Source organism: Antechinus flavipes, chromosome 2 (assembly GCF_016432865.1).
Source record: "Antechinus flavipes isolate AdamAnt ecotype Samford, QLD, Australia chromosome 2, AdamAnt_v2, whole genome shotgun sequence".
NCBI lineage: Eukaryota > Metazoa > Chordata > Mammalia > Dasyuromorphia > Dasyuridae > Antechinus > Antechinus flavipes.
In genome coordinates this window covers 277,749,161-277,873,955 of record NC_067399.1, presented here as the reverse complement: position 1 = coordinate 277,873,955, position 124,795 = coordinate 277,749,161, and the positions used below count along the sequence as shown (strand labels likewise).

At 33.6% G+C, this 124,795-nt stretch overlaps 1 protein-coding gene and 1 pseudogene across 5 annotated transcripts; one reads left to right on the top strand and one right to left on the bottom strand.

Moving 5' to 3' along the window:
- Positions 1–23,610: 23,610 nt before the first annotated feature.
- On the bottom strand, positions 23,611–122,889 carry CTDSPL2 (CTD small phosphatase like 2). Of its 5 annotated transcripts, XM_051977240.1 has the most exons (15): positions 121,492–122,887; positions 88,770–88,848; positions 79,687–79,806; positions 75,495–75,704; positions 62,160–62,298; positions 58,476–58,625; positions 52,183–52,398; positions 45,838–45,916; positions 45,554–45,665; positions 43,253–43,339; positions 32,867–32,929; positions 32,684–32,763; positions 27,968–28,094; positions 26,496–26,591; positions 23,611–25,727 (listed from the first exon to the last, which is right to left on the bottom strand). In XM_051977240.1, the coding sequence occupies exons 4-15, from the start codon at positions 75,678–75,680 to the stop codon at positions 25,662–25,664; spliced, it is 1,401 nt and encodes a 466-aa protein (XP_051833200.1). In that variant the 5' UTR covers positions 75,681–75,704; positions 79,687–79,806; positions 88,770–88,848; positions 121,492–122,887; the 3' UTR covers positions 23,611–25,661. The 5 variants fall into 5 exon arrangements, with proteins under 5 accessions (XP_051833200.1, XP_051833202.1, XP_051833198.1 ...); XM_051977242.1 differs by lacking the exon at positions 88,770–88,848 and having other exon boundaries at positions 58,476–58,622; positions 121,492–122,889; XM_051977238.1 differs by lacking the exon at positions 88,770–88,848.
- On the top strand, positions 86,463–87,052 carry LOC127546639 (heat shock cognate 71 kDa protein-like; annotated as a pseudogene).
- Positions 122,890–124,795: the final 1,906 nt, after the last annotated feature.

Sequence of the window (124,795 nt, the reverse complement as noted above, 5' to 3'; positions counted from 1 at the left end):
TAATTTTGAGTCAGCTCTCTGAACTGTTAGGGTTCTTTGTTACATGTGTTACAGATAAAGAGCTTAAAGATGGACTGGCCAGTTTAAGTTCCTAAAGAAAAAAAGTGCCTGAGTTGTTTGCCTTGTTACATGGATGGATGAAGGAAGAGCCATTTATGAAAACCCCCAGATCAGTATTCTACCATGAGTAAAACAACATCCCTACTTCTGTATTTTGGATGACAGTTGGTATAATAAATTGGAGACTTCTAGTCAGTCATTCTTTCTGGCCTAAAATTTCACTAACCTAGCATCTTTAACAAATGGAATGCCATCTCACATAATTTATGCTAGCCACCAGCCAATAATGAGATCCAGGTTCCACTCATTCCCCTTTGTGCACAATAAATCAGGTGCTGTTGATGACAAAGGTGGAATGAGTAAAAGTTATGAGTGTGATGAAGCAACACAGAATAAGTTGACAGAGTCGTAAACTTGGAATTGAAAAGACATGAACTCAAATCTTGCCTTGGATACTTAATTAGCTGTTCTATCTTGGGCAAGTCATTTAACCTCTCTTGTTTTAATTTCCTCATCTATAAAATGAAGAATTTGGGTTCAATGAATTCTTTTTTTTTAATTATAGGTTTTTATTTAGAAGTTAAATACATGGGTAATTTTATAGCATTAACAATTGCCAAACCTTTTGTTCCAATTTTTCCCCTCCTTCCTCTTCCCCCACCCCAGATGGCAGGTTGACCAATACAAGTTAAATGTGTTAAGTATAAATTAAATACAAAATAAGTATACATGTCCAAACAGTTATTTTGCTGTACAAAAAGAATCAGACTCTGAAATAGTGTACAATTAGCCTGTGAAGGAAATAAAAAATGCAAGTGGACAAAAATAGAGGGATTGGGAATTCTATGTAATAGTTCTTAGTCATCTCCCAGAGTTCTTTTACTGAGGGTAATTGGTTCGATTCATTCCTGCTCCATTGGAACTGATTTGGTTCATCTCATTGCTGAAGATGGCCACGTCCATCAAAATTGATTATCATATAGCACTGTTGTTGAAGTATAGAATGATCTCCTGGTCCTGCTCATTTCACTCAGCATCAGTTCACGTAAGTCTCTCCAGGCCTTTCTGAAATCATCCTGTTGGTCATCTCTTACCGAACAATAATATTCCATAATATTCATATACCACAATTTACTCAGCCATTCTCCAATTGATGGGCATCCACTCAGTTTCCAATTTCTGGCCACTACAAAGAGGGCTTCCACAGGTCCCTTTCCCTTCTTTAAAATCTCTTTGGAATATAAGCCCAGTAGTAACACTGCTGGATCAAAGGGTATGCACAGTTTGATAATTTTGGGGGCTCAATGAATTCTAAGGCTCCTTCCAGCCTTGAATCTATGATCCTATGATGGTATTTGGAAAAAGTGATAAATTCTGGTTTAATATAATACAAGAAACTAAACTTTACCAATACTTAACATATTAAAATAATATATTATGACAGCACAAAAATGTACAAATACCCAGTTTTTCTTGAAAAGAAGGCATTCAGTTCTTGATTTTCAAAAATATAGGAGTGGAAATATCTTTGTTTAATTCAATTTAGATTTTTTTTTCATCTTTAATCAGAGATGTTACAGCAATGCTTGATTTTAGTTAGATTTTTTCAAGATATTAACCTTAATTTTTCCAATAATTTGTAAAGATAGTTTTCAACTTTAATTTTTGTAAGATTTCGAGTTACAAATGTTTTCTTTCTTCCTTACCTCCCCCCTCCCTCTTTTGTTCTTCTAGATGAATTATTTTTTGTTGTACAAAATAATTTTTTGGCAGTTTGATTGGTATGGCACTGAATAAAGTAGATTAATTTAGGTAGAATTGTCATTTTTATTATATTAGCTTAGCATACCATGATCAGTTGATATTTTTCAATTGTTCAGATTTGATTTTGTGTGAAAAGTGTTTTATAATTGTGTTCATATAGTTCTTGGGTGTGTCTTGGCAGATAAGACACCCAGTTATATTGTCTACAGTTTATGGGATTTCTCTATCTCTTGCTGCTGGGCTTTGTTGGTAATATATAGAAATGCTGGTGATTTATGTGGGTTTATTTTCCTGCAATTTTGCTAAAGTTGTTTGTAGTTTTTAGCTGATTCTCTAAATACCAAATTAGTTGATTCTCTAAATATACCATCATATCATTTGCAAAATATAGTTTTGTTTCCTCATTGCCTGTTTTAATTTTAATTTCTTTTTCTTTTCTTATTGCTAAAACATTTCTAGTACAATGTTGACTATTAGTGGTGATAATAGGTATGGTATCCCTGTTTCACCTCTGATATTATTGGGAATACTTTTTCCCATTACATTCCCATTACATATAATGCTTGCTGTTTTTAGATAAAGTCTACTTATCATTTTAAGGAAAACTCCATTTATTCTTATGCTTTTTAGTGTTTTTATTGGGTCTGGAGGTTTTATTTTGTTAAATACTTTTTCTTCATCTATAATTTAGAATTAATTTCTAGTTAATTTTTTATCTATTTTTCCATAGGCCTTTTATTACATGTAATTTTTATTGCATTATGATTTGAAAAGAATGCAATTATTTGTCTTTCTACATTTGATTGTGAGGTTTCTATGCTTTAATAGTCATTTTTTGTGTATATATCACATACCACTGAGAAAAATGTATACTCCTTTCTATTCCCATTCAATTTTTTTCCAGAGGTCTATCATACCTAACTTTTCTAAAATTTTATTTACCTTCATAACCTCTTTATTTTGTGGCTAGATTTATGTAGTTCTGAGAGAGGGAGGTTGAGATCCCCTAGTTTTGCTATTCATTCCTCCAACTCATTTAACTTCTCTAATGATCTGGATATTATACCACTTGGTGCATATAGGTTCAATATTGATTTTATTATCTATGGTACCCTTTAATACGATGTTTCCTTCCTTATCAATTTTAGTTAGATTTTTGCTTTTGCTTTGTCTGAGATCAGGATTGCTACTCTTGCTTTTACTTCCACTGAAGCATAATGTGTTCTGCTCCAGCCTTTTACCTTTATTCCATGTGTCTGCTTCAATTGTGTTTCTTATAAACAATGTATTGTATGATTCTGTGGATTAAAAGCTACTATCAATTTCCACTTTATTGGAGAGTTCATATCACTTACATTCACAGTTATAACTTTTTATTTCCATCCATCATATTTCCACCCAATTTATACTTCTCCTTTCACCCTGTCCCCCTCTTCACTAATGTTTTGCTTTTGACCTCTTACCTCCCTCAAACTAATATTTCTTTTGAGTCTTCCCTCCCATTTTCTTACCTCTTTCCCCTTCTACTTGTCCTCCCTTCTATCAATCTTCCCTTTCCCTTTTCCTTTTCCCTCCTACTTCTCTATAGTGAAATAAATTTCTATATCCAACAAGGTGTATATATTATTCCTTCTTTGAGCCAAATCCAATGAGATTAAGATTTAAACAATGCTCACCCCTTCCCTTCTTTCTCCCAACTGTATGTCTTTTATAATTCTTTGTGATATAATTTGCTCCATTTTATCTCTCCTTTCCTTTTCTCCCAGTATTCCCCTTACTCTTCCATCCTTTTTATATCAGTCAACTTATACATTTTATATATACTCTTCTCACTGCCCTAACAAAAATATAGTTTTCAAGTGTTACAAGTATCATCTTCCTTTGTAGAAGTGTAAACAGTTTAAATTTTTAAATAACTTTTTTTCTTTTTCTGTTTATTTTTTCATGCTTCTCAAGTCTTGTATTTGAAAAACAGATTGTTCAGATCTGGTCTTTTCATCAGAAATAATTGAAAATTCCTTTTCCAAATCATTATTAATCAGAGAAATGCAAATTAAGACAACTCTGAGATACCACTATACACCTGTCAGATTGGCTAGAATGACAGGGAAAGATAATGGGGAATGTTGGAGGGGATGTGGGAAAACAGGGACACTGATACATTGTTGGTGGAATTGTGAACACATCCAGCCATTGTGGAGAGCAATTTGGAACTATGCTCAAAAAGCTATCAAACTGTGCATACCCTTTGATCCAGCAGTGTTTCTACTGGGCTTATACCCAAAAGAGATACTAAAGAAGGGAAAGAGACCTGTATGTGCCAAAATGTTTGTGGCAGCCCTGTTTGTAGTGGCTAGAAGCTGGAAAATGAAAGGATGTCCAATTGGAGAATGGTTGAATAAATTGCGGTATATGAATGTTATGGAATATTATTGTTCTGTAAGGAATGACCAGCAGGATGAATACAGAGAGGACTGGCGAGACTTACATGAACTGATGCTGAGTGAAATGAGCAGAACCAGGAGATCATTATATATCTCAACAACGATACTGTTTGAGGATGTATTCTGATGGAAGTGGACCTCTTCGATAAAGAGAGCCTTAATTGATCAAAGATGGACAGAAGCAGCTACACCCAGAGAAAGAACACTGGGAAATGAATATAAACTGCATTTTTGTTTTTCTTCCCGGGTTATTTATACCTTCTGAATTCAATTCTCCCTGTGCAACAAGAAAACTGTTTGGTTCTGTACACATATATTGTATCTAGGATATACTGCAACCCATTCAACATGTAAAGGACTGCTTGCCATCTGGGGGAAGGGGTGGAGAGAAGGGGAAGGGATAATGCTGTAGAAAATTACCCTGGCATGCGTTCTATCAATAAAAAGTTATTAAAAAAAAGAAAATTCCTTTTCACTGAATCTCCATCTTTCTCTTGAAAATTAATGCTCAACAAGGAGTAATTTTTTTTTGGGAGGGAGAGCTTTTCATTCTTTGGGTTACTTAAGCCTTAGGGTTCATGTACTCTGGGAACTGTAGCAAAATAATAGTAAAAATGTATTTAGTTAGTTCACACACACAAAAAAATTAATGCTGAATTTTCCTGGGTAGTAGATTCTTTGTTGTAGTTCAAGTTCATTTGCCTTCCTGTTATATCATATTCCTTTGACCTTTGATGTGGAACTTACTAGGTCCTAAGTAATCCTGATCATGGCTCTGTGGTGTTTGAATTGTTTCTTTTTGGTTGCTTACAATATTTTTTTCCTTGACCTGATAATTCTGCAATTTAGCTACAATCTTTCTTGGAGTTTTCATTTTGGGGTTCTTTCAGAAGGTGATAAATGGATTCTTTCAATGACTTTTTAACTTTTTGGTTCTAGAATATCAGGGCAATTATTCTTGATTTCTTGATATTGTCCAGGTTCTTTTTTTTTTTTTTATCATCATTGGTGATATATATTTAAAAACTTCCTGTTCAATGCTATGTAAAATTTTGATTTTGTTTTAGCATTACTATAAAAGTATAATGAAAATTAATTAGGCAAGAATTCCACTTAGGAGAAATTTTGTTAGATGGGCACCTTTACTTGTTTACTTGCAGAACATGCACATTTTTTTTTTAACCTTGATTAAATGGATTTATGGCTATTAAGTAGTTAACTAGACTAATCCTAACAAAATAGATACTTTTTAAAAATTAAAGCTTTTTTATTTTAAAAATTCTTCAACATTAGTCTTCGCAAAACCTTGTATTCCAATCCCTTCCTCCACCCATGGCCTCCACTAGATGGCAAGGAATCCAATTTATATTAAACATGGCAGAAATAGGTTAAATCCAATATATGCATACATATTTATACAATTATCGTGTTGCACAAGAAAAAATCAAACCAGTTTAAAAAAACAAAAGAAGCAAAATAAAATGCAAGCAAACAACAGAGTGAAAATGCTATGTTGTTCCACGCTCAGTTTCCACAGTCCTCTCTCTAGGTGTAGGTGGCTCTCTTCATTACTGAATAACTGGAAATGGTTTGAATCATCCCATTGTTGAAGAGAGCCATGTCCATTAAAATTGATCATCAAATAATCTTGTTGCTGTGCTCCTGGTTCTGCTCATTTAACATTAGTTTCTCCAGGCCTTTCTGAAATCATCCTGCTGGTCATTTCTTACAGAACAATAATATTCCATCACATTCATATACCACAACTTATTTAGCCATTCTCCAAGTATGAGCATCCATTCAGTTTCCAGTTTCTTGCCACTAAAAAAGGGCTGTCACAAACATTTTTGCACATGTGGGTGCCTTTAAGATTTCTTTGGGATATAAGCCTAGTAGAAACACTGCTGGAACAAAGGGTGTGTACAGTTTGATAACTTTTTGAGCAAGAGATGACTCTTCTCAAAAAGACTTCCTGCCAAAAACAAAAACAAAAAAAACCCCTCAGATTGAAGAGAATACTAATAATGGGAGCACAAATAAGAAAATGACAGAGCTGACAAAATAAAAAGTTTAATTAGATATGACAACTGTCCAAAAATAACACAAAATTATGACAATTGGTCATAAAATATACTTTACACCCACTATTGTTATTCCTGAATCTCGCCCTAAGTATAATACTATTTAAAAAATGCTTGTTGACTAAGTGTATGTTGTGCCAAGAGGTATTATTTAATCTAGAGTGCTAGTGGTATGATTATGTTTTAAATAATAGCATTTACATAGCAATTTTAGATAATGCAAAGAGCTTTTCATGTTATCTAATTTTGATTCTGGCAGTGTGTGGGGACTAAATGACTCCCTTTAGCTGCCTCCCCCAACACTTTCATGTGAGGGGGTATTCTTCCTTAGAGCCATAATTCTTTAGTTAATACCTTTAACCAGCTCACCACTCCTTTAACTTTTCTCAATGTTTATTTCCTATTAACCCTGCAGTTGGAGATGATAGAAAAATACAAAAGGTTAAATTATGCTCAGTCTTGTTTTTTCTTAGGATCTTTAAGTCCTTAGGTCTAGAGGTAATTAGATGGCAGAGTGGATAGATCAGTGGATCTGTAACTAGGAACACTCGAGTTCAAATCTAGTCTTGAAAATTTACTAGTTTTTATCTGGACAAGTCACCTCTATTTTCCCTCAACTTCAACTGCAAATGAGGAATAACAACACTGACCTCCAGAATTATTTTGAGGAAGGAGGAGAAGTGAGATCTCATTGAATGATATATTAATATACTGCCCAGGCACTTTATGAATGGGGACCTATATCTCACTGACAGCTCAGTTTGGAAACGTAAGATTTCAGTCTACAGACTGAATCCAGTCTGATCCAGAATGGAATCTGAAATCTGCAATTTCAAGTTTCAGATTTGAATGTGAGCAATACAACTGTAAGCTTCACCCTACTTGGAGATTCAGTAGACTGCTGTTAAAAACCTAGCCACACAAAGAACTGGAAACTGAGTGGCTGCCCATCAGTTGGAGAATGGCTGAATAAGTTATGGTACATGAATGCTCTGAAGTACTATTGTTTTGTAAGAAACAACTAGCAGGATGATTTCAGAGAGGTCTGGAGAGACTTACATGAACTGATGCTGAGTGAAATGAGCAGAACCTGATCATCATTGTACATGGCAACAAGAAGACTATATGATGATCAAGTCTGACAGACGTGGCTCTTTTCAGCAATCAATCATCTGATTGAAGCCAGTTCCAATGATCTTTTGATAAAGACAGCCATCTACATCCAGAGAGAGGACTATGGGAACTAAATGTGGGTCACAGAATTTTCATTCTTATTGTTTGCTTGTGTTTTGTTATATTTTTCCTTTTTGATCTGATTTTTTTGTGTGCAACATGATAATTATATAAATATGTATACATATATTGGATAACTTGCCATATAGGGGAAGGAGTAGGGGGAAAATTTGGGATGCAAAGATCAATGTTGAAAAATTATCCATGCATGTTTTGGAAAAAAAAAGATTTTCATTATTTAGCACAAAGAAGTTATTTTTGATTATATTAAGTTAAAAAGGTTTTATACAAACAAAAGTAATACAAACAAGATTAGAAAGGAAGCAATAGGGAAAACATTTTTACATTCAAGGGTTCTAATAAAAGGGTCTCATTTCTAAAACACAAAGAAAACTGACTCGAATTTATAAGAATTCAAGCCATTCTCCAATTGATAAATGGTCAAAGGAAATAAACAATTTTCAGATGAAAAAAATTGAAATTTCTAGTCCTATGAAAAGGTTCTTTAAATCACTATTGATCAGAGAAATGCAAATTAACACAACTCTAAGGTACCACTACACACCTCTCAGATTGGCCAAAATGACATATAAAAGGCTAAAATGATGAATGTTGGAGGGGATGTGGGAAAACTGGGACACTGATGCATTGTTGGTGGAATTGTGAACTGATCCAACCATTCTGGAGAGCAATTTGGAACTATGCTCAAAAAGTTATCAAACTCTGCATATCCTTTGATCCAGCAGTGCTACTACTGGGCTTATATCCCAAAGAGATCTTAAAGAAGGGAAAAAGACCCCATGTGCAAAAATGTTTGGGGCAGCCCTTTGTGGAATGGTATGAAACTGGAAACTGAGTGGATGCCCATCAGTTAGGGAATGGCTGAATAAGTTATGGTATATGAATATTATGGAATATTAGTCTTCTATAAGAAATGATCAGCAGGATGAATATAGAGAGGCCTGGAGAAACTTACATGAACTGATGCTGAGTGAAAAGAGCAGAACCAGATCATCATTGTACATGGCAACAAAAAGACTATCTGATGATCAATTCTGATGGACACGGCTTTTCTCAACAATGGGATGAGTGAGGCCAATTCCAATGATATTGTGATGGAGAGAGCTATCTACACCCAGAGAGAAGACTGTGGGAACTGAGTGGGAATCCACAACATAGCATTTTTCACTTCTTTTGTTTGCTTGTATTTAAAATTTTTTTTTCTTTTTGATTAGATTTTTTCTTATGCAGCAAGATAATTGTATAAACATGTATGCACATATTGGATTAACATATTTATATATTTACCATGTTTAACATATATTGGATTACTTTTCATCTAGGGGAGGAGATGGGGGGAAGGGGCAAAGGTCAATGTTGAAAAATTATCCTTGCATATTTTTTGAAAATAAAAAGTTTCAATTAAAAAAAAAGAAAATAAACTAGTTGGAAATCTCTGATGATCTAGAATAAGAGACATGGAGGCTCCCCTTTGGTCTGGGTTTCTTGCCCTGGTCATTCCAGGGCTAGACCCTGCCCTGCACCCAGGTTCAGTAATGTATTCCTCTGCTTCTGGACTTGTTCCTTGTTCAGAGCAAGCCTTAAAGCATGCAGCTGTTCCTTGACCACCATCATCCCTAGGTGTAGATCCTCTTAGTCCACACTGAACCTGAAATCCAGCATGAGGGAGTAATATGGCAGCTAGGACCAGTTTCTGCTCCCTGAACAAGGTCGGGTCTCTCTAGGACCTTTTCTTTTCAGGTGCACAGCCATTCAGTCCCCATATGGGAAGTCTCCTGAGATGTACGTTTCCAGTTTGACCATGTGCCAAATATCTTGTCTCTCTGTGCCAGTCTGGTCTGGAAAAATGATTCATTTTTGGTTGTTTTTTTCCTTGGGTTTTCTTGTAAGGACTTAGTAGGGTACATTTTTTCAGATTGTTTGTGGAGTAGTTTTGGCTTGATAACTATTTCCTTAATTTTTTTTTTAACTACCTTTTTGTTTTTAAAAATACATGCAAAAAGTTTCCAATATTCATCCTTGTTAAACCTTGTGTTCCAAACTTCTTACCCTCTCTCCTCACCTCCCTTCTTTAGACAACAAACAATTCAATATAGGTCAAACATGCAGTTCTTCTAAATATATTTCCACATTTATCATGCTGTACAAGAAAAATCAGATCAAAAAGGAAAAAAAAAGCAAATAAAAAAGGTGAAAATACCATATTGTGATCCACATTCAGTCCCCATAATCATCTGGACACAGATGGCTTCAACACAAGTCTATTGGAATTGCCTTGAATCACCCAATTGTTGAAAAGAGCCAAATTCATCACAGTTGATCGTCACATAATCTTGTTGCTGTGTACAATATTCTCTTGGTTCTACTCCACTTATCAGTTCATGAAGGTCTCTTCGGGCATTTTTGAAATTACCTGCTGATCATTTCTGTAGAACAATCATATTCCATTACATTCATATACCATAATTTATTCACCCATTCTCCAACTGATGGGCATCCCTCAGTTTCCAGTTCCTTGCTGCTACAAAAAGGGCTGCCACAAACATTTTTACAATATGGGCCCCTTTCCCTTTTTCATGATCTCTTTGGGATAAAGACTCAGTAGAGACACTGTTGAATCAAAGGTTATGCACACAGTTGATAACTTTTTTTGGGCAAAGGGTACTATTTTTATTCAACCACCTTGGCTGGGCTTACTTTGTTCATTTTTGAAGGATAAAATAACTATTAAAGCAACGAAGAAACTATCAGCTGTAAAGCTATTAAAAGTTTTTTAGCAGATTTCCTAATAGCTTATTTATTCATGACAGATGTAAAGTTTCTGCAACTTATTTCCTCATTCAAACTGGGCAATCTGTGGGATACTACTGGTAGCTACATATGTACACATACACACATATAAGCATAGACACACACACACACACATACAATGTTAAAACCTCCATTGATCTGTAGTAAAATGCTCTTTTATCCTCTCATCTTCACAGGAATCTCTTCTTGATGTGCAATTGCTATTCCATTTCTTTAATCTGTTCTTGAAAATTAATTCGTTTTGCATCTATCCAACCAAGTTATCAGTGAGAGCTGTATGATCTACTTTATTTCTTAGATTTAATATGTCTGGCTCACATTAACTATATTGTTTCCTACATACTACTGGGTTTTTCCAACAATATCATGCTTCCTGCTCAAGTTATAGTAAAATCTGGCATTGCACTAATAGTTTCCCATTCCTCATCAGTTTAATGTCATCTTGATCAGTGGTATAGTGGAAAGAATAATAAGACAAGAGGCCCTCAATTCAAATCACTCTTACCATGTGACTCTAGGCAAATTTTTTAGCTTCCTTGGGCTTGTTTTTTTTTTTTTTTTTTAAATAACTTTTTATTGACAGAAGCCATGCCAGGGTAATTTTTTACATCATTATCCCTTGTACTCACTTCTGTTGCAATTTTTCCCCTCTCTCCCTCCACCCCCTTCCCCCAGATAGCAAGCAGTCCTTTACATGTTAAATAGGTTACAGTATATCCTAGATACAATATACGTGTGCAGAACAGAACAGTTCTCTTGTTGCACAGGGAGAATTGGATTCAGAAGGTATAAATAACTTGGGCTTGTTTTCTAATCTGAACACTGAGAAGGCTGAATTAGATGGTCACAAAGGTTCCTTCCAGGTAAAACATATATATATATATATATATATCTTTGATCAAAAATTTGCCTGGTAAGAATCTGGATAAATGTATTCTTTCTATCCTTGTTTAAATGTATTCCAAAATTCCTTACCCACATCCTCCTCACAACATCCCTCTATATTATGCTGTGGTACAGACATTTGAGTCTTACTTTCAAACACTTTCCTTATTAAGCAGTTCACTTTTCACATACACCTCTCTATTCTGAAGGCCCTACTTTTAGTCACAAGCATTGGTGGAAACATTATCTGTGACTTTAAAATCTTGGCCCTTCTGTATCAGGTCTAAAGACTTCATGACTCTATACTTATGGTTTTCACCACACTTAAAATATTTCATTTAACTATTCTCATTCAAAAAAACAAAGGAAACGATATTATATTAAAATTGAAAAAGAATTCTCAGCAATTAAAGATGAAACCATCAGAAGTTATTTTCCCCAATTATATGCTGACAAAACTGCTAGATTAAGAAATGAATATTTACAAAAATATATTCCAGTTAACAGAACAAAAAGACAACTTATTAAAAAAAACCCCAAAACCCATTCAAACTGAATGTGAGTCATAAACTTCCAAAGAAAGATTTGTAAATGGATTTACAGGTGCATTCTGTCAAATATTCAATGAGCAATTTTTATATTACACATAAAATGTTTGCAAAAATAAGAAAAAGATCCTTCCAAATTCTGTGATATAAGAGAAACTTAAACCATCAGTTCTCAAAGTATGGTTCATGACACAGTAAATTTTATGAAAATTTTTATGAAAATTTATGAAAATTATGAAAATTTTATGAAAACTAAAATTAGTTTTAACACACTTTATCCATTAGAATCTTCCTCCCTTTTCTAACTATGTATCTCTGAGGCCCAATTTTCTTAGTATACTTCAACCAACATATTACATCAGATTGAATGGAGAAACAGATATGATAATCTAGTTGTCTTCATGAAGCCATAGTTCCCTAGAGTTATCAATACTTCTTAAGACTGTAAAAACCAAAATGTTTGATAAAATTCTACCATAGATGAATATCCCTAATGAATATTCATGTAAAAATATTAAATATTAGCAGAGTCTACAACAAAATATTTAAAAGGTTATACACGGGGGCAGCTAGGTGGATAGAGGACCTGAGTTCAAATTTGGCCTCAGATACTTAATACTTCCTAGATGTGTGACCCTGGGCAATTCATTTAACCCCAACTGTTTCAGCAAAAAAAAAAAAAAAAAAAAAAAAAAGGTTATACACTATGATCCAGTTGAATTTATACCAGGAATCCAAAGTTTGTTCAATATAAGTAAAATTGTAAACATAATAGATCATATAATAATAAAAACTACATAATAGATACTGAAAATGCTTGTGATAAAACCTAATACCCATTTTGCCTAAAATCAAAACAACATACTAGAAAACATAATAAATGATCTTTTCCAAATATAGTATGAGACTTAAATCCTTTCTAATCAGATTAGTGTTTAGTAAAGCCAAGATATCCAATATCACCAGTATTCTTTGAGATATGCAAATAATGCATATATGCAAATGCAAACTAGAGCAAGTTGGCAAGAAAAAAGAGGGAATAAAGACAGAATAAGAGAGTAAACAAAACTTTTGCTTTCCACAGATAATGTAATGGCGTAAAGAACAAACTAAAAATTTAATTGATATAATTTCAGCAAAGTTGCAAGATATAAAATTAATCCACATAAATCATGAGTATTTTTGTATGTTACCAACAATGTCAAGCAGGATGAATTAAGAGACATTCCATTCAAAATAACTACATAATATATAAAATATTTGTATCTACCAAGAGAATACAATTACAAAACATTCTTATGGAAATACAGACCTAAATGTAGAGGGTTGAAACTCTGAATCAGACAAGAGAGCACTTAAGGCTACCTATTTGATGTGAGACAATGGTTCTATTAGCATTTATTTGGATAATGGCTCTCCTCACCATTGATGTTTGCTGAATGTTTGGCAGTGAAATAATCATAGGCAAGGATTGGAGGGCGGAGGGAGAGTCAGAAGGACTTGGCAGCAGTATGAGGAGGAGAGAGGCTGGTGACTCCTGATTTGAGAATCCAGGAGAGATCTTGGGCAAGCCTTGTGGCAGCTTGCCTGTCTCCTTCACTTCTCTACCCCTAAAGACCAAGGACTTGATTTATCCTGACTCTGGCTGACCCTGAAGCCCTCCAGGGAGCTAGCCCATATTTTACACTTAAATAACTGGAAAAATATTACTTATAGGTAGACCATGCCATTATAATGAAAATAATATTGCCTGAATGTTCTGCCTGCTTCAAATTTCTTCCCACTCTTAATTCATCCTCCATTCAGACTCTAATTTTTCTAAAGTGCAGATGTGATATACTCCAGTGACTTTCCACTATGACCAGGAAGAAATGCAAAATGCTCTGACATTTAAAACCTTTCATAACCTAGCCCCCTGCTACCTTCCAGTCTTCTTATGCCTTATTTATGTACTCTTTGGTTTAGTGATACTGACCCTCCTCCTTCTGGATATTCCGTAAACCAGATATTCCACCTTTCAGTATTTTCCTGATTGTTTCCCACAATTAGAATGCTCTTCCCCTGTTGCCAAGTAATGGCCTGCTTTGTTGGAATCCTTACAAAGTGTTAAGCAAAATTTGTTTTTCTTCTTTAAAATAATATAATGGTTCTTTGTGGGAGCAGGTTTCGTGGAGAGGTTTTCTGGAGGCAGCCTTAGTTTCAGTTAAAAGTAATAATCACCCAAATGCAGCCAGGTATTAAAAGTTCAGATCTTTTATTGCTTCCTCCAAAATAGCTCGATTAGTTTTTTTAAGAGGCCTATCTTTCTGCATGGTTCCAAGCACTCTTGTAGTTGTCCTTTGCCTCTGCTTTCTTTCTTCAGCCTCTAGCCAGCACAAAGGTGGAAGATGGAATGAATCTCTCTTGCCTTCGAGAGAGGGCTTCTGGCTGAACTGATTTGATGTTCCCCTCTCAATCTTTTCAGCTGAACTGACTTGACGCTTCCCTCTCAAACTTTTCAGCTTAACTACTGACTGAACCTCTGTCTGCTTTTTATATATGATCTCTTCTGAGAGAGTGGGATTATGGGATCTGAGAGTGGGATTATGGGTTTCCTCCCAGAGTGCTCTCTGGCCCTAAGAGCTTCTTGCTTATATGAGCTCTCTAAAGGCGTGAACACAAGCATTGTTTTTTATCAGTTCTACTTAGTACCTTTTTTCTTCTGGCCCATAACATCTCCTTCAGATCAATCATACTGACCCATGCTAAATTAGATAATTATTATCTCTATCAACTCTAATGACTTAACACTTTGTAAGGATTCCAACACTGCCTAGTTTCCCTTAAGTCCCAACCTTCTATAAAAAGCCTTCCCTCTGTTAAGTATTTCTTCTTTGTTTATGTAGCTTGCTTTTTTTTATATTTGTTTGCCCACAATGCCTGATATATAGTAGGTGCTTTAACAAAGTTTTATTATTTAACTTATTCAGTACCATACCAATCTACAAAAGACCAGAGAACCAGAAAAAAAATAATAAAACGCATTTGTAAGGAACAAAGGCAAGAATTTCAAAAGGATAAAAATGTGGGTCTAACAGGACCAGATCTTGAACTATTCCACAAAACAGTAATTCATCAAAATTATTTGGTGCAGGTTAAAGAAAATACAAAGATACCGAAGCCAACAGACATAGCATAGTGTTTGATAAATCAAAAGATTGCAATTCTTGGAGGAAAAGACTATTTTACAGGAATTGCTAAGAAAACTGGAAAGTGGCCTAGTAGAAATTAGGTACTGATCACCATCTCATACCATATACCAATGTTAATACTGGAGGTGAAACCATATTTACCCCATACCATGATAGGTCTGACCATGTCACTTGTTGAATAGGTTCAATAAACACTCCAGTGACTCCTTATCACTTCCAGGATCAAATATAAAAATAAACACAAGAAAATCTCACTTGTTTGATGCTCCTATCCCACAACTCCCCTTCTCATCTCCATCCCTTCATCTTTCCAGTCTTCTGTAATTTTGTGCCTTGGCCATCTTGCTATTTGTCACAAGATAATCCACCTTCCAACTCTGCATTTTCACTGGTTATCCCTCAAGCTCTAAATTTTTTTCTTTCTCATTCCTACCACTTCTATTCCTTCAAATCCTATCTACTATCTCACCTTCTTTTAGATTTTTCCTTTTCTCTTTTAATGCTAGTACCTACCTTCTGTTGATTCTCTCCAACTTATGCTGTGTATATCTTGGTTTTGTAGTTTTCACCTTCAATTAAAATGAATGTGAGATCAACTTGTTTAGGGATGGTGGTGATTATGCATTTCATATGCTTAGCACTGTGCCTGGCACTTAGTAGTAAGTTCTTAATAAATGCTTGTTGACTTTCTGAAAAGCAAATTAAGAAACTCATACCATCAGACTGGCAGAAATTTAAAAAAAAAGGAAATGTTGAGCTATGAGAAGAGAGGCATATTAATACACTGTTGCTACAGCTATGAATTTATCCAGCCATTCTGAAAAGCAATTTGAAATCATGACTAAAAAATCATACATACTCATTCTGACACAGAGATGACCCATCTAGGTTTACATCTCAAAGAAATCAAAGAAAAGGACCTCTATGTACAAAAAATACTTATATAAATTCTTTGTTATGGCAAAATACTAGAAACTAAGGTGGTATTCTTCATTTGAGGAATGGCTAAAACAATTATGGTACATATAATGAATTACTGTGCTAAAGACAAAAAGGATGGTTTTGGAGAAATCCTGGAAGTGTTGTAAATTGATCTGGGTTGAGCAGGGCCCAAAAGAATTTATATAAATCCTATAAAGGCAAAACAACCTTAATATAATGATCAGTTTCAGTTAACCAGTGATGACTGGTTGACTGACTTAAAATGAATGACATTTTTTGGATATGGTCAATGTGGGAACTTGTTATTGCTTGCTCAGTTGTGAATTTCTGACAAAAAGGCTTTTATTTTTCTCTTAATTTTGAGGAGGGGCAGAATGGTAAGGGAGAGAAGTAGGAGATAGAATTGCCATTAAAAAAAAAAAAAAACTACAACATTTAAATCACTTTACTGAGTTCCTGGCATGTTCTCTATAACATAGGACTCAATCCTTTTTTTTTTTTGCTACCTCTAGTTCTAAGATATTTCCAAATTCCAGAGCTCCCTTTTTGTGGTCTCTTCAGCTTCTTTCCAACTCGTTTTTCATACAGATCTTCCTGTTCATCAGGACCCCACTGAACTACTTTTTTCCTGCTGTACACTTTTCCCTTATTCCCTGAAATTTTGTGATTATCTTATTATGGCAGCAGAACACAAGCTCTTGAAAGATAGGCCAAAGTAGGAAGGCTTTATGTACTGACCAGTGACTTGACTCTTGCTCAAAAAAATCCCAGGTAACATGGGGAAGTTCACCAGCTTGGATACAGAACAATGAATTTTTCACCTATAACTCTTAAAAGCTTCTTACTTACCCTAGAGAATCAACTAAAAAACTATTCAAGTAATCCACAACTCTAACAAAGTTGCAGGACACAAAATAAATCCACATAAATCATCAGCACTGTTATACATTACTAATAAAATTCAGCAGCAAGAGATAACAAAGAAAAATTCCACTTAAAATAAGTCAATAGTATAAAATATTTGGGAATCTATCTGCCAAGAGAAGGTCAGGAACTATATGAGCAAAACTACAAAACACTTTCTACACAAATAAAGTCAGATCTAAACAACTGGAAAAATATCAAGTGCTCTTGGATAGATCTGGCAAATATAATAAAGGGGACAATACTACCTAAACTAATCTATTATTTAGTGCTATACCAATCACATTCCCAAAAAACTATTTTACTGCCTAGAAAAAATAACAAAATTCATCAGGAAGAACAAAAAGTCAAGAATTTCAAGGGAATTAATGAAAAGAAAAGCAAATGAAGGTGGCCTAGCTGTATCTGATCTAAAACTATATTATAAAGCAGCAGTCATTAAAACCTTTGGTACTGGCTAAGAAATAGAGTAGTTGATCAGTGGAATAGGTTAGATTCACAGAACAAAATAGCCAATGATTATAACAATCTAGACTCCAGCTTTTGGGATAAGAATCCACTATTTGATAAAAACTGCTGGGAAAATTGGAAACTAATATAGCAGAAACTAGTCATAGACCCACACTTAACACCACATACCAAGATAAAAGTTGAATTGGGTTCATGATCTAAACATAAAAAAATGATACTATAAACAAATTAGAAGAACATAGGATAGTTTACCTCTCAGATTTGAGGAAGAGGAAGGAATTTGTGACCAAAGAAGAACTAGAGATCATTATTGATCACAAAATAAATTATTTTGATTATATCAAGTTTTGTACAAACAAAACTAATGCAGACAAGATTAGAAGGGAAGCAACAAACTGGGAAAACATTTTTACATCCAAAGGATCTGATAAAAGCCTTTTTTTCTAAAATACATAGAGAACTGACTCAAATTTATAATAGTTCAAGCCGTTCTCCAATTGATGGTCAAAAGAAATGAACAATTTTCAGATGAAGAAATTGAAATTTGTAGTGTCATGTGAAAAGGTGCTCCAAATCACTATTGATCAGAGAAATGCAAATTTAGACAACTCTGAGATATCACTACATACCTCTCAGATTGGCTAAGATGACAGGAAAAGATAATGATGATTAGCCAATGTTGGAGGGGATGTGGGAAAACTGGGACACTGATACATTGTTGGTGGAACTGTGAATGGATCCATCCATTCTGGAGAGCAATTTTGAACTATGCTCAAAGTTATCAAACTGTGCATACCCTTTGACTCAGCAGTGTTACTACTGGGCTTTTACCCCAAAGAGATCTTAAAGGAGGGAAAGGGACCTATATGTGCAAAAATGTTTGTGGCGGCCCTTTTTGTAGTGTCAAGGAACTGGAAATTGAATGGATGCCCATCAATTGGAGAATGGCTGAGTAAGTTATGGTATATAAATGTTATGGAATATTATTGTTCTACAAGGAATGATCAGTAGGATGATTTCAGAGAGGTCTGGAGAGGCTTATATGAACTGCTAAATGAAATGAGAACAGGAGATCATTATACATGGCAACAAGAAGGCTATCTGATGATCAATTCTAATGGACATGGCTCTCTTCAACAGAGAGCATTCAAACTAGTTCCAATTGTTTAGTGATGAAGAGAGCCTTCTACACCCAGAGAGAGGACTGTGGGAACTGATTGTGGACCACAACACAGCAATCTCACTCTGTTATTTGCTTGCATTGTTTTCTTTCTCGTTTTTTTTTTTCCTTTTTGAACTGATTTTTTCATGTAGCAAGACATGTATAAATATGTATACATACGTTGGATTTAACATATTTAACATGTATTGGACTACCTGCCCAGCTAGGGGAAAATTTGGAACAAAAGGTTTTGCAAGGGTCAATGCTGAAAAATTACCCATGCATACATTTTGTAAACAAAAAGTTTTAATAAAAAAAAGATTACTTACTATCACAAAAGATTATGGTATATGTCAGTGGAAGAAGTAACCTCTTTTGATGAAATCATAGATCCTTTTAAGTACTGTCCTAGGCAATTCCAATAGACTTGTGATGAAAAGAACCATCTCATCCAGAGAGAAGACCTATGATGACTGAGAGTGGATCAATCACAGCATGGTATTTGCACTTTGTTGTTTTTCTCATTTCCCCCTTTTGATCCGATTTTTCTTGTGCAGCATAGCAAATGTGAAAATATATTTAGAAGAAATGCACTTGTTTAACCTATAGTGGATTGCTTGCTGCCTAGGGGAGAGGGTCAGGGAATAGGGAGAAAAATTTGGAAGGCAAAGTTTTGCAAGGGTGAATGCTGAAAACTATGTTTGTATGTCTGTTGGAAAATAAAAAGCTTTTAAGAACTGTTCTAAATAATTGGCATCTTTTTTATGTATATACGTACACATTTATAATGTATTTATAATATACATCTTATATTTTGTGGTACATGACAGCATAGATATTTCATTTATGGTTGATTAAATGTTGGATAATTTATAGAAAACACTGGGAGTCAAACTCTATGGGTCATAATATCATTTCTACTAATTGCTGTCCAGTTTAGAACAGTTTGTGTCTTGATCAGGAATCCAACTGCCATAATTTCACATTCATGATCTCAATGCTGTAGATACATATTCCTTTCAACAATGCAGGACACAACCTATTTGTGACTTGTGTCAACATTCTGTGTAACTTATTTAAATTGTCCCATAAAACAACTTTCCTCTATCTTCACACTGTACAGCTATTGATGGAGCATTCAGGTCATCCATCCATCTGAGTAACCCATAAAATAATTTTTATGGATTAAGATCAACTTTTTGTAAAACCTATCATGGCTAAATGATAAGTCTTTTCTTGCTTCATGGGGAAAATGGCTAAATCTTCTTACTAACAATGTTAAATATAACCTGATAGCAAGAAGTCATTTTGCAACTATCTCCACAGAGAAAAGCAAATTATTTGAGTCCCATGAAATAGCTCAAATTTATTCTCATTTTATGACAGCATGAGCTAGTTCCTCAGATTTAGTCTATAAAGCTGTATCCCAATTTATTTTTGTACTAAATGTATGTCAGTTTCATATAAACCATTAAAAAAATTCCAAGCCATTTCTGAATTTCCTTTTGCAAATGGGCCAGAATTCAGGGTTTCATGGTTATAGATTCCATCTAAAAAGTAAAATCTTTGATGAGAAAGTAATTTTAATGTCCCTTTTCTCAAAGTACTAACTAACCTATCTTTTATTACTTCTACTCAAAGAAGCCATTTCAATTATTTAATATTTATATACCTTCATAGGTGTGTAAAGGCTTGGGATAACAATGTAAATATTCCCCAAAATATCCCTTCCAAGTAGAATGAAATAGTTTTACTTTACAGCTAAATATGGGCATTGAAATAAGTTGCTAACAGATAACATCTTTAGCAAAAAATACAGTCCATCTAGTATAGTACCTTCAATCTCAAGATTCACAAATGCTTCTGCAATTCCATAATGTAATGCTTTCTTTTACCTATCAGTCATCAAAGAATTCAAAATGTTTACATAAAAATCTTATTTATCTGAACATCATTAGTGTGAGGCAGAGTGACTTGAGGCCTTTGTTAATGGAAAAACCAACAAACAGCATGCTGTTTGCACAATGCAAAGTGTGTTGGTTCTGGACTCAGAGGACTTAGTGTTCAAATCCTACTGTTAACACAACTGCTCATGTGACTTTGGGAAGATCACTTAATCTCCTTGGGCCTGAATTTCTTCATCTGCAAAACAAGAGGGACAGAGAAGTAGAAGATTGTACTAAATGGCCTCTAAGGTAGCTTTTTTATTCTAGACCTAGGATAACAAATGAATCACCATTATCTCTTACACAGTAAACAGAAATCTTAAAGTATTAATACTTCTATGATTTTGCAAGGAGTGATTTGAAAATCTACAGTTGATGTACTGGTTAGTTTTACTGAACACTGTTCCCCCAACCCCCTTTTATTATTTTGTCAGAAGGAATGGTCCAATAGGTATGAGGAACAAGGATATATCCAGGTGTTATAAAAATGAAAAACTCTTACCATTTTTTAAAAAGAATCTGACTTTTCAAATAATACTGTCTTGCAAGTCAATAAAGATTTGTGTGTGCCCATGCGCATGGCATGTTTCTTCAATCAAGGTTAAACATTTAAATTTTCAGAGTAAATAATAAATGAAGACATAATCTAGAGCAGAAGTTCATAAATTATGGCACATAGGCCAAATCCAGTCTTTCATCTGCTTTTTATATGGCCCAAATTTGGCTATTGAGCTGTTGCTGACACTCCCAATTAGAACCTGGTGTCTCAAATATAACTGAAGCAGAAAGCTGAAGTTACTATGATTCAAGTTCACTTTTTAAAAACAAAAAGGCAGCAAAACAAAATGATATAGATCACTTTAGACAACTGAAAAGATAATTTCATTGGTGTATGTTACTACCACCACCAATGTAGGCAATCTCTCCACATTTGATGTGGAAACTTGAAACTTTATTCCCAAAGATACGTCTACCTTTAGACTACTTAGACAATTTCTATAACTAGGCCTAAAATCAGAGCGCCTTCCCAATAAGCTTTCAACTGGCTTAGATTTTTTAAGAACCTAGAATTGCCTCCCCCGACCCCAGAAAACGAGGCACTGGGTTAGATTTCAAGAGAATAGTCACAGTTTATAAAAATACACTCATGAGTTTCAATCTATTGCATGAAATGAAGTAGCAAATAAATTTATGCACTTGACTTTTGTAGTTATTGAGATCAGCTCATATTTTGAACATATTTCTATTAGTTTTCAAATAACAGAATAATTATGAAAATTAATGACATTTAAGGACACATTTAAAAAAATATTTCACTAGAATGTCTTCCCACATACTTTTTTTGTCATTCGCTCCTATTTGAATCAAAGTCACTGAGTACAAAGTAAACATTGATTACATTTGGATGGTACTGAGTTCTTCATGGAATTTCCACTTCCATAACTTCTATAGATGTTGGTTCTTAAGCAGCAGGTGGTCAATGGAGCTAGATCAAGAACTGAACAGTAAAGAAGAGTGAGCTGAAATGACACTGGGGAATTGTAAAGTTAGATTTAATGACTTGAAGTTTCTTCCAGCAACGGTCCATCTGGGGAAGGAAACTTTGTGACATCAATATTCTTCTGGTGATGCAAGTCATGAAATATCACAGACCAATTCCAAGAACTGAGAGTTGGGGTCATCCAAAGAATAATGGAGATGTAGAGAAGTGCATTGTGTAGTAGTAGGTTGCAATTTATTATCACTGGAGAACTGTGCAGGAAGAGTAGTGTGAAGGATGTCTTCAAACAGATTTATTATCAAAATGGAAGGTGAAGTAATTGAGTACCAAGAGCAAAGGGTAAGTGATGGAAAGACCATGAAGTTCCACATGTAGTCCTCCACAAAACACCAGAGATCCAGAAGGTTCCTCCTATTGTTCTTTATATTCTCTTTGAATCTACTTAGATGAGATCTGGTTCTTATTAAGAATTCTCTGCTTACTGGAAAGTGTTTCATTATTCCAACAAATCTTAGGTCACAGATTGGTATTTGCTGAATAGCTTGAATATAAAAATCATTGAACTTGATAGTCAGATACATATGTACAAAAAAGTCTTATCTGAAAAAAAATCTGTAGATTTTAAACACATAATAGTTTTCAACATTCTATAGGAACTGGTGTAAGGTTTGAAGAATAAAACAATATTAAATCAGAAATAGAAAGAACATAAAAGGAATACATATGTAATCTGTCAATAACAAATTAATCTTCCTGTGAAAGTTGGCACTAAATGATAAATTCTCAAATTTAGGAAAAGATTTACTATTTCACCAAATAAAACACATTGCAGATAATAAAATAATATCTGGTGGTTGAGATTTGTCATCACTTAAAATGTCTTCTAGGTTTATGCAAATTACAAGGACAGAAATTAAAAATGCAACTTTGGAGAAAAAACATTTTCTAACAAAATTACAAAATTTAAAAAGAATGTACCGAAAGTCTTTAAGTACATGAAAAAATGTGTTAATACATATTTTAGAACATTACATTGGCTAGGCATTAATGAAATATCTTCTCCTGAATTTACAGTAGTTCAGGATATAAAATCTCAGATATTCTGCTAGTGTAAGACAAATTTAAATCTATAAAACATCTCCTTTGGCTTTGTTAAAAATCAGTTAGTTATTGCTTTTTGAAAATGCTACAAAGCAAAAACTGAAGGGGAAATTATATTAAACAGGCCATAGAATTTTTCAAAGGCCCTTCCAAATTTCCCTTGAGTCATTTATTCATGGTAACTCACTGTGCTTGATTTATTGGTTAATAATTTTTAAAGTATTTCCTACTGTATTACTACACAACATATAGTTTTACCATGAATAGAAGGTGGTTAAAAATTCCTATTTTAAGTGCTCAATGTTCACAAGGTTTAAGCTATTTTTTCCCTTTTGTTATTGGAAAGCCCTTACAGAAATCCTTCATTTAAAAATTACAAACGTTTCAGCAACGATATCAATGCATGCTAGTCAGTTTGAAGCTTTTTTTTTTTCCCAACAGGGCTTTCTTTGATTGTGCTGCTTAAGAATAAAAAGAACAACAGGGAATAATATCACCAGGTTCACAATCTTGCAAGAGCATATATAAAGGTAATGTTATGTACATTTTATTTCAATAAAGACAGAAGACAAACAGCGTAAAGATGCCCAGATGCCCTAAGATAAATACATTTCAAAGATTCTCATTAAAATGAATCTGTAGTATCTTTTCCTGCAAGCAAAATACCTTTCTTTAAATACAAAAAAAAAATCAGTATTCTGAATTGCAAATGCTTTCGCTTTTTTTGCAGAAAATCTGCCATGATTTTTTTTAATGAATAAAGATTTTCCACAAAACAGGCTTTTTCTACATGCTAAATTTTTAAACAGTTCAGTGACACAATGTGCTAACTACATACACAACAGATAATATAGTAAGAAAACACTCAACCTGATGAAAAGTTAAAATCTTCATTAATACACTGAAAATTGACATAACTCATGCCTTTAAAATCAAAAAATACAAAAATTAAATGTTTTCCTAAAAAGATTTCCTTATTTTAAGGACTCATTTGAAAATGAAGCTGCATGTAATTTGTACAGTAAAGTTGTACAAGTAAACAGGTAATATACATAAAAAATTAATTGACATACTTCTCAATTATCAGTTGTCCACCTTTAATTTCCAATACTGTACTTTCTTAACAAGCATACAAAATATCAAACTTCTCTTTAGAAAAAGTGCCGTTCTTTGACATCCTTTACACAAAAACAGTCTGAGCCCATGGCATGTTAATGCAGTCGAGAGGCCAAGCATACTAACTTTTACAAATTCTACCTTCCATAAAAAGCCTCCTGAAAAGGAGATTACACACCATTATAAAAATATCAACCTCTTATGGTAGCTGCATTAGAGAACCAAGGCCTGAAGACTCTTTCCATATAACATAGAAAACCACTATGATAGCATATGCACAGCACTGGCAGCATGGGGGTGCTCTGCACCACAGGAGTGTGCAGAGCTCCTGTGAGGTACCGAGACTGTTACACAGGGTTTGAACTGATTGTTACCAATAGTATAACAGAGGTACTACCAGTCCATGCAAAACAACTGAAAATACTGAGCAACTGTGCAGAATACTTCATTCCTGGAGAAAACCAAAGGCAGCAGTAACCAAATTGCATCAAGCCCAATAGTTGACCAAACATATTCTCCTCAAAGATTTGTGTGCACAGCATAGTTTGAGGTATGACTTATCCAGTCACATTATGTGCCACTGCAAGGTATTTTCATCTGGAATACATGCCATCACAATGGTTTAAATCTTTTGAATATTAGTCATTCATATATTCTTATCTACCAGTCTCTTGATTTTTGAAAAGATTTCAACTACAGTAGAATATTACAGAAACAAAATATAAATGCAGGTATTTCTAAATGAAACTTACATGGACTAAAACTAGAGAATATTTTTAAACAAATATACAGTATGCAGGCAGACAAAGCAGGAAAACGGCCATTCAATTGTATAATAAAAAACTAAAATTTGGCTATTTCCAGAAAACTATGAAGCGCCTCAACTAAAAGGAATGCATAATGAAATTCTATTCTAATACAGGTCAAAAATGTAAAAAGGTTATAAACCTTAACAGGAAAAATAAAACAACTTTTACTGGCCATTCCTGTTGAAATGAGAATCTTAAAGTAACAGAAAAGTGGCTACAAACCCACTTAGAGCACCAAACAGAGAGAAAATAAAAGTCCATTTTCATCTCTGTTATTATCATAAAATCCTGTGTTTCTACAGGTCAAACTGCTGGTGGCAGAAACAGAATTCTTTATAAACTGCAGATGTCCTGGACATAAAAAAAATTTCACTGGAGTTGCACTAGTTCTAAAGACTTTTCTGTTCTAGCCTACCTACTGTATGTATTCAATCTGAGATAGATATATATATAGATATATATAGATATATATGTATATATATATAAAGTCTCTTTCTGTAACCCTTGATTATTGTTGGGCACCAAAGATAAGAAAAGCAAGACGGGGTACAAAAATGCAAAATTTCAACAGTAATGGCAATGTTTTTGTTTTAGTCCATAAGGGTCCTGCATTTTCTCCCCCCTTCAGTGATTTGAAAAAAATCTTCTTGTTTAATCTGGGGGTAGCAAGTCATGCAAGCGAAATCTGTCTCTGATGTGAGGTCGAACATCCTCATTCTGCAAAAGAAAAAGGAGTGTGTTTAGAAGTCAGTGAGCTATAAAAGGAACAAAACTTTGAAGGTAAAGTTTTTATAACTTTTATTTTATTAGAAGTTATCTAATTTTTATTATTATTTTATTATGTAAAATGAAAATGGCAAATGGCCTTCCCTCATCTAATCATTTGTGCTTTAATATTTAGAAGCAGCACTGTTAATTTTCCAATTATACATGCCAAAGGTGCCTGAGAAATGTGGAAGTTAGGAGAATTCTATTTTTCATAGTTAAGTTTTCAAATGAATAACTGTAAAATGTCAGAAGAAACCTCAGTTTCAGAAATGTATTTCTGAATTATGTAAAGCATCAATATTTTTGGTTTCTATGCAAATAACTAAATTACACACATTCCCCCCCCCCATGTTTTTGAGCATGTTTTGTAATTAAAAAATATTCCATACTCTTTTAAAACAAAATTTTCTATTAAATGCAGAAACTATACAATAATATTTAATATGACAAATCAATCTAGAATTTAATTTATCTTGAAGATAAATAAACACAATTTTCTTATTTACAAGCTTTGAAAAGAGCAATAAGGAAGAAGAGTTTCCCCTAGCCACCATACAGTAAAATGCTGTTTTTCCTAATATAGAAATGGCCAGTTTAGTAAAAAAAAAAGTTGAGCAGTAACTTTAAAAAGTATTTATTTGTTAACAAAGTCTTGTTCTAATAATATTCAAATATTAGATAAAGAAGAAAAAATGATGTATGATAGGATATACTCACCAGTTCTACAAGTTTTTCCAGAAAAGGAATCAATTTTAAGAGTTCATTGTCATTTTTATCCATGAACCAGCTCTCTATAGGGATTCCATTAGAAAGCTAAAATGATAAATACAGTTCTATTATGTTATATTAATATGTGACTTCACTTGGAAAAAAGCTCAAAGCAAACTAAATTTTTAAAGAACTATTCATAGATTCACAGGAACCCTTTAAAAGGGAAGAAAACATTAATTTTATGTTATTTGACATTGCTAAATGCCCCACATGATTAAATATTTATGCCTAATTTACTTTTAGTACAGCTTCTACTCAAACAAATGTGGTTTATCAAATCTGTTAAATTATTTATAATATAATAATGATAAATAATTAGATCATAGCTACAGAGATTGAAGAATCGATGGAGGTTTTCTAATCCAATTCACTTATGTAACAGGGAACAAAAAGCCCTAGGAATCCTAGGGTGTGATTTATCAATCACAAAGGCATGATCTGAATCCAGGTCCTACTCCAAACCCAGTGCTGCTTCTACTATATCATGCTACCTTCTGAATTTCCCCCCAAATAAAAATGTACTCATTAAACAAATATTTATATGCATTATAGGAAATTTATTATTCTAGATCTTAGAATATGAAGAAAAATTAACCATTTGATAAGTATTAAATCTTTGAGCTACTGAGAATCCAAAAATTATCCAAAAAGCACTTCACATAAGATACATAAAAAATAATGAAGAATCAGTGATTTTCATATTAAATTGAGTGCTAGTTGAAAGAGGGTAAGAAAATATAAAGTGTGTCATAATTTAAAAAGCATGTAAATTGTTAGGCCATTTAGGCTCTTCAAGATACGTAATTGTGAACTATGTGAAAAATGAATGTTAAAAATTTTGGGTTAGGAGCTGGGGAAATTTTATATATACATATACATATATATATAATATTTAAGAATCAAAATAAATTTATGAATAAAGGCATACATATGAATGGCATAGATATTTATGAATCACAAAGAAGGAAGTTTCAAAATATTTATTTTAAGGGATTTATCGCTATTAAAGCTATGCGTCCAGGTAATATTAACAAAATTAAAACAGTTGCTTAGGCAAATGTTTCCAAATATCAAAATAAATAGTCCAGATAATGTTAATGTTTTCATCTTTTTTAAAGTTGATCAAGTCAGCCAAAATAATTGGCTATTACATAAACTTTACATCCCTTAATTCCTTCATCTTCAAATCCTTAGGGTCTTTATGAAAGCTAATTTTCTCAATATCAACTTAGCTCTTTTAAATTTACATTACAACCCTTTTAAATTGAACTAAAATGACAATTTCCAACCCAAGAAACTCATAAAATTTATGTTTTCTTGCACAACTGTCTTCTACTCTAGATAAATATTCCCCAATTTGTCAAGTACCCTTCCAAATAGATTTTCCCCAATCTCAGTCTAGCAAATTTTAGACCTACCTGGTAGGCAAAGGCTTGTGGTGAATTGTCAATTATGATGGTTTTTGAAAGATCTCTTCCAAGGATGTTTAAGTCTTTTATGTAGTTTCCTTGTACACACACGCAATGTTCACGGAAAAGTCGGTGCCTAGGTAGGAAAAAATATAGATATGTCAGAGAATCTAAAAAAGAATACAGACTAAAACACATACATTTTAAAACCTTAATTCTTCTATCCCATCTTAGGAAATAATGAAATATAAATAAGGGCTTTTTCCTGTGGGCCATCTTTTTTACCATCAAAATGCCAAGCAATTAGTTAAACCTTTTATGTAAATATTACCATGCCTTTGTCCCAAACTGCTTTAAAGTTTAAATTAAAAAAAGGGATTAAAAAAACTTGGTAAATTGTTTTTGTAATTTATTTACCCAGGAAAGCTCAGCTCAGATGCAGCATCTGGTTGTCAGCGAGGTCCTGCTTTTTAATCAATTTTCCAGTTGGGATGACTGAGGCACAAGGAGGTCAAGTGACTTGCCCAAGGTCCCACAGTAAGTCAGTGGTTAGCCCCGCATTGGAACCCAGGATCCTCCTGGCTCCCAGTCCTTTGATCTAACCAGTAGGACACACTCCCTATCCCTGTACATGCCAGAATAGAAAATATAAGAAGGAATGTTTCTGTGTTGGCATTTAAAAAAAGGTTTTGTTCTGTTTTTTAAAAGTTTCTCTTACAATTTAAGAAAAAGCGTTGAGGCCAAAACATTCCATCATTTCAACTTTTCTGCCCAATTCCCCTACTTCCTTTATTTGAGTATGAGTGTGGGATTATTTGAAAAACAGGGATAGAGCAAAAGATGACTTTTGATCAAAGTATTAAAATTCAACTCTTTTTTAACCAATATGCTGGATACTAATTAACAACGAAAATACCCTGTAAGCATAATAAAGGATTGCAAGTATACCAGGATTTTGGTATTACTATGTGTTTTTTTCTTATATTGTCATTTCTCTCTAATTCTCAAAGTTTTTCTTTGTTTTTCTGACATAAGATATTTTTATGACATTTCTGTCAAATTTTAAAACCTTTTTAGTCTTCCATTCTATGCCTCAAGAGATGCTATTTGGCTTCCTTGTGTCTTAATCCCATCACAGAATCTTTCAAGGACCTATTTCTAGTTTTAAACTCACAAACTTAAGGAAAGGGACATTTTCTATATCCCACATCTCTTCTGTTTTATAGAGAAAATGCTAATCCCAATAAGCTGATGGTCAAAACCAATCCCTTTGCTTATAGGTGTCTCTCCTGAGCATGCTCCAAAAGTTCTCCTAACACTTAGTATTTTTTTTTTTTTGCTTATTAATTCAAAAGCCTACCGAATATATTTTCCTCAACTTGATCAGATAATATTCACTGTTATTAAACAGTCAATTTTTAACAGCATGACAAGCAAAAGGCAAAAACAAAATTCAAATCTTAACCTTTTAGAAAAAAAACAGAGATAGAACTGATACCATTAAGAATATTTTTTCTTTCCTTAGTTGAGGTACAGACAGAGACAGGGAAATAGGAAAAGATTAAAAGGTAATAGAGAAACTAGAAATACAAACATCCAAGATTATCTTTAACAAATCTGTTAAATACTATGCTTTGTGTGACTTCTGGTGTTCCTGAAAAAATATGGGTGAAATCCTCCTTTTGCAGAATCAAAAAAGTAAGCCAATTTCTAGGGTTTTCAACAAGTATTTTTCTTTATATGACATAACTAGTATTTTCTTTATATTTGTAATACAATAGCTATATACGGGTAAAGTCAATTTTAAAGCTGGTCAAATTGTAACAATTTGTGAAATAAATGCTAAATTTAATAACAATTATATACATATACATATCAATAAGGCATTGAATAAGTATTTTAGAAGATTTCTGCAGCAGATAGTAAGAATACTGTAACATTAAATCATTGTGATGATTATAGTCTTCAGAAGATTTAAATACAATTCTGTTTCAAAAGAAGCTAGACAAGATGATCATAGGATCTTTTCTAGTACACAAAGTCTCTGATTTAATTTCTACAAATATATAATTTACAGATATTAGGAGGCACATTATATAATTTACAGATATTAGGAGGCACATAGTATATTAATGTAAATGTTATTATACTTCCCTTTTCTAATAGCAGCAAATTCCCTCAAATAAGACAGAAGACAGTACATGCAAGTGAATATTTATATGCAAAATACTGTAAAATATTCTTTTTTTCCCCCAGTGAATTTGAGTAACAAGCATTATTCTGAATCATTTTATTGGAAATTGAATTTAATTAAAAAAAAAAAAATTTTGTATTTCTAAACAAGTATATCTTTTTGAATTAAGTTTCATAGATATTGCATTAAAAAAATAAACTGAAAGTTTGTGGCAAGCATTGAACAAGTTTATCAGCACCATTTTTCTAACAGCACATGCTCATAGATACTGTTTATGTCACATTTTGGTAATTCTTGCTAAATATTTCAATTTTTTTCATTATTAAATAATCATCTGTGACTAATGAGCTTTAATGTTATTATTACACTTGTTTTAGAGGGCCACAAACAGTGCCTTTATAAAACAGGCAATGTTGGTGTGTGTTCTGACTACTCCAGGAACCTGGTCCTTACCCCATCTCTCCCTATTTCCTGAGACATCATCACTGAAATTAGGCCAATTAATTAGCTTATAATGGCTTGTGAGTATTCACATGAAAGGAAGAGTCAATCTATGAGGCAAACTTCATTGCTGTCTTATTTTAAGAAATTGCCAAAGCCATCCCAACCTTCTGCAACCACCACTCTGATCAGTCAGCAGCCATCAACACAGAAGACATTTTACTAGCAAAAATATAACTTGCTAAAAGCTCAGATGATAGTTAACATTTTTATTAAACAAAGTATTCTTTAATTAAGGTATGTGCACACACACACGCACACACTTACTCTCTCTCTCTCCCCTCCCCCTCCTCCCAAGATCTAATACTAAAGCACACATAAAAGGCTATAGTATAGGATAACATAACTTTCACGTGTACTGGGAAACCAAAAAAATTCATGTGACTTGCTTTATTGTAACATTCCCTTTATGGAGGTCTGACACTGAAGCTCCAATATCTCTGGGGTATGCCTGCATACATTTTCAATTAGAGGTTATAAAAGATTCTAGGAGTTTGTCTAGTCACTGACAAAAGACTGACTATCCTCAATAACAATTACTAATTGTAACCAGTCTGTCACTGAAATAATTTTTCCTACAAAATCTTCCAGAACAAAACTGAATATCTTTAAGCAGATCAATGTAAACAGCAAAATGAATGTGTTAAGAAGAATTTTAATGAAGGTTACAATTTAGATTACTAATTTAATGCTGGTTATTATAAGCTACCTACACAAATCAGATCTAAGTTAATGAAAGAATAATGGCTCATGCTTTAAGTCAATTCAGTGTCAATTACTTCAGCTTGATTCATGATATAATATACTTGCACACTATTATTACTTTCAAAGAAAAACAAAGTATTATTAAACTCTAATCTATTTTTGTGAAGAATAAATGCCAAAGGGGCAGGTTACAAACTATCTTTGCTCCTGTAACTTCAAGTTAAGGAGGTAAAATGAAGTTTACTTGTTTCTAAAACAAGTCAAACTACATATATAGGTTCTAAAATTGCAGTCATAGGTTTGGAACCATTTAGTACTACCCCCTTTTATCACAGAGGAGGAAACTGAGATCTACGGAGGTTAAATGACTTGTCCAAGGTTACAAAAGGCGTTTCAGAGACAGGATTTGAATCTCGGAGCCAATGTTTTTCCCTCTGTCATACGCCTCCATATAAAAAGATGAGCAATTAGTTAATTTCCAAAGCAAAAAACAATACAACATAGTCTCCTCAGAAAACTAAATCCACACATTTTTAAGTGGGAAAAATCTGAAAACTTGGGCAATATCAGAAAGCAGCTGCTTGCACAAAAGCTAAAGCTAAATACCCAAGTCTATAAATAACTTATTTTAATGCCTTTTGAATCATACCTATTTAAAAGTATAGAATATACCATAACTAACTTTGAAACTCTTTCTAATTGTGCCAACACTCGCACCTAACCAGGAACATTTCATACTTGGTGGTTCGGGACAGAAGACAAAGACCTAAGGAGAGTGATTTGTTTGTGACAGAAACTTTGTGACTGATAAAAACATTTTATGCTGTATTCAGTAATAAAAAATTATTACTGAATCAAACCAAATTCACTTACTATTTCTTATTAAAGGATAAACTTATTTCTGAAGAAGCAAAAAGATTAATTTGATCTTTTCTGCCAAAGAAAACTTAATTTTGCTCAGTGTAAAAGATGACAGCATGCATTCAATAGCTCAGGGACATGTAGTGAAAACATCATGCACACAAATGAAAATTCTCTCTCCTCCCCAGCTCCCTTCTCCCAAAGAAATGGAATATACAGATGTCCCAGTAAATATATACATTTTGTAGCCTGAAAAGAAAGTCTGTCTGGGGTTATTACATTATCAGAGTTGCTTAAAGACTTCGAGGAATTAAGTAAATTATTTTCATTCATTCCACAAATACAAATCCATAAACATAGCCGTCTTACAAAGTGGCCATTAAAAATGAAATAGAATCAGACTTTTAATAGTAATTTCATAGATCAGTGTGACAGACATTTCCACTATTTTTAATCAAATTTACCTGACCAGCTGCTTTTTAGGGTCTAGTATGTTCAGTAACTTGTCTGCATACACCTTCTTAGAAGCAGTAAAAAGAATGATCTACAAATTCAGGGGAAAAGAAGTAATCATTATACATGATCTAAATATGGGTATTATACTGAATAAAATCAAACAAAAAGGTAATCAATTTAAGCATTTTTACCTCATAAATTTGAGACATACGTTCCAGGAATTCCCTGAAGAACGGTCTTAATCGCACATAAACCTAGAGTAACACAAAGAAGGGCTTAAGTAGATGATTACATAAGGCATGAAAACAGCTCAGTAATAAGATTCAAACAGTTAATGATGTCATAACCAAAATAAACACCCATAAAATAAAAGTTGGAAAGTAACTATATATCAAATAAGCGAAGTTACTTTTGAAAGAGTAACAATAGCTATAACCATTTTACTCAATAGTTGAATAGTTAAAACAGTAGCACACACTATAAAGAATTAGAAAATAATTTAATGAAACATTTTAACTAAAAATGGAAGTTTTCCCTCAGATTCTGATCCACCAATTAGCTCCATCTTCCAGCCAGGTAGTTTCCATCCAACTATAAGAGAGTCTTTGTGTAGATCTCTAGCTGACCTGTCTCAATGACCATCCTCAATAAATATTTGGCATTTCTTCTTGACAATTACTTGCTAATAATATTTTATGTTATTGGCTAAGTTGAATTAAAGGGGATTATCTATACTGATGTATTTAACCAAAAATATTTCAGAAACTTTAATGTTATCTTTCTAATATATAATTCAGAAGTGGTATCTACATTAACATAGTTAGATTACTTGCAGGCCCAGAAAAGCAAGTTAGTTATATATATCACAGTACTTATAACCCCATTACTATTAATATTAAAAAAGGCTATGGGGTACCTTGCACAACTTTTTTTTCCCTCTTTGCCCACACTAAAAATAGCTTAATATGAATACACAACACCCAAGAGCCATGGAAATTCAACAAGCTTCTCCCTTCCCTGAAATATTTTTTTCTAATGTGGCTTTATGAGGGGCTATCATACAATTTCCCCAAAATTTGTCAATTCATTGATTAATTCTTACAGGTACTCTAATTTTGTGAGTCTCCTTCAACAATAGAGAATGTAATCCCTTTATATGATGATTTGGGGGAGTTCTTGGGATCAAAATAATTCATCACTTTATATCCAATTTGGCAATGTGTTCTGAATTTATTGGAATTCATTCTATCACCTATACTTAATACTTTACTGGCATAGTCTTTGAACATCTAGGATCATCTCATGACACAGGCAGGATGAAGAGGTTTCTTTGCCAGTGTTGTAAAAAAGAGAAAGCCTTTGGAACTTATCCGAAAAGATGAGATCCTAAAAATCAGTTATTGGTAACAATAACCCCCCCACCAAAAAACCCCACAAAACTTTACTTAGCATTTACTGTGTTAAATAAGAAAAAGTGATAACTGCAAAGTCAATAAAAAGTAGAAATGCTGAATACAGCATAAATTTCTCACTGTGTCAGATTTTGTATATGTAATAAATTATTTCATAGGTTTCCTCAAAAACTGGAAAGGATTATTTTAAATGGAAAGAATCTTTCAATGTTTACAAACTTTGTGTCTTATTACTTTGGCACTTGCAAGGTGACTACAACTATCTTATAGGGTATAGGTCGTCAATAAATAGTTGTTGAATCAACAAATGAAATAGTACCCTAAAAGTTGAGATGAGTTCTTAGGACAACTGACTATTTGTACTTTGTAGTTATGCAAAAATGTTTTATCTAGGAACTTTTAAAATTTCATTTAAATTCATAAAACATAAAACACCTAGATGTGTTGCACCAAATGCTGAACTAAGGTGATGACAAAGGTTTTGAGGTAAATTGCCATTTTCTCACTATGAAAAGACGAATCATATATTCGAAAACTACAGTGATATATTACTGAAATCCATGAAATTAAATGAGTGGACGACTTCATTAGTATAACTACTTCTCTGATCTAATAATTACTACAGATTATTTATATTCATGCTCTAAATATGAAGAAATAGATTTACTTGTTTCTCAACAGTCAAATATGATATCTCATCTGGATTTTATCCTCCTTTCCCTACTACTTTTCATTTTCCCCTCTGCCCTTCACAGTCATCTGTCTTAACCACAAAAGTCCTAATATTTAATTACTAGTTTTATATTTGTGGCCTCATTTTTTCTCTCTCATTACTGTCTAAAATAACAGGAAAAGTTGGCTAAAGCTTTCAAGGCAAACACATTTAATCCTATTCTACATCTACTTCCCTCACTATGAATTCTTATCTGTACAAATAGCTAACATTACTGCCCCGCCCCCAGAAAAAAACAAACAAACCTGGAGAGCAGGGTTAAAGTATTTTATATCAACCTTTACACTTCTCTCTCTACTCCCATACCTTAGGCTTAGATATCTACCGTGTAGTCCAAAAACATATTCATCTTAGTTATGTCACATCCCATTCTTTATTGCCTCTCAACAAATCAGACTTTTGCTGATAATGCCTTATCACCATTAACTAAAACATCCTGTTCCATTCCCTCAGACCTTATTTGTAGAAGGATGGACATCAGTGAGGAAATATATTATCTATTTTCAGTCTAAATAATCACCTAGGAAAAAAAAGTGCCACTCAAAATGTAGAAAATTGAAATGGTCTCTTACTAGAATTTTAGCAAATTCAAATCACTGTTCAATCTGTTCTAAGAAATACAGCCCTCTCCCTCCCCCCCCCCCCCCTTCCCGGTCAATTCAGTCAACTAGTATTTATTTAATGTTTACTATGTACCAATCATTATGCCAACTCTCCAGTATAGTATGTTCTCTATTCAAGCTCAATATTACTAGAGTATATTTTAGTAACAAGAAGATGGTTAAAATCACTTGTTTTCTGATATTACAGATTGTACTAACAAAATTATCTCATGATGAACCAAGAATCTTCTTACTATTAATAGATCTCTGGTAACATTGACCACGTAGCCAATAACTTCAACCAGCATTCTTAATTACATTCTCTCTGACAGTAACATAACAATGTCCTACAAAACCTCTCTGCTGTTACCTGCATTCGGTTAAAAACAAACAAACCAAAAAACCTTTTCAGCTTTACATTTGAATCAGTATTTTTTTTTCAAATTTTTATATATGTGTTATGCTGGCAATGGATGAACTGCCTGAAAGGTGATAGACAGAAATGCTCTTATTTATACTTTTTACATAGTACAGCATTAAACTTAGAAATTATTGAACAAAATTTTGTGCAAAAAATTCTCAAATATAAATATTTCAGATGGATCATTCAATTCTACAATATCAACTGAGCTTTCTTTTTTTTTTTTTTTGACCTTAGATATAATTACTTATCATAGCTTCACTATAGTTAGTATACATCCTTAAAAGAGGAATCTATGGATAATGTTCAGATGTTCAGATAATTAATCAACAAAACTTTATTTCAAGGGCCTACTATGTCAGGCACTGTTCTAGATACAAAAATTAAAACAAACTCAGTCCCTGTTCTTGAGTTGACATTTTTGACAATGATCCATGTAATAGTGACTTCAAATTTTTAAAAAATAAAGTCAATTTTTGCAATCTCTGTTGGGAAAGCCGTACAAATGTATATTCCCTTTGACTATTAGAATATAGCAGGATCAACTTTAAATTCGACAAATTTTTCAAAATTATAGATTGTATTTTTTAATTTAGGGATTTTGCATATTACTGAAGGTAGGAAAGAGGTGGAGAAGAGGAAAGGGGGTTAAAGTGTTTCTTATGAAAAGAGGTGGAGTGTTGGTTGGGTTGTGAGTTGAGATGCTTCAAAACGTTAGATCAGGTTAGATGGCAACACATGATTTTGTAGAGGATATAGGTTTGAAATAAGTGAATAGGAAGTGAGGGGATATAAAAGAAGAGTTAAGGGGGAAAAAGTTGGATTGTTGAATGAGATCATAGAAGATCTTTAAACACAGAAGGATAGAACAGAAATCAGGAAGAGCATGGGAAGAGATAGAGGCTTCAAATAGCAGGCTTTGTTTAAAGCATGAACAGATATACCTGGTGACAACAACAGAAAGATACAGAAATAAGGTAAGTATTATTGGTCATCAATGAATAAGAACTAGTTAAGGAAGGAATTTGGAAGGAGAGGCACACCTGGATTTGTGAGACAATGTTTGAGACTGTAACCATTTATTAAACTCTAATTCGCATAGGTTAATCACAAAAAGAAAAACAATTCTGTGTACATATATTAGGTCCATGGCCTCTAAATGCTTCATACCCCTAGAGTACTAACATCTATTTGTTTTCTCTCACTTATTTTAACCCTGAGCTTCAGTTGATTGGCTTCTTGCTATTTTCTGACACTCTTTTTCACTCATCAGTTCATATTCTATCCAACTACTTCTAATTTACATCTCTTTGAAACGATGTTATCCTTTCCCAAAAGAAGCTGAGGTCATGTCTCAGGACGGGAATTTAATTACAGTCACAGCCCACCAATTCCCATAGAAACTGCTTCCTTCAAAATATTTTTATTCCATCCCCAATAAAAGTCAACACATGTGGGAAAATGTCACATTTTATTAACAGCTAATACTATTAAGAAACAGTTATTGTACATTTTTTCCCCAAAAAGACATTTTCATTAAATAGATTTGATTGTTAAGAGGACAGGAGTTTCTGAAGGCTCCTGTTAGACAGGACTTCTGGTTCAATGTCATTTGTTGTGTTTATATCAGTAAAAGAATATTAGTAATAAGATGTCAACTGAGATATGGACTTAAGAGTTATGTAGAACTGATTGCTATAATAATGGTGGTCATTAAAACTAGTTTTAGTAGATTTTTAAAAGAATACGTTGATGTCTGTCCTGTTTAAACTCAAATTCATTAGTCTACCTGACAATGGTTGGATTTCAAGCAATATGGCTACCAATATCTGCTAAAGAATTAGCCAGCCAAAAATAATTTCTGTCACAGAGAAACTGTCACAGAAAATATTTCAAACAGAACTAGCAAGTCTAGCCGACATGCCTAAAAAACTTTAAATGAAATTTAATTTCTACATAATTTTTCTACAAAGTTTAACTACAAGTTCTATGAGATTCAACAAGGTTCAAGGTTTATTAGAAATAAAAACTAGCAAATATTGGCAAGATGAGAGAGAAGGGAGCGGGAAGAAGTGACTTTAACAAGAGCATAAACAATCTCTAGGTGAATACATACATGGGTAACTGATATTAAAGTAAAATAAGCAGGATATTGAAATACTGGAGATATTAATAATTAATATGACTGATCAATGTTGTCAATTACATAAACCCTGGTATGAAATAGTCACCTCAGGCAATTAAAAATTAACTCAGATGGACAGATGGGATGCAAAAGAGATCCCATAGAGCTAAAGTAAACAGCCCCAATCACAAAAAAAAAAAAAAAGTAAAACTACTACACTAATGAGCAGGTTTTTTCTAAAAAGCTTAAAGTGATTTTTTTTTTTTAAGTAGGCATAATTTTTTGGGAGCTTAGTAATGTAGGCTAAACCCAAAACACTGGCATAGAAGACTATTCAGAGGTCTTAATACAGTAGTTAGTCTGGAGTGGAGGAACTGTCGATATGAGAAAATGACAATAGAAGATTAATCTAGGGTGTATAAATATGCCAGAAAAATAAATGTCAAAACCCAGATAACTCTGTAATTGAAAATCTTTTCTGCTTATGAAGGTTAAAATGAAATTTATATTATGAACCTAAATAATTTAGAATTTTAAAAAATAGATTTTAATGAAACCAAGAAAACATTTTTTATAGCATATAGTTAATCACAAAGGTTCCAAATAAGCAAAACATTAAACAAATTTAATAGTAAAAAAGTCTCACACAAGGTGCTACTGCCATAGGTGTCATTACGTTTAAAAGACAGATTCTTTCAAAAATAATAATCTTCTACAAAAACATTTTTTAAAGGGAAAAAGCCTAACATTTATAAATACTTTTATCTTTGAGTAGATTGGGTATCATATTGATTTTAAAAAGATGTGCCATGGCTTGATTTGTTTTACTCATGCAATCAAATAATTATGAAAGTTAAAAAACACAGATGAAACAAAAAATTTCAACATCAATAATTATTAAGTAAATATAGGAAAATCTTGTTTTCCCTAAAATTAGCTATAATTAACTTCAGAAAGTTTGTTCCACTGAAATATTCATTTCTTCCTTACTGTCATTTTTCATGGTTTGAAATGTCATTTCCGTGACCTGAACATTTGTTTACAAAATTAATTTAAATTAATAATCCATTATTAGACATTTATATTTCAATTAAAATCTGCAAGCCTTCAACAAAATGCTATTTGGTCAAATTTCACTTAATCATTAATCACAGAATGAAACAGAGGCAAAAAAATCCTTGTAGACATCTTATAAATCCTCAATCTATGGTATATCTTTGGACTATAGTGCATTCTCTTTAAGCAAAAATAAAATAAAACAACCAATCCTAATAGGAGTGACTACAGAGAAGAAACAAAGGCCAATCACTCTTATCTACTATACTGTTATCAAAATTATTCCAAATTGTAAGATGTTTATGCTCAAGAGGCAATCACTACATAGAGCAAAGAATAAGAAGTTAACTCTGTTGAGTGTGGCTCCCAGTCCCTCCCTTTACCCCAACTTTAACCCCAAAGTCACTTCTTCTAACAAAATAGATGAATTCAAGAATAAAAGCTTCCTCTTAGCAAGTAGCTCCCTATTGGATCCTATCTCTCCTTGAATGTGCTTACCACAATCTGATTTCTGGACAGCTGACCCAAAGTTTGTTGGTTTTACTGTTCTTCAGAAAGCCACTGGCTAAAGTCTCATTGGAGAACAGAGCCCAAAATTTCTGATGCCCCTGCCACACTTTACAGAATGAGAAGTTGGACAACACAGTTAGCTTTGGTTGCACTGTGGTAGAACATATGAGGCATCTTCTTTTTTTCTTCAATCAGCCACATGATTGGGCTAAATAGCTGTAATACATCTTCAAAAAACAGAGCTCCAGTTCTTGATGGAGAGAGAGGAAGGTCATTGAGGAGGTGGTTCAGCTCAAAAGCTGATTGAAAAATCTGTCTTTATCAATCAATCCTGCTTGTGGACAGAAGTCATCTTCTGGATGGAAGAGGGAGTGAGATGACCTAGAGTCTTGAATTGGTGGATCTGCAGGAACAGAAACTAAATACAGTGGAGACCTCTTAACTGAGTAACACCACGAGATGGATTTCCTGATAATGTGCCAATCTAAGTTAAATATAAATATGTGCTTTGGAATTGAACATGCATTTCCATTTTCCAGATACTGAATGCATTTATATAATTATGAATAAGCACATTTTCCAATTACTAACTAGGTAGGTAATCTGGTTTTTGAAAAAAAAACAATAAATCCTGAATTTAAGAAAAAAACATGAAGACCCACCCAAACAAAACCCTGTATTACTTTTTGCCTTGGTGTGCTCCACACTCTGACTTTAAAAAGAGAAATACAGGTTTAATTCTGAGTGGTTTTTATTCCATACATGTTAATAATAATTCTTCAATTTGATTGACTTAAAGCTGAGCTGGCCCACAGTACTGTCAGTAGCACATGTGTGGTATTTATATTTGAAACGGACCATAAAGGTCTCTTGCTCTCTGGAAGGAGAATTAAGGACTCTTTAAAGTTAAAGATCTTAGTTAGGCTGTTATTTGCTACTAAACATCACCCTGCTAGTCAATTCTAGTTTAAAAAAGAAAAAAAAGAAACAACCTGAAATATACTCCTACTAATCTACCACAAAAGAAAAGAACATAGGGCAGAGTAATTTTTAAATGTTAATAGCCATTTTAGATTTTCCTAAGGATAATGGGCTGCAAGACTACTTCTGAAAAGACTAATGAAGTCTGCTAGCATGATGGCTATGGAACTATTCCTGTCTCTACTTCTGAATAAAAGCTTTGATGAAAATGTGTATTTTACTTCCTTTTGTTTTAACATCTTTTTAAATAACATTTTTTAATAACCCCTTTTGGAGAAGAAAAGAAGGAAAGAAAGTGTATGGATAAAGTTAAATACAAGGCAATATATAGAGTTTGGATATAATAAACTTAGAACAAGAATAAAAGAAAACTAATTTCAAATAGCAATCTACGATATTAATACAGCTTTAAGAATCTAAATCAGATGAAGAATTTAGTTGTATTTCAGTACTATTTAATTTCAAACAAACTTCTGATTTATATGCAAAGGCATATCCCTCCAATATAAAATTTTTAACAAATTTCCATGTTGCTTATTTCTAATGGGCTACGTATTATAGTTGTTAAATATTTAAGTTATATCTTACCTAATAATGTGGTTTCTCCAAATTCTCTTAGATCATCTCACACCCTTGTGTATATTTTCTTCTTTGCCAGCAGATGGAGACAACACCACTGAAAGTTTAAAAGACATCATTCCCTGTTTAAAGGGAGCTTGCTGGTCTGAAAATTGTGGGGAACCCTAGCCCAAAGATTTCTCCAAACTGGTAACTAAAAAACTAGGTATTTCAAAAGCAGACAGCCTGACTACATCAAAACTATAAAAAATCAAGAGAAAGTACAGAATGGTCACTATGAATATCCTGAAAATATTTTCAAAGGGAACTCTACACATGAAGTGGTAACTAAAATAGTTACCATTCAAAGGCTGGCAACCTCTCCAACTTTTTAAAGAATCAAGTCTCCAACTCACTGCTCCTACTTCAGGACAGAATATTTATTTTTTCAAATTTGAAAGCTCCTTACTTAGTACACACTCAATTCGAAGGAAAATCTCTTTAAGAATGTCTAAAAAACCAAATATCCTTAGGGTTACATTGAGACAGGAAAGCAATCTTCAGATTTTTTTTTTTTTTTGCAGTCATTACTTATATGCCAAAATATGACACAACATCCATATTCACATGGTATAATCTGAACTTTATAAACAAGATGGAGGAGGGGGGGGAAGGCAGTTAAAGCAGAAATGGTAAGAGAGAAAAGAGACTTCAATTCAGATGTATGAAACATAGAAAAGAAATTGGGGGAGGGGGAGAGAGTCAAACTCCTCTACTTTCCACATTCACTATTTCACCACTAAAAAAAACACACACATCAAAAATTACAATATTCTAGAAGGTCAACATACAATGCAAAGCAACATTAACTCAAGTTTTTCAAATCAGAACCTTATTTTACTACAAATCTAATAAAAACCATAGTCAATCACAAAGAGAGAAAAATCAAGCCACTCTCCTATGACATTCATCTCAACATTTCTTTTCTGGAAACATACTAACCAAAACCAATACCAACTGTTTCAAAATTAGTTTATCTATTTGTAACTTTAAACAAAGTTTCATTTTGCCAGACCTAAGGAACATCAGTTTAAAAACCAAACAAACCCTCACAGGATCTCAGATAGTTCTCTTTACATTCAGCTTTTACCTCTTTCCCTTTTTTACCTTTTTCAAATTAAAAAAGGTTGCCATAACACCTAAGAGTTATTCTAATATCAAGTTCAATAAAGTAGCACTTGAAGCAGTTGATAAAATAGATCTTGTGATCACTCCATGCTGTAAAGGTTTAGCAATTTCTGGACCAATGTCTATTTAATTCAACCAATGAAGGATCCAATTATGACTGAGTAAACAACTAATCAATTTCTGATCATGTATTATGTGTAAATAGCAATAGCTTCCCCCTCCTCAGATTAGGCAGCCTTTTTCCTGCTATTAAGCATTACACCTGAGGTATATTTTTTCCCTTCCCACGACCATTAACTAGTGCATACTCAGGGAAGGTTAATCCACTTTTAATATTATCACCTTATAGTGCTTCATAGTTTTCAAGATGTATATAAATTTAATTTGAACTCCCAAACCAAATGCAGACAATTTTTCCCCATACCATCAATGATCTCTATCAGAAATACAGATGAGGAATATGTATCTATTTACAAAGCCTTAAACAAATCACTGACTACAAAACATACAATACCATAATTAAAATAACTATTTTAGATAACCACAGATTCTAAAACTATATCACAGCAATTTAAAAATACTGACCAACAAAAAATTAGTTTTTTTATATTTAGGGGGATTAACAAAACAAAACAAAACAAAAATCAGGTATGTTAACCTGGTAATTTTCTCTCAGGGGATCTATAATTTCAGTTGCTCCTGCCTCCACCTGCTGGCAAACAAGATTATAAAACTAAGCATAGGAACACTGGTAAAAAAAGAATGTTAGCATTTTTCTCAACAAATTAATGGTTTTATATTACTATTTAGCAGTATTATTTTATTAGTAAAGTCTTGTAAAATTCTTATGAAATCCAAGTCATATACGCAGTTGTATACAGACCAATATGTATTTCTCTTAGGAAAAATTATAATAAAACATCTCTTAGTTCAATATATTGTCTAAAAGGTCAAAAATAAAATAATAATTTAGAAATATTTTTCTAATTACCTGATAAATAACATCTTGGAAAAGGACTGGAAAAGTGAGTGCAGCATCTTCTAGTTCATTTAGACTACAGTGCACTAGTGTTTCATCCTAAAAAACAAAACACACATTAAACAAATCAAGAAAGATCTCAAAATTTTTTAAATGTATAGAATTATTTAATTTATAATTCTTGGTTGCAGAGTTTAAAAACTATTACTATTTACTAATGTAGTAATTTATGCCTAACATCTCTAAATCTTGCTGTTACAAGATCACTACTGCAAAAGTTTTGCAGAAGTGGAAATCTTTTCCAATAAGCAAGAACGTGTGTGTATTTATATATATGTTTTTACAAAGTATATATGTACTTTATATATGTGTACTTTATCTGAGTAAACTACAAAACACAAATATATTCTAGACGTAGGATAAAGAGGAGCAATGGACCAAAAGTCAGACAACTTAATTTTTAGTGGTGACTCTGCCACTAAGTAATTTAGCTGTGGAATCAAGTAAATCACTTTTTGGGTTGCAGTTTTCTCAGAAGGGAAGGAGAAAAATAAAAGGCACTAAACTAAATGTTTCAAAAATATCTTCTAATTCTAAAAAAAAAAAAATTCTATGGCTATGTAAATTTAAAAGTCAAAGTAGACTCAGAATCTTGACTCTTAATTTCTTTCTGTTCAATGAAAGGAAAAAGGGAAGGTTAAGATTCATTAATTTGAAGAGAAGGAAATTTTCTTTTTTTTCCTTAAAGTTCAATTCTGAAAGATGAAAATAAGGATCCCCTCCCCCCACTCTTAAGTTGCCATATGGCTTTTCCACCCCCTTTTAAGTAGAGACCATAATCATAGAAAAAATCCTTAAATAACCTAAACGAATTCCAACACTAATGTTCATCTTTTGACTACATGCAATATTAGCTGATATATGCTTGTTAATTTAAGATCAACTCTATAAAGACAAATGTTGGGGGAATTTGCTCAGGCTATTAACCTTTCCTATCCCTATGACCAAATCATGACCCAATTTTGTTGCTTCTTCATCCACAACATATTTGAATTACATCTATTCTGTTCCATCATCTTCTGAAAAATTAGTAAATTACCAAGCATAAATATCTTAACAAAATATTTCTAAACACTATAACAGTCAACTCTGCTTTTATGACCAAGTAAGTTCTTACCATAAAATAACCTTATAGCTTCTATCTCCCAAGAAGTCTTGTATTATTCATGTCATTTAAAAATTCTCCACACATTCTCAGTCCTATCATTCCTACCTTCTCATCATTATAGTGAATTACTTATATTTCTTGGTGTATGTAAAATTTTTCCAGCTATTGGACTTCTTCACTCCATCCTTTTAACACAATTGCCTACAACAAATTCATTTTCACATTCAATAGCTAGCTTAAACCTTAATCCACTTGTATGCCTTTAATAAGCCACTTTTGCCTGAGATATGGCAGAAGGAAATAAGAATAAAACTATCTGCCAAATTCTGAAATCTAGACTATTCGCACTTAAAAAAAAAATGTGTATCCCCTATATATGAAGTTTGTAGAAGGGCTAAGTCATGTCTTTTGCATAATTCTGGGCATCAAACATGCTGTGACTTTTTAAGAGACAAATAAATGAAAACCTTCCTAATATACTATATTTTGTTTGTTTGTTTTCCATATAGAAAAGACAGAAAGTGACTGCAATGACTTTATGAAAATAAGATTTGATCAATAATAATAGTGTTGGGGCTATATTGGTTGTGAACTTTTAAAAACTATCTTCTTATAAAAAAAATTAAAATTTTTATTTATACCAAGAAAACATATGAAATATCAGAACATATGAACTGTCAGGGCAATGGGGTCATGTTCTAGGCCTCTATTATTAAACTCTTGGTAATACAAATTTCTTGGCATTCAACACTACTTAAAAATAAGTATAGTGAGATGGGTGTAACCTTACATATTGAGTTTTACTAAGATAGGTTCTATATGGTTCTTGCAAGGAAAAATGATCTCTAAAAAGAAGAAAATCCATCATCTAAAAATTATGGTTAAATGAAAAGAACAAAGTTAAAATTTGGATGGAAGGAAAAAAAATGAGTTCTAGGGATAGGATTAAACACTGACAAGAGAAGAAATAAATTTCTGAATGTTAAAAAGCTAAGACTCCTGTATTATGGCATAGTTAGATAAAAAAATTCAGTACACTAGTAACATATTTTATATAGACAGCTCTCTTATTTTGGGAAGTATTTCCCATTTTAAGGAATATCAAATGAATGACCCTTTCCCTCTTCTAGAGATTATATACTCACCAAGTCTAAGACTAGAGAAAATTCTGGTGTACTTCTTGTTTTCAAAGGAAGAGCTGGCTTCCTATTTAGTTGTTCTTCTGTTAATGGGGGAACATGCTTGATAAAATAATAACTATAAGAAAAAAAATTTATAAGAATTATATCAACATTCTATTTGTACCCATTTAAAAATTTTTAAATAGGTAACTAAAATGTATACTTAAGAAAGAATGTAATCTGAAAGACAACTGATTTAGCAGATACAGTAGGAGCTTTCCTGCTTCAGTAAAATCACTTATACTTACGGGTCAAATACTTCCCAATCTTCTTCATAGGTTGCTTCTGCATGGGCTGAGGAATAACCACTATCTGGAGACACAGGTGCTAAAATTCAGTAAAGTAAAAAGAAAACCTTTTATACAATGTTTAAAAACTTTAATAAAAGTAAACTGTATTTATTTATTTATTACTACTTTGGGACTTCTACATATGAAGTCCTGAAGCATTTTTCATTTTTAGGAGCTTAATTTTTAAGTACAAAAAACAATTTGTAAACATTTTAAAACAAATCAAATAGTATATTCTTATTTCAGATACTATGGTATGATGAGAATAGTATTTAAAAACTAATCTGGCAGTAGTTCTTAGGATAGACTCTCGTCTATCAAGTAGATAGATAGATCAAGTAGAGACTGGGATCAAAGAGGTCTCCTGAGAGACTGTTCAAATCTGAAGTGATGATAGCCTGGATGTAGATAGTAAAAACAGGAAAGGACAATTATAGGCCTTTCAAAGGACTAACAAGATTTAGTAGTTTTTTTTTTTTTTTTTTTTAACCCCGCTCCCCTTTTTTCTTCATAAGGGGCAAGATAGGCATAAAAATGAATATAATTTTAGATAAATTGATAGTTCATAATATTAAATTTAAACTCAGGAGTATAAATAGAAACTATTCTATACTAGTTACATATTGCCTTAATTAACCATGTAAATAAGTCTTTTAATTCAGTTGTGATGAAAAAAATCATTAAACATCAAGTTAGTTTTGCACTTGCATTGCAAGTCCAAAATCAAATAATCTCAAGCCCAGAAAACTACATTAGTAAGAAAATGTCACTTGGCAATTTTGTAAACAAGACCGAATGCTTTTGAGGGTTTTACATAAGTCATTGGAATCACAGGGCCGTCTTACTACATATTTGGTCCTAAGTCTGACTACTTCAATAATAACTACTCACACTTTAAGGTATGAAGTTATCTTCAACCCAAGGGACACCATTTTTGAAAGCAAATTTCTAGCTGGGACCCAGCTTATTTTCCCCTTTCCTCCCTAATCTTGAACCAACTTCGATAAAAATGCTACAGGCCATCACCTAAAACTTTGGGTTTGGGTTACGCTTGTTTTGTGTACCGTTTTCCTCCTTCCTACAGTTAGGTAGCCAAAGCCCTTCAGCTTAATTCTGGATTTCCTGAACTCTTTTATCTAAAATCTTACTGTTTTAGATACAAATTTCTTTTCTTGATATGTATTCCTAAATTTACTTCAATCCCATATTTCTCCTATGTCACAATTGTCTATCTTTTGTCCCATCCCTTGCTCTGGAAACTTGCATTCTATTCCACGATAAGCACTTCATCTTATATTATTACCTCCTATTTTATTGTTTATTTCTTTTCTTTTAAACCTATTCCTATTTTGAAATACAGCTTTTCTTACACTACATTCCTCATAACTTTCCACACTGGTCATTGCTTCTCTCAATTCATTTCAAGTCTAAGAAATGAATGCATAATTTCCTTACTTTTCACTGCCACACTTTAAAAGCCTTGTTCTACCACTATCATTTGACCACTTCTCTTTTACTTGATAATATTTTCTCCTGATCCTTATCACCAAATCTACTGACTTCTAGGGCTTCATCTTCATTAATGACTTGAGAACCTGGATAACCACCTTCTATCATCACTCTTGACAATTAATGTTCATGCTGGTGACCACTGTGACTCCTTGGACTCTTTTTAATCTAAAGATGATGTCCATCTTTATTCAATAGCTGTCACCCCCAGAGGACTGGTCACATGAGAGACCTTATCACCACTTGAAATTACTCAATGTCTAGCTTATTCAATTCAAATTCTTCAAGATCACAACTTCCTGTCCTTCTACAGCTCTCAAAATTTGAATCTCCACTCTTAAAATGACCTCCAGTCTTTCAATCCTCAGTCTCCCAGGCTATTCCTTCTAACTTCTTGCTCTTTCTTTATTATTCGATTGTAGTAGAACTAGTGAGTTTTCATTTATACACCCCTTTCCTCTGATCTTCTGATGTTCTTGTCTTGTAATTCCTTCAACCATCTGGTTATCCCGTAACAATTTGTATTAAGTGAGTTATTTCCTTTCTTGTGGTTGCAGAGAACACCATTCTCCTTGTTAGAGCTAATCATTGTAACATGCTTTTGACTTCTAGTTCCAATCGCCTCTGGCACCCTATTCCATCAGCTATGCTCTTTGTGGCATCTTCAAATCTCTCTTCCTCTTTTTTTTTTTTTTTTGCCAGTTCTTTTCATTAGCTTAGATATATACTAAAGCCAAGCAAGCACTTCCCTGATCTTGCTATCCACTTCAAGTTAATGTCCTCTTTTTGTCCATCTCCACTTTTATGGTTAAATTTCTAGATGGTGTAGTCAGCATCTGGTATCTGTTATATTCTTAATACCTATTTAATCCTCATCCCTCTGGTCCATTCTATTTAAAGTGCTTCCACTCAGTCACTAAATGCAACCTCTAATGGCCTTTTCTCATTAAATGCAACTACTGAGTTTCTTCTCATTCTTCATCTTGAACTGTATCTAGCACTTAAAAAATGCTGATTTGTTTCCTTCTGAATAGTGTCTTCGTTTGGTATTTTTTTTGGACATGTTTTTTTCCTAATTCTCTTGCTAAATCTCTCACTTCCTATCTCATTTGCTTTCTTTTTTTATAATAAATTTTATTTTATTTAATAATAACTTCGCATTGACAGAATCCATGCCAGGATAATTTCTACACGACATTATCCCTTGCAATCACTTATGTTTCGTTTTTTCCCCTCCCTCCCTCCTCCCCCCCCCCCCCCAGGATGGCAAGCAGTCCTATATATGCTAAACATGTTGCAGTATATCCTAGATACAATACATATTTGCAGAACCAAACAGTTCTCTTGTTGCACAGGGAGAATTGGATTCAGAAGGTAAAAATAACTCGGGAAGAAAATCAAAATTGCAAATAGTTCACATTCATTTCCCAGTATTCCTTCTTTGGGTGTAGCTGTTTCTGTCCATCATTTCTCCAATGAAACTCAGTTAAGTCTCTTTGTCAGAGAAATCCACTTCCATCAGAATACATCCTCATACAATATCGTTGTCGAAGTGTATAATGATCTCCTGGTTCTGCTCATCTCACTTAGCATCAGTCCATGTAGGTCTCTCCAAGCCTCTCTGTATTCATCCTGCTGGTCATTCCTTACAGAGCAATAATATTCCATAACGTTCATATACCACAATTTACCCAGCCATTCTCCAATTGATGGGCATCCATTCATTTTCCAGTTTCTAGCCACTACAAACAGGGCTGCTACAAACATTTTGGCACATACAGGTCCCCTTCCCTTTTTTAGTATCTCTTTGGGGTATAAGCCCAATAGAAACACTGTTGGATCAAAGGGTATGCACAGTTTGATAACTTTTTGGGCATAATTCCCCTATCTCATTTGCTTTCACTGATTCTCTGAAACTAGTTCACAAATATGAACATTCCTTAAGCCTCTGTGCTGTTTTCTTCTCTTCAAATACTCTTCTTTGGCTTCAGTTACCGTATTTATAAGGTTGACTTGTAAATCTTTATCTCCAACTCAACTTGAATCCTATGATTCAACTAGAAGAAATTCCTTCTAACCCTAGTGCTATGATATCTTCTTCTTAAAGTCTTTATTTCTTCCTAGATTATATACATTTATGCTGATTGCATCACCACTCTCCTAGGCTTACAAATTCAAGTCATCCTTGGCATGTTTCCAACATTAAATTGATGACCATACCTTGTCAGTTTTACTAATGCAACATTCTTTTATGCTTGGATCCCTCTCTTTACCACTCCTGCAATTACCACTGCTTTTCTTAATGCAAATTAACTTCTACGGAATATCTGCCTCTCCATATCACTCTTCACACCATTATCAAACCAATTTTCCTCTAATGCCCAAATCTGATCACATCATTTGCTCTGTTTAAAAAACAACAATAGCTTCCCGAGTTATTTATACCTTCTGAATTCAATTCTCCCTGTGCAACAAGAAAACTGTTCGGTTCTGCACACATATATTGTATCTACGATATACTATAACCTATTCAACATGTAAAGGACTGCTTGCCATCTAGGGAAGGGGGTGGAGGGAGGGAGGGGAAAAACCGGAACAAAAGTGAATGCAAGGGATAATGCTGTAAAAAATTACCCTGGCATGGGTTCTATCAATAAAAAGCTATCCTAAATAAATAAATAAATAAATAAATAACAACAATAGCAACAACTTTCAGTGGTTCTTCAATGTCTATAAATTAATTTATAGACTAATTAATTTATATGAGGTTCAATATCCTCCATGTTCTGGACCTAGTGGATTTTTCTAGCCTTATTGGTACTATTCCCATTTGTGAACTCTTAAGTTCCACTCAAACCAGGCTATACTATGGTTCCCCAGTTTATTCCAATCTTTTTCTATGCTTTCGTAATCTCTTTCTTGGAGAAAATTTAGTTTAATTTCTTCATTTTTGAAGCTGAGGATTACAGAGGTTAAATGACTACGGTCACAGGTTAATATAATGCACACTCAAGACCTGAACTCTTCTGATGATCTAAAATCCCATACTTTTTCTACTTTATTTCACTGCCTACTCTTAGATATTTTCCAAAAATGAAGTTTGTATACAGTCTCATTTCCCTATTAAAGGACTATTGCTTTTCACTTGTATTCCCAATGTCTACCTTAGTAATGCTTTGAACTAATAATTAAGGAAATGAGGGAAGGACAAATAATTAAATGTTTACACTAACAATGAAGAGGAGTTTGTAGTTATTTCTACAGTGATCCTAACTAAGAGTAGGAATACTTTTTATAGGCCTAGTTAAGAGTTGGGCATGTCCTGATTCCAGTTATGCCTCTCCTGAATTGCATTCTTTCCCTACCAGGACCCTTGGCAATCTCCCAAATTCTGTGGTAAACACTTTTTTTCCTTCTATTTTTGAAGCATGCCTGTTCAAACTCCTGTAGCCATACAATCTATACTCCTTAATGTCTCCATGCTTCTAAAGCTGTATGAACCTAACAGAACAGTCAAGGTCCTAGCAAGATTTAGTCTGAGGAAGGCAGTCCTTCCACTCTCTATTAGGAAAGCTTTATTTAGCAATTTAAAGTACATCTGAAAATGTGTGTACTCTAATAGGCTCAGCTTGGTGCTGGATTCATATATGCCGTGTAACTTTTAAGAAGTATTCATACAAGTATACAAATATTATCTAGAGGCTCCGAAGTATCAAAACAATACTCATCAAGATATAACACTGATTATGAAAATATTTAATTATTAAGGTTGATTTTTATCACCAATTTTTAGCCAAATATTATTTTTCAGCTGATAAAAAGAAAAAGTTTTCTAGATTAGTTACAATATGACTTCTAAAGTGACAACTTAAAATCTTCCTTTTGAAAAAGTATATGTAATATCCAGCCATTCTGGAGAGCGAATTAGAACTATGCTCAAAAAGTTATCAAACTGTGCATACCCTTTGACCCAGCAGTGCTACTACTGGGCTTATATCCCAAAGAAATTTTAAAGAAGGGAAAGGGACCTGTATGTACAAAAATGTTTGTGGCAGCCTTCTTTGTAGTGGCCAGAAACTAGAAACTGAGTGGATGCTCATCAATTGGAGAATGGCTGAATAAACTGTGGAATATGAATGTTATGGAATATTATTGTTCAGTAAGAAATGACCAACAGGATGATTTCAGAAAGGCCTGGAGAGACTTACATGAATTTACATGAGCTGAGTGAAATGAGCAGGACCAGGAGATCATTATACACTTCAACAACAATACTATATGATGATCAATTCTGATGGACGTAGCCCTCTTCAACAATGTGATGAACCAAATCAGTCCCAATAGAGCAGTTATGAATTGAATCAGCTATATCCAGTGAAAGAACTCTGGGAAATGAGTATGAACCCTACATAGAATTCCTAATCCCTCTATTTTTGTCTGCCTGCATTTTTGATTTCCTTCACAGGCTAATTGTATGCTACTTCAAAGTCCGATTCTTTTTGTACAGCAAAATAACTATATGGACCATGTATACATATATTTTATTTAAAATATACTTTAACATATTTAACATGTATTGGTTAACCTGCCATCTGGGAGAGGGGATGGGGGGAAGGAGGGGAAAAATTGGAACAAAAGGTTTTGCAATTGTCAATGCTGAAAAATTACCCATGCATATATCTTGTAAATAAAAAGCTATAATAAAAAAAAGTATATACATTTTCTTGTTTACTTTAAAGTCTAAGTATCATTTGTTCTCTTAGAATTTGTAGTTATTTAAGGGATGGTTTTTACCTGTAAGAGGTGGTATATCACGATTAGTTGCTTCTTCCACTTCTTCTAAACCATTATTTATTGTAGGTCTGACTTGGACTGCTTGATTTGAATAAGCTGTTCCATTTGTTGATGTCGTTGTACTGGTAGTGATTTCATCCACCTGTTCCATATCAAGTTGTTTTACTATTTCTTCAGCTTCCACAGCTTGTCCGGGGGAATCTGATCCTGATGTTCCTGAAATTATGATTCATTAAACTAAAAATCATTATTTTAAAAATTAAATTATCCAAAAAGATTATAATCTACTTTTTGGGGAGAGAAAAGAGATGAGGGAAAACACACTGAAATATTGTAAAATCTTATTTCTGGTAATAAGTTTGATAAATAAATCCTTTCTTCAAAGAAAGTCCAATATTTTAACTCAATGATAGAGCAATTTTAAAATACCTGTCAACAAAAAATCTCTAAGCACTTAAAAATATTTTATTAGAGATATATACATGTAGTTATTTCCTAATAAATACTGCTCCCTCTCTGAATACGAATGCCCCTGTAACAAAGAAAAATATTAAAGAAAACTGGTCAATTGTTCTGAGACCAATAATGGTCACTGTAATTAGTCAACGTTTACCTACATTTTACTATTTCATATATATTATAATAGTCACTATATATACTTAGTATACACATATACTATGTAGCTGAGTACATAGAAGAAACTTAAATACAACAGAAATAAAAACAAAACAATTTATATTGACTTAGTAAAGCAAATATAATATTTTAGTCAGCTCATTAAGTTAATTAGCTTGGCAAAATGATTTCCTCTTTTGAAAGTTAGCCACATTCTTTAATCATTTATCTACTGAGAACTGGGATTAATATTTGTGAATTCTTATCATTCTTTATATAGTTTAGATTCTGTTATTTATCCCATTAAACTTATTTTGCCAAACTGTTTTTCTCCTAATTTTATTATACAGAAATTTTAAAATAAATAAAATAAAAAATATAATAAAATATAAAATAAAAAAATTAATATAATAAAATAATACTTCTACCTTGTCTCTAAAAGGTTATTCTATTTAATAAGTTATCTCCCCTACATAACTGAGATATGATTTTACTTTCTTCCATTATTTTAAAGTATATTTGTATTGATAAAAAGAAGCATGAAACAACTTCTGTGAACTTATGCAAAATGATATAAAACAGAACCAGAAAAAGTCTACACAATTTGATAATGTGGGTGGAATGAACAGCTGTAAATATAATTGACATTGAATGCTCTTCTCAATCTCTTCATAGGAAACCATTCCATAAAATAAAAGACTATTAAAACAGAAGGGGGGGGGGGGGCGCGGAGGAGAAAGGCCAGCAAAACCAATTAAAATGATCAAAAAAGGCTGGTATGTATGCAATATTCTATACACATAGTCTTCTACGTTTGCAAAGCAGTGGATAGTGGGGTAGGACACTGATATAGGTCTTATGACTTTAGATCAGACTTGATCATGGCATTCAATGTCAATTATATTTACACCTGTTCATTCCACCCACATTATCAAATTGTGTAGACTGTTTTTCTGGTTCTGTTTTATATCATTTTGCATAAGTTCACAGAAGTTGTTTCATGCTTCTTTTTATCATATTCATAATATCTTGCAGCAAAATAACATTTTATTATATTAAAATAACACAATTTAGTTAGACATTCCTTGTCAATGGGGATCTAGACTGTTTCTCAATAGTGAAATGACTTTCTGTTCCACACTCACAATACTTTCTTCTTATTTCTGTGACTGCTGTACTGGCTTATCTCCCATGCCTGGAATTCACTACCTCCTTTATCCATGCCCCAGAGAGTCCCTTTCTATTACAGTATAGCTAAGGCACCATCTTTTGCACAAAGTCTAATCTCTGATCCCTCGCACTACTGATGCCCTCTTCTCAAACTGCTTTGTATTTACAACAACTTGGTCTACACCTCTATTACTCATTTTTATAACATATTTTTATATGTACTTTTATGTTAGTTGACACTAAGGATTGTCTCAAGTTTTTATACTTTATCCACAGAACATAGGACTAAATGTAATATCTAACTAAATACAGCAGGCAATTAATAAAAACTTCTTTGATCAAAATGATTTACCATTTTTAAAATGTTGTGATAAATTATTTTATAAATATAAAAACTTTCTTTAAATGATCTCTCTAAAGTATATACATATCAGTGTAATCTCTGGGTCAAAAGAATGGATGAACAAGTCAATTATTTGTGTAACTCTAAACTTTTCTAGAATAGTTTCCTTTATCATCTGACAGAATTCCCTTTGTAAGAAATGTTTCTAAATTCATTTCCTATACAATTGTTAATCATATTCTCTACACATTTGCTAAATAATGAATCCCTTTTCAGATTTTTATCTTTCAAAGACTTGAAAAAAAACCTCTAATCTTTTTAATGTATTTGATTAGTATCTGATATTCCTCTTCTATTTCACTGACATAACTCTTTTAAAACTAAGAATTAAGATAATTTTGTTGTGTAATATATTTTAAAATCAGGATTTTGATTTATATATATATTTTTTAAAACTGGATATCTGTAAAAAAATTATAGTAGGGCTAAGTTAGAGGTCTTTCTGATAAGATCAGCATGAAACAAGGGTGCCCATTATCATCCACATTACACTCAATATTGTATTAGAAATGATAACAATAATAAGAAAATGAAACTGAAGAATCACAATGGGCACTGAAGAAACAAAACTATCTTTTTCCAGATGACATGATGATCTACTTGGAAAATCCTAGAGATTCAACTAGTCATTTGAAACTGTATTTAAACTAAATAATAAGATATCAAACAAACATATAAAAATCATCAATATTTCTATATGTCACCAACAATATCCCATTGAAAATTACTGTAAATTGTATAGAATATCTGAGAGTTTATCTGGCAAGACAAACCCAGGAACTAAAGGGACATAATCAAACAAAGTCAATATTTAAATAAATGGAGAAAAATTAATTGTTTAGAGATGGACAAATATAATAAAAATGATAATTCTACCCGAATTAACTTATTTATTCGATACCAATACAATTAAATCACCAAAATAGTATTTCACTGAGCTAGAAAAAAAAATAACAAAAGAACAAAAGCTCTAGAATACCAAATTAATTAATGAAAAATGTAAAAAGGAAGGAGGTTTAAGCAGCACTTGATTTTTAAACTATGTTAAAAGGCAGGGATTATCAAAACTATCTAGTATGGGCTGAGAAAGGTGAATTACTGGACTAGAACAACAGATATAATGGACAGTAGCAAATGATTACAATAACCTTAGGTTTGATAAATGTAAAGATTTAAGCTTTGGGGACAAGAATTCACTATTTGATAAAAACTGTTGGGTTAACTGGAAGGCAAACTGGCAGAAATTGGTGATTTACATCATTTACCAAGAAAAAGTCAAAATGGATACATGACTCAAATATATTGTTATTAGAAATAAGAAAAATATAAGAACATGGAACACATTACCTATCAGACATATGGACTGGAGAATTTGTGAATAAAGAAGAGATAAAGCACTTGTGAGAAGAAAGTATATATAACACTCCCAACTCCACACTTTTGCATGGCTTTTCTTCATGCATAAAACTTTCTTTCCTTTGACACTAGTTTAGTTCCCCCTGATATACCTTTAAGCCTCAGTTCAAATCTCACATGTGTAGAAGGCCTTCCCCTCCTCAGATTATTATTCATCTACTAGATATAGGTTCTTTTGATATAGTTATTTATATGCTATATTCCACTTTACAATGTAAGGTCTGTGAGGGGCTACGATAATGTTTTAGTCTTTATCTCCTTAATGTTTATCATAGTGACATTACAAATAAAGATTATGAAATCCTAGATAAGTAACAAATTTCAATGAATCAGATACTATTTTCAAAAATTGTTCAAACTGAAAGATATTCAGGATTAAAAGGAAAATTTTGAAGTTAATAGCTGGTTAAGGAGATGATGGTACACAGATTAAATGAGAAAAAAAAAATAAAGCAACAAAATTTAATGTTGAGAGGTTTGTGGAGAAACAGGAATAGTCATTTATTGCTGGTAGAAATCCAATCTTTTTAACAAATAAAAATTATAATTAATTATATATCTTAATCCAATAAATTCATTGAGGTTTAGGATGTAAGGAATACTTTGTGGGATACAAAGGACTGAATTATTTCCACTACAGAGAAATCCACTGGTTTTCCACTTGTGTAGTCAATGAGAATAATTTTCATGCAACAAAATGGTAATTAGGAATGTTGGCTGTATTGAAATATAGGAAACAAAATATGTGTCTTGGCAAAACTGTGTATTATATAACTTTATTCTCCTTAGAGGCTATGAAAATGTTCTCCTAATAATTTGTCATTTGAATATTTTTTGCAATTTTTTACTACCATGTCCTACCTTCTAGTTGTCTTACAGTTACTGAGCTTCCTGCTATGTCTTTTATGATGCCCAACACAATGGCCTATACATAGTAGGTATTCAATTAAAATGTATCCCATGGAAAATTTTTTTACAGCTACCGTTTCTGATAAAGGCCTCATTTCTAAATATATAGAAAACTGGCTCAAATTTATAAGAATACAAGTCATTGCTTAATTAATAGTCAAAGGATATGAACAGATGACTGTCAGATGAAGAAATTAAAGCCATTTCTAATGATATGAAAAAATGCTCTAAATCACTACTGATTAGAGAAATGCAAATTAAGACAACTCTGAGGTACCACCACACAACTCTCAAATTAGCTAAAATGACAGGAAATGAAGATGACAAATGTTGGAATGAATAGGGAAAACTGGGACAATAATGCATTGTTGGTAGTTAGGCAATGATCCAACCATTCTGGAGAGCAATTTAGAACTATGCCCAAAGAGCTATAAAACTGTACATAACCTTTGATCCAGCAGTGTGTCTACAAAATCTGTATCCCAAAGAGATCACAAAAGAGGGAAAAGGATTGATCTGTGGAAAAATGTTGGTAGCAGTCCTTTTTGTAGTGGCAAGGGAACTGGAAACTGAATGGATGCCCATCAGTTGGGGAAATGGCTGAATAAATCATGGTATATGAATGCTATAAAATATTATTGTTTTATAAGAAAAATATTCTATAAGAAAGATGACCATAGATGATTTCAGAAAAGCCTGGAAAAACCTATGTGAATTGATACTGACTGAAATGAGGAGAACATTGTACATAGTAAAAACAAGATTATGTGATAATCAACTGTGGTGGATTTGGCTCTTCTCAACAACAAGGTAATTCAAGGCAATTCCAAAAGACTTGGGATGGAAAATGCCAAAGAAAGAACAATGGAGACTGAATGTGGTTGTTTAAGTCACAACATTATGTGACTTGCCCAAGGTCACACAGACAGTAAATATTAAAGGTAGATTATGGACCCAAGTCCTTTGACTACAGGACTCTAGAGCCAATGCTCATTTGATTATACCACACTATGTGAATGCCTTTTTGTTTATGTATTTCTTTCTTTTTTGTGCTTTTTTTGGGCTATCTGATCTGATTTTTCTTGTATTACATAACAAATATAAAAATATGTTGAAAAGGATAGCCCATTTTTAATCTATACCAGATTGCTTACTGTTTTGGGGAGCAGAGAGCTAAGGGAGGGAGGGAGAAAAAATTGGAAATTCTACAAAAGCTGTTTTACAAAAGTTTATCAAAATATATGTTGAAAACTATCTTTACATGTATTTGGAAAAATAAAATACTATTAAAGAAGAAAAAAAGATTTATCCCATGAATGCACTGGAAACAAATAGTTATTTGTGTAGATAACAAAGTCAATGAAACTAATGTACTCTTAACAGATCTGTTATCTTAGCAACATGGAAATTACCACCAACATAGACTGTGACTAAATATGACTGTCTATCCTGTGCAACTTTAATCCATGTCCTCTAATAAATTCACTTCAAGAAGTCAAACTAACATGCTAAAGGACTTGCTCTTTTTCTCCTGATTTCGTGAAGCTACCAGGCAGAGTAGTATGATTGTCAGTCATGCTTTTCCCTCAACATAAGACCAGCCCACCTTTTATTTCTATCATAAAATACTTTGATAACATCTTTTATTGCTGTTCCTATTTAAGCTATAAGATATGCAATTAAAAAAAATCAAACACATATTTAAAAGCATAAAACTAGAAAAAACACCTGAAAATATATACTTACTTAATCCAAATTATCTTAAATATTTGATACTTACCATTTTTATTTGCTGGTGAGAAAAAGTTGAAGACAGGAGAAAAAATGGTCCCCAACAATGTAGTCCTTGGAGGACTCCCAGTGGCAGGATTATCTTCTAATTTTCCATTTTGTTTTACATGTTGATTTGTCATTTCATAACTACCAGCTTCTGAAGAAAAAGAAAAAAAACAAAATATGCTGAAATGAAAATACTGCTTTTTACAAAAGTAACTTAAAATTACTCTTCTCTAAAATAATACAGGTAACATTTTAAATAAGGGGTTCTGTGTAAAATAGATCATTTAAAGTACTTCAGAGCAACTGCATAAAAAATATTGGGACAATCTTAGATAAAGTGAATAACAAGGAGAAATTTTTTTTTTTCAATTTATTTTTCTTGAAGTGAGGGTACATCTATATTTAAAATTCTTAAAGCAACCAAGATTTACCAAGCATACAACATATAAAAATGTTCAGCTTCTTAAGTTTCTCTGGATTCCTTCAGAACCAAATTCAATCTAAGCAAAAAGCCTTTCCTGGTTTTCTCAGCTACTAATGTCTTTCCCTTTCAAATCACCTTACACCTTGCATGTACTTATTATTTACAAGTTGTTTCCCTTATTAGGGAAGGCAAGAATTGTGTCTCCTCCCTACCCCCCTTTCTTTCTATCCCCAGTATTTAGTCAGTTCTTGGAACATATTAAGAGCTTAATAAATGCTTGCTGATTATTAATAATTTTAGCAAGCAAACCAAACCAAAGACAACCCAAATAATGAAACAGATTTTTCCATAACATAGAAAGAATAAACCTGATGACCCAAGACAGAGGTCCTCAAATTTTTAAAATAGGGGGCCAGTTCACTGTCCCTTAGACTGTTGGAGGGCCGGACTATAGTAAAAACAAAAACTTTGTTTTGTGGGCCTTTAAATAAAGAAACTTCATAGCCCTGGGTGAGGGGGATAATCGTCCTCAGCTGCTGCATCTGGCCCACGGGCACAGTTTGAGGACTCTTGACCCAAGACTTAGTACTAACAAGCCATTCATATACACTTAAGGATTCTATTTCCTAAACATTCCCTGCAGTAATTACTATAAAGAAGAAATAAAGATTTAGCAGGACCCATGGGATTAAATGGACTGGACCATTAAGTTAAAAATGAGGTAAATTAGCAAGAGGTTTATGACATTTTAGGCCACAAACAAATCTGTGATAGAAAGTTATGAATAAAATGTTTTATTCTAACCATAGATAATGCCAACTTAAATAAATGCTTAAGCCAATCACATAAATTAAATTAGCATAAGTGTAGCATAAGTGTATAGATTTGAGTTGGAAAACTTAAGAATAAAGTAAAATCAAATTAAAGTAGATTTTTAAAAAGTCATCATTAGTGTCTGCTCTTGTGAAAGATCTATATTCTTACTTCCTACTAGTTTCCTCACCATCTTAGCTCTTTAAAGACTTTTTCCCCTTTTTCCTTTGCCTATGTTTTTTTCTTCTTTCCTTTCCTATCTGTTTTTCCTTTTCTCCTCTCCTTTGGTTCCCACCAGCATGAGAGATACAATCTTTATTTATGAACTTTTAAGATACTATAAAAATGTTGCTATGATTGCTGTATTTTTGCTTTAAAAATAATTTAAATTTGGGGACAAATAATTTATATCTCTAATATAGGAGACAATAGGAGGGGATCACTGTGGTCATGTGTTTTGTACTGAATATCATCTTCTGTTATACAAATAATTTCATTCTTGATCAAGTACCACAGATATAAATATACATATGCCAGTGAACAAAATTTAACCTCTACAAAGATTTATGGATAATTTTTGGAATCCCCATTCAACAAGTCATCATAATTTTGAATAAATGATCTATTTGTCTAAGCAATCAAAAAGGAAGCTGCAGTAAATATGATTGACCAACAGCTTTTAAATAGCATCCTATAGGTATCTAGGACCCTTTCTGGAAATCAAAATTATTTTTATAATAATGATGCAAAGATATTTTAATTTCCAATATCACATAATGAAAAATGCACATAAAAATTCTTACGAGCAGATGATAGGAGAGTTCTCTATAATTTTTAAGAGTATAGAGTCCTAAGACAAAAAAGTTTGGGAACTGCTATGACAGCCTATAGAGGAGTTAGAAAACAAAACCTAATGGGCTGTGATTTCCTGCCTACCCCAATAAAGTTATACTACAAATCACCTATCAGTGAGTGAATGAAAGAAAAACAAACAAACAACAACAAAAAAAGCCTAAATAAACATACTTCTCAAATTCAAAGTAGCAAATCTATGGAGATAAATAGTAACAACTGACACTCACAGCGCTTTTAAAAGTCTGCATAGTATTTATAAGTAATCTCAACAGGTGAGAGAGTAGGGGAAGCAAAATGAATTGCCCATGGCCACAGCTTAAGTTTCTTTCTAATACAAATCCAGTGTTCTCTCCTCTATCTCACATATAATGAAAGATACCTGAAACCTGAAACTAATGAAAACAAATTGGAAGTAGAAAGCACTCAATACTTTTTATAAAACTATGTTTCTTTCTTTTCTATTATCTTCATTAGTGTTATACTGAATGATGCCTTAAAGGATATATCAAAATTGACGTGGGGGGGGGAATCTTTAATACAACAGGAGAAAGAAAAGTAGTTGCATTGTTTCCTTACATTTCTTTCAAAACTAAACTTTTGTGATCCTGGCAATAAATTTAAAATAAATTTTAATATTTGATTTAAGCAGTACTCTGTTTCAGGAAATTACAACTTTGTTAAATAGTTTAAAATGTTGGTCTGAATGCATTTTTTAAGCCAACTAAAAGAGGTCATAATTAGTTTTTCTAACACTATTTATTTAATTAATTTCAACAAGCATTTAACTAAGTACTTCTTATGTGACAAACATTAAGGAAATAGTCAAAAATGTAAATATCCTTAATCTCTCAAAGAGGTAACAGTGTGTTGGGGAAAATTAAAGAATTCTAAGAATGCTAGCATGTTAGAGCTGGAAAATATTAAAAAAAAAAAAAACAACTAAATTAGATGTCAATATTTCTCTCTCATTTTAGAAATCAATCAACTTCTACAGCCACAAATCCAATGCAGTCGATATTTTTTTTTAAAAGGAAAAAGTAATTTATTTAGGGAACACTATAAAATTTGTCTTCATGATCACAATGTCAATATCATTCTATGAAACAAAACAATAAATTCTTAAATGATTTCTCATGTCCCCTTAAAAAAAAGTCAATGATTTCTTCATCCTGACAAACGCAGGGTAGCCTGGAAGCTATTACTCTTATTTGACACTCACAGAAATGTGGAGATTCATAGACTAGTAGAGGTTAAAGGGATCTTAGAAATAATCTAATTCAATCTTCTCATTTAAGAATGGTACTACATTCTTTCATGTAAGATAAACATGTTAGATAAACACTGATACACTGAAGCAATGCATGAATTTTAAAAGGAGTAATTTAGCATCTATATGCAAGGAATTAAAATTGGTATACAATGTAGAAATACGTTCATAATTCATTATAAGATCTGAATCTCAAACTAGAAAATCATTCATGCTCTCTTTTTTGTAAAAAAAAAAAAAATCAAATATTTTAGATAAAGGAATAGAATTTCTTCAATTTGGTAGGTCTTCCCACCCATAAATTAAATATACAAATATAAACAAACCTCCATTTACTTGACTTTTCCGTCTTACTCGAGATATCTGTTTATTGGGTTTTTCTCCTGTCCGAGGTGTTGATGTGATCAAGTTGTTATCTATATCACGTTCTATTCTACTCCTTTTTGAAGGATTTTCTCTCTCTTCCTTAAAAGATAAAAGGAAAAAAAAAACTTACATTAATTAGTAAGCTACATTATAGTATGATGAAACCATAATTCCTTTTCTGGTTTTCATTTACAAAAAAATTAACAATAACAGGCAAAGGTAGAATTTTCTTAATTCCATGTATAAGACAAATGCCAAAAGTAATGAATTGGTGAGATTTTATTAAAATTATTATTAAATTAAAGCTATAATTACTATTATTAATAAAGTTCACATCACCATTACCTCTTATTTAATAACATTCACATAGTTACCTCAATAACAATCTGGCTCTAATGAATGCCTCAATCTGGCATGGAAGAAACACTAGGTTTTCCAAGACATAGTAGAGGGTTCGACAATATTAAATGTGTTTTCTGTTCTTTTTAACAATGTTATTTTCACTGATTCTTTTTGGTTTCAAAAGAACTAAACTGGATGGTTATATAAAGGGCTGGGAAAGGCACCTGAGGGGTCCTGAGTGAGTTACAAGAATTATAGTACTAATGAAGAAATAAGAAATAGAAACAATGGAAAGGATGTCATCAGAAACATATAGTGGGTTGGAAAATAAAAGAAGTCTACCACAAAAGAAGGTAGACAGCCCTTGGCACCACAGTGTTAGTTTACATGCTGTACTGGGTATCCGTGCAGTGCTATGAAATCTAATTGAAAGCTCCAATCATGTCGTACAGAACCACTGTGGAGAATTTATTGGAGAATATGGACGAGGGATATAATAAAAGAGAAGAAGTCGAATGATTGAGATCAGCACCATTGGAAACAATGCCTACATTGATATGATCATGGATCTGTTAGAGTACAAAAAAAGTACTATGTCTGCTGCAAAAAAAAAAAAAAAAAGTTAGTCTAGCTAAGTAGAAAGGCACTTGTCATCAGATTATGCCTTTGGATGAGATTTTGTTCATAACAATTCATGAAACAAAAGTTTAAAAGTGATGCTTAAGACTGTATGGCTAACCTTTTGCTTTTGTAGTGACAATGAAAGAGTAGCACAAAAAGGAAAAGAGGGCCTTCAAGATCTCACAATTCAATACCATCTTTTAACTTACTAAACAATCTGTTGGTACTTGAAATGAGACCTTTGTTCAAAGAGCAATGTGTTAACACATATTACCAAAGAATTTGGATCATACTAATATTGACATCTTCATTATAAAAAATCCCCAAGATATTTAAGAAGTTGCCATTAAAAGGTAGGTTGACTCACAGGTTCTTCTAGAAAAGATAAATATGCAGGTTGGTAAAATGATCAGTGTACACAAAAGCAACAACAAATATACCATGGAACATTTGACTGTCTTACTAAAAACAAATAAACAAGTAAATAAATCACCATAAAGGCAACTCTGGTTTATGTGCCAATCTACAAAGGAGAAAAGAGAGAAATCTACAAAGAATTCCATTAAGATTCTTACAAATTAAATCAATAATATATTAATACTTAATGACTTTAATGTAAAGGTAGAAAATGTAGAAAAATAAGGATCAGGATCAAGAAACAAAAGATGACAAAGATTATATACTAAACACAAACATCATACCTATAAATTTTAAATAATATCTTAAGACAATTGGAAAGTATCAGAGAGGATGAAATCCAAAAAATACTAAGATAATAGAAATCTATTATCTTTTAATAGACATTAAATAAACTGACTATTGATGTAGAAGCAATTTTGGAATGAAATGTTAAAAAATAATATTTAGCATTCATATAGTGCCCTAACATTTATAAAGTACTTAAAATACCATCTCATTTGAGCTTCACAAAAACCGAGATAGGACTATCATCTCAATTTTAAAGAACTTGGTGAAGAATCAGGGCCAATCAAATCATAGGAAACAAATGATTTTTAGCAAAGAACACAGTATATATAAATTTTTTTTTAATTCTAAGATTCACTGCATATAGCAATAGTCATTTTATCACAAACTTTACAAAAACTGCAATGATCCACGTGGCAATGGAAAGACCTGTGAAAGGCATAAATAGGCTTAGCACATTACCAATGATATCTTACACACAAGAATTATCATTAAAGATATCCAGAAATAGATGGTTGAATATGTATACTTGGATCAAGTTGTTATCAGGCTAAGAGATGAGAATGAGTACAGAACTGATACCTATGTAATATTAAAAGACCTAGAGAAAACTCTTTTAGAACACTAATTTTTTTTTGAAAGACATGGAAAGGAATTGCACTCAATGAGAAAGTATGGATGAGTTTCCATTTGCAGTTGAGGATAACTCCCCTATGAACCCAGAAGAGGAGTGTAGAGGTGTAGGGGTGTGTGTGTGTGTGTTTTCACGTGTGCCTGCACACATAGATACCTAGAGTCACACAGCTAGTATTAAGTGTCTGAGGCTGAATTTGAACTCAGGTCTTCCTGATGAGATTAAAAAAATATGAATGTATAGTGGACCTGACTCTCAATTGTACTCAGTAGCATTGAGTAAAAGCCACAGAGTAAGACATATATGTGAATGGCCTAAAGTTGAGTTGAGACAAGCCAGTAATAGAAAGGGGGAAAGGATAGTATATATAGTTAAAGTTGTCAATTACAAATTCACGAGGAAATAAAGTCACAGCAAAGATGACAGAATATTATATTATAAAAGAAAAGGCTAGAAATGAAATGACATAAAGGAGGAGCAAATAACAAAGAAGACAAAGTAATAACAGCCAATGAAGAGTCTAGGAATACTGGTGATAAAAAAAAAAAAATACTGTATTCTGAATTCAAATGGTCTACTGACTATTTGAAGAGACAAAGGAACATGAAAAAAAAGCTATTTCTGAGAAGGTAAAAAGGGATATAGTATGAAGAGAGGTTTCTACAAGAACAAAAGAACAATCAGTCAATAAGCATTATTATTAAGCTTATACCATGTGTCAGATACTGTAGTAGATGCTGGGGATATAAAAATAATGCAAACAGTCTCTATCTCTATTTGCAGTAACTTGACCTTCTAATCAGGGAAAGAGAAAATAAACATCAGAACATATATGGAATAACTGCAATGAGAATTAATATAAATATATTCAAAGTAGTTAAACCCAACATAGTTTGGGAGGGAAATCAGAAAGGGTTTCATGCACAAGTTGAAGAGATGTAGAATGAAAGGGAGTTTGATAACGATAGGACTAAGGTTCTAGAGCAAGGGTCCTCAAACTATGGCCCGCGGGCCAGATGCAACAGCTGAGGACATTTATCCCCCTCACCCAAGGCTTTTATTTAAAGGCCCACAAAATAAAGTTTTTGTTTTTACTATAGTCCAGTCCTCCAACAGTCTGAGGGACAGTGAACTGGCCATCTATCTATCTATCTATCTATCTATCTATCTATCTATCTATCTATCTATCTATCTATCTAATCAATCTACCTTATCTATCTAATAATAACTTTTTATTGACAGAACCCATGCCAGGGTAATTTTTTACATTATCCCTTGCATTCACTTCTGTTCCGATTTTTCCCCTCTCTCCCTCCACCCCCTCTCCCAGATGGCAAGCAGTCCTATATATGTTAAATATGTCACAGTATATCCTAGATAAGATATATGTGTGCAGAACCGAACAGATCTCTTTGTTGCACAGAGAGAATTGGATTCAGAAGGTAGAAATAACACTGACCTCCTATTTAAAAAGTTTGAGGACCCCTGTTCTAGAGGATTCACAAAATGTAAAGGCAGAGGAAGACAAGATATAGTAGTATAGAATAGGCAAGACAGTCCAAGAAAGGTAATAGAAAAAAAATGTTTTACCTTCATATATGGGGGCTCAGTCATAGAGCTTTAACAAGTTTGAAATCTCATCCAAAGAAGGAATCTTAAGAGAGGAGTGCATAGGAAAGAGAAGAGAGCGATGTACAGGATAGGTAGAAGAGAAAGATGAATTGCCCAATATCCCATGAGTAATGGAAAAACAGAGTAATAGATTCAAATCCAAATCTTCTCCTATCTCAATTCTGTTGTGGTGGTGGTGTTTTCCCCCCCTAGTCATGTCTGACTCTTTGTGATCCTATTTGAGGTATTTCTTAGCAAAGGAGTGGTTTGCATTTTTTCCCTCTATTCTAGCTCTTTTTTTACAGATGAGGAAACCGAGGCAAAATTAAGTAAAAGCACCCATGGTCATAGCTAATAAGGGACTGAAATTAGATCTGAACCAAGGAAAATGAATCTTCCTGATTCCAAGCTCACCACTCTATGCATTATGGTGCCATCAAGCAGCTCTAATTCTAATTAATTGTATAACTATGCGTAACTGCATTAATCCTTCTAAACCTCAATATTCTTAGCTGTCAAAGAGGGATAATAATACCTGTACTATTTACCTCTCAAAACTGTTGGAATAAAGGTACTTTATGGATTTCAAAGTGCAATTAAAATGTGAGCAATTATTTAGCAGCAAAGGAAAATAAACAGTTATTTTGTTCCTTTAATTCCCACTAGGCTTATCACCAAAATCCACATAACTCCCAAACATCCCCAGCATGAAAGATTAGGAAGGACACTATAGTAAGCTTAATAATAATGACTTCTCTATGATTTTCCAAATTTAGAAAAATCGGTTCAAAACAATTTTTTCCCAACCTCATTGTGCTGCCTTGGATAAATTATTTAACTTTGGATGAACTTCAATTTCTCTTATCTCTAAAGAAGAATAGATGCTCTTTATGTAGCTCTTTACTTCTGCTGGGTCATGACTTTTCCTAAAAATGGCTGCTGTCTTTTATTTCTCTTAGGAAAAAAAAAAAAGCTACTCCTATAATATGAACAGTGTGACATTTAATGACCTAATCAGATATGATGCAGCTACATGAAAATGAACCCCACTATTGATACTTTACTTGACAGAGAATCTCTGCAAATTATGCAATTAACATTAACTGAAATTTATTGTTTACTAAAAATCTCAATGACTAAGCAAAACACTAAAGAAATTAAAGATGAAAAGACAAACTTTAAAACATTTTCGGTGATGGTAATATCCATGAAATTAGATAATGATAAAATAGATATTTACATTTTTTGGTAAAGATTAGAAGAATGCAAACAACTTAACATTTTCTGCTAATGATCAAAGAATAAGTATTTTCAATTTCAACCTTACAAAACAAGTACCAATTGTTAAGAAAAAAGCACCTATACAACATATTCTTACAAGAACTAGTTGTGTGTAGAGATATGGGCACCTTGTGGTTTTTAATTAAGTTTTAAGTACTTTTTATATAATCTAATAGAAGTATAATAGTTGAAACACTTAGAAGTTCATGAGAATCAAAATCTAAGATAACAGTTAGCAATAAAACCCATGGTCCCAGAAAGTCAAACACACATACACAAATCATGACTTGATTTGATGAGTAAAACATGGATTTGGTGAAGTGAGGCTTATAATTCACAAACAGAATATGAAATGAAAAGTTGATCTATTAAAAGAAGGATTGAATAGCACTGAATATTAAAAAATATTTTAAGTGAAGAAATTCTTGGATAAGCAGTTATTCACCTACTATTTGCTATGCAATGTCATAAGCACTAAGGATAAAAGAAAATAGGAAAAGGAAAAAAGATAGTTCCTGCTCTCAAGGAACTTATAACACAGAGAACCATGGTAGGAGATTTGGAGTAAAAATCAAAGGACACAGAAACAGAAATAATTAATGTTAAAAGAATATACTTTAGACAATTAGTAGAAACTAGAATAGGCATATTCTAGAATAGGCAAATAATTAGGCATGATATAGAAGTGTATTAAGAGTTCAATTATCCAGACATCAGTCAGATCTGCTTCTCTCCCTTTCTCTGTAATTTCCTGGCTTGTCAAAATGATAATTTTCCTTCTTTGAAAAATAGACAATATACTTTCTCTACTACAAATCTGATTCTAGCAAACAGGTAAGAATTAGGTGCTGAGTTGGAAACAATGGGAAGCTCTGAAAGAAGCAACCACTTTTATCTTAGAAACTGTGATAGAGTAAAGCAGATATAATCTGACATGACCCTAGATTGAGGAGAAGAGATTTCCAACGGTACAGGGAAAGGAAAAGTAAGAGTATATATACTAAAAATCTTCAAGGGAATTCAGAAAAGATGGCAAAACTCAAGAATGAAACTGGGAGCACATAAAGAACAGCAGTTCCAAGAAAGAAGAAAAGGACAGTTGACTAAAAATAGACCTCCACTCCCTACCCATATCTAGCCATGCATGTCTAAGAAAAAAGGCAAGAGGAGGGTGGGATGGGTAAAGGGAACTCATCAACCAACCTAGATTTTAAGTACGCATGAAATAGAAATTGGAGTCAAGGGCAGACAACAGTATAAAATATAAAAGTATGGCACAGTCCTTTAAAAACAGTATCAGGAAACGGGCTAATCTAGTAGGGACAAGTTAATACACTGGATCAAAGTTGGGATTTGTAGCACACTGCATTCAATCAGTATAGGAATATTAAAGTTCTACATTTGTATTCAAAAATCAACTTTATAAATATAAAATGGAAAATGGCTAGGTTCTGAAAAGGAGCTAAATATTTTAGTGGATTGTAAGCCCAATAATTAAGTAACAAAATATTTAATTAATTAATCCAATATTAATGGATATGTGATATGGAAGAAAAGGAATCTTATCTTAGGGTTAGATAAATGAATATAAATATTCAAAATGCTTAGTTCTTGGCACAACGTTATTTATATGAAGGACAATGATAGCTAGGAGGAAAATCTCTAAACTCATGGTATATGAAAACTAGTAAAAAACAAAACAAACAAACAACAACAACAACCAAAACAGGTCTATTTAGCCTGGAGAAGAAAAGACTTGGGAAGGCACATGATAGCCTTCTTCAATTATTTGAAGAGCTGCCACATGGAATTTAAGTTTTTTCAACTGGTACCAGGGTACAGAACTTGGCACAATGGGAAGCTGCAAAATTAAATTTAGGTGTGAAATATTCAAAGTAGTGGAACAGATTTTATCAGTAGAGGGTTTTCCCACATAGTCTTCCAAGATGAATGATAATTTGTTGGTTATATTGTGAAGAATATCCCTTTTCTGGTATAGATTGAACAAGATTGTCTCTGAAATTTCATTCAACTCTGAAACTTTGTGATTTTGTATAATACCAAAAGAATGATTCTGTCATTACAAATGTTGGGGAAAAAAGCTAATAAAGCTGTCTTTTCAATTTTCAATGATGCTTTATTCAGAAAATATGTCTTAGGACTGTAATATCAGAAAATTTGACAATCCAAAACTGTAGAAGCATAATTTTAAAGTTGAATTTTTATTCAGGGAAAAAGGCAGAGTCTAATACCTAGTGTGTAATAGACATATATTAAATGCACTTTAATGTGAATGTAATAAAATAGATTACAACTAATTAGGAAGCAATTTAAAAGGGAATTTCAGACAGACTTTCTGGTAACATCACACTAAAAGAATTCAAATTGATAAAATTAGAATTCAACACTGAATGAAAAACACATTTTCTTTATATTCTTCCAAATCTCAACAACTCATCCTTCATAAATAGGTCAATCTATATGAATCTATTAGCTTAAAAAAACAAACAAACCCCCAAACAAGGGGTTTTCTACCTAGGAAATACCAAGGAAATGATACCCCCCCACTGAGAAAATGGGGGAAGGAGAAGTGAAGTATAGGGGAAAATCAAGGAAAGGTTTACTAGGCAATATCTAGGCTGTGAAAGGATATTAGGGATTTTGAGGTAAAGGTGATAAGCAATTTCAGACAATGGCATATCATTTGTACAAAGGTTTGGAATATAGAATATATTGTGTATGGGGGAACAGTTGGCAGAGCAATTCATCTTTGAAGAATTAAGACTGATTCTTTGGTAGAAACCTCCATTAATTTTAACTGGTCTGTTAACCCTTTTCTGGATATTATGTACTCTAAGTTAGTGTCCACCTTACAATGTGATATATTCTGAAAGGAACACATTACCTTATATGTGGCCTGAATAATGAGCCCTAAAATTGTGTATGTAAGCTTTAAAATTGCTATATCACACTCTGGGTCATATATTAATCTGCTGTTTAGTCAACCTAAGTTCCAAAATCCTGCCCCCCCCCCCCCCCCACCTCATTAAACTACTATTAAAATTAAAATGGAGTTTTCCTTTATCTTATATTCTGATTAATTTTTTTTCACCAGAAATCTCCATTAAATTTCATTTATCTACTTAGAAACCTCCTGATACTGAATCAACTATATAGATAACACTTAAATCTATTATAGTTGGAAGAGATTGCCAGTCAAAGGAGAAAATTCCCAGAGAGAATAAAGGGCCTAGTATATAATCCCGGGAGATAATTATATTTAATATATGTGAGAAATTAAAGGAGATCAGATAAAAGATGTCCACTGATCCAGTAAAGGAGACTGAGGAGAAGTCAGGGAACTAGGAGAAGAATCAAGAAAGCCAAAAGAGTCATTTCTATACTTTCAAAACACTGTCATCATTTTTACTTTTACAAATATTATTAAATTATTAACCAACACTTCTGTACACCACTTTATGAGATTCAATTCTTGCTAAGTCAGTTCATTTGTATATAAAAGCTACTAAATATTATTTTCAAGGCCTAAAATTCAATATCTTTCTTCTTTCAAGACAAAGTTCAAGTATACTACCCAACTTCTTTCAACCACTTATGTTCTTTCTCCAAAACTATTTTTTATTTACTTTGTATTTTTCTCTTTATCATATACATATATAAAATATACCCCCCCCCCCCCAGCCTTCCCTATTATAGTAGTTCCTTGTTCTGTATTCGTATCCCAATATCTAGGCACAGTGCCTGAGTATCTGGTATATTGCTCAACAAATCTTTGTTGATTGTCTGATATGTAAAATGATTGCAAAAACTATTTTTCAAGACTGCTATATAATTGAGTTCTACCAAAATCTGAATAAGAATGACTTTTAATAATAATGATAAAAAACTAAATGAAAAAGGTTCTAGAATAGCAATCTAAAAATATGAGAAATGGCAAGCATAAACTGAAAATAAAACTCTTCCTCTATCACCCATCAAGAAGCAAGAGAAAAGATACAATTGGAACAGGAAAAGAAAATGTCAAAGAAACACACAGAAATTTTGATAATGTAGCCATAGAGTCTTAGAGCTGAGTCATCAAGACATGACCCATTTGACATGGTTGCTCTGCCAGAGTAGACACACCTGAGAAGACTATGCATAGCCTATGCTTCAACTACTTCCAAACCAGTCAAGATCTAAGGAATTCCTAGCATGTTTAGTTTTACCTCAAAACAAAAATGGTATAGACTCTCATATTCCAAAGTAATTCAAAGTTTCTCCATTTCCCCAATGCTTGGTCTTATCTTCCTTAATCAAAGGGTAGAACAGAGATTACAGAAATTCCTTGCAGCTCAGTAGCACACTTGTGGCACCAAAAGTTGAGGTTCAATCTGGCTGTATCCTAAACTCCTGCCTAACAATAAATAATCAAGAAGCCTGAAAATGGTGCTACTGGGAGATGGCTACTTTGGTCCTTCCCTGCTCCCATTCTCCAGGAAACTTCTCTGTGTTTACCTCCAACATCCAAGAGAACTTTCTACCCTTTTTCCATCAATCATAAAATAGTCCTTCACCTCTGAGATAAAACAAAAGCAACCTGACACACCAATGCCAGCACACACCTAAGAGACTATGATTATTCCAACTCCTGAACAAAAACAAAAACAAAAACAAAAAAGAAATTAAAATTCGGTGACTCTAAGAACTCTAAGAAAAATTTAAGAAACTTAAAGGATAACCTATTTTCCTCAAATACAAGCTGAAACATCAATGGGGGAGGGGGAGGAAGAATTCAAATTTAAAATTAATAAAAAGAAATATCCACGGGGAGAGGAAGTACACATACATAAAAATCCTGTGAATAGATTTTAAAAGGGAACACAATATGGGCTCATTGAGATATTAACAACATGTTTTCCTTTTTTGATCAGAATTACTAGAAATCAAGTCAGGAGGATATCACAGATGCATGGTATCTTTTTAAATCTATTTTACCACTACACCACGTTACTCAAGCACAGGCCCTTTTCAGTTCTCCTTCTACCAGGAACCAGGAGACTTATCCATCATTTCTGCCCTAAATGAGTTTGCCTAGTTTTACCTTTTTTAACCAGCCACCTGGGGAGCAAGGACAAGCACAAAGACTGAGAGGAGAACATGCTGGCTAGATGAGGAGGTTGTGCTTGAAAGAGAACCACTTCATCTCCTCACCCTAGCTAAGGCACTGAAAGGGAAGCAGCATGCTCTTGGGGAAAGGAGAAGTGGTCCCTTGGAGCTGCTGGCTCAAAGCAGGTAAAGGGAAAAAGGAAGATCTAGAGGCATGGGGGTACCCCAGTGGCCCCCAGGATTGTGCAAAGAAAAGCAGTCAGGATCATGCCAGCTGTCCACGGCCCATGATATCTCCCTTCTCCCATACCTCCCTACCCAATTAGAAAAAGGATGGATCTCATGAGGAATATGTCCCTGATCCTTAGGATAAAGAGGTTGAAAAAATACAAGTTCTATAGTTTAAATCTCTTAATTCTTTCTGCCCCCCCCTGCCATCTACCCATTCCCACCCAACTCTATGTTCACATGGAGGGGAGGAGAAGGCAGGGAAAGTCCATTCTATAACCCTGTTCTGTCCCATGCTTAGGTTCCCTTACCACCACCCAGGCCCTTCAATGTTATCTTTTCTGGACAACATTAAGAAATACCACTGGATGACAGTACAGTTAGATGAGAGATTTTTAGATTAATAATAGTGTCCAAAGATCATTTAAGATCAATGTCAACCTGAAGAGAGATTTCTGTTTTACAACTCTTTCCTTGGTCCTATTAAATGATTCTTGTTCATAAACAAAACAAAAATACAAAATCAAATCTAAATGTACAGATGATACAATTTAATGGGCTCAACAATGGACTAACAGCCAATAAGATGAAATTTAACAGGGATAAATTTTTTTGATCAAAATGTGTGATTGAAAAAATTACAATGGAGGAAAATTCCATCTTATTAGTGATTTAATAACAAGAAATGAGAAAATGATGTTGAAATTTTGTTGAACTAATTTGGTTCATCACAGTGTTGAAGAGGGCCATGTCCATTAGAGATCATCATATAGTATTGTTGTTGAAGTATATAATGATCTCCTGGTCCTGCTCATTTCACTCAGCATCAGTTCATGTAAGTCTCTCCAGGCCTTTCTGAAATCATCCTTTTGATCATTTCTTATCGAACAACAATATTCCATAACATTCATATACCACAATTTATTCAGCCATTCTCCAGTTGATGGGCATGCACTCAGTTTCCAGAATCAACAAAATTTCAAAGTCATTTTCCATCTAATTATTAAAGAATTGAATGATAAGAATTCCACCAAGTCTCAAATCACTGAAGACAGAAGCTACAACCAGATCTCAGTTGGTTAGAATGGGGTTGGCAAGAAGATTGATAGACTTCAAGTCAAGGGCTTCTGGGACAAAGGAGGAAGAAAAAAGTTGATAATGGTTGTTTAAGAGAATGCCTAAAAATCTCACCACTATTACTAGTAAAAAAGTGGGGATACCTGGAACCTTCCTCATTTCCATACTAAGAGAGCTGAACTCTCAGTAGTGGACTTTTTATTTCAGATGGGCAATTAATTCTAGAGCTCTCTTCACCAAAGGTATTTGACTAAGGGCCAAATAAATGTCTAACTTAATAATAAGTGGGTAAGTTTTCAACAGGCAAATACAAATAATTAAGAGGATTAGTTGCAAAAGAATATAGCTTACAAAGGTAAATAAAAGTATATCTTACAACTTGAGATTATTCCATCACCATGTTATATATTTCAAAGAGCTTGAAATGTTTAACTTAAAAAAAAGAAAACCAAGGGAGAATGTAACAGCTACACTTAAAAAAATGAATTGAGGGGCAGCTAGGTGGTGCAGTGGATAGAGTACCAGCCCCGAAGCCAGACGGACCTGAGTTCAAATCTGATCTCAGACAGTTAATGCTTTCTAGCTTTTTGACTTTGGGCAAGTCATTTAACCCCAATTGTCTCAGGGAAAAAAAAAATTGCTGTTCTGTAAAATTTTAAATCTTAATTTCACTAAGTCCAGAAGGCAGAACACCAGAAGACAGTTTTAAGAAATCAGGTTTTGAATCTGGGTAAAGAAAAGCTTCTTAAAGATCACAGATGTTCAACAGGGACAGGCTGTTTAATAGAGTACTATTTTTGATATCACTGACATTGGCATAGACTGGAAATGTAATGTATATTAGAGGAGGGAATTCCTTTATTAAGTGGGAAATTGAGCGTAACATCCTTTCCAATTCTAAGACTGTACAAGAATACTATAATAATGGACAAGAAATTATAATAATGGCTATTAATTCCTGTTCCACTTAAAATTATTTTAATAGTTTTTTCTTATCCCATATTGCTTGAAGAGGTCTACTGGTGCCAAACAAATTATACAGAGGGCTCAATATTACAAAAAGTTCTTAAAAAGCACATTTCCAAGTACAAAAATCATGAAACAGTGGCCTGAGAGTAAAAGATCTCCTAATGTCCAATTCAACCACTAAATAACTGAGTAATCCTGAGCAAGTCACTAAACCTCTGTTGGCCTAAATTTCCTGTTGTAAAATGAAAACATTAGATTTCAGACTCTCTTTGGCTCCCTCAGATTTTTCAGTTTATGTATTTGTACATATGCATGCATAAACACATACATGTATACATGTATGCATCTTGTTAAACAAAATCTGCTTCCACAAATAATTCAGTTCTCTTCTTCATGTTTTATTTCCCCATAAAATAGCTTCTCAGTATAACAGAAAAAATGCAATGCACCTGAAATATTTACTTAAAAAACCACTTCACTCAAATGCCTATTAAGTGTTTAAAACTTTGACAATCATTAAAATAAAATTCCATGACTGTGAAGCAAAAATCAAAATTCTTTAATTTGTATTATAAGAGAACTGATCAGTAATACCATTAATTGTATTCAATTATGTATTCAATACTTTTGCCTAAAGCTATACAAATAGTGTTACTCTGCTCTTATTTTCTACATTTTTAAACCAAATACCATTTTAAGTTAAGACTTGAAACCATACCTTGGGTGTGCTTCCCTTAATGAATTTTTTAATTGATGATAATAAGCCAGTTTCATTCTTCTGTGTTTTTTCTACTCCCGCAGGTAAACTATCTTCAATCTCTGAATGTTTCCTCTTTGCCTTGACTGCACGTTGTGTATGAATTTGATTTGATTGCTGAGAAGCTTTCCGAGTTCTCAGCCTCATCTTTTATGGGTGCCACATGTAAAACTACAGAGGGAAAAAAAGGAAAAAGTACAAGTTATTAAAATTAAGAACAACCTACTTAAAATTCACAGTACTTAAATGGCATTATGTCTGAGTTAGGTCAAATTTTGATGCCAAAGAATAACACTGCAATGAAAATCTCTAGATAACATATATTTCCTGATCTCTATCACTTATTTCAAACAATAGAGAAGTAGCGAAGCAAAAAAAAAAAAAAAAAAAAAAAAAAAAAAAATTATGACCACTCCTTGTGGTTCAGTGTAAAGGTCATTTGGCTTTTTGAATGGTATTGACTATGCTTAAGTCAGGTAACACTACCTCTTAAATGGCATACTGCTAATATTGGAAACATACCAAAACAAAAATAGAACACTATTAAGTAAAGGAATTTTTGAAAACATATTACTATTAAGGAAGGATGTAGTTAAATAAGACTATCAGCTTTCCAAAGAATCACAAATTTGCTCTTCTGGCTATATTCTAGAGCCAAATCAACTATGCCTTAAGCACTAAAAATAATTTACAGAAAAGAGGTTGTCGGTCTTTTTTGTATTATGGATCTTTGGCAATCTGGTGAAAACCATGGACCCCCTTCTCAGAATAATGCTTTTAAATGCATAGGATTTACAAAGGTAATGAATTATACTGAAACAATTAGCAAAGTAGTTTTCTAAAAGTTCACAGATCATAGGTTAAGAATCTCTGAGCTAGAAACCACTAGGAAAAAAAAAATGAGCTTTTGTTTTGCATATCTTTTATGAGGGTAGTTTTTAGAAAGGAGAAGCACATAATAGTTAAGCAGACCAGATAAAATGCCTCACAGGACAAATGTACATTAATAGCCCATTAGCACAACATCAGGCCAAGGACTATGTAGTCACAGAATTAGAAATCTAGAACTGGAAGACACTTCAGAAATGCCTCATTTCATAGATGAGGAAACTGACTCCCTCCCCATGGAGGTTATGTGACTTGCCCAAGGTCACACAGACAGTAAATATTAAAGGTAGATTATGGACCCAAGTCTTTTGACTACAGGACTCTAGAGCCAATGCTCATTTGATTATACCACACTATGTGAATGCCTTTCTCCAACTCCCTGGCTTGTAGTCTCTAAGGTTGCTTATTATTATGACAATGACTTTTCAAAATAAAACACAAAATACAAAGCTCTGATCTCCACTTCTCCAATCTGCCTTCAGAAACACTCATACAGGTCTTTAGGACTACTGAAGTAAATAGGGATGGGAAGTTTGACTATTCTTAACCAAGTTCCAAAGGGGGATTTAAGCTGCTCTGTTAACCTCTAAACTAGAAAGAATTTAAAAAGTGTTTTGAAACCCAATTATCAAACAAATTGTGAGGTAAGGTTTTAGTTCCCCTTCAATTATTTATCTACAAAGAGAGTCAAAAATATGTGTCACTCTTATCAGAGTGACAAAGGTACTGATCATAACAAGTATTCAGAAGGAGCAGAATTGACAACAGGAGAAAATAATTATCATTAAGGGGGCAATTCCTTTGTCTGGCACATTTTTATTAGAGCTTATAGCCAGACTAAAACAACCGTTAGTATTTCCTTATGAGGATAATATAAGGTACTCAGGGAAAGATCTGGGTACCCTTCAAGAATATCACCCAAACAAGACTTTAGCTGAGGACAGGAACAAGGTCCCAAGTACAACAGCAGGAGCTATCCCATCATTTTTTTTTTTTTTTTTTTTTTAAAAAGAATTCTTATGTGGAAGCAAGGCAAGGCGACTACAATTTTAAGAAAAGCTCTTGAGAGCTTCCCTTGAGAAAAGTCTTCATGCTATAATTGATACAATGGGAAAAACTCTTGTCAGGGTTACTAAAGTTTGCCTGATAGAGAATACATAATGTTACCTTTTCCCTTAACAAAAAACTTTTCATCTGATACAATGTGGCCAATGACTTCACACAAGTGAGGAATTGATACCAGTCCACAAGAGTCTGAAGGGCTAAAAGAGTTTCCACAGGTTTCAGGGTGGAGATTAGAGACAAAAAAAAAAAAAAATAAAAAATAAAAAAAAAAAATTACCACCTCTATTTCTCCAAAAAAAAAGAAGGGGGAAAAAAAAAAAAAAAAAAAAAAAAAAAGAACATAAGCCCTTAATGCCAGGAGCATCTGTGCCAACATGGGGTTACACATATTTACAGATTTTGCAGTGTAGGGTAAGGAACAATGGACTAGGAATCAAGAACCTTGGCTTAAATATTCAAATTCTAGTTCTTTTATTAATTATCAGCACTGTCACTTGCCTCAGTTTCCTCACCTGTAAAGTGGTGAAAACTATTACTTCTGAGGTAAGCAGAACAAGAAACAAGAAAGGATGGACTAATATGCTAAAAAGAGCTTTGAAAAGTGCAAAGCCTATGCAAGTAATCAGCACTTCATATTCAGGAAGATTTCAGAGAAAGGGGTAGATCATTGAGAGAGTTCCAAAATAATACATATATATACAATGCCAACTCTTCTTAATATGCCTGAGCTCCTGGAGTGAAAAAATCTTAACAAGACTTGGGATTTCAATAAAACAACCAGGAGGCCAGAAAAGTTATAGTTCTGTTAAACAAAATATACTACAGAAAATTAGAGGTTTCCATGCATATATTTTCACTTCAACTATAACTCTTATGCACCCCCCACCTCCTCCCAGGATATCCAAAGATCCTTTCTAGATTACTATTCTTCTCTATTCTGGATCCCAGCTCAGTCCCAAATAATCTGATTATATAACCATGTTATAGCCTTTCCACACACAAGTCATTTTTTCTTTTCATTTTTTACTATCAGCTCCAAAAGGATTTGTTATTTAAAATCTCTTAATTTTTTTATTTTTAAACACTGCATTCTGGTCTATAAATTCTGGTGAGCTGGCTTATGCGGACAAAACCTTTAAGATAGGGTAGGGTATACTTTTTTGTGTGACCATGGTAAGTTTTTTCTGATTCCCATTCCTCCTACATTTCTAGTTTTTATGACATCATTATTTAGTATTTTTATTGTTAGATAAATATAGTTTTTATTCTCTACTAAAAAACCCAGACTCTAATGCACTATGGCATGGAGGTGACATGGTTTTATTTAAAAGATTTTCTTACAATAATGCTTATAAAAGAGAATTTGTGTAACAAGGAATTTCATAGCCTTTTGGGAAAACTTATATTGGGTTACATATCAGCCATGCACTATAAGGATCAAATTTTTTGAGTTCCTACTAAACAGCAAGAAATCAGTGTTCACTTAACTGTCAAAGAGATGCCTAATTTTAGTTATCAAATATTCTATTTGTATCCACAGAAATAACTAGAAATGATGACCAAACTCTCTTTTGGGTAATATTTTTATAATTCTATAAGTGGTTGGAATAGATTTAAATTTTCATTTAATGTATTTTTCCAACTACAGGACACACTCCTAAAATGGCCCATTTTTAAAAAAAATTAAATGTTTAGTTATATAGTATAAAACAAAACCAATCTTAGGCCATGGTTAGAATTTAATAAAAGCTAGATTTGAGGAAAAAGGATAACTTATGTTCATACTAACAAAGTAACTACAGTAGTTTAAGTTTTTTTATTAATTGTGGTTAAAAATAATTTAGAATTATGATTGTTTTATTGTTGTTGAGGGGAGGGGCACAGACCTGTGATTTCCTTCCAACAAAGGTCTGTGAATGCTCTACATTTATAATCTTAAAGAGATCTGCCTGGAGCACTGATTGTTAAATGACTTGGCCTGTCAGAGATACCTTATGTGTCAGAAGCAAAGACTTTAATGCAGATTTCCCAACTTCAAGACTAGCTTTCTATCTGCTACACCAGGTTGCCTTTCATAAGGGCTGATTATCGAAGAAAAATATCCTAACAATCAACGTTGTTTTAGGTAAATGTGTTTTGGGTGGCTATTATCCACCTAATACATGTGACAAAAATATTCCCCCAAATATCCATGATTAACCTGTTGAATTGGAGATGGTTCACCTCCCAATGACTTCACATGTATCTGCTTCAATCAGCTTTGGTAAATAAAATAACCAAGTCATCCCGCTCAGATTTCTGATGCAGCTGCAAGAGTAATCTGAAAAAATAGCAAAATAAGTCACTGCTTTAAAATATACAGTGTTTACCTCCTAAAATAAAATCCTATATCTATCAATTGTTTACAGAATACATATTAAAATTACATGAAAAAAGATTCTATTTTCCAATAAAAAAGTTGATAAATTGAATCTGCCCTTATGATTTTATGTCAACATAATTTAAATAAAATCCATGCTGGGTAGCCCATACTTGAACTTTTAGAATAAACAAAATAGCCAAAATACAAACTATAAAGAACATGTACAAGTGTACACAATCTATACGTGTGAAAATACTATAAGTAATCCCCACTCTTTCATCTACATAAGTTCTAAAACTTAAAAGGCTTATTTTTACTTCATGTCTTCAACCAATTATTCCATGACTTCTATAGCAGTGACAGGATATCTTATTTTAAAATTTAATATAATATGTTTCCAAATAATCAACGTTAAACACTCCTGAATGAAATAGTTTGACTATCTCTTCCTATCCTACAAACCTCAAGGGTGTGACTTACTATATTAGATTGCCCTTAAACATTTGGGGATAGCAAAAAAATGATTACAAGGAAGGTTTAGATTCAAGAAACTCTATGGCTCTCCAAGTCCTTACATTTTGAAGCCTCCAAATTTTTAGATATTTTTAGTTTATTTTTAAATAACAGGAACTTACATTCAAATAACAATTTTTGATTTATCCAATACTATTATAATTTATAAAAGAATGAATGGAATTGGGAATGAAGCTATAAGAACAAGAGGATTATTTTGAAAAATCTACAAAGAAAGTTTAACTGGAGGCAAGAGGACTGTAGAGGTCATTATATTTGTCTTCAAATGTTAAAAGGCTTTCATATAAAAAAAGAGATAAGATTTGTGTTTGCCTTGGGAAACTAAAAATTTCCTAAACATGATAAAAAGTTATTAAAAGAAGAATGGACTGCCTAATAGGGCAATATTTTCTTTATCAACATTATAGATCTTCAAATGGAAGTCTACTTGTCAGGGAACCTATGACAGTTGGACCAGATGACCTGAAATCTTTTCTACCTCTGTTGTAAACAATTCTCCAGATTCTCTTTGCTTTTTCTTTAAAGAAACTACTGAAGATTTGAAAAAACAAATCCTGTTCTAAAATGGACTAAAGTTAAATTTCTGTATTTCTTTGCTCTCAAGAGGAAGCACATATTGTCAATAACTAAAGTGTTGAAACTCACAAAAAATCAGAGATAGAAATTAAATTGTGAAGCACTAAATCTTATCAAAATCTTATCAAATTGGCCAAAATTAAGAAAAGCAGTAAGTTTCAGGGTTGAGAAAAAATAGGTACATTCAGCCATTGTTAATGGAATCTCAAACTAAAAGAATTTTTTTAGTAAGCAATCTAATAGTAACAAAAATAAAAAAAAAATCCTTTGACCTACTAATCATATAATTATGCTATATACAAGTATCAGTAAAAACGAGAAAAGAGTTCTCTTTAAAGATTTTCAGTGACATAATGTTTAATAACAAAAAAGTAGACTTAATCTAAATGTCTAAAAGCTAAAAAATGATTTTTAAAAAATGCATTAATAAAATGGAATACAATAATGCAACTAAATATGAAGGGAAAATTGTATTTTATGAATAATGCAAAGTGAGAAAAAGAACCAAATGAACAATACACATGAACATGAAAAAGAAGTCAAGGAAAAGTAAACTGATAAAGATGCTGGAGACTGAGGGAGGTGCTATGACATTTTGGGCACTGAAATTAATTTAAATGCAAATAATTACAAAATAGGTTTCATTTATTGATGCTTAATATTTGTTCTAAAATATAACAGCTAAGCTAGTATTATGTATATATGTATGTATGTATAAAATGGCTTCAGTTGCATCCAGAAAGACAACAATGGAAACTGAATGTGGATCAAAACATAGTATTTTCATCTCTTTGTTTTTTTCACCCCTTTTGGTATGATTTGTCTTGCACAACATGACAAACCCTCTCAGAAGCCTCCATTCCCCCCAGCCTACTATTTATCATTTGTTGGTATCCTCTTACCCTTCAATTTCCCTTGTACTATACACTTGCAGACATATATCACTTCAGGAGAAAGCAAGATCCTTGAGAGCAAGAAATCATCCCATTGGGTCTATATATCAATGCCAAGCACATTGTTTTATACACAATGGATATATCCCTGTTCACTAAACTGAATCCTTTGGAATTTAAACAATAATTACCATAAGATAATATGTAAAAATATTACTAAATTTTATTAGCCCTAGTAAATAGTTGTAGGTCAAATTTATGACAAAGTGAGAACTGTGATTCTCATGTTTTTTATAACATTATGTTTGGTAAACAAGGAACCTTTGTTTACCATGCATTTATGCTCATATTATAAAATTTGAAGTAGTTTTACTATTTTTATTAATTTTAGATACATATATTTTTATTTTCCACTGAAATCCTAAACATGTAATGACATAAAAGTAATCTTGGGATCTCAAAGATCATGCTAACAGAATACAAACTTTAGTAGTATTATTACTCCACCCAAAAGAGGAAGTATGGGCTCAATAATGGACCAACCTTGCAAACTACAGATTAGCTTATTATATTATTAGGTCTAAGATGAAGTGATGAATTATTTCAGGCAGGGCAACTCATAAAGATTATCATTTATAATACAAAAAATTAATTTTCTATACTATTTGAAGAATAACCTTCATTTTGTGATTAAATTACTGTTTTCATATCATTGCTTTTTGTGACATCACTAACGTTCATATCCATTCTTTATATGATATCAATTTCTTGGTCAGGAACCGCACAATCATAACAGTTACTGTAGGAAAATATCTGCTATAAAACATGGTTTTTTGCAACATAATGCCACAAACAGTATGAACTGCCTACATATGGATGACTTATTTTTAGGGTACCAGATTTATACAAGTACGATCTAGACTGGTATTAGTTTGCATTCACTTAGCACATATCAACTGTTAGTCCAAAGTGGTATTGGATATCAGGAAGGAACTAGGCTAAGAATATCACTTGACATATGTATTTGACAAAGCAGAAAATGCATGGATAAATGAGTTAGTTATAGCCTTCAAAATTCACATAGTTATTCAATAAAAGTACATTTGGGGGCAAAGATTTAAAAACCTTAAAAGGAAGAACAGAGACAAGGTCCAAGTAATTAGATTCAGTTGGGTGCAATGGGCAAAAAATTCATTATGTCTATACAACATAGAACAAAGTACAGTTTAAAGCCATTTGAAGAATATAAGGAGGAATAAAACGATATGGCATGGAGAACAAACTGAAGAGAAAAGGGATAAGGAAGTGTGAAGTCTTTAAGAGAGAAAATTATTTCCCCCTCACTCAAAGTTTTGAAGTCAATACCTGGCTTACTATTTGTTAAAGTTGGACTAGGGCATCTTAAACTTCATTCTATTAAGTCAAGCATTTATTAAACACTGTATTAAGTGTACGAAAATACGCAAAAGACAGTTCCTGTTCTCCAGAAGCACACAATCCAATGGGAAAGACAAAAAGAAAACAAAAATGTACTAATATGCTATAAAGGAGACAAATAAGGAAGGCTCTGAAATTAAAAGTGATTAGAAAGGGATCTGAAAAATAAAAGACCAAAAAGAGGGGAGAAGAGGGAGCTTACAATCAACGACCTCATTTTTTTTCTGTAAAAAAAGTTCTCTATTATGTATGACAGTGGGAGTATGAGAATGGAGGAGGAGAGGAATAAGGCGCTGTGGAGAATGGCACAGAGTGCTAAGGAAGATGTAGAAAGACTGCAAAACATCAGTGAGGGCCCAATTGACGTTGTGTGACAAGAATTGTACTGAACCAAGAATGGTTTTGTGATTTTTCTCCACCTTCATTCAGAAGCATGTGTTTTGGAAAAGCAAAGTTGGTGGGAAGTGGGAGGGACCCAAGGCTGAAGCTTGGCTAGGCATAATTGGCGATATAATAGTGAGGGATTTGAGAAATGACAGTGTAGAAGTGAATTGGCTTGCCATAAAGTCAGGAAGAGAAAAGGGTAAGTATGGCTAATGCATGGGTGATGGAACCAGAACGAACTGAGGGATCATGGGACTGGAGGTCATGGTATAGACAAAGAATAAGATTTGGTGAAGGAAAGGAGAAATGGTTTTTCCCTACCAACATGACTCATAAAGAAATGTGTATTTAAAAAAAAATTAATGTACATGGATAACCAGAAAAAAAGAAAGGAATAAAACGAGGGGAAAGATGTTAAATATATATGCAAAACTTACTTTCATATCAACCATAATGCAAAACAAATAAATAAAAAATAACAAGAAATATGGAGAAAATGAAAAAAGCATAATTCAATCTATACTCAAAAATTTATCAGTTCTCTCTTTGGAAGAACTTTTCATCAAGGGATCTTTAGAATTGTCTTGGATCATCATATTAATTAGAGTAAAATTTTTTCACAACTGGTCATCTCAAGTGGGGTTGTTTTTTTGGCAAGTGACTAATATGAAAATTTTTCCATGACTTCAGATGTATAATAAGCATGTTGCCTGCTTTCTCAATGGGTGGGAAGGAGCAAGAGGGAAAGAATTTGAAACCGAAAATTAAAAAAATGAATTTTAAGAAAAAAAAATGAGAAAATCAAGAAAAAACAGAAAAGAAAACTGAGAAGAGTGGTCAATATGACAAGATGTGAAGTGGAAGACTGGATATTTTAAGAAGTATTGAGAAACAAATTGGACATTGTAATCTTACTTGATTATCAATTACTTAATCTTACATTTTCCAGCTCAAAGTAGTTTTTTTCAAGGTTTTATGGCTTGAGCTAATGGACAAGATAAAATCAATATTATTTCTTTTGCTTCAAACAAATAAGTGAATGGCTGCTTACAGGATCTTAAATATTTAAATTGTATGGAATCAGACCCAGGTTCTGCTTTACCCTAGAAGTTTTTAAAAGTCAATCATAAAATGTTTAACAAGAGCTTTCTTTATAACCAATAGAGCACCATGCTGGGTAAAGATGATTCCCCAAACAAAGACTGAAGATACAAAGTATAAATTCCAGGGATTCATCCTTTCCCCCCAAAAAAGCTTAATTCTTCATTAACCTAGATTTCGGGTAAATTCAATTCAACCTACATTATTTGTCATATATGACAAACATTGTATTAAGCACTGGGGAAACAAATACAAAAAAGAAAAATCTTCAAAGAGCTTGTAATAAAATGGGGACAACATACAAAAAAGAAAGATTAAAAAGGATGGGGAGGAGGAAAGAGATAAGAAGAAAGAGCAGAGTAGAAGGATCAAAGATATTCAAAATTAGTGCAATATGTTTGAGTCAAAGAAGACAATATGAGTTCTCTTAGATGGAAAATGAGATATATGAGGAGCTATCACACCTGCCTTCTCTTCTTAAATGAAGTTTCAGAGTTCATGGTTCCAATCTTGTCTGTATATTGTTAGTTTTCAGGTTGCCTCTCCCATTACTTTATGAGCTCCTTGAAAGCAGAGATTGTCTTTTTGCTTTTCTTTGTGTCCCAAGCAGCCAGCGGAAAGAAAGTTCAAATTCTAAGGAGTCACAGTTGGGATTACACAAGATTTGGCAACTATCATTTAAAGAAGAGAGTTTGGAATATGACATTCTAAAAGGCAAAAGATAGCGTCACACAACCAAGAACAATTTGTGAAAAACTGTGACCTTCAATGAAACAGAATGCTTAGATTTCCTAATAGACCAGGTTAAGTATTAAGAAATGTTAAAACAGTAATCAAGAAAAATAAAAAAATCAAAATCAAAATATATTTGTGCAATTGGAAAGGACTACATGGGGCTACTCAGCACAGTGATAGCCTGTCTTGCTTCACAGTGGTCAGCTATGAACCTCAAGGTCAGCAACCATGTCAAAGAGACCTGCAGTTAGCACTGATCTTGGCAGCAGTTATTCCTATGTGGGCATTTTTCAACATGGAAAAGCGAAGTTCATTGCTAGTGAAATAGGACCACCACAAGCTACATTGCCTTCACCAACACAATACCTCTAATAAATGTTACAGAAAAAAAAAATCAACATAAATCTTTTATGCCAACTGTATGACTGACTACGGACCTTATGATGCAGTTATACTCCCAGACCATATTAGAATTTGACAGTGGTTAAGAATGTATGAAGGCCCAAGGTTCAAGTGGAGTACAAAGGAAGAGACTCAAAATTTCTATTCAGAAAAAGAAGCTTCTGTGGATTTGACCAAGATGAAAGAAATTACTGAAGTCTACCTTAGGAAGGCCCTACACCAATGATTTCTAACATCAAATAACCAAAAATTCTAGCTCATAGCTGGTCTCAATGTGCTCCAAATAATAAATGAATCAGCTATTGCTAATGCAGCTAATACTGCTGCTACTGCTTATGATTTAGACAAAAAAAAAAAATGGTGCTAAGAGAAATGTGTAGCTCTTTGATCTTAGAGGGGGGTAATTTCAATATCTTCATTCTCACCACTGAAAATACCATCTCTGAAATTAAGCCCATAACTGAGGACACCCACTTGAATTGAAAAGGATTTTGATAACCATTTCAAGTAAAAGCACAAGTCAAGACAAAAGGGTTGTCCATTACTTACTCAATGCTTGCAAAGTTCACACTCTCTTCCAGAACCTATGCCAGTATTGAGATTGAATCCCTTTATGAAGGTATCAATTTCTGTGCCCATTTTGAAGAGCTGAATGCTGACCTCTTCCATGGCACACTGGATCCTATGGAAAAAGGTCCTAAGAGATGCTAAGCTAGATAAATCAAGATTCATCATCTTGGTGAATGATTCTACTTGGATCATCCAAATTCAGAAGCTTCTGAGCACTTCTTCAACAGAAAAGAACTCTGCAAGAATATCAATCTTGATGAGGTTGTTGCCAATGATGCAGATATCTAGGCTGCCATCTTTTCTGAAAATAAATCTGAGAATATGCAGTATATGCTCCTGTAAGACATCACTCTTGGAACTGAAACTGCTGGTGAAGTTGACATTTGACATTTCTACACAAATGCTCAGTATCACCCTCACCAAGCAGACAAGAGACTTTTACCCCCTACTCTTGAAACTAGTCTGGTGTGCATATTCAGGTTTATGAAACACTGACAAAGGATAACAACCTGCTTGGAAAGTATGAGATCGGAGGAATTTCCCTGCCCTCAGAGGATTCAACTAACATTTGACAAGGATTTAAATGACTTCTTCAATGTTTCTGCTGGGCATGAGAGCATAGTAAAGAGAATAAAATCACCATCACAAATGACAAGGGTTGTCTGAGCAAAGAAGACATTAAGTGTATGGTTCAGAAGGCTGAGGGATACAAGGCTGAAAATGAGAAGCAAAGAGACAGTCTTGTCTTCCAAGAATTCTCTTGACTCTTAGATTTTCAACATGAAGACTACCATAGAGGATGAGAAATCCAAAGCAAAATTGGTGAAGGCAAACAAAAGGAACTTGACAAATGTACTAAAATAATCCTGACTGGACAAAAGAACCAGACTGCTAAGAAGGAAGAATTTGAGCATCAGCAGAAAAAACTGGAATAGATCTGCAACCCTATAATCACAAAGTTGTAGTAGAGTGCAAGGGGGTATGCCAGAGATATTTTCAAGGGTTAGATCAATCCCATCAGGAAGTCCTTTTTCTGGACCCATCAATGAAGATGTCAACTAAATGCCCAAGAAAAAAGAGCATTCCTTTACAGGAACAGAAAGGAATTTACCTCAATGATGCAAGGCATGACTACAAAAACCAGTCATAAAAACCTCACAAATTCAGAAAAGCATAAATATTAAACATATCCTTTATTGACATGATTAAAATTATATTCTGTAAAGGTTAGTAAAGAAACTATTTTTAAAAAATTAGTGAGTCAAAGAACAAATTATAGAAACAATAATTTCATCAAAGAAAGTAACAATGAGGCAACATTTGTAGATTGTGGTCAAGTAGTTCTCAGGGGAGAATTTATAGACTCTTTTATCAATAAGAGTAAGAAAAGGTCAATGAATTAAATATATATTTACATAAGATATATAAAAAATAGATATATACGTAAGATTAAAATTCTGAAAATCAAACAAGTTAATAAAATTGAAAATTAAAAACAAACAAAAACACATCTACCGTTTAATGAAAATCCTGGTAGTTGTAAACATCCCCAGGACATTTCCCTTTCTTCCTCAACGAGTTCAGTACATGATTCACAATTTTTCCCTCCTCTTTAATTCTTGCCCACATATTCGGAGACTCTGACATACATTAATAACTCTCTCTTATATACCCTAAACTCCTAGAGTTCCTCAACTTACTCATTTTCCCTGACTTACTCTCTTTCAACTCACCTTACACAAAAAGATAGTCATTCTTCTGATCTTGCTATCATCTTCATGTTCATGAACTCTCAAAATCCTTTACCTGATCACAACACACTTGATTTCTTCTACTTTTGCTTTCATTCTTTTTTTGTCTTCTACACCATGAGCTCCATTCCCTTGACCCTTCAATTCTCTTCCAATACCATGTACTAGCCCACCCTCCTTTCCTAATCTAATCTTCAACCCTTTGTGAATCAGTTTAATTTCACAAGGACCTTTCCTCTCTAGAGTCCCTTCTCTCTCTTATATCACTAGTTGTGCCCTGCCAAAACTCAGCCATTCATCACTCCCACCATCTGTTGCCTTTATTCCTAACAAGTACGCTGATTGAAGGCCAAAAAAAATCACATAACTGACCTGACTACTACAAATCTGTAATATAACCTCAAATGGGCCCTTCACTGCTACTATGCAATTCTTTATATAACTTTCTAATTAATTCACAATCCCACTAACCACAGAGCCATTCTAATCCAGGGAGAAGTATGGAGGCTGAATATAGATAAAAGCATAATATTTTCACCTTTTTTTGTTGTTGTGATGTTTGCTTGTTTTTTTTTTTCGTTCTTGTATTTTTCCCACTTTGATCTGACTTTCTTTTTCTACAATATGATAAATATAGAAATATGTTTAAAAGAATTGCACATGTTTAACCTATATTGGATTACTTGCTGTCTAAAAGTGGTGAGAGGGATGGAAAGAGGGAGAAAAATTTGGAATATAAGATTTTACAAGGATAAATGTGGAAAGCTATCTTTGCATGTATTTTGAAAAAGATATGTTATTGCCATTAATTATAATAAATATAAGCCAATATAAAAACATTTAAGAATTCTGATCAATGAAACAATTATCCATCATTCCAAAGCACTGTGCACTTCCTAAAGGAGAGGTGGGGCCCAAGATACAGAATGAGATGTGCATTAATATGACTAATATGGTTATTTATTTTGTTTGACTGCGTATATTTGCCAGGAAAGTTCTGTTCTGTTTTGTTTTCTCTCTGCAATCAAGAGAATGAGGGAGTTGTAAAAGGCAATGAAAGGAAATACTTGCTATGAGAAAAAAGTTCACAAGAAAGATTACAACTGAATTTGAGTGTTGGTAGAAAGTCAGATATACACTGCATATAATGCAAATTAGTTTTTAAACACAAGACACAAAGTAGCAGAGATGAGAGGAAGTGATCACATGGGGAATACAGAAAATCAGGACTACTTTAATGAAAGAGGCAGCAACTGAGCTGGTCCTTGGAGAAAAGAGGTTGTCAATACAAAAAATATTTGGAGAACAGGGAATTTCTTTTAGAAATAGGGAATGGAATAAGCAAATGCAAAGGAGAGGCAGCAATTAATTGAGGAAACAGTGAGTTTAGTCCAACAAGAGAATGCCTGAAAAAAAAAATAATAGCTAATTAAAAACGAGAGATAGGGTGGGCCCAGAGTCAAAGCATAATTGTAATTGCCAAGCAAAGGAAGTATCTATATTATAAATCATGGAAGTCTCTCAGAATTTTAAGCAAGGAGGTACTGTATGTAATAAGATCTATGTGTAAGAAAAGTTATTTTAAAAGTGGGGTAAAGGATGAATTTGAGAGTTGAAGAAAGTAGAGAGCCCAATTGGGAGGCTACTACAGTATGATGGTATACTTACAGAACACTAGAAAATCAACTAAAAAACTACTAGAAACAATTCACAACTTTAACAAAGTTGCACGATACAAAATAAATCTCATAAATCATCAGCATTTTTACATATTACCAACAAAGTGCAGCACCAAGAGATACAAAAAGAAATTCCATTCAAAGTAACAATCAAGAGTATAAAATATTTGGGAATCTATTTGCCAAGGAAAAGTCAGGAATTATATCAGCAAAACTACAAAACACTCTCCACACAAATAAAGTCGAATTTAATCAGATGGAAAAATATCAAGTGCTCACGGGTAGGTCAAGTGAATATAATAACAATGACAATATTACCTAAATTAATCTATTTATTTAGTGCCATACCAATCAAACTTCCAAGAAATTATTTTACAGATCTAGAAAAAATAGTAATAAAATTCATCTGGAAGAACAAAAGATCAAGAATTTCAAGGGAATTAATGAAAAAAAAAATGCTAATGAAGGTGGCCTAGCTGTGCCAGACCTAAAACCATATTATAAAGCAGAGGTCATCAAAACCATTTGTTACTGGCTAAGACATAAAGTAATCAATCAGTAGAATAGATTAGAATCACAGGACAAAATAGGCATTAATTATAGCAATCTAGTGTTTGACAAACCCAAAGACCTCAGATTTTGAGATAAGAACTCCCTATTTGGCAAAAACTGCTGGGAAAATTGGGAACTAGTATGGAAGAAATTAGGGCTTGATCCACACCTAACACCACATATCAAGATAAATGGGTTCATGATTTAGATATAAAGAATGGTGTTATAAGCAAATTAGAGGAACATAAGATAATTTGCCTCTCAAATCTGTGGAGAAAGAAGTAATCTGGGTGCAAAGCAGAACTGGAACTCATAACTAAACACCAAATAAATAATTTTGATTATATTAAATTAAAGTTTTTGTTCAAACAAAACTAATACAGACAAGATTAGAAGGGAAGCAATAAAATGGGAAATCATTTTACATTTAAGGGTTCTGATAAAGAACTCATTTCTAAAATATATAAAGAATTGACTCAAATTTATGTAAGAATTCAAACCATTCTCTGATAAATGGTCAAAGGATATGAACAGACAATTTTCAGATGAAGAAATTAAAATTATTTCTAATCATATGAGGTGCTCTAAATCACTATTGATCAAAGAAGTACAAATTAAGACAACTCTAAGATATCACTACAAACCTCTCAGATTGGCTAAAATAACAAAAAAAGACAAGGACGAATGTTGGAAGGGATGTGGGAAAACTGGGACATTAATACATTGTTGGTGGAACTGGGAACGGTTCCAGTCATTCTGGAGAGCAATTTGGAACTATGTACAAAAAGTTATCAAAGTGTGCACACTTTTTGACCAAGCACTGTTTCTACTGGGCTTATATTCCAAAGAGATCTTAAAGGAGGGAAAGGGACCCACATGTGCAAAAATGTTTGTTTCAGCCCTTTTTGTAATGACAAGTAACTGGAAACTGAATGGATGCCAACAGTTGGACAATGGTTGAATAAATTACAATATATGAATGTTATGGAATATTACTGTTCTATAAGAAGTGATCAGGAGGATGATTTTAGAAGACCTGTAGAGACTTACATGAACTGATGCTAAGTGAAATGAGCAATACCAGGAGACTATTGTACATGGCAACAACAATATTATATGATGATCAATTCTGATTAATGTGACTCTAACAATAAAATGACTGATGCCAATTCCAATGATCTTGTGATGAAGAGAACCCAGAGAAAGGACTATAGGAACTGAATGTGGATCACAACATAACATTCTCACTCTTTTTGTTGTTCATTTGCATTTTGTTTTCTTACTCATTTTATTGTCTTTTTTTGATCTGATATATTTTTTTTTTTTGTGCAGCAAGAGAATTGTATAAATATGTTTATACATATTGGATTTAACATATATTGGATTGCTTGCCCTTTAGGGGAGAAAGGAGGACAAAATCTGAAACACAAAGCAATAAATGTTGTCAAATTATCTATGCAGATGTTTTGAAAATAAAAAGCTTTATAAAAAAAAGCAATTAAAAATGGAAAAAGACAGAAAAAAACAAAAAAAGAATTTTAAAGCAAGTTCTCTGATGGTCTCATTTCTCAAACACATAGTGAACTGAGTTGAATTTATCTTAAAAAAAAAATCCCCTAACAATAAATGATTAAAAGATATGATCTATGATCAAAGATTTATAAAAATCATGCATATTTTTTGACCTAAAAGTGTATGAGTCTCAGAAGAGAATTTTTTTTTTAAACAAAAAGAACTAAAAATATTTATAGCAGCTCTTTTCTCCGGGCAAAGGATTGGAAATTGAGGGGATGCCTATTATTGTTGTATAAGAAATGATGAACAGGATATCAGAAAACTCTAGAAAATCTTCCATAAACTCAAGCAAAATGAAATGTACTATATACATAATAATAGCAAAGTTGTGGAATGATCAACTGAATGATAACATTTGCTATTCTCAGCAATGCAATGATCCAAGACTACTCTGAAGGACATGCCATCCTTACACAGAGAAAGAAGTGATTGTGTTTGAATACAAACTAAAGTATAATTTACTTTTTTGAAAGTGAAACAAATATTTTAATTTTCACTCATAGAAAATTAGTTCTTTCTCTGGAGATAGGTAACAGTTTTCATCATGAGTTCTTTGGAATTGTATTAATAAGAGTAGCCAAGTCATTCAGAATTGGTCATCATTACAATATTGCTATTACTATGCACGATGACATCCTGGTTCTTCTCACTTCACTTAGCATCAGTTCATACAAATATTTCCATGATAAAGTATAATTTTTTTAAAAAAAATTTTCTTGAGGTTTTTTTTTGGGGGTAGGATGAGGTGGGATCTATGTTTTCTTTTGTAACATAATTTTATGGAAATGTTTTACACAACTTCACATGGGCCTTCTCAATGTAAGGGTGAGGAGGAAGGGAGAGAATCTTGAACTCAAAATTTTAACCAGATACTGCGAATACAAAAAGAGAAATGAAATGGTTCTTGTACTCAAAAGAACTTATGTGGGGTGACAACAAGGAGGAAGAGGAATAAAATTAATAGAGGCAAGTAAATACAATATCACAGTCATCAGGTTATATGCAAACTAATGTTTAATTAATTAGGATACAGCTTAAAAAAAAAAAATTTACACCAAATTCTAAGAATGAAGATGTGAAGGCACTGAAAACTACAACTACATCAACTTGACCTCTTCAAATGAACTACTAATATGGAAATTTTGAAATGAAAATACTGAAAAATAAAAAAGGAACAGATGTTGACTTTATCATTTCTTGCAAAAATTTAACAAAACCAAAATTAGAAAGTCAATGAACCACTTTAGCTAATAAACTACTGATCTCTTTGGAAAACAGAGTCAATTCCTATGATGACTGCATATTACAAGTTCCATTTTAGAATACAAATTCATTTGTTCAAAACAAAACAATGAATAAAGATAGCAGGTTGTAAGTACTATTTTAATGGAGTGATGATATATTATCTTTGGTGATGGGTACGTCCTTTAATAATGTAGAATGTAACACATACTTGCCTAAACTGTCCAGTATTTTTCTTGTCCATTTCCTACATAAATCAAGAGGAAAACTAAATGGGCTGGAAGGCCTTCGTTTTGTTTTCTTGATACTTTTTTTTGATACCACTGGAGCATACAAGCTATTCAGTATTTACCTTTCCCTCTCAATATCTAACTAGTCCTTCCCTCCTCCCTACTTCCTAATCATGCACCTCTCAGAGAACTGTTACATGATTCTCATGTGCAAGTCTTCATCTGAAATGTGTTGCAATATGCTTAAGCCCATTCTATATATCCCTACTGCCTGTAATGAATAATTTCTATTATTCATTATAGCTACAACTCATTTTTATTTTAAAAATGGGGCTTCATTAACAGAAATACATTGTATTTATAATATAAATATAATAGCATATTTCCTTCCAAAAAGAAACTAATATGGAGAACAGTGAGAAGTATAGAAGACATAAGAATTGGTATAAATTAAAGTAAGCAGAATCAGAAAAACAACACACACACAAAATACCCAAAAACCCTGAAACTGAACGTTGTCATTGTAAGTTTGTCTCTGAAGATATGAGAAAATGCATTTTCTGTTCTTCTTTGTAGAAGTAGAGAATAGTACATAAACTGCCAGAAATGGTTGATATGTTGATTTATTTTTGTCAGTCTTATTTGTATTCACTGTTATGAGAAGATATTATGAGATGTTATCTTTGTCTAAGAGAAGGAAAGGAATGGATTTATAAAAGAATTTATAAATGAAGGTGATGTAGAAAGAAAAGACACTTTAAAGTACCTTCACACACACACACATACACACAAACACACACACACACACACAGTCCTTATTTCAAGGAGAAGTTTAAGATTATTGAAAAATGTATTAATTTTCCAAAGTCAATCCAATCTTATCTCCTGTTCAACTCTTAGTTGTGCTTTACTGTTTACTTACTGGTCTAAAATTTACATGGTACTGTTTTTTTGCTTTTCTTTGTATCCTACCAATTAGCAATATGCTCAGTGCAAAACAGGCACATAATAAATGCTTGCTGACTTGACTGAATGGATTAGTCCTTGGCAATTTCTATTCAATTGCATATTATAGTCTTGATAATACACCTGGTCTTTTTGCTGTATGAATACTTAAACTAAACCCCTTTGAGTAATTATGAAACTCATTTAGGAGGCCCTAAAATATTCAGACAACTTTGGTGCAATGGAGACCTGGAATTAGGAAGACCTGAGTTTAAACTCAGTCTCAACAGTTACTAAAAATACAACCTTTGAGCAAGACAGCCTCTGTATGCCTCAGTTTCCTCATTTGTAAAATGCTTTACAAACATTAAAATACTAACATTATATGATGCAACCAGAAGTATCATGTGCAAGTGGAAGGATCTAAAATCAATCAACAAGAATTTATAGTGTCTAGTACTGAGCTAAGCATTGTACTACAAAGCACACACACACACACAAACACACACAAAAAAATAAACTTCCCACTTGGAAAAAAGCTTATACACATATACAACTATCCATTAGCTATATATACACACAACACAATATACTATACATACCTATAGAACATTATCTTATTCATATTATATATCATCTTTGTAAGATTATTCTAACTTGTTCCCTTCTCTCCTCTACTCTGCCACTATTCTTTCTGGTATAGGCCTGTATCATCTCTTACCTACATCATTGCAACAGTTTTCTTGGCAGATCAGTCCTACCTCAAGTCTTTTCCCACTCCAATCCAATCTACTTTCTGAAAAGGGCAGGTCTAACCACATCACTCCACCCTATACTCAGTAAACTTCAATTGCACCTCTATAATGATTACATGCAAAAGTCTCCGACATTCAAAGCTCTTCATAACCAATGCCCTCCCTGTACTTTTTAGCTTTCTTACATTGTATTCTCTACCACATATCCTTTGATCCAGTGATAATGACCTCCTTGCTATTCTGCAATCTAGATAACCTTTCTCGCGAATCCAAGTTATTACCTCTGGATATTGCCCCTACATGGAATGCTCTCTCTCATCTCATCTTCCTGAATCCCCTGGCTTTCTTCACATCAAAACTAAAATTTCATCTTCTACAGGAAGTCTTTCACAACTCCTCTCCATTCTAATGCCTTCCCTCTCTTAATTATTGCCTATTTATCCTGCATATAGCTTGTTTGTAATGTTTATCTTCTTGTTTTCCCATTACATTGTGTGTTCGTTAAGGCCAGGCACTAACATTTTCTCCTCCTATAGTATCCTCAAGGTTAGTACAGTGCCTGGAACATAATAGGTGCTTAATAAAGACTTATTAATTAATATATTTAGCACACATTAAAATGTCTAATCATTAACTGACCTCATCCAAAAGTCAACATTGAAGAGATTAAGGAAAGATAGGCAGAGTAACACATTGCTGGTAGAGCCAATTATACAAATAAAGCAACTAAAATATTCATGTCCTTTAACCCAGAGATTTCACTTATTAGCATACATTCAAAGTAGTACAATTACAAAAAGATCCCATAAATACCAAAATATTTTTAACAACATTTCAAGTAGTAGCAAAGAACCAGAAATAAAGTAGAATCCATTAATGAAGAAATGATTAAACAAGTTATGGTACATGAATATAATTGAATGTTATTGTGATAGAATAATAAATAACTATAAAGAAGTATGGAAAGACATTATAAATTCATGCAGAATAAAGAAAGCAGAATCAGGAAAACAACATGCCTGTGCATGTTTGTGCATGTGATTAGTTATGTAAATGGAAAAACTATAATAAGAAAACAAAAAGGAATGCTATTAAAATATGAACTTGGTCAAAAAAAGAGAGAACTGTGGGACCATGGGTGTAGCAAACTATATAACTGATACTGTAAGATAAACTCTTTATTTCCCTTTTTTTCTTTTGTAGTATTATGTAAGATGGCTCTCTAGGAAGAAGGGAAATGTGATATAAAAATATTTCTATTAATAAAATTTTGCTAAAAAGTCATTTTATTTTTTTTAGTTATTTTCAGTAATGTCCAACTCTTCGTGACCCCATTTAGAATTGCAATTATTTTATGCTAATTACGAAGAAACATTTTGAAACTGCAAAACCTATATTTAGGAGAATCAACATTATCCAGTAGATTAATCTTATTTTTAAAAACAACAGACATTAAACAGAGCAATTATGTGGCACAGTAGATAGAGAGTGGGATCTGGAGTCAGGAAGACTCAACTTCTTGAATTCAAATTTGGCTTTAGATACTTAGGAGCTGTGTGATCCTTGGAAACTCACTTAACCCTTTTTGCCTCAGTTTCTTTATCTCTAAAGTAAGCTGGAGAAGGAAATAGCAAACCACTCTAGTATCTTTGACAAGAAAATTCCAAAGGGGCTCACAAAGAGTTGGACAAGACTGAACAATGACATCAATCAAATAACTGTCACTTCAATATTCGAAAAGTAATCCTACTCTTTCTTCTACAAATACAAAATAATACTTTTTCATTTGCATGGTGTTATCAATAACTGCCCTCTGAAAAAGAGGCTGATGGGGAATTCTGATAGCTGTTAAAAACTATAATAGCCTTACCTGGCTTGCACCTCCCAAGATTCCCAGAATTTTACCATGAAATTAACTTTTTCAATGATATAATAATCGCTCCAAAGGATACAAAGCAATCACTTGGGGAATGTTAAAATCTCAGACTATTGTTTACTTGAATTTTAACCTTCCTTTTTTATGTTTCTAAGATTTGTAAAAAGAGAAAATGTGGATCTGGATCCAAGATCATAAAGTAGTAGAGTCATAGTATCTATCCTCCTCTTACAAAAAAGCTATTCCAAACATATAAGTAAAATTCACCAGACCAAATCTTGAGAAAATGACATAGTAAGATATATGTCCAACCTAGGTCAGCATAGGGAAACAAGAGAGGAAAACCTTGTTTCTGGTTCTTTACAACTAAAGAATTGCTATAAATAATTTAATGTTTGTGGGGTCTTTGGGTTATTGCCCTACTTTGAATATATGCCAAACAGTGAAATTTCTGGCTTAAAGGGCATGGGCATTTTTAGTCACTTTATTAGTATGATTCCAAATGTCTTCCAGAATGGTGGGTGAACCAATTCATAGTTTTACCACCAATGTATTACTCTGCTGTCTTACCATAATCCCTTCAACAACGACTTTTGCCAATGCAAAAGCCGCTTGAAGATTAACTTCTGCCTCTCCAGGCTATGAAGATTCTTTGTATTGGGGTATTTTACCACTAGCATCTGATTTTATCCTTAATAAACTTTTCTACTTTCAACTCAGTTTAGACTCCTTTACATTTTGAGAAGTAGGCTTCACCTGACTGATACTTTCTAGGTGTAAAGTCAGTTAACTGCCAAGCATTTATTGCTTACTACAGGCTATAGATATAAATTTATTAAGCATCTATTATATGCTAAATTCTGCAAAGTTTAGGACAAATAAAAGTAGGAAAAAGAAAATGAGTATGCTGTCAGGCCAGGTTACCCTAAAAGCACTCAACAGCTGAGGTGAGAGGCTGTGAATCTACAGAGAAGAGATCCCAGACCCAAGAAAATGACAAATGCTAACTGGCAGCTTTATTACACACTAACAAGTTCCAAGTCACAAATCCAGGGAGGACTGAGAGGGGCCGTGTGCACAGCACATTGAGAAAGGAGGAAGTTCAGAAGCAAATAGCAGAGGTAGGACTCAGACCACAGGTGCAGAGGGAGAAATTCAATTACAGTATACAACCTAATATGCAAGAGAATAACTGGGCAGAAATCCCAAATTAAAGGGGAGTCAAAAGTCTACAATTCTGTCACTGAATCAACATAACTTTCCAGCTGGCTAATGGGGCTAATGAGTCCAACAGCAATATAATGTTGCTCAGACCCAAAGTTAGGTGAGGAATTTTGAAGAGCTTAAATCGGAGAGAAAGCAATCAGATATTCCCCTGGATCAGAACACTGAGTGGGTGGGGGGGGGGGGGGGGGGGGGGGGGGGAAGGGGAAGGCACATTGAACGTTTGCAGGTCTCAATCTGTTCATGAGATTCTGGAATAACAATATACTCAATGACCTAAGAGAGCAGCAACAAGTCTAGTAACAGACCCACCTTTAAGAATTGCAGCAGAGCTCAGCCTTAATATCAAGTCCAAAGTCAGAAAAAAAAAAAAGGCTGGAGATGATAAGATTAGATTCAGGGAACCAAAATGATGAAATTAGAATTCCCGATGGTCAGTGGCAGGTTCAGGGAACCAAATGAAGAGGTCTGGCTCCCCTAAATCCCCTTGGGATTTGGCGCAAGGTAGGGAGTTGTGAGAATCCCCTTATGGTGGCGCAGAGGTCCTTCTAAAAGGAATTTACAAACTCAAAAAGTTAGACGGATAAAAAGAAGTTTATTACTGGCAATGGGAATTCAGCTTTTGCTATGCATGAATAGAAAGACTGTTAACGTAGTGGCAAAGTCTCACAGAGAAGTAAAGTTTCTAGTAGAGAAATTCCGACAGAGAAGTAGGTGAGGATAAAAAGAGGGTAATGCTGAAGAGAATATCATTCCAGTGGGCAGAGGTTTGCTGCTATGCCAGGAAGAAAGATTCCTTGGCATGGCATATTAAGTTCTCTGCAATGACCCAAGTTGGCTTTTTTTATCTACAAGCTGGGGGCAGTTCTTGATGGGGCTGGGTATAGCCCCCTTGAGCTGAATTGAATGCGTGTCTCTTCAATTCAATAGGATTGGAATTCTCCAGCTCCAGACTCAACCAGCCCCACCTAAATAAAAGAATGAAGCTGTTTATCTTGTTTCTCTCAGATGGGGTCTTTACAGAGGGGCAAGATTCAAAGAGATTTTCTCCTTGAAGGAATTTTCAGAGAGTTTCAGGGCTCCCTCTTCAGAAGAATGAGCAAAGAATTCCAGCATAAAGATAAAATAGTAAGGAAGTTCAAAATACAAACCTAGAAGACAATGACTCCAAATCATCAACAAAGTCTCAAATAAAAATCCTTTAGCACAACTAGAATTATTAGATTTTAAACGAATTAAAACAAACTGCCTAAGCCATTATAATTCTTAGAAGTTGAACACAACAAGAAATATTAAAACAAAGTCAAAAGAAAAAAAACACCAGAATATAAGTATCTCACAGCAAAAACAATGACCTAGAAAAAAATCAAGGAGAAAAAAAAATTTTAAATCACTGGACAATATGAATATCATGACCTAGAGCCTAGAATACCAAGAGCCTAGACATAATATTTCTTTAATTTTTATTTCTTTTTAAATTATTTTTTATTAAAGTGTTTTATTTTCAAAACATACGCATAATTTGTCAACATTGATGCTTGCAAAACCTTGTGCTCCAAATTTTCCCTTTCTTCTCACCACCCCCCTTCCCTAAATGGCAAGTAATCCAATATAGGTTAAACATGTTAAAATATGTTAAATCCAATATAGTTAACATATTTATACAATTATCTTGCCACACAAGAAAAATCAGATCAACAAGGAAAAAAATGAGAAAAGAAAACTGTTGGAATCTTTACAAACTGCTAACTCATTAGAGTTGATAGATTGTGGATATGATCTTACAAGAAGATGTTTTGGGCCAGAACCTGAAACAAGGTACTAAGTAGAACTAATTAGTACAATGCTTGTACACTTCCCAAAGTGCTCCTCTGTGTCTGCACCAGAATGCTCCTCTCCAATCCAGCTGAACTCTCTTCCGCCACCAGCCAGCCAAGTGGAAAATATTCTGGAATAGATTTCTCTTCACTGGCCTTATATAAGACTCTTCTGAGAGAATGGGATTATGGGTTTTCTCCCATAGTGCTCTCTGGCCCTAAGAGCTTTAAGAGAGATGTGAATTCACAAAGTTGCAAAGTTTACTTTGTGAATCTGGCATACTTGTGAACTCCGATGAGTAAAGGTGTAAACACAAGCATTGTACTAAGTAGTTCTACTTAGTACCTTGTCTCAGGTTCTGGCCCAAAACATCTTCTTGTAAGATCAGATCAATAATCTATCAACTCTAATGAGTTAGCAGTTTGTAAAGATTCCAACATTAAACAAAATGCAAATGAACAGCAACAAAAAGAATGAAAATGTTATGTTGTGATTCATACTCAGTTCCTACAGTTCTCTCTTTGGGTGTAGATGGCTCTCTTCATCACAAGATCATTGGAACTGGTCTTAATCATCTCTTGTTGAAAAGATAGACATAATATTTCAAGAAAAGTTAAAACACTCTAGATTTCTTAGAACTAGAGGCCAAAGTGGAAAGTGAATTCCCAAAATGAAAAGTCTCAAGGACTTCATAGCCATAACCCTACTTGGGTAGGGCCAAAAATATATACATATATCTCATAAGCAAACAGAAAAAAAAAATTTAAGAAGCCAGGATCACGCATAATTTTGCAGACACCATTATGAAAAAGGACAGAATTTGGAATACAATATTCCAGAAAGCAAAGGATACAAAGAATATATACAAAGCCCAGAATAACTTACCAAACAAACTGAGTATAAACTCAGGGAGACTGGGGGGAAGAGACCTCAGATGAAAAAGAAGTATTCCAAGCATTCCTAATGAAAAGATCAAAGCTAAAGAGAAACTTTTAAATTCAAACAAAGAAGAAAAACATTAAAAAAAAAAAAAAAAAACCAACATGTAAACTAAAAAGGTAAAGGAAAACAATAGTGGGGCTAAACAAAGATGAACTGTTTACATACAAATATAGAGAGATGACATATGTGTCCTGTCTATGATCTTAATAATGAAAAGGGAAGAGGCATATACTGGGGAGGAAGGGAAAGAAAAGTTCGGGATAATTATCCCATATAATCTTGACATAAAGTAAACATCTACACAAATAAGAAGGAATGGAAGAGTGCAGATGACAATCCCACTTTCATCTTAACTAGTCAAAGAAGGGTATACTTGCCCATGTAAGCCTTAAATAACTGGAATTATGAGCTCATTTTTAACTTTGTGTCAATATAATAAAAATGGCAATAATACTAATTTATGTATTTAGTGCCAAACTATGAAAATAAAACAAAGATTTACTTTAGGAAATTAGATAAATTTAACCAGAGAAATACATGGTTAAGGAATTGAAGGGAGATAATTAAAGAAAGTAAGAAGGATGGACACTGGAGAAACATTAGAATGAAAATTATACTACAAAGCAAGAATCATTAGAAAAATTAAAAGTTTTCCAGATTAACTTCATAAGACTCAAAAGCAATCAAATTTAATAAAGCTAAAGATGACCACTCTAATAAACAATTACTGTTGGAAAAAGTAGAAAGTAGTCTTGAAAAAAAAAAATTAGATTTGGACCAACACTTCACATTGCCTAGTACAATAAAGTTTCAAAGAAATATATGATGTAGATATTAAAGGTTGTAATATGACAAAAAAATTAAAGAAGAGGGAAGGAGATAACCTTCCATAACTATAGTTAGAAGAATTCTTGAACAAAGGACAAGGGTCACAGAAGATAAAATGGACAACTTTGACAGCAAAAATGGTTTAAGTTTCTGTACAAATATAGACAATGCAATTGGATCTAGATATTCTTGACCTTTTGTTGCTCCAGGTAGATATTTTTTAAACTCTTAAGTAATTAACTTGGAAAACAGCAAATTTCTCTCAGAAAGATCTGATATCCTAATTCCATGAGAAATTAATACAAATATACAAGAAAAATGCTATCATTCTCCTAAATAGTCAAAGGATAAAAAAGAAAATTTTCAAATGAACATGACATTAAAAGGAAAATGATAACTGTTGAAGGAGTTATGGAAGGATAAAATAATTTACTATTGAGGGGATCTGTATTCCAATCATTCTAGAAAGGAATTTGGAACTATTATTCATAAGGAGTCACCAAATTGTGCAAATATTTAGATCCAGGAATTTCACTATTAAATGAAAGGAAAAGAAAAGAAAAAGGGAAATGACATATTGGTACAAAAATAATCATAATAGCTATTTTTCCTCTCTCAAAAAGAGGTTTTAACTAGAAAGGGAAAGGAAAAATGGGGGAAAGGGAAGAGTATTGATAGTGATATAATAAAAGATATCAATGAAGCATTTAAAGAAAATGTGTAGAAAAGATTATAAATTCAGAGATCAAGTTTTATTTATTTTTAGTTCATTACTATAAGATTTTTTTTTTGAGGTTTACTTATTATTATTATTTTTTAAATAATTTTTTATTGACAGAACCCATGCCAGGGTAATTTTTTACAACATTATCCCTTGTACTCACTTCTGTTCTGATTTTTCCCCTCCCTTCCTCCACCCCCTCCTCCAGATGGCAAGCAATCCTTTACATGTTAAATAGGTTGCAGTATATCCGAGATACAATATATGTGTGCAGAACCGAACAGTTCTCTTGTTGCACAGGGAGAATTGGATTCAGAAGGTATAAATAATCCAGGAAGAAAAATAAAAATGCAAGCAGTTTATATTCATTTCTCAGTGTTCTTTCTTTGGGTGTAGCTGCTTCTGTCCATCCTTGATCAATTGAAACTGAATTAGCCAACACAAGTTTTATAACTGTTCAAGTGATTGTGCTAAAAAATAACAATAAATAACTACAACAACAAACAAACACCTTCTACATGAAGAAGAGTCCCTTCCTCCCTATCTAGGCAACATGGAGGTATGATCTGATTTCATTCTGTCTTCTTCAACATTCTACCTCATCTATGATTCCCACTCACTAATTTCCAATCTCTCCTTGTCTTTGCCTACTGGCTATTTCCCGGCTGAATATAAACATGTTTCCCTAATCCTCAAAAAACTTTCCTTTGAATTGGTTCCCTCCCTCTATAATTAATATCTCTCCTCTCACTTTTTGGCTTCTGGCCTCATCATTGAAACAACACTTTTCTTTCCAACATTAATGATATTTTTAGCCAAATCCAATGGTCTTTTTCTCAAGCTTCATCCTTCTTAACTTCTCTATAGTCTTTGACATTGTCAATCACTCTCTTCCTCCGATTCTTATTTAGTTTTCATGACACACCTCTTTTCGGATTCTAATTTTACCTATCTGACTACTTCTTCTCAGCCTTCATTGCAAGATTTGGTGGTCATCCAGATTATCTCTACTAATTGTAGGAGTAACCCAAGGGTCTGTTCTCTTCTCCTTCTACACTGTTTTGCTTTGTGATCTTTCATCAGCTCCTATGGATTCAATTTTCACTTCTACTTAGATGATACTCTTTATCTAGCTGTAAACTCTCTCCAATTCTCCTATATCCAAGTGCCTATTAGATATCTTGAACTGGATATCCAATAGACACTCATAATATCCACAACTGGACTTATCTTTCCCCCGACTTCTCCTCCAAAATCCCCTATTAAACATATCAACAGTATCCTTCCAGTCCTCCAGACTCAAAATCTAGGTGTTATCTTTGACTCCTCTCTCTCTCACCCCCACATCCAATCTATTGCCAAAACCTGCTGATATTATTTTTGTAATATCCTCTAAATATACTCCCCTTCACTAATGGTACAACTATCCTGCCCTAGTGCCTCAAACCTTATTGCCTGAACTGCTGCAATAATCTGTTAGTTGGTCTTCCTGTCCCAACTCTATCCCCACTACAATTTATCTTCCATTCAACTACCAAAGTGACTTGGTAGTCACATGTAGGGGGCTTAACCTTGTCTTCAAACCACCTTTCAACAAACTTCAGTGGCTCCCATTACCTCCAGGATGAAATGTATCACTTCCACTTGCTGGTTTCCTTCACCTTCTTCAAAATTCACTTCAAATTCTATCTTTTACAAGAAACTTTTCCCTCTGATTATTTGATTTGTCCTCTTATCATTACCTTCCCGAAATTACATTTACCCTGTAGATACCTTATAATTTTCATATTGTCTTCCTCATTAGACCATGAGCTCGAGAGCTAAAACTATTTTGCCTTTTTTTTGTTTCTCCAGTCTTAGCACATAGAAAGTGCTTAATAAAAATGGTTGTTGAATGACTGACAAGCCAAATGTAATGAGATCCAGTTTCCTATTCATTCCGTTCCCCCCATTTTTTGGAATGGTTTTGTTGATGTTTTCTTATTACTGTAGAAGCTTCTACCATTCTTCCTCTCACCTATGTTGCAACCTCAGTCATCTTCAATTACTCATTCCACAAGTTATCTCTATCCCCCTGATATTATCTCTCACATATCTTTCATCTTCTTTCTACTCAACTCACACGCTCACTACCACCATTCAGGATTTCATCATCTATCACCTGGACTACCCCAATAACTTCCTATTTGGTTTTCCTGCCTCCAGTTTCTCCTCTTTCCAATTCATCTTCCACAGAGCTTCCAAAGAAATTTTACTCAAGCATAAGCCTGACCATATTACTCCTCTACTCTAGTGGCTCAAACACAATCAGATATAAACTCTATTTGGCATTTAAAGTTCTTTACAACCTGGTCCCTGCATTCCTTTTTAGTTTTTCTTGTATATCATGTCCCTCTATTCACACTGTGTTTCAAACAACCATCCTCATTTGACTTTTCTCATGTACAACACTCCACCTTCAGTGGAGTGCTAAGGTATCGTGGGCAAGGGCCAAACCTGAAGTAGATTCAAAGCCTTAAAAATGTAATGAATTTATAAGACATAAAATCTAATTAAAACCCAACTTTACGATACAAAGATTAAAAGCATTCAGTTTTAAGAATAAAACATCTATTAAAAAGGAAAAAAAAAAACCTCTCCCCCTTCAACAATCAGGAACTGATCAGGAAACTCAAGGAGAAAAAAACCCGATGGCCACTAATAAAGACTGCCTTTTATAATTCCACAGCCAGATGCATCAAATATTAGGGAGGGACTGGGGAGATTAAGTGCTTTTTTAGGTCTTCTGGCCTGGCTGATCCTGCCCAATACCCAGGATATGTAATGCTATTCTATTCCTCCTTATCTTTGCTTCTTAAGAATCCTTAGCTTCCCTAAAAAATTCAGATCAAGGGCCACATTCTACATAAAGCCTTCCCCAATCACTTCAGCAACAAGAGCTCTCTCTCCCAAAATTAAATTGTGTTTATTTTGTATATATTCTGCACATACACACGAGCAAAGGATTTCTTTCCCTTTATGATAGAAAATACTTGAAGGGACCATTTCAATTTTCTCTTTGCATCCCCATAATTAGCACAATGCCTAGCACATGGTAATAAAAGACTTTAATATTCCTTTCCTGGAGCTACATTAAACCAACAGATCATAAAGGAAAATATAGAGCTGGACAAATCATTAGAAAAACTAAATTTGACTAAACCATGGCCACTTCAGAATAGGAATATTAAAGAATATGTAATCTTCTTAGTATATATCCCTTTATAAAACAAAACCTTTATAAAAACATATCAAGTTCTAGGTATAAAAGAAACATGCAAAAAAAGTGGAAGAAATAAACATCCTTTACAAATCATAAATCAACAAAAATAGTAATAGTAAAAAATATAAACAAAATATGAAAACCTATATGAAGCCTGAGTAATGGCATCCTGAATGAAAGAAAAAAAATCACATGATCAATAATAATGTCAAACTTATCACAATAATGAAATAACAAACACAAACTTAGACAAAGCAGTTGTCAGGGAAAAAAATTTAAATCTATGAAAATTTATGTTAAAAAGAGGGAAAAAAAGGATCCATGCAATTTATAAATATATGACATAAAATTAAAAACTAGCAACTCTAAAAACAAGTGCAAAAGAGATGAAATTTTGAAAATGAAAAGAGAAACAAAAAAATCACCTGTGCAAAAGAGTTTCTTTTTCTGACAAGGTTCACATTTTCTTTTATCTTCTACCAACCACATTTAAATAAATAAATATTTAATGTAAGACTTTTTTTTTTTCGGGGGGAGGGGGGATCTGGGACTGGGGGCTTAGTACACTAAACCTGTGATTTCATCTTTATGGATATTCCTGGTCGTTCTGTTCAAAGATAAAAATATTCTTAAGAAACTACTTGGACCCACTAGTGGTTTCCAAAGTAGGGGTCATGCACCTTACACTCACACCCACATCCATAAGGGCAGCATGAAAAGAAAAAAATAATCTAAGGGTAGGTAAATAGGCTGCATCCTAACTTCACACTAAGAAATCCAGCTGCAGATCTGGTCCAACACAAATACCTTTCTCTCCCCCCACTGTAGAGCACACAATCCCAGAGGCAAGCTTATATAGCCCCACCCCATGCTTTTCCTTTCAGATGAGCCAAGATGGAACAGACAATGTGGATGGGTTGTGATTTATAGTGCAGATCACATTACATTATCTCCTACTCTCCAAATCCACTGTCTTCCCAACTCCTCTAAGTCTTTCAAGTGTACCACTATCTTTCCTATCTCCCGGATTCTAAATATCATCATCCTGGACTCATCCATTCAACTGAAACTGCTTCCTTTAAAGTTACCAATAACCTTTTTTATTGATACCTTTTATTTTCATCTCCTAAATGTTTCCCCGACCTTTCCAATTCAGAGAGCCATGACATACAATAGAGAATATATCGAAAAGGGTGTGTGTGTTGTGGGGAGGGGAGGAAGTCAGCAAAAGTGATTAACATACTGAAAAAATCTGAAGATACAAGCAATGTTTCATACTTGTAGACCACCTTCCACTTTTGCAAAGAAGTGGGAGATGACTTCTCATAACTTTTCTTTGGAGTCATGTTTGTTCTTTGTAATTTTACAACATGCAGTTTTAATTCTTAAGTGGTTTTTCCTTTCATTTGCATTGTTTTAGTCACTGAACATCATTTTCTTGGCTCAGCTTAAATTGACTGCAACCAGTGAGTTTATTTCAGTCTTTCCATTCTTCTCTGTAGTCATCATATTCCATTATATTCATTTATCACAATTCATTTTGCAGTCTCCTAGTTGATGAGCATCTACTTGATTTTCAATTCATTACTACAAAAAAAGGCTGCTTTAAAAATTGTTATATGTGAAGACTTTCTTCTTATATCTGAGTCAGAGTACATACATTTTAGTCACTTTATAGTCATAATTCTAAACTCCCTCCCCAAAATAATTTAGTTGTTAATCAGAAAAAATTTAAAGGCCTGTTATCAGTCTTACTTCCCTGTATCATTTGTCACTTTTGATCACTCTTTTCCAGTACTCTTGCCCTACCCCTGAGCAAGCCTCTTACTATCACCACACTCTTTTCTGGATGCTAAAACCTGGTAAATATGCCACTTATAAAAACTCATATTTCCATATTTTAAAAATTTGGAAACAATCATAACCTATTAAAAATTCTTCCAAATAATATAAATTCTTCCATTGCAGTGAGTTTGAATCCATTTATGAAAAATACAAAAATTCAAAATCCTCTGATTAGTTTTAAAACATTATTGGCATTAAGGAAGAATGGAAATCTACTAGTTGAATTTCAACAAAAACCTCTGGATAATTTGCGTATGAGAATGAAAAATGAGTGTAATGATTTAGAAAGCACAATAAATGACACATTTCTTCCAGTTGGATCTATGTATCTTTGTGGAGTTTCTTTTTCAGCAACAACCATTACTAAAAACAAGTATTATAAGTAACTTACAAATAGACCTTTGAATTACTGCATCAGTTTTCAATTTTTTACAATTTTGTGATGTAGATATTAAGTATATATTGCACAAATATGCATATATAGGAGTACTTAAAGCCAAGTATAATAATAAGTAACTTATAATAACAAGAATCACTGCATCACAGTTTTCAATTTTTAAAAATTTTGTGATGTAGATATTAAGTCTATATTACATAAATATGCATATATTAGAGGTACATATTCAAAAAAGTCTGGAGACCACTGGTTATGGCATTGAATACTTAGTCACAGAGCAAGCATCTATCAAAGAATTAAACCCAGGTCTTCTGGCTACAGAGCTGACACTTCCATCTATTTAGTGACTCTCATAGAAGAAATAATAGAGGACTGATTATTTATACTACAAGGACACTAAAAATTTTGATTGCTTAGTTGATGTTCTTGACACCTTACCAGAATTATCAAGCTCCTTGAATGTATTTACTCTTAGTTGATTTTATGCAACTTTTTTTTGGTTCTTAAACAAGTTGTATTTTACTATTTTGTGTAACATTCACCTTTTATTATTTGTAGATTCAGAGGCAGAGGTGTCTTGTCAAATACATAGCTAGTCCTAGCCCAGTCAGGAGTCCTTTTATAATATCCACAGGTTGAGGACCACCAAGCTACAATTTGAATAATTACAATGACTGGGAACTTATGTCACACTGGTGGGGTATTTGCTGAGCCACAAAACTACTAAACTGTAAATACCCTCTCACCCAGGAATACCAATACTAGGTTTATATCCCAAAAAGATACAAGAAGAAAAGGACCTATATGTACAAAATATGTTTATAAAAGGGGTTTTTTTTTTGTGACAGTAAAAAATGAAAACTGAAGAGACCCCCATCAATTGAGGAATGGCCTGAATGACTGTTTATGAATATGATGGAGTATTACTGTTATACTATAAGAAATCACTATGGAGATGGGGGTTTTAGAAAAACTCTTAAGAAGACTTGGATGAACTGATATAGAAGAAAGTGACCAAATTCAGAACAATTTGTATATTAACAACATTGTGAAGACAATTTTGAAAAACTTAACTCTGATCAATACAATAACCAACATAACTTCTTGATTAAACTCATGATTAAACATGCTAATCACCCCTCCTCAAATAGAAATCAATATATAATGATGACTCACAATTCCAAAGGATTAGAAGTAATAAGAGTATAAATCAAGGCATTTCTTTTCTCTCTACTCAGATAATGCAGGATTTTTTTTCATCACTATTTGTATATGTATATAGTTTTCTTCTTCTTGACTTCTCTATAGGTGAGGAATGGACAAAAAGGAAAAAAGAATTTGGAACTGGAAATAAAACTGAATTTTATTTTTAATAGTATTGTATTTTTCCAAATATATGCAAAGACAGTTTTCAACATTAATCTTTGCAAAACCTTGTGTTCCAAATTTTTCTCCCTTCCCTTCACTCAAACAGCAAGCAATGAGAAATAGGTTAAACATGGGCAAGTCTTCTAAATTTCCATATTTATCATTATGCCCGCACCCCCCACCCCCCACTTACACAATCAGATCAAAAGGGGGGAAAAACAAACAAAAAGGTGAAAATGCTATGCTTTGATCCACATTCAGTCTTCATGTCTCCCTCTGGCTGTGGATGGCACTTTCCATTACAAGTATATTGGAATTGCCTTGAATCACCTCATTATTGAAAAGTGTCAAGTTCATCACAAAAACTGCATTTTAAAAAATGTAAAATGAAAAGGGAAGAGGTCATTTGAGGAAAAAAGATTCAATAAGGTAGAATGATAAGCTATAATATGAGAAAGTTCTCCAAGTGGAACCCTCTCTATTGATTATATATTAACTACTTATTCCCGAAAACTGGTAAATCAACCATCTACTATTAACATCTTCAAGAAATCAGTTAAATTAACAAAAACTGCTCTTAAAATCAAAGGAATTATAAAGAATATGCTACAATTCGAAATTTAAACAAACTTTCAATGGTCTTATCCAAATGCATTTAAATTTATTGAAGTTTAGAATCCCATATTATTTTTGTCCTCATTTTTGAACATGAGACTCTATGGCACTTTTCAATACTGACATTTTCGGTAAACCTAGTTAAAAAAAAAAAAAAAAGTTTTCCACATATTGGCTTACTTGCCATCTAGGAAAAGGGGTTGGGGGAAGGGAATAAAAAAATTTGTAACACAAGATTTTGCAAGAGTGAATATTGAAAATTGCCCATGTATGTTTTGAAAATAAAAAGGTTTAAGTAATACACACACACACATACACACACCCACACACCCCACCAAGTTTTCCTGATCAACTTAAAGCTCTGGAACAATATTCAGCTGAGTATATTATGAAAAGCTCTTTGTAAAAATAACTGTTGATTTTTTATTATTGTAATTGTTAATCTGCCCAACTTTGGGAAACTGAACTCCAGCTTAATATTTTCTTTCTTTTTTTTTTTTTTCCAGGAAAGTTTTTTTTAATAACTTTTTATTGATAGAACCCATGCTAGGGTAATTTTTTACAGCATTATCCCTTGCATTCACTTCTGTTCCGATTTTTCCCCTCCCTTCCTCCACCCCCTCTCCCAGATGGCAAGCAGTCCTTTACATGTTGAATAGGTTACAGTATATCCTAGATACAATATATGTGTGCAGAACCAAACAGTTTTCTTGTTGCACAAGGAGAATTGAATTCAGAAGGTATAAATAACCCGAGAAGAAAAACAAAAATACAAGCAGTTTATATTCATTTCCCAGTGTTCTTTCTTTGGATGTAGCTGCTTCTGTCCATCTTTGATCAACTGAAACTGAATTAGCTCTCTTTATAGAAGAGAACCACTTCCATCAGAATATATCCTCAAACAGTATCATTGTTGAGGTATATAATGATTTCCTGGTTCTGCTCATTTCACTTCGCATCAGTTCATGTAAGTCTCGCCAGTCCTCTCTGTATTCATCCTGCTGGTCATTCCTTACAGAACAGTAATATTCCATAACGTTCATATACCACAATTTACTCAACCATTCTCCAATTGGTGGGCATCCATTCATTTTCCAGCTTCTAGCCACTACAAACAGGGCTGCCACAAACATTTTGGCACATGTAGGTCCCTTTCCCTTCTTTAGTATCTCTTTGGGGTATAAGCCCAGTAGAAACACTGCTGAATAAAAGAGTATGCACAGATTCCAGCTTAATATTTTTACAAAAACTTTTAAAACTGATTATCTAGTTTATTCCATTTCTTAGACAAGATAGGATCTGCAAATGTCCCAAGAAAAACTGTTATACTAAAATATATAATTATTTGGTAAATGCTCATCCGTTTGAAGAGAAATAAGTAATTGTACTTATTTTCTCTTTTCTGAAAATTTAAATAATTGTCAATTCCAATACCACAACTAAATAAAATTTTAATTCAGCACATTTTTATTAAAGACCTCTGACATATGAGATACTATATGGTGTGTCAAGAAAAACAATGCCTGGCCTCAAAGAAGCTTACACTCTAATGGGGGAAAATGTATCCTAGGCATGGGGAAGCTGGAGAGGAATAAATAGAGAGGATACAATAGGAAATGAGAAAGGAGAATGGCTAGCAGTTAAGTGTGACTGAAGATAACTATGCCTAAAAAGGAGAATGAACTAAAGCTTATAAAGTAAATTCCAGTAGGTCTGCAAAAGTCCTTAAAGGCCAGTCTAATGCATTTCTATTTTATTCTGTGGATTAGTCATAATGAACTACTGAAGGTAAGTTAGCAAGGGCACGAGAGACCAGCACATTAGCAAAATTATTTTGACAACTATGTAAAAGATAAAAGAGAGACTAGGGAAATGCTAATTAGTTTGCTATTACAAGACAGAGAGCCAGAGTCAGGTTTCCAAATTTGTTCCCCAAAACAGCAGAGCTCAGAGGAGTCTTACAGAAATATACATTATTTCTGAATTGGAAAAGATCTTAGAAATCATCTAGTCCAAATGATATTGAAACAGGAATCCCAGTTACAGTATGTGTCTTAGGTTTACTTACTCTTGAAGTTCTTCCAATGATGGGGAACTATCATTTACTTCTCAAACAGGTCATTCCATTTTTGATAGTTCCAACTGTTAAGTTTTTCTTTTTATCAAACTTCAATATCTCCAACTTCCCATTACTCCTAGTTTTATCTTGTAAAGCCAAGCAAAACAGGTCCAAAGCCTCTTCTATAAAGTGGTCCTTCAAATACTTAACGAGATAGGTCATCCTTTGTATAGTCCTTTATTTGGGCTAATTTCAATCATTTCTTCAACTGTCCCCAATAGCCTATATTTTAACTCTGCATGAATTTATCAATGTCTTCCTTAAAATATAATGCTTAGTACTGAAAACAATACTCTAGATAGCATCTGACCAAAAGCAGAGTACTTCCAATGTATGTAGGTTGAACTGAAATGTTTACTGAATTATTGATAAATAGGAAGAGGGCTAAGCACTGCAAATTGGGTACTCACTGTTACTTGATCCTACCAACATATATCCCTAAACTGACTGATGAAAAAAAATGGAAAATTTGGCAAAGTAAGCCATAACTACAACAAAATCCTATAAGATTTCTTTAAACTTTTAAGTTTTCTTTTCTCATTCAGCAATCCTATATCCAGATTGTGAATGAAATGAAGAACAATGGCTGCAGTTTGTCTTATATAAACACATACTATGATTACAGTTAAGAAACAACCACAAACTACATATATTTTGCTATATATAATAATCTGGATACTGCATCAAAAAATAAGAGCAAAAAAATAAAAATTAAAAAAACAAATCACCTTCAATCACAGAAACATGAATTTAGAACTAGCAGGCCATCCAACCACCTTATATTACAGAGGAAACTAAAAACCAGAGATGCCAAGTGATTTTGCCCATCACCTTAAAGATATTAAAGTGAATAGGAATTCAAACCAAAATCCTTAAAACTTCAAAACCAGCATCTTTGACACTGCACCATGTTGTTCCTCAAAGTTGCTCAGGAACAACCTAGTGCTCTTTACTTTCTTGATGGTGCAAATAGTACTTTAAGATCATCACACGTAAGAAAGTAGATACAAGATAAAAATCAAGACAGCTATAGAAGGAAAATGAGATAGACCATGATATGCCTCCATCAACAAGCAAACTGCTAAAAACATCAATGAAAAGATGGATCATGTTCATAATTAAGTTATTTATTGAGTATCTTACTGGGAGAGAAACAAGGTATTGTGAAGGACTTAGAAAGAAGCATGACATTCTGTTAAATAGAAATTTAAAATATAATTTGTAAGTAAAAGGAAATAATTACTACTTTAAATGGTTGACAATTTTCTAAAGCAGTACTGGCATTTTATGGAACTGCCTTAAAATAATTTTTTTTTTCTACACTGAACAATACACTGAACAATCCATACTAAGCCCAAGCAGCTCTAGTTGTTGTCTATACCATAGGCTACTTTGACCTACCCACTACTTCTCCCAGTCAAATGAAGAGGGAAGAAGCTTCTTTCATCTTCCTTTATAACTTAAAAATCATGTAAGGCAGAAATAAGGCTGTAGTATGTAATGTACTAGCCATAAATTCCATTCTATCTTCCTCTAAATAATTATTATGTAATAATCCTTAATTATTTTGAAATGTTTTTCTACATGGTAAACAATAGCAAGAAGAAACATTTGCGAAATACTATGGTATAGCATTTTAGAGTTAAAAACTAAATATGATCAGAAACACTTGTCAAGAATTGTTTGCTTTGAAATTTAAAAAAAAAAAAAAAGCAAATAACTTCACATTTTATAGAAATGTCTGATTCTTTCCTCTCTGCTGTGCCTTAGGTTTTCCTTATCTAAATTGGAGAGAGCTGGAATAGATTGTCTTAGAAGTTTCTTTGCAACTTTAAAATGATTTTTCTTCAAATGAGATATTTTTATTTACTCACAATTTATATGAGTTCAACTCAGCTCATACTGTGTTGGCTGCTGGCTTACTCATGACCAAAGAGCTTTTTGAAAACAATAAAAAAAAATCTGGCATTAATCAATGCTACCTACATGATAAAAATGCCCTAGCTAGTCCATTTAGTCCCAATAATTTACCCTGTCATAGTACTATGTCCCTCCTCTCCAGTATGTTACTAACAACAAGCAATTTATGAAATCTTTTCAACTGGATATTCTAGGCATCTCAAATATAACCCATTCTCTCCAATCACTTACAACCCAACCTGCTTTCTGAATTTCCTTTTTTTTGGTCCAGGATACTATCATCTTTCCAGCTGCCAAAATTCCCAATCTTGAAGTCATCCTCACTTTTTCACTCATCATACCCCCCCCCCCCCCCACCCCACGAAACCACTAGCCAAGTCTTGTTAAATCCACAACTCTTGCATCCGCATCCAGTTACTATCTACTTTGAGCCCTGCATTGCCTCTCATTCAGCCTACTGCAATAGCCTTCTAATTGTACTTTGGACCTAATCTTTCCTTCTCTAAACTATTCTCCACATAGTTACTAAAATGGTATTCTTTTTTTTTTTTAATTAATTTATTTTTAAATGCAGTATTCTTAAAACACTGCATCTTAGTATTCTTAAAACAATTCATCTTTGTGACTTCCATATTCAAGATAATTCAGTGATTTCCTGTCACCTCAAAGGTCAAATACAAATTCTTTTGATATGTGAAACCCTTTACCATCTACCTCCAGACTTACTATACATTACTCATTCTATGGTCTAGCCAAATTGGCTTGTTTGCTGTCCCCTCTTCCCTAACATTCCATCTTATATTCTATGATTTTACATAGATTTTGAATGTACTGCTTTCTCACTTCTGCCTCTCAGAACCCATCATTTCAAAGTTCAGCTCAAGCATCACCTCCTACATGAAGCCTTTCCTGATCTCTCATCTTAATATTTTTCCACCACCATCTTAAATTTTATTACATATTTATTTATAAATATAACTGTTGTCTCTCTGAAAGACTGTGTGCATCTTAAAAACTTCCCAAACCCTAGCATAGTACTGGCACATAGGAAGTGCTAAGTAAATATTTCTGAATTGATTGAGAGAAAAGCAGCAGAATCTTACTGAAAACATCAAAGTAACAAAAATTCTTTTTCTAAGAAGTGTTAATTTTCTAGCTGCAAGAGATAAGTTGCATACAGTTTTACTATCACATAAAGCTTCAAAATAAATAACTACTAATAATTTGGTGCTTTTGCAATAATTCCTAAATATACTTGCTAAATGACAAGTTATGTAAAAAATGGCTTAAGTACAAGAAAATATATGCCAATTCAAAGGACATTATTTCAGCAAGAATAAAAAAACTTAAAGGAACCAGTAGTAACTAGAGCTCTTAAAAAAAAAAAAAAAAAAAAAGTAATTTTTTTTTAACATCATGCCACCTGTTCACAAACTAATAGGCTTCCTATTCAAGACAACAACTCCAAGTAAAGATTTTTGAACATATATTTGAAAATTTAGAGCACTGCCAATATATAAATTAACAAGGTGAACTTAATTTCAAAAATTTTCACAAAAACAAGTGTTTTCCTAGGTAAGTAGTTTTCAGCTAATCTTACCAAGAGGAAAAATGTGACTACTGGTTCAATAACCTTCCAAATTCATCGATAATTTTCAACTTCAATTAATTGACAAACATTTATTAAGTACTTACTATGTACCATGCACCATGCTAAGGATCCACTATATACTGGAGCAAGCATCATTTCAGAACATTAAGGTAAGCTAAAAATTATAATTTTCTATAAAAATGTTTATTTAACAATGATAGAGTGTTATTAAGCATCATTGGAGTGGAACCAGGTTCAAATCCTCCATCAGCCTTTTGTGTCTTTGAGCAAGGCACTTCTCCAAGTCAGATTCCAACCTTGAAAAGGAGGGGACTGGACTTCTTAGGTCTAAAGTTTTGGGTCTTATGATTATAATAGTAAGCTATGAAAGGAAGGAAAACAAGCAACAGATATTGACCAATAATTAATAGTTCCTGATAAAAAATTCTTAAAGTCATTCAAAGGGTTTAGGGCCTTATCTAAGTTAACAAAATGGTTGAAATAATTTTCTACTATTCAGTTTCATATCAAATAGTAAAGACCAGACATATATACACACACATGTACTCTCATGTCTCACATTACTGGCAAAGCAAAGAGTCAACCCTGCTGCTATATAAAACTAAGTAGGAGATAGAATAAATGATGAAAAAAACTGAGTGGAAATGATAGATTTAAGTAATCGACATACATAGCTACTTATGCATCATATTCATAATTGAGAGACAGATGTAACCTTTTATTTAGAAGCTACATAGTACATATCTGTTATATATCAGATTCATTCTGCAGTTAGCTTAGAAAATTGAAGATTTTATTTCATTTAACAAAGGTTATGAGGTTCTTGGGAAATACTTTCCAATTCATTAGGATAATCATGGATTTGTAAAAAGGGCAAGTTAGCAAGTATTACCAAAAACTGATGTTTTACTTAATTAACCCAAGCTTATATAGTTTGAATAATTTTTTAGCCAAGGAGCAGCAATAATTTTTTCAAAATATAAATATTTTGCAAAAAAGATATATGACAATTTACCTCTCTTCTTTGCAGAGGTAGAAGACAACATACTACACCAGACTTGATTCATCTGGTAGGTAGTTTTACTTAAGTTTCACCCTCTTTTCTTTTATTAAAAAGGACTGGGAAGAAGGTGAGGCATATTGGAAAATGATTAAAAGATTAGGTGATAATCCTAATTGCCTTAGGCAAAAAAATTTAATTAAGTGACTTGCCTAGGGTCACACAGCTAGGAAATGTTAAGTGTCTGAGACCAAATTTGAATTCAGGAGCTCCTGGGGCTGGAGCTCTATCCATTGTGCCACCTAGCTGCCCTGTGATAATTAATTTAAAAAACTTAATTATTTGAAAAATAATTTAAAAAAAATTATTGGTTACATCCTAAAATGCTTTACAACAAAAATAAACTTAAAATCCTGACTTCTTTCACAGCCTTAACCTTTTTGACTGGGGGGCAGGGTTGGGAGGGTGCAAGTGTGGGAATCAGTCTTGCTTTGTTTTTGGACTATTTAGAGTAAGTTAGTTCAAAAAGATAAAAAATTTTTTTTCTATATCCATAGAATCTATTAGTGGATATGCACTTTAATAATTTCTAATAAATCAAAAATGTTCAAAAGTAACCTCTGGTAATTCAGTATTTTAAGTTCACTTAAAACCTCAGCAGCTAACATTTTTTAAATGGTCCACTAAACATGCATCCCTGAAGTTTGTCATAATTGATATTATGGAGAAATGATAAAAATTTCCTCTAAGGATTAATGGCTTATATACATACATACACACTCCCATTTCCTTCATGAGTGAAGTCATAATTATTATCATCAAAATAAAAACTCTAATTTAAACTTTTATTTTCTGAATTTTGGATAACCAGAGAACATACCTCATATTTACAACTTAATGAATTAAGGACACTGTTGTTTCATCTAATTTGTTTTCATACAAACACAAACCTATCTCCTGCTTAGTTTTCTATGAAACTAAAAGAAAACTATGAAAATGCAGTGCTTCATATCTAGAGAAACATCATGGCATAGTCCAGCTGTGGGACTATATCACCTTTAATACTCCTAGGCAACACTACTATATAACACTATAAATTGCAAAACAGATAATTGCATTGACGTTTTCTCACTGGGATTTCCCTATACCACCGAGAACAGGTACAGATTGAAAAAAATCTTTTATCAGGTTCTTATGGATTAAATGGGATATATCTACATATTGAAAGTCTATATAATCTGAAAGATGCCTAGTGTATATAATCTAGGACCCAAACAGATGTAAAATTAAAGATTAGGTTGTGATTATTATCTTGAATATTAATATAACCAGGTTCTATTCCTATTCCACAACTCAAATATTAACATATTAATGTTCAAAGTCTCCTTAATATGGATCTTTAATAATAATATGCATGTTGTAAGATGATCAAGAAGATAAAAATGATCCCTTTCAGTTCAGTGTATAATTTTTGGCTACAAAAATACACACACACACACACACACACACACGTACGTTATAAAAAGCTTTAAGGCCAAGTAGTCATACTAAGTTAAATGGCTTATTTTTAGAAGAACTTTTAACCTAGTTTTTAAACCAAGTTAGCTGTCATCCAGCTATCTTGAATCATCCCACTGAAGTAAAACTTTACATCCCTTTCCCTACTTTTAAAAACTTACCCTTTCCTCTTCAGTCCAAGTGCCTTAGCATCCCTGCTATTTAAGCTGTCAATTAAACAAATTTATATTCAAATGTGTGCCAATAAGGCACAAGGGGACTACTTGGAGACTATGCTTTAGCACAGTTGTGACCAATAATTTAAAAAACAAATACCTTTACATCTACTCTAGGGCTTGGTGCTCCTAAAATTGTATTTCATCCCTGGTTACTCACTCTGTCTACATGTTTGGCACTGACTATATTTAATCTAAACCATCCAACCATATATCCATTGTTACTGATACCTGGTTTTTCCCTATAGACTCTCTTATGATAAATGTTAATTAAGCAAAGGACAAACTAGAGCTGCCTTTGCACTTCCTACTATCTTCTCATCCTCAAATTACCAAGCATGTAGTAGACAACCCAGCAGAGAACTGGCAAGCCCTATGTTCTACTTTCCTAGAAAATCTGCGTAGACCACTTTTTGGTGAAAAACTTTTAAACCTATAGTAATGTATACTTTCAAGTTTCTCAACTCGTGATAAGAAGGGTAAGCCATGGTTAAAAAAAAAAATCCTAATCTTAACTAGATAGTTTTTCTCAAAGGACCATAAATCACTTTATAATTATCTCAAAAATATTTTTCATACTTTCATTCATTACACAGGAGACAAATTACCCTAATTTAATAGCAAAGCTAGTCTTTTTTTGAACAGATACAAGTTTTTTTTTTTTTTTTTTTTAAACATTTCATCAATTTGTTTGGCACTGGTCTGAAGGAGGAAGTCATGAACATGAAATCAGAAACTTGACAATTCTAATGTCTTCAGCTGTGTTACAGATTGGCTTGATGACCTTGGGAAAGGGACAACCAACCTAAAAGCTCGATTTCTTCACTTACTGAATGAAGATACCCTAATCTGAAATTAAATGCCCAAGAGTTTTAGAAGAAAAGTCCCTACAAAGAATAGAATTGTCAAAGTACAGCAAAAAACAAATCAAGCCCTTTGCATTTCTGTGTAGTCCAACTGAAACCAAATAATGTATCCTTCAAAATAATACTGAAAGAAAATTCCCATGTGAAGAATTTAATTCCTCAATGACTATGAAATTCTCAAGAGCATCATTCTACAAGTTCATTCAGCTACATGTAAAATGAAATTAAGTACATGAATGCCTTGAAAACTACCTAATAGGATCACCCAAGTACAAAAGTAAAGTAAAGGGAATACTATTCTCCACACTAGGATAATATAACTCACTTTCAAAAATTCATTTAAACTTTTTTTTAAATAAACATTTTAACAAGTGGCATAAATACTTCCACTACTTACAACCATACTAGTTAGGAATAAACACAAGAATCTCAATGTTTGGAAAGGGGGAAATTGAGTTTCACTTTATTTATAAATTACTCTAATTAACATAACATACACCTAAAGTTCTGTCAATGACTCACCATGTAACCTTGGGCAAACTTTAACTATGAAATAATAGGGATAATGATTTTTGCCACTTCCGATCTCTTAATAACATTCCTGTAAATGTGAGGTTTCATAGATGGGCCAGATAACATTTATGTTTTCATTTATGCGAGCTGACTGTAATCTGACAAATAAAAAACTCTTGTCACTAATTTCAATGGCTGTAATAAAAACAAAAACAAAACAAACCCAACACACGCATAGAAATCACACATCTTGATTTTTAAACTGCTACAAAAGGATAAAAGTAGAAACTATGACTAAGACACAAACCAGTCAGTAATACCAGTTACAAAATTCTTTGTAACTTGTCTTTATGAATTAAGTTCATATACTCCCCGCTGCAATATTTAGGAACGTGTCAAATAAAGGCAGTTTAATTTGCTATTTGTAGTAATAATAGTACAACTACAAACCAGTTTTAAAATCTGGCAAGACTTTTTTTGGGGGAAGAGGAAAGTAGAGAAGAAGAAAATAAGCAAGAATGAGTGAAAAGAAACGAGAGAAGAACATTATATAACTTAAAGGTAAATTGAAAACTATACCAATAAACCTATCATTATTCAGAGTACTAATTTGTACATGCAAGGATGAGCAGAATTTGTGGGGTGGGGACCAGAAAGTATCTGCCTTGGGGGTGACTAATTATGCTTCACAACTAATTAAGTACACCTCCTTTGAAAACATCCCGGCAGTTTTTACGAAGGTTTTTAACAGTAAAGGTTTTCTTAGTCACTCCATCTACCCATTACATTTATATGTTCCTAGGACTAAGAGAGGTCTTATTTAGAAAAGTTTGTCTGTTTAAGGGCTCAGAGATGAACCCTAACCCTGATATTTAATGCCGAAAGGCAGGCAAATGCCACCAAGCATGAAACCACAGTGTCAGTCTAAAAAGCTACCTTCTTATTCTCACTTCCTAGCATACTAGTCAATGCTATTTGGTCTCTTGGAGGAGGGGAACGGAAAAAAAAGACAATCTGAGAATGGGTTCAGTAGGTAAAAGGACTTGGAAAAACGATTGGTCCAATCCACCTCTGACCCCCTGGGGTTATGTTTATAAAAATTGAGATGCCGCTGAGAGCAACGCCCCCTAAAGCAAGATCCACAGGAGGAATGGATACACGCACACACACGCTCACACACACACACTTTTCTCTCTTCTATATGTACATATACACACTTACACCCTCACACTTACACTTGGTTTGAGCACGGCAGAAAAATTATTTATATTTACCCTCACCTCCCTAAGGCCTAGAGCAGCAACCAAGGCTGGGGCTACAAGAGGTGAAGGGGCCGCACATTACACATTTCTCCCCGTCAAACAACAACACAGGCCGCAGCCCGGGGGAATGCAGCTGGCGGGAACCAAGCTTTCCTACCCGATCCCCGGGGGAAAAGTCCAGAAGCAAGCGGCTCCACACACCGGAGGCACGAGGCACTAAAGCGCCTGCCTACGGAGACTCCGGAGCCGCAGCAGGACCCGGGTGAGAGGGGGAGGAGACCCCGGCAGGAAGGGCCCGGGAAGAGGCGGAGGGCAGAGGTTGGGGGCGGCGGCGGCAGCCGTTCCCGGGGAGGGGGATTACCTGACTGTGACGGTAGAAAAGTGTCCTCGGACTCCGGCGGCGGTCCCGGCTGCGCACCGTGTGGTGTCTCTCCCGCTTCCCCCGCAACAGCAGCAGTAGCAGCAGCAGCAACAGCAGCTCCCTCAGCCAGTCGCCATTTCCCGCCTACCGACCTGCTGCACCGCACGGACAGAGACCCGGATGGAGAGCGGCCTCTCCGCGCAGGCGCCTTGGCTCCCTCCTCCCCCTCCCGCCACAATTCCGCGAGGTGGGGGGAAGGGTTGGGAGAGGCCGTAGCAGCTGAGGAGACTCCGGTTTCCGTGACGGGAATCAGGAGCTACTACCTCTTGAAGGAACCGGCCTAAGTTCCGGACAGCAGTTGGCCGGAGGGCCCTAGGACCAGAGGGAGCGGCAGGAGTACAGGACCTACGACAGGGAGAGGGATATTTGTACGTTAGGGGCCTCCGTAGCCGGCTGTGTTGTGGTCGCGGGGGGAGTAGGGAGTAAAGCGTTGGGGGCGAGGGGGCGGGGACCGGGAGGACGGTTTTTCCTCCTGCTGCTAACGGAACTGCTGGGGCGGGGAGGGGAGGAGAAGGAGAACGCGCCCTCGTCCTGTGGGCGGGCCTTAGGGAGACGTCGCGCGCCGTGGCCCTGTGGCTTCCGAGCGACCCCACGAGCCGGGAGGTGGGACCAGAGCAGCCCCGCGGGGGTGGTGCGCTGCGGGGGCGGGGCCGGCGCCTGGCGCGCGGAAGAAGGACGCTGACTTAGTGTTCCAGTGTGCGGGTTTGGCAGGCAGGCGGCTTGGGGCTCCTAGCTCGGTTTGGGGCTGCCTGTGCCTCGCGCCCTTTGACGTCTGTCTAGCTGGGTTGCCGTGGCGTCATAATTGCTTTGGGAATTCGTTCTTGGCTTATCCACGAAGCTGCCCTCCTTCTTTCCTCTGCCTGGGCTTACTTGGGCCCCCGCTGAGATCGCATATCCCACTCCCTTTACCAACCTGGCCACCACCTGACTGACTACCTGATACTCGACTTGCACCATTCCAGAGTCAAATATTCGGGTAAACCCGCCTCTTAACCCGCCCTTCCCCCAATTCTAAACCATCTTGGAGCCCTACTCTCTTGCAAAGGTGCAAACATCGAGCTTTGCAAAGCCACTCTGTGGTACCTACCAGAACGACACGAAAGCCTTGCATTTTAATATTTTTTTTTTAAGCTAATAGGGTTCATTTTTTTATATCTATTATTTCCCGTGGACTTTGCAACTAGCCCCTCCAGGGAGTCAGGATAAGTTGAATACTTGGAATTCTGTCTTCTTCCTCTTTTCGTCCTACGATAACGACCCAGCTAGTTCTTATTAGTCCATTTGATCCTTAAAGCCTTTCATTGATTAAAAAAAATGCTTCGCCAAGAAACCCTCTGTGTGATTAGGATATTTACTGAGAGCTTGCTGTTTGGGTAATCCTTGTTTAACAGAAACGTCTGGAGATCACAGATCGTCAGAATCCTAGTGACAGTTCCAGAAATCAGTGGTGAAATGTTTACCAAATCACCAGTGCTTCGGGATCTAGTGGGAAGATGTTAGGTACAGGACCTGAGTTTGAATACTAGCTCTACCAGTATTGGATTTCTGACGTTTCTTCTGTTTCTATATTCCCCTTATTTTCTTTCACATGGTTTTGCTTAATAGTTAATAAATTAGGTTCCTATTCGTGTTTGGATACTTTAAAACTATTTTTACATGAATGTGAGGAAAAACAAGCAGTTTAGCTGGACCTTAAGAGATCCCAGAGGAAGAGTAAAAAGCAAAACAAAACAACAAAAACTGAATAGTCTGGAGCCAAGTTTTGAAGGGCTTTTAATGCCATACAAAAGAGTTTATATTTGATCGTAAAGTCAATAATGGGCCACTAGAATTTACTGAGAGGGGAGGCAGATGGGTAGAATGTGTGATATGTCAAGACCTGTACTTTAGGAAAAATCACTTTGTCAGGGATGTGGAGGATGGATCAGAGTTGGGTGGAGAACCAGATCAATCAGGAGGCCATTGCAATAGTCCATGCAAAAGGTGCTTACCCTGTGAGTGGAGTAAAGGGGATTGGTTGGAGAAAGAGGAATGAGAATTGGAAGGTGATGAGCCAGAGAGTATCAAATTTGTGACCAAAATGATGATAGATTGTGGAGCTAGAGCTGAAAGTGTACTTGCAGGGCATCTACATCCAGCCATTTATTTTTATAAATGAAGAAACTGAAGCCCAAGGGAGTAAAGTAACTTGCCCTGGATAATATGGGGAATATTAGAGGCAGAATTTGATCCACATCCTTAGAATTCAGAGCTATGCTGCTTAGTGCTGCCCTCAAGATAAGTTCAGACAGAAGAGGGAAGTGTTTGAGGGAAGAAAAGTTATGGAATCTGCAGTATATATAGAAACCTATCCCTAACCACCATATCATGTGACTCACTCTTTCCCAACCAAATTAAAAATGGAGTTGGGATGGGGCTCTTACCTGCCACTACTGCAGAACTCAGAGTTTGTGCAGTTAGATGATGGGAGATAATGGGGGAAGGGAGGAGGAAAGAGGATTATTTATTGGAGCAAGAGTTTTCCTATAGCACAGGTTCAGCTACTGCAGTGTAATGACTGGGTCATAGTTACATTGTAATTGCTCTCAGGGCAATATAGAAGGACGGATTCAAGAACTATTGTGCAGTTTAGGAAGTGGGGAATGACCCAAGGACAGTAAGTAAAGAGGTAAATGTGGTTGAGTTGGAGATAAACCCTACAACTGATTGTTATAGGGCCTATGAGAGGGATGCAGCCCAGCTTATTTTTCCACTATGAGAGTAGTTAATTGTGTGATCAGTTCTTTGGTTTCATGCTGTAATCTTCCTTTGGAGATTATACTTTGGAGATATCCTGGATTAGGGAATAGCTAAATAAATTGTGATATATAAATAAAATATGACAGTGCTTTAAGAAACAGAGAATATGAAGCAATCAGATTCCTTGGGAAGAAACAGAAAAAAATGCACATAATGACAATATAAATGGAAAAAACAAAAAGATGAAGCTGAGTGGTATACAATTAGGTTTGAAAAGGGAAAATTCACCTCCCCCTTTTTTTTTTTAAGAATTTGTAAGCTATATACTGCATATACTTTCAAACTCAGCTGATGAATTAAATTGTTTTTCCCCGACTTTTTTTTTTTTTTTTTTTTTTTTTTTTTTTGTTATAAGAAATGGTGCCCTGGGTTAATGGGGGTAGAGGGAGAATGAATTTGAAAATGAAAGTCAATGAAAACAGAAGCTAGGAATACAGACTATGAT

Coding starts and splice junctions, on each gene's coding strand:
- CTDSPL2 (XM_051977240.1), bottom strand. CDS start 75,680: ATGAGGCTGAGAACTCGGAAAGCTTCTCAGCAATCAAATCAAATTCAT. Junction 58,626..62,159: donor GAAAAGTCAAGTAAATGGAG/GTTTGTTTATAT, acceptor CTTTTTCTTCAG/AAGCTGGTAGTTATGAAATG. Junction 26,592..27,967: donor CACAAGCCTTTGCCTACCAG/GTAGGTCTAAAA, acceptor TTATCATTTTAG/CTTTCTAATGGAATCCCTAT.